This window comes from Anser brachyrhynchus (genome assembly GCF_964034855.1).
Source record: "Anser brachyrhynchus genome assembly, chromosome: 1".
Taxonomy (NCBI): domain Eukaryota; kingdom Metazoa; phylum Chordata; class Aves; order Anseriformes; family Anatidae; genus Anser; species Anser brachyrhynchus.
The window spans coordinates 121,712,998-121,857,176 of NC_137694.1; the positions used below are offsets into that span (position 1 = coordinate 121,712,998).

A 144,179-nucleotide genomic window follows, 5' to 3' on the forward strand; every position below is an offset into this window, starting at 1 on the left:
AAAACGTCAAAGTCCTTTAGCTACAAATCAATATAATGGACCAAAATTACCATTTTAAAATTGTAGGCTACTATGTCCATTTAAAGAAAACATTCTGAGTCTTTCTAATCCCCATTCAAATAAATCCAGTGACTACTTTAAAAGACATACAATGACCTACTGTACTCAGCCAGCTCTGCATCTTCTTGAATAACTCAAGGGGAGAAAAACAAAACAAAACAAAACAAAACAAAACAAAGCTCTGGCCAAATGCCAGATGGGGATATGGTGCAACCTAGTAAATTAAAGTAAGGTGGGGGACAGACCGAGGCCCTTTCAGAAGTCGGATTTTGCTAGTTAAAATGATAGTGGTTATTGGGCGATGATAAACTCCCGGCTACCAATCGCCCAGAGCAGATTTGGACCTAAAAAAGCTGTGGGTATCTGGGAGCCGCAGCCTGACATTAAAAGTCCATAAACACTTCAGTTGATTCCACAACTCTGCTGTGCTTGAAATATGATTTATTTACTGGAGGGCTCAGGCGTGAGCACAGCTGGAGCACTCGGGATGCCACAAGGAGCAGCACGGGTGTAGCACAGCTGATTTGAGCCCCGTCAGCCAGCTTCATGCTTGAATCTCTCGGGATGGAAGCAGGGGTCCTTCGCACCGCCCACCCCCGGACTTCAGGCTGTTTTCTCTCCTTTTTCAAGGCACTGAGCAGAGCCACTGCAGAGCACTTTCTCACACTCCCCCTTGTGCGCTCTCCTCCCCAGCGCCGTGGGAAATACCGTGTCTGCACTTTCCATGAACGCTCCCGAAATGGCTGCGCGTTCACGTCGGGCATGGGTATGGGAGGGCTGATTACACCACCCTTTACTTTGAGGTTTTTCTGCTGGTTGTGGTATTTCCTCTTTGGCTGTGCTTCCTTCCTCGCTCTCCCCTTTTTGCTAGAGATACAACAGCTGAGCACGCTGACATACTGGTGGCACACGGGCAGCAATTCTGGACTCCTACTGTTGAAACTTTCGAGGTGCTTCCAAAGGCACTCACCATTACCTGCCAGGGTGCTACTCCCTGTCTCTTCCTTTTCTATGGCAATGCAGTAGTTCAGGAGCAATTGCTACTGGGGTGCTGTAGAGCCCGGCGATGACTACTTGCCAAACTGCATCCCCTGCCCTTGTGGTGCCTCCCGTGTTTCTGGGGTGACACGCCACCTCTCCTTCCTTCGGCTCCCCTGTGGACAACTGGATCTCTTCCAGTGACTTTTTGTTTTCAGTTTAGCAGCTTTCCGAAAGCAGACACTTGATCATCATCTCAGCTTCACCGAGCATGTTAAATCTGTGCTGCACATCAACAGATGTCACGCTCTTTGATGGACTACAGTTTAAGAATAAAAAATACGGTCATCCTAACGAAATAGACACTTGTGACGGTGGGAGCCAGAGACCATGGAACATTTTACAGTCATTGCCATAGCCTGGCAAAGTCCTGTTATTTATTTACAGCCGCATTTTGGCCTGCAGCATAAGCCTGATGGTGGTGGTGGAAGGGGAAGGAGGAGAAGGTGCTGAGTGGTGATGCTGGTATGTGCTTCAAACCTTTGCTCTCACCTTTTCTCTCTGTCCATTGCTCTAGCTGCCATATTTATTCCGTATCTGAGCAAAGCAGTTTCTTTAGTAAGTGTTTGAGCTGCATTGCTGGGTGTGAACACATCAACCTGTTTTAACCTCCTTTGCAGTTTCTAAATTTCCTTGTTTACCTCTTTCGTTCTCAGCTTGTTCACTGTTGCTAATAATCAGCAGGCTCTACTCCCTTTGTGGCTGTTTTCTCCAGACATAATTAAATTGTCTGGGATTGACATTTGGCTCGGCTGAGGTTTGGGTTGTATCTTCTTGGCTGCCTCAGTGTCCTCCTTCATTTGGGATTCTGATCACTGCCTGCCCCCGCATGGCACATGATCAATGGATGCTTTCACTCCTGCCAGACTCCCTTGTGCTTGGAATAAGGCTGGTAAGTATTTCTGGCACTCGGAGCACTCCGGAAGGGTATTTCAAGTCTCAGCCTCAGCTGCAGTGCCTACTGTGCCTGCTGGAGCCTGCACCACACCACAGCAATGTACGGGGGGCCCTGCCCCTTCCCAACGAGGCCGTGAGCAATCCAGGGCTGCCATCTCCCTTCACACCCAGCTGCAGCTCTGCTTTGGAGCTTTCTTTCATTCTTTGGTGACTGACAAAACCCTGCCAAAGCAGCTGATTTACCAGAGTCCGGTCTCCTGCTGCTGTCAGTGCACTTGCCAAAGGGTCTCGGGACAACCTGGTGCCTCTCCTGCCCCTCTTCTTCTCTTCCACTGGGATGAAGCTTTCTTTTTCAAGTTCCATATGCTACAAGCTATGCTATCTGCTCTGCTGTTTTGCAATGGTGCTTTTAATCCCTTAATTTCAGGTTTGGGAAACAATGCAGATAGTAATGATAACAGGCCTCATCTTTTCCATGACATGTCGTCGTGTCCTTGGGTGACCGCCGGTGTCTTTCACAAGGCTACAGTTAGTCCCCTTGCTCCTGGGAAGGACTTTTGTTAGTTTCTGTTCTCACTTTTGGTGACATACACCCTCTTGTTCAGGCCCAAAAGCACGTGTACATGTAGTCTCATGACCTACTACTTTTCATTGTAAAATCCACTGACTTTAGTTGGTGCAGTGGCAGGTAGCCATTCTAGAGATGTCCCTTGTTGGAAAGTTTGACATTGCAAGTTTTAGCCACCGTGTTAGGTTTCCCGAGTTTTCTGCACCTTTGCTTGCCCATCTGCCTGTGGTTTGCTTTGCGGTGACCATCACCATATGTTTTCATAGTCTGATCCTTAAACATTGGCATGTCTTCTCACAGCGACTTGCTCATATCTTTCCCATAAAGATCCCTCACTTTCTACCTTCATCTCCCATCTTTTCCCACTCTCAAGTCTCAGTGATTGCTTCTAGTTGGGAGCACTTCTATGTGTACATCAAATCTGTCTTTTTATCATCCCTAATAGAAAATATTTTCCCCTTTCCCTTGGATTCTGTGCACAGTTTTCCTCTACCTGCTTTACTTTGTCATTTCCAGCCACGTGCTCTTTGACCCTTTTGAGACCTCACGTTCCAGTTGTGTTTGTCCTGCATCTTGGCACGGGTACGTTGCTTTGCCCCAGTATGACGTTTGCGTCCATGCACAGGTGGCCACGTGTTGGTATTTTCTATAGCCCAACGGGGAGATATTCTGCACACTTGCAGGGTGCCACACAAAAATGTCTTGAGAGTTGATCAGGTTTGAGTTACGGAGTTTTCTTTTATATGCCAGATCAACAAGGCTAATTATTTCCTTTCAGTCTGTTAAAAATATGTAGGAATTTTTTCATTCTGAGTACTTGCGCAGAACATTGATATTTGGTAGGTCATTTACCTAAACGTGTTGTCTCTGAAAATGTTGTCACATTTTCCCCTTCTTACCGTCACTCAGCCTTGTAGCTTCAACCACCACTGAAAGCAACAACAAGTGCCACTCACTGTGCTGCTTCCCATTTTGCTACCTACCTTAGTCCAAGAGGCACGTTTGTTTGTTTGTTTGTTTTTGGATTTTTTCCAAAGTACCCTTCCACATTCCCTATATTTTACCTTCTAAGAGAGGCAGTTGATCTGTAGGATGCATTTCTAAAGTAAGCAAAGAGAAACCTGCCAAGCAAGCAGCCCTCCAGTGCCACCGTGGTCTCGCCAGGCTGCATTCAGGAACTGCTTCCCAGCTCCCTGTTCAAGGCACTGTGAAAGTCAGCTGGAAACTTGGTGCCACGCAAGAACCGCTTAGGAAACACGGTAGCTTTAGATTTACTGCTGGTCTTAACACTTCATTGGAGATTACCTCTGTGTGCAGAGATTGAACCTTGCACGACACAGGCTCCTCCAACTTGCGCTGAACGAAACATCCTTTACCAGTGACACAGTGGGAGATTGTATTATTAGCAAGATTAGTTGCTCTGATCTCAGACACGAGGGCAAGATATTAATTTCACCCTCCCTCGATTAGGCAGCCTTCTCCCAAGCACCTGCGGTGCACAGAAGCATCTCTGGCCCTGCAGCGTGAGCCCTTGCCAAGCCCGGGCTGCGCAGCGCGGCAGGCAGCGCTCCTCCTGGCAGAGGATGGAGCTGCCGTGGGCTTTGGATGCTGGCGAGCAGGCTTTGTTGAACAGGAGGAGGCTGTAAAAACCTGGTCTTGTGCCTGTGGTCACAACTGTATAATGAGGCACCTTTTCTAAGCCTGTGGTTTTGGTGCTGAGATCTCCAGGCTGAATCTGCCCCAGATGATCCAAGTGTCTAAGTGCACGTTTCAGCGGCACCTCATTACACCTGGGCTCATTAGTGAGAGAGATTTACAGAAACAGCCACTGCTGGAGAGAGGGGGCTCCTCTCCTCCTCTGCTTATCTCCCTGGCTCCTAACTAAAATCGCTCCTGGGATGAAGGGAGGGAACCCACAGATACACGGCATCCAGCACAACTTGTTTTCCATCCGTGGATCTGGCAGATCAATCAACAGAAACCAAACCGGGACCAGTTTCAGGGGACTGCCCTTTGCTTGCCACTGATTTCAGAGCTGCCTCTGGGACAGGCCGATGAGGTCTGCCTGATGCCAGGCGCTGCCAGGGAGTGCCACGGCACATCCCTCCCCGTGACTGAACTGCCACCGTATCACAAAGCAGCGAGAAAACTTTGATACGCTCCGGAGGTGAGACGGCAAGCACAGCTGCGAAGCTTGAAAGGGAAGCACCAGAAAGCGGAGTACAAGCTACTGCTTGTCATTTAGCAGAGACAAACGTGAGTGCAACCAAAACAACAGCATTATCCGATTAGCAGCACCTGCAACCAACAGAAGCAGATCAGCGAAGGCAGGGGAGCTGTCAGCTGTCGTTGCAACACCGCTGAGCGTGCCACAATACACCGAGTGGGAATAAAGAGCCGTGGTGTAACAGGTGTAGTTGCAAGAGTGCTGAAAGGGACACTGTCAGCGCTTCCAGACCTGAAATTAGAGCTCCCCATCTTGTGCGTGGGTGCGTGGGAGGTGCGAGGGTGTATTACACTGTGGCGCTGTCTGATGGCTCCCCTGTGGCACTGAGGGATGCAACAACTCTGCTCCCAAGCACAGCGCTTGTGAAACTCAGAGTCCCGTCTGCTCACAGCCCAGAGCAAGCAGAGGGCTGCTGAGACCGGGAATACCTCAAGGAAAGACTGTGGTACATCTTGCTCGGGACCACTCTGCGGGCGTGACAAACACGTCTCTGTAAAGCTATCTCTCAGAGACGTGTCAGCTTTGAAAGCACTCAGCCACTTCTAACTTGTTCTTCATCTGTCATATACTTTCCCTTCCCATAAGGCAAAAAATGTATTCGAGTTCAGCCAGAACATAAGATGCATGGGTATATATGCAATGATATTATCGCTGTTGTTGTTATTGTGATACATGGCATAATAACTGCCTTTTTACACATGCACCCAGACATGATTACCACCACACACTTGCTTTTCTTTGTTACAGAAAATATTTAGTACATGAAATGTCACCCCAGTGTAGTTTATCAGATTGTATTTCTTCCACGAGGGGTAAGTGGTAAAAATAAAGAGTAGTGATAAACTGGAAAGTCCATATAGGGTTTTTCATGGCTAGGGATTCTTCTGCTCATTAACCTGCACAAAACAGAGAAGATAGGGATCACATGGGGGCTGGTGCATTGTGCTCACCTTCCACTTTACAGCTCTTACAGGACAGCTTAATAGGCTGCTACACCAATATACTCGGTTTAGTCAGCCAGCCATAGGAAACAGAGCTGACTCGGGACCGTGCCTCAGTTGCAGAGATGTGCCCCTTACCTCCTGTCTTCCCCGGGGGGTACAGACCTTCATTTCCTTAAGGAACCAAAATGCTGAGAATCTTAACTGGGGAAGACAAAGCTAAAAAGATGGGTTTGAATGGAGTGTTGAAAACTGCACCATCTGCATCAGTGTGGGCTTCCAAGGGGCTGCCAGGAGACCTCTGCAGCGGGGCCTGTGGGTCCTGTGCCACCAGAATTGCTAAGGTTTAGGCAGCTGGAGAGGGACCACAGTAATTCCAGCACATCAGAAAAAAATGGTCCCTTAGCTATTTGCCCCTCGTGCCGTTTTGGAAGGCATGGCACAGATTGCCGGGGCATGGCTCCCTTAACGTCCCGTGCCCCGGCAATCCTGCTTGCTGGGAGCTGCCAGAGGAGTCGTCCCGCTTGAGGCTGACCACAGCACATGGAAGCACGTCAGTCATGAGGAGGAGGAGGCAACGCCTTGAGCTGCAATCTCCCAGCCTGATGCTTTCAGCGACGAGCCTCTCGTTTTTCTGGATACACAGCCTGGCAGGCTGCCCAGAGCTTGGCAATCCTGCCCGCAGCCCTTGCCCAGCCCCACAGCCCCTGCCCCTCACCAGCAAGCGGCCCCAGCACCCGGCGGCTCCCTGCTCCTGCACCTGCCCGCCTGGCCCTTGTGCAGCCGATGGCAGAAAGAGCAAGGGGGGAGGTTTTGCTGGGCAGGTAAGTTACAGGGAGGATTTATGAGCAGCTCCCGCTGTAATACACGCACCGGTGTGCTGCTCACAGCTCCCACTGCAGCTGAACAAGCACGACACTGCTAGCTGGTTGGGTGAGGGGATCGTCCTGCTCTGCTCTGCGCTGGTGCGGCCTCACCTCGAGCACTGCGTGCAGTTTGGGGTGCCACAGTGTAAGGAGGACATAAAACTATTAGAGAGTGTCCAAAGGAGGGCTACGAAAATGGTGATGGGTCTGGAGGGCAAGACTGAGGAGCGGCTGAGGCCCCTTGGTTTGTTCAGCCCAGAGCAGAGCAGGCCGAGGGGAGGCCTCATGGCGGCCTGCAGCTCCCTCACGAGGGGAGCGGAGGGGCAGGCGCTGAGCTCTGCTCTCTGGGGACAGCGACAGGACCCGAGGGAACGGCATGGGGCTGGGACAGGGGAGGGTCAGGCTGGGTGTGAGGGAAAGGGTCTGCACCCAGAGGGTGGTCGGGCACTGGGACAGGCTGCCCAGGGCAGTGGTCACAGCACCAAGCTGCTGGAGTTCAAGGGGCGTTTGGACAAGGTTCTCAGACACAGGGTCTGATTTTTGCATAGCCCTGTGTGGAGCCAGGAGTTGGACTCGATGATCCTTGTGGGTCCCTTCCAACTCAGGATATTTCGTGATTCTGTGATGTGAAAACACTTAACCCTGTTCCTCCTTTGAAAAGCCACTGGCACAGCCTGGTCTTGAGTTGGTAGCTGCCTTTGCACTGTGGAGTCTGACCTTGGCTCTGTGGCTGTGACATTAAAGGACACTTTCCTTCCTCAGCTTCAACCTTTCCTGCAAAAATTACTTTTCCTGCTATAGCAAGTAAATGAATAATGGAAATTACGGGTTCCAGAGCACTGTATGAATCCAAAGGAGACCCACACCTGGTCTTCCTCAGCTCTGTGCAGTAAGATCACACCAAGTCCTTATCCATAGGTTTGTGGAAAAACTCAAAAATCAATCAAAAATGGGAAACTCTCCAGAAAGCAAAAACTGCAAAATCACAGATTTAAAATACCTTTAGGTTACCGAAAAATATAATCCTTAAGCCCAGATACTTTAAATGTGCCAATTACTAATTCCAGTTTCAAAACTAATCACAGCTAGCTGACCTTTTGAAAACTTTTAAGCTGGAAAAAAAATGCTTTTTTTCCACTTGTAAAACTTTCCTCAGAGTTCTGCCAACCCTTCCAGCAAAACGGGCTGAAAAGGGGGTAAAACAATGGCTGATATTAAACCGAGGAACATTCTTTTTCCCTTTGCACTGAAATCACGGCATGGCACGTGAATCGGCCTCCCCCGTGCAAGCATCCCCTTAACCCCAGTTCTCCGCACCCAGGCAGCTCTGCTACGGGCAGTCCTGCCCTGCTGTCATGTAGAGAGTTGGTCCAGCAAGTCGTGAGGGGTTGATGTAGAGATTTCAGCCCTGCTGAAAGTCCCTCAGAGTATGGCTATGGTTCCATGTGAAAAAAACAAAAAACATATTTTCTACCATGTAATATATATATTTTGAAGTAGCTACATCAAAACAAACGTGTGCTTGAAGCAGCTCACAGCTGCAAAGTTGGACACCCGTAATCTACAAAACGCCAAAGCAGAGGTTGCCTGAAGCAACTCTAATGCAGCCCCGTGCCCATCGCGCTGGCCTCAACAGCCTCTGCACGGCCTAATCCTCTTTTTCCGTGTCGCCTGCCCCTGTTTGTTCCTGCCCTTACACTCACAGCCTTAGCTCCGTGCCTGACTGTATTTCCTTGACACATCCAGCGGGACGATGCTCTGATACTGCACGATCGCCTCCAGGCAGTGCTGCCGTGCACGTTAAGCAATCATCACATTCACTGCTCACCTGGGCGTTTTATCTCGCTGCACGCAGCGCGGGGAAGTGCCGGAGACGTGGCCACCACGGAGGCGTTTGGCAGAGCGGGCTGTTAAGATTCATGTCAGAGCCGGTGCTGCGCTTTCCCCCAGCTCACACCTTGCTGCCGGGGCTGCAGCACCATCTCCTGGTTCTCCTGCTGGGCAGGGGGAGACTCCTGCTGCACCTGGAGCTGGTTCCTGTCTCATGACAATGTTTTGCTCAAAATCAGGCCACCCCCCCACTGAACTGAGCATCGGTGCAGTTTTTGCATCCATGCCGAATCACATCCCCTGGAAAATGCCAGCAATCAGGTAGGGGGCAGGGGGAAGGGGTGCTGTCGCCTGGTACTCCCTCCCTGTGGTGTCAGAGAGTTAAGCAGTGACGGGGGGACAAGCAGGGACATATGGCCCTCTGCCACCTGGCTGCCAAACCCCTCTCGGATGGTAAAATGGCCACATCCAGGCAGCCACACAGCCACCCCATGTTCTGCCCTGGCATGCCGGACACGTTCAGCAAAGGTTCACCCACCAGGCATGGGCACATCTCCACCGGCTTCACAAGATCTGCACCCAGGGACACCCATCTTTTTGGGCGCTTGCCTGCACCTCCTTGATGAAGACGTTGAGTTCACTGCACTAAGCGAAGCAAATTGCTGATGGGCTTTCACTGCGAAGCAGCCTGCTCCAGCGCTCACCGCGGTACGATCGCCTCCTGTTTGTGACAGTCCCGCCGCCTGCATTTTCAAACAATGCTGGTTTAGAACAACATTAACCTGAAATGGATTACTATCGGGTTGACTGCCCCTTGGGGTCTAATGAAAGGCATTCATTAATTCTCAGGGCAGGAGAGCTAATTACTTTTTTTTTTTTTTTAAATAAAAAAAGACCGTGCTAATTGCCAATAACTTTTTTATTGAATTGGTCTCATAAAGCCATTTTTTTTTTGGATTTCCCTTTCAAACTGTAGCACCAAAAGTACGTCGTCCAAAACAAATAGGGAGTGCAGGGCTGAAATGGGCTTCACCTCGCAGGCAGAGAGGAGGCAGTCCTTGGCCCTGACCGCACCAGAGACTGCACAAAGGTAAACACAGCAGCACACAACGGGAACCCACTGACTCAGCACGCTGGCTTCTGCATCTGGGAGAAGGGCTAACACATCCAGCGTGTGGATCACAGCAAACCTCGGGATGAAGAAAATTCTGGGCAAGTTTTGCTTGCTTTAATTACAAACAAAAAGGCACCAAATAATCATCATATGTTCTTTTGACCAAGCAATAACCCACAAACACGGTGAGAAAAGTAAATCCCACAAACGCACACCAAGGCTGTAGGAACAAACCACTCCTGCAAAGCCTCAGGCCATGCCATGGATTTATGCTGGCCACGAACATCACCGCCTGTGCACTGCAATATTTGTTTTTTTGCAGTCTTACAGTCCCTACAGCAGGCTGAAAAACCTCCTGTTTCAAGCCCTTTTAACTGAAAAAACAGAGGGATATGGGCTTTGCTCCTTCTTCTCCCACTCCAGCGGTTCTCCCACTGGGCATCAGCCTTCTCTCGCACCATGTCTTCTGCTTCTCTCCTCAAGAAGATAAAGCACCCGAACCATGGCTTCCTACGCTGCCAGACAGAAAGCTGTCTGTGCTTCCCCTCTGGAAACACTGCATATATTTAGATGAATACTCTCCTTTTTATGAAAACATAGGGTATTTAAATATGACTTTTCACTTCTGGAGAGGATTTGGAAAGGCTTGATCCTCAGAAGGTGGGTGGCTTAGCACTTCTGGGAAGCTAGCGCGTTTTGAAAACACTTCCAGGGGTTTTCCCAAAATCCAGTGCTCCCGAAAGTCTTGGCCAGGGCGCTGTGTTATGTGAGTACGGTGAGTAAAGCCCAGCAATCTGGTGATTCAGTGGCTGCACTGGGAATGCGGGTCACACTGAGAGTTACCATGTTGTATTGCACACCGGGGATGCTATGTGTGTGTGTGTGTGCGCGCACACCCCAGCTACGGGCCACGCGGAAGGACTGCAGTCTGAAATAACTGCTCGGAGTCACCCACGGGTAGCTTCGGCAGAGACCAAAAATAGCCAGGCTGCAGCTACCGCAGAGCAGGCGGGCGTCTGCCTCGCCTCGGCTCGCTGCTGATGAGCGAGCACGCACCAAACCTCTCCAGCCGCGCTAGAGGAGAAGGAAACCCCATCTGAGTAAAATGCTTCTTGCTAGCAGCAGGACCAGCTACGACAGACAAACGAAAGGCAAAACCAGCAGCTTTTTCCTCAAAGTTAGGCCAGTTCGGTAAAAGCAGCCCTCGGAAAGCTGATTTCACACACATTTATGGGGTAAAACACTTTTTCTGACCAAAAAGCGGGAGTGTTGTTGGTGTGTTGGCCTGGGCGACCTGTTGTTTGCAACAACCTGGGTGCGCGGGTGTTTCCGGACAGGGAACGTGCGATCCTCGGCTGGTGTCAGGGTTGGCAATGGGGCTGGGACCTGCCCCTGGTTGATATTCCCATTTCTGGTACCACGAGGAGAGCAGAATTGGGCACACCGTGCCAATGTCCCAAGGGGGGAAGGTACAAAGCAAGGCTTGACCTGGCCCTGCTGGCTTCAGGCACTACCCTGAGGCCGCAGCGCTCCTCCCCAAGGACCGCGGCCACCAGCGAGGCCCTCCAGCACTGCGCACCAGCTGAGGTCCTGAGATGCCCCCACGCCACGTCCCAGAGGCTTTCCACCGAGCGAGGAGAAAGGCAAGCCCCTGCCCCAGGGGGAGCAGCGTGCAGCTGCCCCATCCTCCCCGCGGTGCTCCACGACGCAGGACTCGCCGACGCTGCTTTTGGAGAGCAGCGATGCCACCGGCAGGGACACGCTCTGGTCTTGGGGCAGGCAACGGGGAAAGGGCAATGAAGCAGCAGGGCGGATTTAAATTTGTGGAGCAGCTTCCTCTTCTCTTATTTACAGCTCTCTGTTCTGAATTGTTTTTGAAGCTCAAGGACGGACTGGTGGAAGAGATGGCGTCCCCACACTTCAGGGTCCCCTACACCTAAAGCTGCTCTCACACAAAAGTACCAAGCCTTTTTGTCCCCACTGCCAACAACTTACAATAGGGAAAATGGAGGTGATGAAGAAAATATGACGTGCTCACGTGTTTCACGGGGTACAGAAGTGCATTACCCCGGGCACAGCCCTCAGCACAGACAGCCCCTGGGCAGCACAGTAACACGAGTGACGCCGACGACTGCACGCAGCCAGGCTCCTTTTAGCGCCATGCTAAAAAATGCAAATTGCGACAGAAGACGAATGTGAAGCTCCGAGCAGTAATCAAACACAGAAGCAGAGAACGAGTGGTGAATCGGAGCTTTTGGTTTTGGCAGCAGGTCAAATCTATAAAATCCATTACATGCGAGGCAGGGGACAGGGTTTGGCACAGCACCGCGCCCCTGTGGAAGTGGTGCCAGGGGAGCAGCTCCTGGGAGACGTCGGCTTAGCCCTGGATGTGCCCAGATACCCCTCTGTCTGGTCAGCGGCAGCCCAAAATAACAGCCCTGGGACTGGGGTTGGTGTCGCCCTGCAGCCCATCCCACGTTAGCAAAGACCAACCCCGCTTTACACTCACAGCAGAGACCTCGTGGTGGCAGCTTGCACACAGGCACGGGGCGCCTGCACTTCCCGATTTAAACTTCTACAGGCCTTTGATCAGACCTTCAGGTCCTCGCACGTTCAAACGAGAAAGAGATGAGTGCCTGCCTTTCCACCAATGAGGCAAAGATGGCTATTAGCCCCCCCGTCCCCCTTCCCCCCACCCACACGCTTACCAAAATCAAAGAGATGCTTAATGCCAAAATCACGCGCAGCGCTAAGGACAGGATAATTAAACGCTGCAGATTGTATCAGTCACAAGAAGAAAAATTGCAAAGCAGAGGGTATGTATTTGTCACATGGTGAAACCAGCTGTGGAAGGTTTTTCTAGGAGCTTTGAAACAATTCCAGCTCTTTCATTTTTTTTTTACAGGGTAATAACATTTTTCTGTCAAAAGCAAGTTAGTTGTTAAAATATGCATAAAGGCATGTCACTCCAAGCTGTGCACTTGTGTTTCATTTTCACTTCCCCCCCCCCCCAAAAGAGTTTTGTTACAACTAAAGAACAAAAAGGAAGCAGCTAGAAATCTGTAATGGTTCCATTTATTAATACGTATATCACAAATACTCACAATATCAATGCATTCTCGTTGGCATGCTAGACAGAGGCATTATTAAAAAAGTCCTATTTTTTAAAAAGGTTTTAAACTTTTGCTTTCCCCCAAAAATATTTCATATGCCTGTTGTTATTTTTTTTGTGATTTTTTTTCGTTGTTTTTATTTTGATTTGATTCAACAATGTATTTGGTGGCTGCAACCTCAATGCAAAAAGAAAGAAAAAGAAAGGACGGGAAAAAAAAAATCTGAAGGCCGCAGTACAGCACGGTTCAGTTAGTTCATAGCTATCTAATAAAAATAAAGGAAGCAAAATTACTGCCTTCACGGTAAGCAACAACACAGCTTAGTAACAGTATTACACAGGATCAGGTTCAGAGGCAAAATGCACTAGACAAAGCCTACCGGGATACGCACTAGGCATACAACACTGAGTAAGAATCAAAGATGTAGAAGAACACCAGGAGCAACGGTTCCCTTCAAGCACAACATTTTAACATCATTTTCAAGTATCTTTATGTTATGTTACCGATTCCTTTTGTTTTTTGGGGATGGGGAGCAGGTGCGGGGGAGGGGGAAAGGGTGAAAACCTTAGTAAAGCAATAAACAAACCAAGAAATTAAGGTAAAACCGAAAGAATATATATTTCATATACCGGTCTTATATGAACGTGTGCAACACTTATTAACGATGGCGAAAGGCTAATCGCGCCCTCCAGTCACTACATGCACAGCCTGGCCGATGCTGTTAATGAATTAATTACCTGTGTTAACTTACAATGCAACTACTGCGTGACGAGGAGCAGACGGACGGCGCCGCGTCCTCCGCCCGGCCGCCAGCACGGAGGTCGGGTGTGGAGGCCGAGCGGTCCCGGCGGCTCTCGGCGGCACGGTGGGACTTCACAGGATGGTGGCAACACTACACGGGGGGCAGAGGTCGGGAATTCGGGGAGGGGGGGCGGCGAGCGCGGACGCGCGCGCACGTGCTTGCTTGTGGTGGGGGGGGTGTGCGTGCGTGCGAGAGACAGTGTGTGCTATAACATTCGTGTCAGTCTTTCTTGGGTGCTGCTGCAGGTCCTGGTCCTGAGACAGGCTCTGGACGTCGGGCTTCTGAAAGACTAGATGGGGGGGGGACAAAAGGAAAGCGCTGGGTTGGCTCGGCTGCGGACGGCAGGTATTTCGCCCTCTCCTTTCAAGAAGAAAACTGAAATGGCAAAACATTCAATAGGATGTTACCCACCCCAACCCCTTTTTTTTCCCCCAACAGACAGAACACTGGGATGAAAAACCCAAGCAAGAAATCACGTGGGAAGACTTAATTCTTGGTGAATTAAGCGGCATCTCCTGTCTTCAGCAGAAGCAGCGCATACAGCATACCGCACAGGAAGCGGGCACGGCTCACCTTGTTACACCATCTCATACTGGTTAGCAGTAATAAACCGGGACAGGCAGCACGCCAGCAGCATCCCGATCAACTGTTCCAGACAAGAAGAGAAGCAGAAGAGAAGAAGTTGGGTTAAATGAATGCAGGGCAAAGCAGAGGCCACGGCAGGCAAAGATTTCTTGTCCTGGTGTTATCGCCCACAACAGAAGTCACCCCCTGTTTTAAGGACAGCTCCAATCAGAGGAGCAGCATTAAAATCTCGTCCTTCCTCACCGGATCCTCCTCTGGATTGTTACCCAAGCCCCCTTACATGACAGACGGCACGTGTTTTTACTACTTTTCGATCCTGTTGCCATTCCAGGCCCAGCCAGGCACGGACGGGCAACCAGCGGGTGCAGCAGCACGCTGCCGGCTGCGTGTCACTCACCGGCTCCACTGCTGGTCCTGACGCCCCAGGGTAGCTATGCTTTCTTTACAAACGATGCAGCACTCGATAAATGAATGTTATAAATCCAGAAATAAAACAATATAAAAAGAAGTCTTTCACTGTTCCCCTGGATATTACTCAGATTATTGAAAACAGATCCCTTGCCTCCACTCTTCAATAACCTCAGTCATTTCAGCGTTTCGTGTGCTGCAGTTTGTTAGCATTTTCTGCATATGCCAACAGCATTAACGCGCTGTGCATAACTCAGCCTCCCTTTTCTCATTGGGATTGGTCAATTAATTAACTCACGAGCATACCCAGATTGTCACCGTTCATCACCGGCCACGGGGCGAGGCCAGAGGGCTGCCTCCGCACGAGCATCAGCCTCTCCCTGACTTCGCTCCAAGCAGCCGCAGCAGCTTTTGCCAAGGTTTGGGGTCCCCCAGCTGCTCCAGCTCCCTTTCTGGCGCCGCGGGGTGCCTGGTGGGGACAGCCCAGCTCACGGAGCAGCGCTCAGGAAGGCAGATCCCAACCCCGTCGCGCCATCAGGGCTCCGCTTCCCCTTAGACCCTGCAGAGCGCCCGCAGCTAATGGCTGGCTGGCTGCTCGCCCAAATTGGCTCCTTCTTTCATTTCACGCTTGGGAGTGTTTGTCATTTCCCCTACACAATCAGTGCTCCCTGTAAACACTATCATCATCAAAATATCCACCTTCTCCACTGGCCAATTGCTTGATCCCCTGTTACGCTACACCTGCATTACATCACTTTACGGTTGCATCTAAATACTGAGACCGCTCAAAGGCTTGAAAGCGCTTGCCTCCCCCCTAGTAACATTTCTGGACACGGCTGTAAGAAGCACAGCTGAGTGACACTCCGCTTATGTCAGAGTCAAGCTGGCATCAGCCCAGAGCAAGACCAAGCCCGGGTACCACAATTCCAGATGAACTGTTTTATGCCCCTAGGATGTCACATACCTGGTCAGGCCACGCTCCAATTGACGGAAATTTGCCGCGTAGCACTCCCTCTCCTCTTTCAGGGTCTGCATGAACCAAACCCACCACAACTGCTCCAGGAACAGCACAGCACCAGGGGTGCTGGAGTCAGATCATGTACCACCATGACTGCGCTAGGCATCTGAGAAGGGCAGGGGGTCTTCCCTAAAAGCAGCCTGAATCTCTGCCGTCGCCAACATGCCCCCCTCCGATTTTGCCACCAAATAACAAGGATGATAATGCCTTCAATAACCCTTCCTCAACAACATCCAATAAAAATCTCAGCTACTAGGCTTTGCGGGCTGTATTTTCACAGCTGCCAAAAGAGATGTGGGTGCTGGAAACACTCCCCAGCTTTGAAAATCTTACTTGACACCAAGAAGACATTTTAGCCTTTTCTATTCAACCTCTCTAGACAGGTATTCCAGCAGGGAACTGACGCAGCAGCTGGCGTGCTCACAGCTCAACCAGGAGCCCGTGGACCAGTAACAACGACGCCAGCATTATCCGTCTGGGCTTTGGATTTCCATGTGTAAATACCCCAGTCACTGGGATGATTTTATCAATTTGGCAGCTCGGAAAGTGTCGCTGAAAACCCATTACATTCAGTGGGTTTACTAGAGGGGCTTTATCAGTTCCAGTGCTTGCTTGTACGATGTTTCTTTATCTCAGCTCCAGTTTTGAGAATGAGATTTCTTATACCGCGTGCCTGGTGTGCAATGCTCCACGCCTTGACACCCAGAGCAGAGTTAAGTAACGCTGAGTGGCACTGTCCCACCTGCTTTGCTGTTCCCTTTTTATGCCTGCAGTACCTTTCATTCTTCTCTCACCTTCCTCAGCTGGTCACACAAGTTACTTCCCTGACTTTTTGCCCTTTTCACTACAATGAACTCCACAGTCTATTTCATCCGATTTATTTTCACTGAGCAAATTCCATCCCAAACACAAAACCGTTCCCCCCTCATCCTACAATGGCCAACAGTGCACCTACATTCAAGTTAACCCATCTTGCTAGCCTGTGCCACGAGATCCTTATTATTTCCTATCCCTCACTAGAGCTTCGGTCTTCCTTTGTTGCTATTTCAGACAGCGTTACATTGCACAGTCCCAGACTGCCACAGAGGGGAGGAAAGTCAGGGCAAAGCCTGGAAAACACGGGCAGTTGGTCCTGCACTAGCACCCAGTTTATGGCCACCATTGTTCCCTAACACAGCCTGCTACTCCTGTCAGGTTTACACGGGAAAGACACTGCAAGCAATACAAACAGCAAGCATTTCTTTTCCACATTCGACTGTAGAAGACCTCCCCAGCTATCTTTAATTTGGGATTCTTCTTTTTACCGGCTGCAACTCTCCAATAAGCGATTGTCTAAGTTTTGTAGCATCTGCAGGCACACAACAATGTTTTGATTTAACCAAGTCACTCGTAAGATGAACGGCAGGTTACACATGAATGCATCTTCCTGATCTCTGGTCCACTTATTAATTCCTGGCCCTGACTATATGCTGATTTACACATTTAAGTCATTATAGTACCATAACACCCAACTTCTGTATTTCAAAAATAATGGTCCGCATATCAAGCCATTGCATACACTGATTTTATAAGGCACTTCTACCCATCACTAGGGCACAGCAGAGCTATAATAAATACCTCAGAAGTACTTTGAACACATATAAAACCTTGTATTTTACAAGGTGTGTAGACTTTCACACTGAACCACAAGAGCACTGTCCCTCCTGTACCAAGAAGAGGCGATATTGTATTAAGTTGCTGAATTTTCCTCACGGTGCTCTTTCATTACAGTCACAGCTACAAGTTCTCTGTATTTGAATCAGGTTAGAGGCTCTCCGTCTGTGAACCACAAATGAGCTCCCTCCACCCCCTCTTGCTCTCTGTGTTTGCTTCATCACTTGCAACCTCTGCTCTTCAGATGGAAGCCCCTTATCCCATTGTGTAGCAGGTCCCCGCAGCTCCTTTGATACACCAGAGGAACCAGCATAAAAGGGTTCCAGCAAAGAAACTGGCTGCTAGAAGTTGCCTTCATTTCCTTAGCTCCCATCATCTCTCAAGTGCCCCATCTCAACTTTTATCCACTTATTAATTCCTTTTTTTTTTTCCTTTTTTTTTTTTTATAGTCCCATTTTTTTGAGCTCTAAGAATGATAAAGTTCAAATATCACTCCACCAGGGAAAGTGCCAGATTTGGTTCTGTAGTTGTCTCCTCTCTCACTTTTTCCTTTTCTTCCCGCTTTTCTAAGATTACCTCGGCCTCCTGAAATATTACACAAAACCCAGAGAGTTTGTCTTGATACCTCTGGTCTTGCTACAGGAAAACTTGAAAATACTGACAAATTCTTTGGCTTAGAGCGCTGGAAAACCCACATCCCTCAGGTGCATCTTCCTTACTACCATTCTGTTGGCAAAAGTTCACTCCCGACAGCTCAATGCAGTCCATACACTTTTCATTTCTCCGTGGTACCTAGGAGTAATCTTAGGCATATCTTGGATCTGATCACTGAAATCCATCCATGGCGACTTCCTAGCAATCCTATCTCCTACCACACACATGATGACTGTTTTTTAAATATAATTTCACAGGAATTAAAATTGAGTGGAAGCTATCCTGCAGGACACACTTATTACATTTTATTATACTGAAGAGAAACTGAAGTGCAATTTGAATTTCCATTTTTCCATTTTGTGTCTTGGTAGCTTCACCATTTCTCATTCTTTGGAACCCCACCAAAATCTATAAATACAGATGCGCTGAAGTAAATTTGAATTCATCACCGGATCAGGTAAGCTAAAACTGCTTTTTTTTATCCATCAGGAATAACAGTATAGTTCAATGACTTACCTTGCCGTATTCTCAATATGCAGAGCTTCAAGCGTCCTGGTTCCCTGTCTCTGTTTCATACGACAGCACATTTTCCATGTCACGTGCTGCTTACCCCAGCCAGCCTCCAGTGCCGCGGTACGCCTCTGGCACAGGTCCTATCTCCGTACTAAACCCGCAGCGATTGGTCTTTAGAAGCAGCCGACTTAGTGTTATATTCAATTTCAAGTCGCACGTTGCATCCCGATAAGGATCCAACTCCCCAGCCCGGGTGCAACGGGGCACAGAGCTGCACGCCCCTCCCTGGGGGCTGTGCCAGGCCAGGTCTCAGCCTCCTGTCTCCGGGCAGGGGTTGCAGCAGACAAGGTTAATGATGTCTCTACCAGAACTGTGTCCACAGTTAGGTAGAAGTACTCACAACTACGTTAACATACAGGAGGGCACAGCACCTGGCTCCCAGGCCTTCAGTACAGAAGAAAGGATTTGGCTTTAACATTGCACTGAGAATCCTTTATTCAGGGACCCTAATGTCTGTAACCCTTCCCCCCGCCCCAAATCCCTCTCTTGCACCCCTTAAGCCAACGCCTGCACTGTAGTTTTATCTAGGAAAAGGTCTTCATCATCCACGCTGCTTACATAATGTTATTCTCTGTTGGGCAGAGCAGTGTTCGTTTTGCTGCTCTGAAGAGCACCTGCTAAACGGAAATTATCCCAGCTGAAAGTAAGCGTTGGCATCTGATGCCAAAAACTATAAAATTGTATTTTATTATTGTTATTTCAAACCTGAGATGCAGTGCCGGCTTCTCAACATGCAGACAATGACAGCGACGCAGCGGATTCGTTAAAACCCCGACTGTGACTGGGAGGTCTGTGCCAGGCCTGCGAGATGTAATGCCATTACATCAGCCTTCCCCGCTTCGGAGAATCAGCACATTCCCCATGCTAGTCAACACCTCACAAATCACGCGAAGGAAAGGCCCTTGAGCATGCTTTGCTGGAGACGAGCGACACGTCCTCATTTGCCTTTTATTTAGATTAAAACTATTCCCAGTAGGAAGAGCAAAACCTCGCCTGCAGCGGGAACGCTGCCTGGCACTACTGCCAGCCAGGGCTGACCTGAAACCGATTTGTAAACACCAACCCTAATCGGGTCCAGCAGGACAGATCAGGCAGGAAATGACAACTGGCCGCCTCCTCTTCTTTTTCTATTCTTCTGTCTGTTCAGCACACGCACCTTGGGTTTCCCTCAGAGCCGCAGCGGCGGGGCGCACGCCCCTGGGTGCTGCCTGCAGCCCGCGGTGCTCGCCTCGCCCCGCGCCAGCAGGCTCCCGCTGCGGGGATCACGCTCTGCGTGCGCTGCCCGCCCCCGCTGCAGCACCGCCTGCCTCCCCGCACGGCGTTCACAGAGCGACTGATGACCTACAGCAAACAGCCAGGCGCGTGCCAAAACGCTGACAGCTCCAGCTGAACTCCCCCTCCCAGCTGCAAGCAACTTCCAGGCAAGATGTTTCTTTGCCTATCATATGTGTGGCAGACTGACTGAAGTTTTTCACATAGTACCGGTCCTGATTGAAGCATTTACCCTAGCAGCACATAAATGACTCGTAAAGTGCTACTCGTCCCATTATTTTGGAGGGTTTTACATTAGACATTTAAAAAGATGTTATACAGCCTTCTAGCTGTCTAGAAACCAAAGTGAAATAAAGAGTTCAGAGTCCTACAGAAGTAATCAAGTTATAATCGAGGTTGGAGAAGAGTATCAAAACAACTGTGACCATTCAACAAGAACTAGAATAGACTTTTTTAAAAAAATCTCTCCCCCTGCTCCATGCACCAGCTCCAGACTTCTGGTTTTCACTTTGGATCACAAAGAGCTGACACCCACGTGCATGCTCTGGGTGCCTTGAGGTACGGTGAACTAAGGTTTACATTCATATAGAACAGGATGAAAAGCCAAAGCACGGGGCTTCTCACACATGAGACCAAGACAAGAAGGAATCAGGTTTATAGATACGCCCAAGGCAGGGCAGGCAGCTGGCCTGAGCCCACCCATTTTCAGGGCTACCTTGGGTTGTGCGTATGGTGACCATGAGGATGTGCTTCACACAGCTTGTGGGCAGTTACTCTGAAAAACCTGGAGGCCACAGTAAATGCTGAGTGAATCAGCCTCAGAGAGCTCTTATAAATACCATGCAGCTAAGCACAGACCGAACAGATGGGGTAGCCAGGGCAAGAGGGGAACTACAGCCCCTCCATCTACTTGCCCACCACCAGGAACAGCACTGGAAAATCACTTCTTCCAGTGCAGCACAGGATAAACCTGCATCTTGCTAACTGAACCCATGAGTTTTCAGAAGTCAAATAATTTGTCCTAGCACCTCACTTCTTCATACCCCTGGATAAACATAAGTCATTCAAGAGATATTTGTATTTCAGTGTTGCCTCAGGACCCAGGTTTTTAATGTTGTGTGAATGAAGCAAGTGAAAGTTGCATGACAGTTTTTGAATATGACACTTGCAGTCATACCACATACTCTCCACAGAGAGAAGGCAGAGTGCCTCTCAAACGTAAGTGGATCGGACATCAAATACATCGTCACACATTTTGCTGCACCATTCTGTAAGCACTTTCGCACTGCCTGTGTTTCCCCCTCTCTCATTTTTGCACATTCGCGGGAGAATCCTTGCCATCATGCACAAAATGAGTAGTATAAAGGAGCACAGGTCTTGTTGAAAAATGCAGGTATTTTCCTGCCACTTCTTGATTAAAAGATTCTGACCAGTCCTTTAGTTTCCCTAACCTTTGTCTAGGTAAAGACAGTTTGAATATCAGAGAGCAGCAAACTTAGCTCTTCTCCTACCCATACCAAACATTTTAGTGCAGGCAAGGAGCTGGTTTAATAATCTGGTTTTGGCAGATCTCTGCTCAAAGTGTTCAGAGCTACAAGGAAAAAGAAAGATCAATCACCAAAACCCAGTGCCCCTTGCAGGCTCCCTTTTCCCCTTCTCCGGGATGCAGAGGCCTGAAGGTACACTCTTATTTGTATTCTTCATTCCTTTAAAAAATAGTAAGAGAGCTTAGAAGATAGAAGCTTATCCAAACAACGGACAAGCTATTTGTCTTCTTTGCTGTTTATGCTCCATTTAAGCCAATGTTTTATTGGGTTAACCTCTGTGTGACCCGGTGAAGGGACAAGTTGTTTTCCTTGAGCTAGTCATTAGCTCAACCGTAACTGATATTCCCAAGGAGAAACTTCATTTAAGTTGAAAAAAAGAAAATCAATGAACAGATGACCTCAGGACTAACGAGCATGCTGCGCTCAGTCCCTTACCATAATCCTTCCTTCCTTGATGTCAGGATAAAGAGAAAGAAGAAAAAAAATGGGGGAGGAAAGCGTTTATGCACTTACCTGTGAGAACGCAATCCCAAAAGCAACTCCAGCTATAATTCCCATATTTGTCTCCATAAAACTGGTCACCAAATCGTAACAGCCCTGGAAAACAAACATAGTAATTCTTTGTATAGATCTTCCCTGGCATGTACACATACATACATACCTCTCATTTAAAATGTTCTTGGGCTAGCCGATGTTTTTGCTGTTATTTCCAACAATGTCACCTTTATTTCTAACAGCAATTCTGAGTGAATGATGGAACATGATGACAAAAACAGCTCTGCTTAGAAACAAAGGCATCCGAGTATTTTTAAAAGCTAAATGTGATGTTGCACTCATTTTCATAGGTCGTATTAAAGAAAGACAGTTTGCAGTGACTGAATAAACATTACACCTTTGATTTAAAACCACACCAATAATGACATAAAGTCATGTTATAATGCAATACAGGTGCCAAAAAAATGAGTAAATGGTGCTGATCTCTGAATATTCCGGATGTTTAGTACAAGCTTGCTTCAGGTGTCCAGTGAGGCATTCTGCTTACCTTCATCAGTCAAAGGAGACCAGGCAAGGTTCTGAGAGGTATACAACTTCAAACTATCTAACAAAGTTATCAGGTGTCTTGTATGAAGTTTCCTGGTCTGTTTGCTTTAGGACATAAAATTCCCTGTATACCTCTCCAGACTCAATTTTCTATCTCTAGCTCAGACCCTGACTCCATCAGCGGAATTGCTTCCTCCTACCCCAGCTCATGGCACACACCAGTGCCAGAAAATTCATACATGTACGCTGCCCTTCTCTTGGACAAGCTTTTTTGAGATGTCCTGCCAGTGTTAGCTTTACCCAAGTTTCTCCAACTGCCTACTCTGCTCTTCAAAAAAACCAGTTTGAAATTAGTTTTCCTAGTTTGTGATCCCTAAATGAATCTAAGCACATGACAAAAAAAAACTTGAAAAAAATATCCATTTTCTTTTCTTACTAACTCATTTGCCCACACAACACAAAGCCACATCCCAACCTTTTTGACACACTTCCCCAAAGGACCAACAACACTCTCAGCATAAAGTCATTCCCATGGCCTTGCATGTAATATTATAACTTTATCCACTTTATCAGAAGTTGGAAACAACAGAAGTAAGAGTGAGCTCCCCTTCCCAGTTTGGACTCTAGTCCTGTACTGGAGATACATCTCTACATTCCCCCTCCATCCACACACTACTTCTGCAAATACTGGAAGAACTCTGCATGATTTCAGAGCATTACACTGCTTGTGAAAAGTAACAGCTAGAAGGAAAGGACAATGTCATCTGTTGCAGACACGCCATTCATGACCTAAATTATATCATTTCTTTAACCTCTTCTGTAATATCAGAAGACATTTTATTTAATCCTGGGAGTAATGAAGTGGTAAACCTAATAGTAACTGAGGACCAGCGCAGCCATAATTCAGTTCTGAAATGTTTAAGCATATGTATTAATTATGTCTTACAACACTATACAGTATGTTAGATTCAAGCTTGCATATTTAACACATCAAGCAACTATAGCTGTGCGTGTGTCGTACATATTACGAAATGAGATTAGATTTCTCAACCAGTTCTTTCATTCAGTCTGACACGCTTAATGTTCTCCTAGCTTTTCTGAAATCTGTTCTGTTCAACAGCCTTCAAGAGAAGCAACATCTAACAGCAATGGCAATTTGAGGGAGACAGAAGATCTCGCTAAAAAAACATGCAAGTGAGATAGGTGTGATCATTCTCCTCATCTGAAGACCGTATTTTCCCAAATCACAATCATCTGTTTCCTGAAGCGCATTGCATAAATATGGCTAATTTCTCTCCTTGCTGTGCACATGAATAAGAGTGCAAGAAGCAGTAGTACAAATGTTTGTGAAGCACTGTGTGCATATATCTGAGTGCTGATTCAGAGGTCAGAAGTGTAGCAAGAATATGATGATTCTTCATACGTCTGTTCCTTTATTAAGATTTTTGAGAGAAATAGTTCTTGGGATTTGCTGGTAAGGAGCTCTGAAGATTAAAAGCATAATGCAAACTTCAATTAGCTAATCCTAATGACAACTTTTAAAGTTAGGTATTAGTCCCATCTGAGATCAGGAAACTGACAGACTAAATGATTTACACAAGGTCACCAACCAAGTTAGTGGCAGAGTTTGCAAAGAAAACCCAGGAATGTTTTCTTTTAGTCCTTCAATTAGATCTTTAGCTAATCCTCTTTGGATAATGTATCATTATTCTTCGGGCAAAATAACCCTTCCTCCAGCTTTACTTTTTATTCTCACGCCCCTTTCAGAAAAATCCCACCTTGCTCAAGAGTTAGGGACAAATCCAAGATCCGACAATTGCTAAACTTCCCCATGGTAATCAAACCAAGTAACGAAGTCAGCTGCCTCCCGAGGAATCAGCAGTTCTCTTCCACCAGGTGACTCGGGCATTAGACAAGAGGCAGGCTGAGGAGCAAGCATGACTGCAAGCGAGTCACTGGCACTGGACAAGTTCCTTCATCCCACAGCTGCTCCCTACACATTTGCAGGTGTCCTTTGCCAGGAGGAACTCACAAATGGACAGCGATTCCTCTGTGCATGCAGAGCATGGAAAGTAAGCCTGGCACTTTTGGGAAACACCAGACTGGTAGTGGGAATGCAAACGACACCTGCACTGTTATGCAGCCAGGAAAGGGTCAAAGAGCATGGCCATCCCCGGACGGATCCCCCGTTAGAGGACAAGGCGGTCTCTGAGGATGCACACACACACCAGAAAGCTTTCCTGCCAGGGATGCTGGCTGTACTGCACATCCCATAGATCCACACCCATCCTGTCTCTCAGTCTTCCCACTTTTACAAAAATATAAAGTTACTACAAGTTCATAAAGTGTGAATGAAAGGAGTTGCTCATCCTTGATATTCTATACTTATATTCTATATCTATCCTATATACATGCAACCCAGCAAGATTACTTTGCTGGTGACGACAGTGAGCTTCATAACAGATGAACGTCACTAATGTTCCAGTTACATCTGCAACAAGTGGCTCTCATTAAACTATTACAGAAAATAAAGTGGTTAGAACAGAAAAGGTCAGTGGGAAATAATCCTCTGTTATCCTTTCTTTTTTCTTTTTTTAATACATGCTAGAAGATGTACGCTTGACTGGTTTGAAAAAAAAAAGGTGTTGCAGGCTGTTCTCAGCCACCACTGCAACTTTCTGATCTACAGGTGACTGAGGTGAAAAAGACAGAAACAGAAAACAGAGAGGCATTTCCATATTTCCTGTTATCTACTCAAGACATTTTCTTCTTTTTTCTTTTTTCTATGCAACACTGAAAACAGAAACAGCAAAGCAAACAGTTCTTAACTCTGAGGTACGCTGCAACTTAGCTTGGTGATTTGGCTACAAATTCATTAATTTTACCAATACACTGTCTGTTGCTTTTCTTGCAAATCTTAACTAGAAAGAAAGAACTGATGATGCACCAGCAATTAAAGGAAAAACTTGAGCTGCACTTCTGCAGTCCAGTGTCTGTGATATATGCTGTATTGTTTTCCCTTTATTCCTCCCTTTCCTTGTGCTTTGTGTATTTTTATTCCCCAATTATTCATTTTCTTCCTCTTTTTCCAACCTGCTTTCCCATTCCTGTGCTGTTTTCCCAATCTGTTCCTTCAGGTGACCTCAGGCTGTGCTTTGAATGCAGTGGCACACGTTCAAAGATTTTCTTAAGAGCCACTGTAAACGTACCCACACAAACATACACTTGTCAGTCATCCCTGTTTTCTCTGTTTGGGATGACAATTATGCACTGTCATTTCTAGTAACACTTCTAGCGCTGAAATTTCAAGTAGAACATAAGCAAGAGTAAAACCTGTCCTTCCTTCCACCTAGACACATCCTTCTCCTGAACAAAAAAGCACAGCATTCAGCAGGAGAGCACAGAGAAGCACTGAACGACCTAGCTTTCAAGGGCAGCCAAATGCATGTGCTGCACACACTCCTTTGCCTGATCAGCACTGCTTCTGTGTGCAGAGCTGTACCTGAATCAGTGTTATGAGGAACGGGAACAAATTTCCTTCTCATCAGAAATGTCACCACAACTGGTCATTTGAGAAAAGTCAGCTTAAGGAATTTGAAAGCAAGTGAGGAGCAAAGCCCATCCTCACCATCACTCTGCCCCAAAACACATCCTTACCAACCAAACATTTGAAATGAAATGCCACTGTTCCACTGAGGTACTGGCTGGTTTCATAACAATTGCCCTTGGCACAACGTTACTATTACCTTCTGGTTTACTTTAGTGGCAGCCACGGTCATATTGCGCAGATCCTGAGTATTACAGTCACTGGAGTTCATGCAACAGCTTGTAGGGATGCCATGTTTGAAGAAGTAAGGGCTGGTGCTCCAGTTGGTATAGCTCTGAATGCCACAGCAGCTCAGCTAGAAGGAAAAAGAGGCAGATTAAAATAAATTAATAAAAGAAAACAAAACAAAAAAACAACCACAGAATTGAAACTAGTACAGAATCATCACTGCCCACTTAAACTCATAAATAAAATAAAGGCAGGTTCTCTCCAGATTTGAAAAGTAGATACTAATCCCCACTATTTATCACAGAAGTGTCCAGATCTCCCATCAGGAAGACAGGAGCGGATGAACTACTAAAAAGGTACTTCATGAGAAGAGCTATTATTTGTAACATTTAACAAAGGTCCAGTCATAAAGCCCTCTTTTTTAATTGAAGCCATCTTTTTTTTCTTGTTTTGCTCATTTATTTATTGGGTGAAAGATGATTCTGGAAATTCAGGATAGAGCCTCACCATGTGGTCATAAAAAATGACCTTAAAACCCCAAAATGTTATAAAGTATTAAAATGAACACAGACAGGGTCAAAGCAGTACAAATTCCTAAGGTGAAGCAAACTTCCCTAACTCACCAAAATAATTTCTAGGAAAATTCACTGAGCTGTAAATAGGAAATCATATGTTCACAGAGTGTGTCTATAAAATCAGCTGAAAAAACATAAGTCGGGAAGGATGGTTCTGCTCTAGATGCTAAACCAGAAGACTGTCATTCAAAGATATGGAGTATGTGCTGAATTTTCTGCATGAAAAAGGCTTATAAACGCAGTTCCTGTGAAAACAGAGCTACAAATGGCGTGAACATTTTGCTATGACAGAAACACCAGACAGTTACTCAAAACTATTTAATTCAGCCAACTGCAAGGAATCAGAAATTCCAACAAAGAGTTAACATTTCTCAAACAGGCAATCTGACAGCAGAATATACTCTATTGAGACCAGCACTATAGTCTGCTAGGCTGGAGGAGCCAGGTTAGGGGCAATTTCAAATGTGCTGAGGGGCACTAAATAATAGTTGTCATCTCTAAGATAGACCTATAAGCCCTCAATACAGCTACATTAAAATTTCATCCACTTGGCAAGTTCCAATCCTACGAAAAGCCAACTGGCTCAAAACATGTACTGTGAGCTGCAGGGACATCTTTTGGCTATGGTATAACTTCCTGTGAGAATTTAAATGTGAATTTTACTGCCCTTTGCTCCAGTCGGTGGACTTGGCCCCATGTGTCTGGCCACCTCAGGTTAGTTTGGCCATGCTGCAGCATTTGCTCATGCTCTACTCTCTGCTGGAAGGCGAGGAAACCTCCCATTGCTCTGTCACTGCACCCCTCAGGTCACGGAGCCACGTTTGTCTACCCGCTTTCTCTTCAGACAAAATACACTCAGTTTCTTCCCTTAGCTCATTAAGTCTCCTCTGCCAGCCTTTCTTTGTGCTTGCAAACACAACAGCTGCAGTTGATCAACGATGCAAGATGCTAGATTACAAAATCCTGTCTGATCCAGCTCAGATTTACAACATTTTATAATCCTATTGACAGATTTCCCTGAAGAATAAGGGCTGCCCACTTTCTACCACAGATAAAACTGACTCCTAAATGTAATTCAAGATCTGGGTGAACCACAAGCAAGAAGGACAGGCCCCATCTTTATTGGACAGCTTGTACTGAGCTCATTAAAATTTAGCCATCTTCTACAAGCATGTCAGTTGAAATACTTTTTCTTTCGATCAGTTTTGCCACTCTCTAATTTGGGCTTACATCGGTTTGTCTGAATCAATCGTAAAATGTTTCCATGCCACTGGTACACGTTTTTTAACATAGCCCAGGCACAAGATTAGAGGTAATTGCAATTGATTTGACAAAACTGCAGCATTAAGAGCGTACCAGCATGGTGCTGTTGCAATACTGGTTTTGAAATATTGCCATTTGGTATCTCCTGCTGCCTTGGGCATGGTATCCAGCAAATCTCCCAAACAAAGCAGGGCGTTCTTGGAGAGACTAACTACTCTACAACTCGTAGATGTTCTGGGCAAAACCTATTTTTACTGGTGCATATGGGGAAGTTCCCATTGGCTTTGTCAGGGCAGCATGTCTTCTCAAGCATTCAGAAGTCTGATTTCTTACAGCAAAAACATGCTATGCAACCAGACAGGGCTATAATCAGAACTGGGGAGCAAGACCAAACCTTAAATGCTGCATTTTGCTTCTGAAATACAGCTTGTAGATTGAGTCATCAGCACTTCATGTTCTGTGATCAGATCTGAAGGTATGCTTTGTTTCTACTTATTTATTCATTTTTAATCTCCAAAATTCAGACTTACGCTTTCCTGTACATTATCCACTGCATGGCTCCGCTCATCGTTCTTGTTGTAATTCTGGATTGCTTCAGTGTATGTCCTAAGGAAGGTATCCTTGATCTAAGAGGGGAAAACAAAACAAAACAACAAACCTGCCAACTTGAAAAACAAAAAGCGTAACATCCGAGGCACTTTTTTCAGGAAACAAAATCATTTCTAAGCTGAACGAGGCAATTAAACCATCCCTTCACACTCTTTCTAAAGCGTGCTTTCAGAGATGGCAGAGCTCCTTCTTAACCGTCAGGAGTCTACTCATGGTATTTCCCAGGTGGGGGTCTATCAGACTTGGCCTCTTCAAAGAACACTACCCTAGCACACTGCTATATATTTTTAAAAACAGAATTCTGACATTTTGGTTGTTAGTGTAAAAACACTATGCATTGAGCAGGTTATTGGGATGCCTGGGGCATGGATATACTGGTTCTGTCGAACAGGGGCCCTCTAGAAGGAAAACCAGACAGCAAAAGGATGGCTCCATGAATCCTACTTCAAAGCAAATGCTTCAGAATCACAAATCCTTGGCATACATAAGGGGATTGAGGAGATCCCATGCATGGACCTGCAAACTGACAGCTTCAGACCACACAGCTCAGGTTTTAACCATTCTTGAGACTGGGAGAAAATTGTTGGTTTTGAGGATTTTCCTTCCTTTTCAAGACAAGCAGCAGAACTAGCAGCAACCAAGAAAAGTATAAAAATGTGACCACTGAAGGCACACGAGAATCATTAGTGGTTAACCAGGGAAATCCCTTAAGAAACGTGGGGAAGATATGGAGAGGAAGGAGGTGGATGTATCACAACCCGCTGCAGGTGCTAGGAGAAGTCAAGCTTGGCAGGTGACCAAAAAGGGATTGGAAAATGACTTAATCTATAAGAAAGATGCTTTTTCCCCAACTTCGCTCCAGCACTGTGTTTGAAGGAGGCTCCATGCTTCCCTCTGCTCAAGGGTGCCTGATGGGAGCTGGAGTTTGGTCAGACTCCTTGGCACAGCACAAAGCAATGACTGAGATGGCACAGGCCCAGGCCACGACCCAGAAACCATCGTCCTCACTAAGCACGCCCTGGGGAGCCAGGAGGGCACTGACTGCCTTGAGAACATCACTGGGGCACATGGTGAAAATAAGACTTTTCACTAAATGCAGGACAACATTAAGCAGGCATGAGGCAAGGAGCAAAATCATGAGCTGTTTGGGGCTGTCTTCCCAGCTACATTGCTTTGGTGCCCAAGGAGTTTATACCCACAGCAAGGTGGGGGACGGAGCTATGTCAGAAAGCCAAAAATAGCGATTTGTGCAAAGGAAGAGAAAGGAAGCAGTCTGCACATCTCTGCCAGACAGACCCAGCCAGGAGAGAGAAGACAGGGGCCTCAGAAGAAACCATGAATCCCATGACATGGCAAACGTTATCCCCACCACCGAAGGCCTTTGCTTTAGGAACAAAGCTCTCTCAGGTGAAGAAGGTCAAGCAGATTGCTACGAAATGTACTTCAGTTGGGTGGTGAAGGGGATGCGTAGCAGGTGATTTGGTCAACCCACATGGTTGTGACCTTTGCAAGAGACTGCCTCTGCCAAGAGGGAGCAGCAGCGTCACGCCAAGGCTGCCACGGTTTAGGCCTGATGACATGGCACCTTGAGCAGACGGGCAGGTCTTCCAGGATCAAACTAAAAACCATTCACCACTCGTCACGGTAGACACCACAAAAGCCTATACCAAGGGAATTTTCACATTGAAAGAGGAGACTAGAAAAGCAGTTAATACAAAGACAAGAGACAAAGAAGGTCTCTGGGGTTGTTCTGGTTCAGTATTAACGGCATGTAGGTATATGGACTTAAAACCAGAGACAGACCTGATTAGAGTGGATAAAGCAGAAGTGCTACTACAAATCTAGACCGTCATGTGTCTCTAAAGCTTCTTCCTGTCCCAGTTTCCTACCTCATGCTATTTCTAATCTCTCCCTATTCTCAGTATAGAAACACAATCCCATTCCACATCCTCTCCCCGCTCTCCTCCCTCCACTCCCCCCAAAAGAAAAAGATTTACAATACATCAAGTCTGATCTGACGTAAAAGTGCTCTCTGCCTTACACGAACAAATGCTTGCCTGGCTGAAGAAGCTGTGTTTAAGAAAAGATATAAACTGTTTTGGAGTCTTCAGCATAAGTAAAAGAGTAAAGATCTTACATGATGTACACACAAAAAAAAATGATAGCTCCGGAGTAAATATCAGACAGCTGAGGCCAAGAGCTTTGGCTAAATCCCTTCATTTGGAATCGTATCATTTTTTAAGAGCTGCGCACGTTATTGTTGAACATCGGCCGCATCCCTGGAGATGCATATGGAGCTGCTGAACTCAGCGACCTACAAACTGTCCACGCTCCAGAGCACTTCTCAGCAGCTCCTGCCCAGGGAAGCACTGCTACATGCAACCTCAGCACATTTCCACCTACCTCATGGCGAAACACAAACCCTGAAATGCCAGCCACTAGCTCAGCCAGGAACACCAGGGACAAGAACATGGCATACTGAAAAGAGAGGAGGCAAGAGATGTCAGAGGGGGACAGGCTTTTGTCTCAGCACAAGTACTGCTCAGTTATCACACAAAATTTAATTTAAACTTTCTGATCTAGACACCCTTTAAAGACATTAATAAATGTATTTTAGCATGATACACAGGTTACTGCATGAATATATTTTATGCATTAATGCAACTCACAAATTATATGCATTGTCTAATTGCTAGGTCTTCTGACCCCATATTTTTTAGCATTTTCATATAAATTAAAACACATTCATGTACCAGAAACAGATCACAAGCCACTAAGGTTTTGATCTTGCAGTAAGGAATACAAACAGACCCTTTTTATTTGTATGGCACTCTGCTAAAGTAAATAGGCTTCCCCAGGTGTTTTGGCTCATGTTTATCTATCTCTTGCTGCTAGATTGGGATTTCCAGACTAACTCCTGAAGTTTCTCAAATGAATGAACTGACTGACTTCACTGGAAATATTCTCATGGTAATAGTAGACAGATGCCCCATATGTTTTGCTGAGCCAAGGCCCGTGTTTGGATTTGGGAGTAGCATTTGGATTCAGAGCTAAATAAACTTTGAAAACAGTGGCTTTCAGTGTAGCTACTCACAAACCATCAAAAATACATCTAGGCCAAAAAAAAGTAAAGAAAAAAATGCAAAGTGGGGTGGTAAAATCTGAAGTTGGGGCTTAATCTTCTCATGAGAAAATGCCTGTTTTCTCCATGTGCTAAATAACTCAACAGTTATTTTAAAAAGGAAACATTTTAAATTAAATTCAGTCCTAATAGGATTTAATGGAAAGAGGGAAATTTATTTTAATAGAAGGTTGTTAGGGAAGGGAGGACAGCAGTGAAGACAGAACTAGAAAAATCATTCTCTACAACTAATACTGCTGTCAAATCACTTCTGTATTCCATTCAGGAAAGAAGTAAGGTTTTGTAATATTTCTCATGTGTACAATGAAAATAAAACTATGTGTTTGGAACAGCAACATGCCACACTAAGTTAGAGGACATACCTTTAAACAAGTTACATGACTAACAGAGCAACTAGCAGAGCCTGATTTCCTATGGATTTATATATTCTTTCACACTTTCCCATCTGGACTGCAGTAACTCTGACAAGCCTCTACACACACCCTGACAGCACATCACCAGCAAGAGACAGCAGTGGTGCACCTACGATGGTGTTAGGTACACGCCGACTAGCCATCCAGACGTACCCGCCGATCAATCTGCAGCTCCTGCCTCTCCCCTGCTGTGCCATCACTTCAGAAAATTAACTCTCTTTAGGATGTCCTTTTTAAAGCCCGCTTCACACTGGAGAGGAATCGTCTCATCTCCTCAGGAAATCAGCCCTAAATACCACGGCAGCAGATGCATCTACTGTCAAGCCCTTTTCCACCATGTCAGTGTTTCACAAGTGGTATTTCCACCCTTCAAATCGTTATGCATTTTAAATTTTGCTCTTGAATATTCCTAGGAACACGGTTCATGATATAGGTTTGTTTAACTGCTAGCAACTTTGCATTATAAGGTGAGCTGGAAAACTTGGACAGAAACTTGTAGCAAGAGAGGTTAAACTGGTTAAGATGGCTGCTGTACCTCAGCTTAGCACACCTTGACTCCGTGGTGCTTTTGAGATGTGGAAAAACATACAGTACAGAGCTGTGCTGTCTGGGGTTGACTTATTTTATTCCAGTGAATATTAGGAAAAAAGCAAGACTGGTGTGCATTTAGAAGGTACCAAATATTTTTCCACGGATTTCACATCAGAGACTCCTTTAATCTATATTTCAAATAAATTTTACATTTATGGTGCTGTGAACACTTTTAAGATTGTAAATACACCTGTCTGGCTCACAGAAAAACAGAACGACCGTAGAACTGCTCGCAGAGCAGCACTTTATCCTTGCTCCCAACCAGACATGGGCCTGTATGCTGCGCAGTAGCGAAATTCATTCAAACTCAATCAACAACTGGTTTTGGCAAAGATTTTTTTTTTGCTTCTTTATCCAAAAGACACACGTGTTGAACATTAAGACCCATAAAATCTAGCGTATGTGCCTAAAAAAACATGTTAACATCTGGTGACGCTTGAGGCGGGAGTGGGAAATCATAATATATTGACAAAACCTCTTCCCCTCTTCAATACGGCACTTTGGCGTACTTACCAGTTTCAGCATCCATGGGCTGCCACGACAAGTGGCAAAGCAGCCGAAAAGCCCGAAGACAATGATGGTGGTACCCGTTCCGATGAGCACGTAGGGAGCATTGGTGGAGTTCTCAGCGATGAGAGAGATGTACGTGCCTAGAGTGAGCTTGCCCCAGACACCGACTGCGAGAAGGATAACACCTGTGATCTGCAAAGTAAGGGGAGAAAGCCATCAGAAGCTGTTAGTGAAGACATCCAAATCCAGTACACAGTGATCCTGAAGAGCTTCGTTGTTGCTGTTGTGTTGGCAGGAGGAAGCTGCAAGACTTTTACTAGCTCCATAGGGATGGACAGAGAAAATTAATTTCCAGTCTCTGGAGATGTTTCATTATGGCTGCCATTGGAAGACAAACATCTAGGACTAATCACTGCAAGGCTGATGATTGCCAAGGGAGAATGCAGTGCTTGCTAATAGCCCCTCTCTGTCTACGAATAGGCTCTCTGCTCCTACAGCATGCCAAGAGAGGTGGCCAAGTCCATCACTCTTACCAAAAGCCAATAAAAACTGCCCGTACCTCACACATATCGAGTTTTGCCACAAAAACTACCTGAACAACAAAACAGAACTTCCTACCTCCTGTCCTGTCCTTTTTTAATCCAAAGTACCCAGTTTCAGGAACGCAAGCATCTCATGCAGCATATTGCCCTTGAAGCTGAGCCTTCCCCGCTCCCGTACTTATCAAGCGAGACCTCTGGCCACACAGAAGCTTCACCCCTCCAAGTATGTGGCCTTGGGAGTACCCAGCTTCGTGCCTAAAATGTGAAGACGATGCCCAAACCCCAAAAACCCAATAGCCGTGCATTGCTAGCAAGAATAATTGAGATTTTTTAAAATTAATTGAAAAACATTAAAGCAGTCTTCAGTGGAGACCTCCTGGACAATGACAGAGATGGAGATAATAGGGGGAGTAGGGGCGTAGAGCAGAAGGAAGTGCCAATGGCTTCCTTGAGGTCGAGGAGCAGTTTAATCCCTGCACGTATGAGTTCACTGTGCACATTTAACACGTGTCAGAGCTTCACATCTGCTTCAAGCCGGTACGCACGTCGCCCATTCCCACGGCACGACCAAAGGTGCCAGTCCTGAGCACCAGGCCTGCAGGCGCTGCCTGAACTCCCTCCAAACCACTTTCCAGCTCCTCGAGGGCACTACCAAGAGGCTGAAATGGAAGTAATGCCCTGACAGTACTCTTTTGTTTGCTTTCCAACATTTCCCTTGTGGACATCTTTATACTGCTGTGAAGTCTTGAAATGCCCCGCTATCACACCAGGGCTGCCCTGCAGTTGTTTATGGAGGGGACCGGCATTCGCAGTTGTGTTGCACCAGCTGAGCTACTTTGTTAGATCTCTTTCAGCCACTTTTCATAAAGGTTGATGAAAATAATGATGAATTAATGATGAATTAATTCAAGGAAGACCTTCTCAAAGGAAAAAGGAAAGCAGCTTCTTGGCTTTTTATATCCAGGCTCGCTGAGAAAACCCACACAGAGTGCACCCTTGTCACTGCCTTTCTACTAGGTCATTTCCTCCGTCTTGCTGCTCAGTATGAACAGGTGAAGGAGCCTGTCATCCGTCCTGCATGTGTCTGAGGGAGCCACAGCAAAGGCTGCTCTGACGCTGCTCAGCTGCTGCTGAGGTGCAGCACTTCTGCTCCTGAGGGAATCGCATTGAGCGGAGCTGCTGAACGATCAGAGCCATGCAGGGAAAATGCCAGCAGGAGAGAGGATACAGAATAGGTGCTCTGAAGAAAGATATAGGAGAGGGATGGTGGGGGGAGGAACAGCGTGGAAGAAGCAAAGCCAAAAGAGAGAGAGAGAGAATATGGAGAGAAACCAAAGGAGAGGAGGCCAAGCAGAGAAAATCAAATGAATGTCTCCTCAGAGGGAGGAGATCCTTTCCATAACACAGAGAAAATAATCTCATCTGGCAATTTTAACACTTCTTAGCTCATTCTCTTCCTTCTCCCACCGCCTTCTGGAGCTGTAGGGAAAGAAATGCCCCCACTTGGCTCCCATCCACAGCACACCAGGGTGCAGCGCTGCCAGAGAAACCCGTCAATTCCTGCAGTTTCCCTAAACCTCCCCTTGTGCTCCCGACCTGCCGCAGGTGTTGGTATTTCTGTCACACCTCCTGAACAGGATTAGCAAAGATTTCTGCTCCCCTGCCCACAGGGGAGTTAAGAGTAAATCCAACTCCATCCCTCAGTGCAGTTCTGTGAAAAGTGCTGAGTCCTCGCTGCTGCAGCCCATCAGCCAACAATTTAATGTCAAAAAAATCACCACGTAGCTTATGTAACCACAGACATCAAACACCTCCTGAGTTTAGTCCCATCCCTACGCAAAGCCTTTCAAGGAAAGGAGCATCTCCATCTCTCTCTTTTTTAGACTGTCCAGATTAGCAGGTTAAAAGCAAAGCCAGCAAGCGAGCTGTGAGGGACTCCGAAACCCAAAGAACAAATGTTGGTTTCTTGCCTCCAGTGGGACAAAGGTCTGGTTTCTGCGCCTGAGCCGAGCTGCCGAAAGTTTTACCACTGTCCTCGGGGAGAAGTAAAAGCAGCCTCTGCTGCCAAAACAAACAAGCAGCTTCACATTGGAAAGAGAACTCCAGCCCTGCAATAAAAAGCATTTGTATTCTGCTGTTTGAAACAATTACTAACCCTTTACTATGTGTTTTAAGAGTCTGGTTTCCCTGTACCTCCAGGGGGCCTATCCATTTTATGATATACAAAGACTTTGGGAGAAAAGGAGCAAAGTCTATTGGCAGCTCATTCCCCTTTTGTTTCTTAGTAGAGCTCTGGTGTAGATGCGTTTAAGGAAATCCTGCAGTCGGTGGCGAGGCCTAACATCCCAGCAAATCTGTCACTGTGCAGAGGGATGGGAAGTTTCTCGAGAGAAGTGCTGCAGACACCCTTGGGCTGCAGTCATGCAGCTTGGAACTGCGCTCACGAAGAGGAAAAAACAGAAGACTTCCCTGCAGATCTTTTACTGACCTTTATTTAACAGAGCAGGAGTGGCAGTCTGACCAAAGCCCACTTTCACCCAAAGCCAAACCTCATTTCCGTATTTTTGAGATACACTTTTTATCCCTATCTCTCTGTTCCATCACATAATTGAGGGAACAATCAATGTACCAGCTGCTTCTTTTTTTTTTTTTAGGTTTGTTTTCTTTAAAAGCAGGAAGGACATTCATGGCAGGAAGGTCTAAAAGAAAACTCACAGTACCTCCTGCAATGCACAGCCTCCCCCTCATCTTCCCTGCTCCCTTCCCTTCCATTCAGACCATTATCACACATTTCAATGGAAAAAAATTTCTAAGGCTGAATGTCCTGCCATCAAAGCACACTAAAAAGCCTTTTAAAATAAATTAGAAAAGTTTGATGCTGACGCAGGAGCTGGGTTTGAGGGGAGCACGCCCCACAGAGCTGAACGTGACACCCTGCTCACTTCCACGCTGGGCCGTGGAGCCAGCGGCAATGCTGGCAGCTGTACTGCAGGGAAGCTGCGAAACCTCGTCGTGTCGCTCACGAGGGAGATTATCAGGGCATCTAAAAGTCACATCAAACAGGCAACACTACGAAGGTGAAGGCTTGGGAATCAAACAGAATACCAGGATGCTTTAGCACTCCCAAACCTAGTAATTTGCATTCCCTTGGACTCCTCAGCATCAGAATAAATAAACACAGTAAAAAAAAAAAAAGAAAAGAAACAAACAAATAACAACAAAAAAACAGTCAAGGAAAGGAGGGTCTGTTTCTCTTTAGCTCACATCCCAGACTAGAGATCTACAGAAAGGCAAACTGTGCAACTAAGCCACCCCATGTTCAACTATATAAAATCATGGTTCTTCCAAACAGTTACTTCTTGCAAGTACCTCCTTAATCAAGGCAGGCTGTTTCACTTCTCTGGTGCCTCCCTAAAACAACGGTAACACCATTAACTTCACAGGGTTCTTGTACAGCTCTAATATCTGCAGTGCTTCGACATCCAGGTGAAAGATGGCATCTTCCTCCTGTCACTCAAAAGCTACCAAGAACTGCTTACCCTCAGCAAATCTGAAACAACAATGGCAAGCAGCTATTTATATTTCAGATTTCTCTGTTGTTCAAGGAAGGAAAACATTCGTAGTCATTGGGAGACTCAGGCTGGCTCTGTCAGCTTTTAGTCAGTAGGCTTCAAAAACGTTGAGAGCAAGGGTGTTCAGAAATACCCTTGTTCTTCCCAAGCCTCTGCTCATTATACAATCAGACATTTTATATATGTAAGCCAGAAAATTTTAGATTTCATGGGAGAAAAAAAAAGGTACCTCTTCATTTGAGATACAGGGTCTTACCCGTGTACGCTTGTGCATGCATATATTTTTTTCTCCCCGTAGAGTTAAGCAAATCATCAAGATAAACAGTAGCAGATATATGCATATGAGAAATAAGTTGTCCTCTTCAGCTCTCCTGGCAAACACAGGAGAGTCACTACAAACCTTTTAGAGCCCACCCGAGCCACAGTTCAGATTCCACAGCCACGTTACATACAAACACCTGCAAAAGCTGGCACACATGGGGCAGGAGAGCAGCAGCAAAATTTGGCCTTTGCGTGGGCCTGCTACGAATTAAGCTTTGTGCTGGAAATGGTATGATGTTTCTGGCAACCGTATTTTCTGCCAAGGTTTGGCTAAGACAGACAGAGCAGTGCCTATTCCCAGGCACGTCCAGACCTGAGCTCCTTGGCAGACAGAGAAAAAAACTACAATGCTTCAGACCAGAGATCTGGAGTGGTACAGTAACACAAGCACTGGCAAAAGCAAAAATAAAATAAAATAAAAATGAAATAAAAAAAAAAGAACTGCCTCTGAAAAGAGGCTCTAGGAAAGATGCCCCCACACAGGGAGCTGTGGGAGGAAGGCCAGTGGCTGCCCTTAGGCGGGCTGGGACCCACCCCACCATGGCCTGGGGGAGGCAGAAGGGTCTGGGTGGCCTCACCAGGCCTCAGCCCCATCTTACGCAGTGCCAGCTGTGACAAATGTAAGGTGACAGGAGACCAGCCTGGTCACTGCCTGCTTGCCCTCACAGCCTGACAGCCATGGTGGGCCTGCCCCCTCCCTTCCCATGGCAGGTTAAGAGAAAGCAAAACCCCAAAATATCAGGTTAAGAGAAAGCAAAAGAACAAAACCCCAACATAGCAGGTTTCAAGGCCCTTCCCATGCATGCTCAGATTTTACAAGAGTTTTGGTTTATATTAGTCCACACCCAGATAAAACAGTCACAGTGCCAGGGAAGGCCTGACTTATGGGTGCTCGGGGCAAGCCAGTGTACACAGCAAGCCTTCAGAGACTCGGACGAGCTTCATGCCCACGAACGGGCTCGCGTGCTGTTTGTTAGTGCCGACTTTTGTCAGCTCTTTTTAATTCTTGCAAATTGCTCTGCCTCTTGCACGCAGCAGGGTGTTTAATCTATTTCGACGGATGCTCCCTGTTTGCACACATTTCCAGGACAAAGCACTTCGTTTAGGCGCCTGACGTATGGCTCTCTTCTTCCTGCCTCACACGCAGCTGCGCGAGGCCTCGTAGCCTCGTATTAAAATCTGTTCGGAGAATGACTGTTACTTCTGATTCACCCTAATTCAGGATTTGGTTTGTCTGCTGTCACCCTAAATGTGCATAAAGGCTTCATGACTCCTACCTCCTTGTGTTGACCATCCTCCTGCACTGTCCCCCCGCCGGGGAGGGAGAGGAGGGCCAGCCGCACCGCCTGCCTCCCAGCAACGCGAACCACCTCAGGCAGGGAGCCGAAGCAGCCCCAGACAGGCAGCGTGGTACCTCCACGGGTGTCCGAAGTGCTGCGGATGTCCCTGTTGGAGGTAGGATGCTGAAACCCGTGGATACTGCAGTCTTACCGCATTGACCTTTCGAGACAAGCAACCTTGAAACACTAATTACTCCTCCTCAGCACCCAAAAAAGAATTAAAAAAAAAAAAAACACCATGCAGCTTCTGGTTCTCTTCTGTGCCATTTCTCCAGCCTTAAACATTATTAGAAAGATATTTCATCCTGGATTTCATCAAAGATAGATCATTGCAAAAATTCACTGCCGTGGAAGCCCCTTGACTCACGCTTCTTCAGCACAGAAACCTGAGATGTAGCATTCAATTTAACATCACTAGGCCTGCCTTTCATCTAGGTCAAACTTTCCAAAGAGAAAAATATCCAAGCAGGGCAAGGATTGTAAGGACTAGATGCGACTAGAGATTGTATTGTTTAGGGCTACAAAGCCTCACACTTGATTGCTTCTGAACTCGGGCTTGGCAAATACAGCCCAGAAACCCTTGACTGACTAGATGGCAGGAAATGAAGCAGGTAGGCAACCTGGTCATTTTCCAAGAAAAACTCCACTGCAATCAAGATGTTCCCATGGAGTGTTTTGATCTAGATGAATCAGCAAGTTCTGGCTAATTTAAAAAAAAAAAAAAAAAAAAGAACCTGGAAGAAAAAAATCCAACCAGCTCTACCCCTTGCTCTGACCACGTGCCCAAACCTCACTGGCCTCTCAGGCATCTTTATTCGCTTCTGCTTCTTCCCAGTTCATGTCTCTGTGTATAATTACTCTTATTCAGCATCTGAACAAATCAGGGATTGTCAGTAGGACTGCGAGACTGCACATGGAGCTGACTAGATGTAGTGAAAAAGTTAACGTGCTTCAGATGGGCAGAAATACAACTGAACTGAATGCGAAGTGTAACTTCACTTGTCCAGTAAGCCCTCTACTTTTCAAAGACACACAGGCATAGATATGGTCAGTAGCTTCAATATGAGGGTATGTGCTGCAGCTTTATAGGAGCCAGGGAGAACGATACCTTGATAATGCTATGCGTTTCTGAAATCAGAACTGATGCTGAACATACACATTTTCTCATTGAGGGACAAGACACAAATGCCTAGGAATTACTTATTTTAATAGGACCAGAACAAAGATTAAAATATCAACCCCCTCCTTCTGAGTAACACACGAGAAACATGTAAATAAGAGAAGAGGACTCAGAGAATAGCTTTTGAAACTGCACTATCTTTAATTCTGTCAGAGTAACACAGGAAAACCTTATGTACTCCTTTAAACAGGATGCACGCTGCATCCTAATGGAGTCTGCTTTCTTCACACCCCAAATCTCACAAAGCATTTGCAGCACAGTATAAAGGGAGCTGCTGTCTTAAACTGAGACAGGAGATAGAAAAGCTACTCCATCTCACATCCACTGAGATTTCAACAGGCCCAAATGCAGAGGAACTAATTTATACACAGGGCTTCCATATGGAACATTTAAAGTTTATCATTTACAGAGGTGAAGATAAATGTGCAGCAGTAATTGCTAGTTTATTTGTCTACATAATTCATGTCCTCCTGTTCATTACAGATGTCAGCTATTTTGCTTCCTAAGCTCTGGCAAAATAAGACTTGGTACCCAATCCTGACTGATACTGAGCACAACAGCAATCCCTTCTGATTTCAGAAGCAGCTGGGAGAACACATAATTTCTCTGGACCAGTTTTTTACTCACAGAACCAAGAAGCAGGAGGTCAGCTTCATTAATCAGGCTCTCATTGTAGGTATCATTTTTACCGTTTCATTTCATATTCACAACCTTACTAAATGATTGATTGCAAAATGTGTGCGACTTAAAAAGAGATCCAAAGTGGCAAAAAAGAGTCAAATGCAAAGGAAATAGGCATGGTTTTGATATTTTCAGCTCCTTGATTCCAGTCCTTCCAAACACCAGCCTCCTTGCCTTTTGGTAGAGGTGTGCTGTCTCAGCACCTCTCTGCTGGAGTCTTCTCCTCTAACGGACTAGAGAAAGTCTGTGCATAAAACGGATGAATCCAGGGGAAGGCAGAAAAGAACTAATGCAATCCATCTTGGCCGAAGCTGAAAGGTCTAGCGATAGGTTTAGCAGGCTGTGAGGAAACGAGAGAGGACAACAGCACACAGCTAATTAGATCTACCAGACTTCTCCCCAAAGGAGGGAAATTTTTTCATGAGGAAAATGGTCGACCTTGAGCATACCCTGCATGAAAAGCATGTCTAGAGAGGCTTAAAAATAACTGGCCTACCTCTGAAAATTTTATAAGTTTCCCGAAATAAGCAAGGGATCACATTCAAAAATGTTCTTGCTTTACAGCCTGCCAAGCAATGGGAGTGGCTGGCTTTGAATCTTTTTCTGCCTCAGCCTCTGGGCTCTCATCAGGCAGGCAGGGGACTAAAGCAAACATAAATCTTCTTCGGAGCTTCAGTGTCAGCTCTTCACAGGCTGGAGCAAAGCAGTAAGAAAAGACAGGATGCAGTGTGGAGATGCACATAAGGCAGCAATACAGCCGAATTTTCTATCTTCGCATCTAGTGATCTTGACTACACCTTAGAAGTCAACCTCAGTTACGTTTTGCACAGTATTGACCTCTGCTGGAACTAAAAGAAAGCTGTATCTTTGGAAGGAGGCAACTTTTCCACATCTTTCCCTCCGCTTTGGAAAAAATAAAAGATGTACATTGGCAGAAAAAAACAAAACAAAAAAACACAAAACTACCACCGAAGTTGCCGTCACCAATGTTACTGCCTAGTATTTCCACAAAAAATGAAGCTATTTAAAAAAAAAAAATCTGATCAAAGAAAGAAATGTTTCCAGCAGAACTTTCATGTCTCTTTTTTTTTTTTTAAATATTTATTTATTTATTTATTTATTAAATCCACCGTAACTATACTGTGCTCAGAGAAGACTCTACTGAAGAAAAATTTTTTGTCTCCCCTCTTTTCTAACTCAGGCATGTCCCTCTCCTCCCTCTCCCTTCCTGACAGATTTTCCCCTCTAAACAATCCCTTTCTAGGAAACTCCAGTCCAAAGGATGCAAAGAAAAATGCCATGACCTTAATTTGGTAGCTTACATCCCTCTCTGTGATCCATTGCTTGTCTCACCTTGGTCAGCTGCAACCTTTTGCGTTCAGAGCTGTCTCTTTCTGTTGCACAGGCAGGATGTCCAGCACCGCAGGTCTTGGTTTGTCCCTTTGCCCTAGCAATCTCTTTGAATTATGATCCACGCAGCTCGGCATCCATCTAGTATTAGCTGCTGTCACAAAATGGATTACCTAGCGCAGCCCTTGCTCGTTCCATCCCAAACCGTGAATCCTGTTTATTAGAACTGCTGGTCCATGCCCTCCCTGCAAAAAATGTCATCAGGGATACCAGCACGAGCAAACTATGGCAATGGGGATGCAGCCGCTGCTCTCACGTCCCCGCCGGGTCAGAGCTGAGTACCTAGCGCATCCAGGTCAGCAGACAGCCACCAGCTTTGCTCTGAAACACAGAGCAGCAGATTTTGATTAGATACACCGATGTCAAGCTTAACAACCTCTTCTTCCCCAGCTACTTTCTGTGTGTGGGCTGACATCCTATTTCTTTTTCAAAAATATTTCTAAGGTTTGCTTATCTTCCTTGCTGTGATGTTATTACAAGTGCATGAATATTTGTTATAAGTGAGCCACCACCACATTAATATCCTTGGAGCTGAAATTGTAGGGCTGTTTAAAAAAACATTACGGAAATGAAATAAAATACCAACTCTCAGATAGACACCAAAGTGACTATTAGGTTATTACAGAGAATGCAGTTGATTAGGCTACTCGCCACCAACCCTGCAGAAAACAGTGTGTCTTACCCCTAACTTTAATGGTGCCTCTTTCAGCATCAATTGAGTTAAATGACCTCCAACAGTAAGTGCACGTTGTATATACAATCTGGGTGTTTCCCAGAACCCCCACCCATCCATACACTAACCATACATACCAAAGCTTAATGACACTTTCCACCCAGGCTGGGGCAGAAATGACAGCCAGGGCTTAAAAATTAAAAATAGTTTAAACCAGGACTTGGAAAAACGTTAAAAATCGGAGAGGATAACAGCCTTCCCACAGTGCCTCCTTGCCACCCGGAGAAGAGGCCAGTGCTCCTCGAATTAACAGTGAGGGGTGGGGGGGTAAAATCCAAGTCATCCAGTTCACTGCAGGATGAAAAACTGGATATGTCCCAAGAAGTTATAAAAGCAGTAACAAAGAGAGCGGTGTGGGGGGACATGACAGCTTGAAAAGATGCTTGTAGTGTGGCTCAAAACTAATCATTTCTTGCTAATATTAGTAGCAAATACCTATTCTTATAGATTTTTTTTTTCCCATAAAGAAATAATTAATTACATGCCACTTACTGGGAGATTCAGGAAGAATAATGAGATCTGGGACCTGATCTCTATTCTAAGATCACACACATAATAAATGGTTATAATAAACAGTCACATTCTCATGGTGAAAAACTCGGCTTTATCCCACCTTGCACTTAGAGAAATACTTAGAAATCTTAGTAACGCTAAGATCTTCATTATCAGGCTGATATTTATTTTTGTGTAAGAAACTTCAATAAATGAGAGGAAATGCTTTGTTTTATAGTTTGGTTACTAGTGGCTCTATAAGTTGATGTATCTTTTAAGTCAGCTGCAGACCAAAATGTGGTCATCTCTGGATAAAAAATAAAATGCAAAAATACACTTCTGCTGGGAATTTTCAGTACTAATTCCTTGAAACTTAGCTTTAAATATGCATGCCTGAATGTTTAAGGAAAAAGAGCTTCCAGTTAGGAAGTATATCAAAAGCAGCATCCCGCTCTGCAAACCGAAAACACGTCATTAGAGAAAGAAGGAGCCCCCAGCACCTATCATCAGCTTGTGGAGCACGGTGTAAAGCCTGGTGGCTGGATGCCTGCACGCTGATTCAGCCCGTGTGACACGTCTGCTACACTTGACAATTTTGGTCACTTGGGTCACAGCCGTGTGCTGCAGGCAGCCCGTCAGCTGCCCTCCCTGAGCCTGACGTTGCAATGATGAGCGCTTCACGTCCCTGCCCGTGTTGCTCCTGCAAGAGGTACGTGATGACAGCAGGAGCCAGCGGCTGAGTTTTAAGACCTGATGGTCTTAGCCTTAACACCTGAGGCAGCGTGTTTGCAGCACAGCTCTGGCCAGCACACCTACATGTTGCCCTGCAAAAGCTGCACCTGCACTGCTTTGCACAGCCAAAACCTTGTCTGCAGCTCAGTTCCTCCAGCTTCGATTTTTCTTCTGAATATCCTTCCTCCTCCACCATGTATTTTCTCTAAAGAGTGCCCAGCCTGTCAGGTGTATGGCTGTGAGACTACCCGTTGCGACCGAAGTCTGGATATAGCTTATCCATGAATGACATCCAAACTGCTGGTGTTCAAGGAATGGCCACCAAACCCACCACAGCACGTGGTGCCTCTGGATTTCAGCGTAATGGAGGGCTAACAGACGGGAAAGTGGGGATGGCGTTCCCACAGATGACAAAGGGGAAGACGAACTTTCTGGCGCTCAGGTCGAACGTAATGAAAACCAGCCGGAATGGTCCAGGCAGCCGCTGGGGCGGAGGAGCTGATGAGAGGAAATGAAGTCACCGCCAGGATTTCACAGCAGGACTGTGGGGTGCATCAAAGGACAGAGCGTGCAAGGGGAAAAGCAGCCGAAAAAAGCCCAAGTGCTTTAGGAGTCAAAACGAGAGCATCCCACCTCACCAATCACTCTGAGCTATCTCCAATGTCTGTGCCACCAGAGAAGACTTCTGTCCAGACCTGCTGCTCTCAAGACGGCAGTGCTGCATCTCTTCCTACTCCTCTTGGGCAGTGCAGCAATGGCTGGACGAGAACATTGCCACAGAGCTTGACAGTCACAGCCACAACTGACTGGTCCTTTTTCTTCATTTGCTTGCCTGTTTTACAAATATTTAGGGTACTGTCTTCCAGATGTCCATCCCTTTTAACTATATCCATCCCTGCCAAATTCCCGTGCCTTTTATAGTGTCAAAATCTATTTTTCAACAATTAACATGGTATTGGAAATTGCCAAGTTTTCCACGAGTATGACTTTAAACACGTGCACACTCAGTTCATTATGAATGTGAAAGCACACCCCTAAGCGAAGAGCTGGTGGATGTTTTAAGGCCTAGCACTATACGCAGTGGGATGGAATGGAATAGCTCAGTTGGAAAGGACCCACAGACCCTACGGGTCATCGAGACCAACTGCCTGACCTCCTCAGGGCTAACCAAAAGTTAAAGCACACTACTGAGGGCACTGCCCAAACGCCTCTTGATCACTGACAGGCATGGGGCATCAACCACCTTGCTAGGTTGGGAATAGAAGGAAAAAACTTATTGTTAGTAAATGGATACTGCCAGAGAATATTTTTCTGTAGGACCTGAAAGTCCGTGGAAGTTTAAACTCACTGTCTTATACCCAGGCAGCAGCTGTCCCTCATAATCACACTTTCAAATCCCTGCAGTAGCAATACACAAAGATGACAGAAATGTGGGTTTACAAAGCATTCAAACCTTAAAAACCTTCTCCAGTTTTATTGAGATATAAGACTTTAAATTAAAAATATGCAAGATAATCAAGACTAGGAATATCCGCTATTTAAATCCTTTATTGTTTCTTACATGCAGCATCTAAACTTCTATAATCCCCAAGTGAAGAAAGTAAATCAGGAAAATGAAACACCCAGAAAAGCAGCTGCCGGTGCTAACTGTGTCCATCGGACTAGTTCTATATCCAAAGCCCATGTTAGCACAGGTATGATCTAGCCCACCATGGAAAGCCACAGCTGTACCTCAGGCCTGACTGGGGTAAGGAAAACCTCTGCTGAAGGGGGTTTGGTAGTTTCAGCAGATCGGTCAGCACAGAAATTCCTCAACTTTCAGACATGTAGCAGTGAACTACAGCACGATACTATCCACCTCAGTCCCAAGAGAATCATCTGAACTTCTTGAGCTCTCAACAGGAATAAAATAAAACCCAGAACACGCAGTGAGCACACAGTGACCACACAGTATGGTTTATCCAGCCCTAGGGGGGGAAGAAAATGCAATTTGTGCATTCTGAGTCAGACGTACAGGAGGAAATGCATTCTTTTGCACCAGCCCAAGTGCTGGATGACAGCAGGCACTATCAACACTGCCAGAAAAGATACTGTGAAAAAAGTACTGAAAAAAAAAAGTCATCAAAGACTGCAAATCAACACCTCCAAATGGTTGCAGCTTAGGAAAGGAAGCTCCTCCAGGGAATTTCTGCATCCGCTCAACACACGCTCATGGTCAGCATGTGGAAAGGGATTCTCAGTCGCACCATCACCAGCAACGTGCCCAGAGGGAGAAATCCTTTTGGGCACACAGGAAGTCTAGGGCAGATGCAGAGCCGTACCAGTCCCATTCCATCCTCAACTAGGCACTAGCCTGCTGCTGTCCATATGGCAATGGTATTTCTGCAATTGTGACTCCAGTAGTCCTACACAGCTTCCCTCCGAATGTATTGAGAGGCAGTAAAGGCATCCCCCGCAGCACGAGACCCAGAACGATTTCTCTCTTTGCTGGCTAGGGAAACTGCAGGAAAAGCAGAGCTATCGGATTGTTTACCTGGTGTTCTTACAAAGTTAAGATTTAACAGGGAGAAAACTTGAAACGAATTAAAAACTGATTAACAAGCTCATTAGTCACAGCACACGACAGCGGTGGTATGAACCTCTCTTGGAATCACTTTGTATTCAGGCTCCTCCGCTCCTAATATCCTTCAAAACAACAGGCTACAGCACAGAAATGGGCGATAATAGCGGTGTGCAGAAATTCAATAGTACCGAATTCAAGGTCATGTTGCTGGGACCAATGCCAGAAGTTTCAAGCTCCTAAATTTGCAAATAGTAGTGGAGGAAAGGGATTTTTGCGTGCCAGCTGACCGCAGCCCCTCCCGGCACACAGATACGAGAAAAAGATGCACACAACCCCAAGATGCATTTCCAAAGCCAGGAATCTCCACCAGCAGGCTGCCACGGGGTGGGAGGGCAGGAGGCGAGGGCAGCAACAGGGTCGCTGCCTGCAGAAGATGGCAGATGGGCAGCTTCAGCCCCTCATCCACAGGAGGAGAGCTGCTGGGCAATGGCACAAGGGGGAAAGCAGGGGGCCCTGCTAAAAACCCAAATTGGCTGGAACCCGTGAGGAGGAAGCAGGGGGCCCCAAGCCTCCATCCTCTCCGTGCCAGGGCTCCTCTGCCAAGAAGGTTGTCAGCTGTCGTGTTCATTTCGGTTCAATCCATGCAAAAATCAGCTCAGAAGCACATGCAGTGATCTGGTAAGGGCTTTGTTGGAGGTTCCAGAAGGTTTTTGTTATTGCAACCAAACCTCTAACGTGCTGATCCCGTTTTATTGGAAATCAGAGGTTATTTACATTCTCCTAATCATACTTAGAAGTAGCTAAGAGCTGCCATCCCTTTGTATGTTTTTTTTTTTTTTTTCCCCCAGCAAAGAAAGGCCACTTTTCTCTCATACTGGAGAATTCTGGTCTTTCTTCTCTCCTGCCCGACCCACATTTTCCTCTGCAGCTCTTTAAGGCACCACGCTGCAGGGAACTCCTCTGGTGGATACAGGCCTGGTTTTGGCAAGAAGTATACACATGGTGGATCCGCACTGCACTGCTGTCCACCTCAAATGAGCCATCGCAAGAAAGCAAGTCTTCTCATTTCAGCTGATCAAAACCAATGTTCTTACAGCCACCCATATTTACTCTCACCCATACCATGGCTTCTGCCCTTCCAAAACCCAGGTAGCAATGCATCCAAGAAAGACACAAAATAACAAAAGAAGGCAAAGCGGGAAAAAAGTTTGGTTTGTACCACCCCAGAATAACCCAGTCTTGTCCCAGTCAAGGTCTAGCACTCTGTCTCAGTGTCTACACAGCAGTTTTTCATACTGCTCTGTTTGTCCTTAGCATATGGCTCTGTTTTTTATGTGCCACTCCTACTAAAGAAGCCAAAGTCAAAGCCAGAAGCTGCTCTCCTTAATACTCATGTGCTTTTTTAGAGTGAGGAAGGACACATCTGCTCTGAATCCCAACAGGAAGGCATTCCCACGAACTGTGGCATGCAGATGCTCTGTGCACTCCCCTGCACTGCTGGGAGATGCTCTAATAACCAGGGGTGTTCTCTCAAGTCCTATCTTCCTAATAGCAAAAAGGAGGAGGAAGAAGCCCAATGAAACTCAAATCTGTCAGTTCCTCCAGAGCCTGCGCAGTAAATGGACACGGCATGATGCCAGTTGTTAACTTCTAAGAGTTCAGAACCAGCCATTTGTGGAGCGTGTAAGCACGCATTTTTAGAATATAATTCTTAAAATCAGCAACTGCCTACAAACAAATCACATACACACACCCCGACACAACTACGTGGACGTCAAGGTCCTTCTACACGAGAGCAGTTGACAGCTAGAGTGAACAACACCACCCTTCTTTGCAGGTTTAACAGGGATATCACGTCTTTATCTGCAAGGCAGTCGGTCATTCAAGGTGAGAGGTGATGCTCAGCTGTGAGCGTGAAGATGTGCTATCAGAATACACCTATCCTCGGCAGAAAAAAGATGACTTTTCCACGAGCCAGGCTGGTAGAAAGGGGCAAGTAGCAACAGGGCGGCTTTGAAGGACTGCAGAAGAGAGGGAATAATTCCCTAGCATGCTCCTTGTTCTGTATTTTTATACATAATCTTATACTCTTGCTTAAATGGTTGAGGTATGTGAGTTCCTGTATTTGTGGCTACTGCACACGTGTATGCATCTCAAAATAAAGGCACATCCCTCACATAAGAGTTGCTTTTCAGTTCAGTACACTTATTAGAGATGCCTGATGCAAATACTGACACTTGGGTGTTCTCCTGTCAAAAAAAAAAAAAAAAAATTATCTAGGCTTGCACTCAAACTGCTAAATTCCAGCTGAAACACACATTGAAAAAGAATTTAGCCACAAACTGGAATAAAATTTCAACCCAGATGTTTGAAGCTGTGAAGCTGTGTGGTGTGATAATAACAACCAAACCAAACCAAACAAAACCTTTCAATAGAAAATACCAGATAATCACAGCAACAGGTAACACTACAAGACCGCTGATAACACACAAGTACTTACACCGTTTTTATTTAATATTCTTTTGAGATGCAAATGCTCAGACATCTCCAGCCAGACACGTGAAAAACTCTACCTACTGCAAGTTAGGGAAGATACTGATACGTCCCACTCTAAATGGATAAACTAATCTGCATCTCTGTTTTCCATCAGGACTGTGCAGACATCAGAAGAGCTTTTAACCACAGGTCTCCCAACACTTCAATTCATCTTACACTTTGGTATGGATCCAGGAGCTGTGGGACACATGCTTATCCCGTCCTTATCGCCCGCCCCCAAGCTTTGCCACAACACCTTTGGGAGCATGGGCACCAACACTGTCATTATTCATAGCTGAGCGCTCCGAATCACTCAGAAGAGCCTCAAAGGTCTGCTGATGCAGTGGCTGCCACTTTCATCTGCAGACCATTCGGACCCTCTGATGTCCCTCCATGTGGCCCGTAAAGCATTCTTTGTCAAAAACAGCAAAAGGCCTAAAACCTTCTGAGCAAGAACGCTCTTGCTGTTTGAGATGCGGCGTAAGATTTGCAGAAGGTACGGCTCAAACTCTCATACTGCTACACGTGGCACTCGTGGCTCGCTGGCTCCTCTCTCCTTCAAGGTTTTTTATTTCTTGAAAAAACTACAGTGACGTACTTAATGACAGACTGACCAAACTCTACCCAGCCTTGCATATCTTACTGCTATTAAAGATGATTCACTTTGCAATAAGTCTTCTCTCTTCCTATGCATCTCATCAGCTCTTATCCAGTTTTAATATAACACTAACACACTCCCTAACCAAATCCACTTAAAATCAAAGCAAATAAATGAAGTAGGTGGGCTGCTTAAATGAGGAGGGAGAGAAGGTTTCAGGCTCTTGTGGGCAAATGAAGGCACCAGAAAGCCTTGCTGAGCAGCCACGACGTGGCTCCTGGCACTGTCCTCCGCCGTCTGCCGAAAGCAGGGCAGGAGCAGCTTGACAGGATTACTGCCCACATCTTTCAGAACTGGACACTCGCAGATAAAAGTGGGAATCTGAAGTTTAACTAGTGGATAGTTGCCCCAAATTAAGCATAAACCCCAGGATGAAGCTTCTGCAGGTAAGTCCCAAAACACGAGATAAATTCCCCATAATAAGAGAAAGAGATGAGGTTTGCTCTACGTGGCAGCTTTTCTGAGTTTCCTTTAAAATGCCTGTAACCGAGATAACTGATGAAAGCCTCTCGGTGCGTTTGGTGCTAGTGTGCTTTCAGCTTCACTGGAAACAAGGCTAATAAAAAAAAAGCCCATGTTTACATATAGCAGACAAGAAATATGTTGGGGAAGCAATTTCATTTTCAAGCTTGAATGGAAGTACCGCAATTAATGGAAAGTAAAAAGATAAATATAAAAAGTAGGCATTAAAAAACCTGTTATATATTTTCGAACAGCAATTAAAGGAAATGATTCAGTGCAGGGCTCCTGTTGAAAAGAAAAGCATCACCTCTTTTTCAAGAAGAATTACAATTTGAAGGGAGGTCTCATGCTAGTATAATGATAGTTTATTTACAGATATTCAATATTTATCTTACTAGCATTCATACTAACAGTAAGACAAGCTAATGTTCCCATCATTATACACATCATTCTGTTTTATTTCGTTTGACTGGTGTTGTTAAGTTCATGTCTGCACTGTTGCCAGTCATTCTTCTTCAAGCCTCATCTACAATCTTAAAAGGTTCCAATCTGGGGAGCCACCTACTAACGAGGGAAAATAGAAGGCATTAAGAGGCTGGGCATGAGCTATACAAATTCTTAGCCGATTACTCTCTCACGTATGTTTACCAAGCTTTCCTATTTTACTTCACCAGCTCTTACTACACGCCGCCAGCAGCTGTCACTAAGACCATGCTGTGACTGGCTCCAGGCAGGGATGCAGTTCCCAAACGTGCCGTCCTATCTGGCTGGAGCTGATGCTCGCTGCTAATCCAGGATGACACACCACCGATGCGGTGGCTTACCGAATGGTCTGGGAAAAGCTTTAAGTACGGGAGTCTGGCTGCTTGGAAACAACATAGTAGTATCAGCAAGAAAGGCAACAGCAAATGAAGTTGCTACAGTCACACACGTAAAATGAAAAAAAAAAAAAAGAGAGAGAGAAAGAAAAAAGAAGGAAGAAAAAAACTAGACTTAAAAGACTACAGGACAAGACCAGATGTCCCTTTTGCATTTCATGTTGCCAACCATGTTGTTGACAGACACTGCAGTGCTTCCACTTCCATACTCCAGACACACGCAAAAGGAGCCCATCCTCCCACTTAATTAACATATAAAAATATAAAGCCCTGCATTTTAGTTTGGATTATATTAACAGACGGCCCTCATGGCTTCCAAGCATTCCAGGCTGTCAGGGGGCTCTTCTGCCTGAACGTTGCTGAGGACAACGCTCACAAAACGTATACTTTGCTAGGATTCAAACCCATTATTTCCATTCAAGTGTTACTGGCAGGGAGCTCTCCAAGATCAGCCTATGGAGAAGAAGACACATCCTAAAAAATTACAACAACTCCCTCTTGGGCTTCAACGCTACAGCTGTAGGAGATTAGCGTAACAAAACTCAGGGTAAGACTTTATGAAATATGAAGGTGATTTTATTTTATAAAACTCCTAAGCTGATTTTACTTACGGACACTCTCACACTCAATAAGCACCACGATGCACGTGCCCACCCAACCAGTCTGGCCAGGACCACCTGTGTGATCACCACAGAGGTCAGGAGACACGGGCTCTCTGCTCCTCACAACATCTCCAGGTTCTTCTCGCTCAGAATCTTCTGCCTCATTATTTTGCTTTATGCCTCTCAGAAACCTTAGGAAACACTCCTGAATTTCCCAGTTCTTTTGTTGTCTTTATCTGGGCATCTTACGGCTCGAGTCTTGTTCTTCATTGCCTTATGCTGCCTTTAGGTCAGGTTTTGATTCCTTTCTTGTGCCAAAAGGAACAGACTTCTCAAAGATATTTCAGATACTTTGCGAGTTAAGCACAGGACTGAAACTCACTGACCTATAGCTTATATAGGTTATTCAAGCACAATGCATGACATTAGTGAAATACCAAACGAATGGCTTGCCAAAATAAAAAAATGTGCCATTCTTAGAGAGGTCTTTGCACCAATACAAATCACTTAAACTAACTCCTTCTGCCCTTACACCATCCCGACAGACCAGGCAAAAAGATTTGATTTCACACCACCAGGTTCCTAGATTCCAGGTTCCCAGTGTAGATCTTACTACAGAAATTACAGGTGAAGACAAACCAATGACCGCTTGCAGTCTGGGCACTGGAAAGGGACCAGATGCATCCTTGCCGGTGCAGGGCGGTATTGCTGGACAGCCAGCAACAGAGCATGGACGATGGGGAGCTGTGGATGCTCTTGCTGACTTGGGGAAAGGAGCACACCTGGACTTATTTAGACATGAAGATGTGTGGCATTCATAAAGGCAAAAACACTCTGGCTGGATGGTAAGGCATAAATGATCAAATGGGTGAGCGAATAAGAACACACCACAAGGATACCTCACGTTGGATACATGACGCCACTGCAAGATGAAGCCGTCTGAAAAAGAAAGGTTAGGTGAGTGCACTCTCTCCCCAAAATGCCCCCGATTTAGTCAGAGAGTAAGTTTCCCTGACTGAGGGCAGGGGCCACAGCCTTGTGAAACCGGAGGGGACTAACCCACGGCAGCCGTGACAAGCAGGCACCGCTCAGTACTTGTCACATCGCTGCATACACGGCACAACCGGGGAGCTCGGCACGGCTGGCACTGGCGGCCCCGTGTCCCCCGCTGGGAAAAACACAGGATCCCAACAGCACGTCCCAGACAAGGCTGAAAACAAACCTGAAGGAAGCCTGGTAAGTTTGGAACAGTTGTGATGTATTTGGTCTGTTATTGCTACCCGCTCGCTGGGTACACCATACATATAATAAACGGATGTCAAGTTCTCAAAAGCCAATTTCCTCTTCACTGAAACGTCCCATTTAGCCATCCAGAACATTCTGATGTAGCAATCAGAACATCACAATGTTCCCCACAATATAAGAATATTTCCCCCATTATACATAAATGTTATTGCCAGTACGCTTCGAGGCTTGGCCCTTAAGTACATAATGCTTTGGAGTAGTTTTATCGTAGCTATTTTGTGCTACAGCTGACAGCACAGCAGTACACGCAGTTACTTAGAGAGCAGGAGTGGGAAGAAGATAAATACTGAAGCAAAACAAGAAAACACAAATAGAGAAAAGAGCAGAAATAAGTGCAGAACAGAGCAGAGCTTCAAAAGCAAAAATGTGTTTTGCTAAAGAAAACTACTTGAAGTTTGTTATCCTTCACCCCACCAGTGAAAACTGAAGCTGTTTTAGGAGTCTCCACCATCTTTCCCTCTTTCTCCTTCACCTCTGGCTGCTATTTTGCTCCATTGCTATGTTTTGCCCCTCACAAGTGGCTGGGCATCCCCCCCTAGGCGTGTTTGCCAGGCACTTAGACTCTACAGCCCGGAGGTAGGTTCAATCTCTTCTAAATGCCAGCCCAATGCAAAGGGAAGCCAACAACAACAACGATGAACATGGAGAAGCTTCCAAAGCTTTCAGTGGCTTTAGACCTCTCCTCCCTCCACAGAGGGCCAGACTTAGGGATGGCAACAGCAGATTTATTAACGTTGCTCCCATTAGAGGGCCTAAATAAAACACTTAAATACATTCCACTGGAAAGTGATAATCTCTGCTCTCCCCTACTTGATTCAAAGGAGTTGTCTAATGTGAACACAGTACTTTCGTCCATAGGATTTAAAATCACAGGGTTTTCAGAGTCTTGATTGCTGCTCAAAGTTACACCCATGGGTGGCAGAAGGAGGGTGGGACTTGTCAATTACTCCCCTCCCCTTCTCCTCTGTTTGTCCACCAAAAATTATGTTAGAAGGGTGGACTTCTTCCATTCTTGACCAGATGCTACTGTCTTGCAGTCACATTCACGAACACTTCATAGTTTTCTTAAACAAACAGTTTTTTTCCTTGATAACTACTTGATCAGCTTCAAAGTCCCTGGGAAGTTTGATCTTCTGGCAATACATGGTACATCTGAAGTCAAACCAGTGCTGTTATCTGAGAAAATGAGGACTCAAAACATCTACCTAGTTTGTCATGGTTAAAATGGAGCACTGGTTTTGGAAATAAAATGTAAAGGGTTATTTGTAAAACTGAAAACACTGGCAGGACCCCACTGTGAAATACTCCAGCCTTATGTTAAACATCAAACGTCTAGGTCAGATGAACAAATCAAATCCTTCAAAAATACAATAGCCAGAATCAATGTTCATGTTTAGTTTGTGTCACACCCTGACTTTGAATCCAATCGCAAGAGGACACACTTGTTAAAGCTGGGATGACCCCTATACAGGAACTCTATTTTCCACTATACTGTATTACTTACTTTCTTACATCACATAAAGACTACTTAGAGTATCTGTCAATGCAATCTAAGCTTGAATTATCATGAAAAAATGTCCTTTCTACATCTTCTTCCTTCTCTCCCAATAGGACTGCACAAATACAGCCAAACTTCCCCTTGTGCTAACCTGACGTAGTGAGTTGAACACCCAATAATGCAAAACAAGGACAAAAGTAGCTGTGGACTGAAAGGGCACCTGATCAAATTCGATGAAAAATTCGTATCTGAAAGGGCTTCTGAAACACATTTACATGGGTTCAAGATAAAAAAAAAAATCTGGTTCAAATGGATGTTTTAAAGTCAATACAAGGAAACTCTCCCTTGCAGCATCATTACAGGAATTGCACTGTTTAACAAAGCAAAGATAACTGGAAAGTAAAACATACTAGAAATTAGTGAGATCATTTTCACTATCCAAACTGATAAAAGTGCCAAGAGAAACAGAAAAACAAGTCGTACCTATTGAAAGAAAAAAAACAGAAGAATCATCATTTGCAATCAGGCATACCATTAGGTATGTACCGTTGCCTGCTCCACTTGGAATGGCTGGCATCTGGCAGCAGGCTATCAGCAAGGTATTATCTTCACTGTTATTTCTTAAACTGATAATGTCCCATTAAAATGCATCAATATCATGAGCATATTTTTTTGCAAACTTAAAACCAGCATTAATTTTCAAATGGAGGTCACCATCGTGCATCTTTAGCACTATTGCCTGTATTACTGCTGCTAAATGAAGCTGAAAATGTTTTATTAATTTAAACAGATGCCTTTTTTCTTAACAAAAAAAATGGTTTTTTTCTAGTTTGCCTCGCTTTATTGAAGGAAGGCATGGAGATAAGTAGGAGCTGGTAAAAAGCCATGCAAAATAGCTTACTGAAGCGTAGTTATTGCAGACTAACCCCAAGAATTCTTTCTGAAAAGCTGACTCACTTGGACAACAGAAATACGACTGGAACCGTCCGAGTTCCCTTCAGTAAGCCTGCTGACAGAGCAGCACACAGAAAACTGAGCAGAGGGCTGTACAAAGCCAGCATGATGAAGGAGCTGGCAAAGCAGGGGAAGCTGCTGTAGCCATTGCTGATAGAAAAACTGTTGGAGTCATTAGAGAAAAACTCCAAGCATTGGAGTTGGCTTATTTTTATGAAAGAATGTCTCAAAAAATTAGGAATATCCCAAGGAAATTTTAGTGGTGATGTAACTGGCCAAGACTTTCACACAGCAGAATACTGTCACGCAGAGGATGCTGAAGGACATGGAAGAGTTTCAGACCAACACAGAAGGAACACAATTATCTGAGCAGTGTCTTCTGCTTAAGAATCAGATCTTTGGCACGTGCTGGTCTCGGCAGTCAGGAGTTACAGAGGAAAGGCCTGTACCAGCTGCTCAGAAGACGAGCATTAGCTTTGAGACAGGGTTTGGTCAATACAGGACGGCATCAGAAAATGTAGCTAGTAGTCTAGCAAGGAGTCAGGTTTGGACAGTTAGACACCAAGTCTAACACACGCGTTTACTTGCAGCAGAACCTAGGAAAAGATTAAAAGTGGCATAAGAAAGCAAGTTATCTTTTTTTTTCTTTCAAATCTGCATCGGAAGACTGAGGCTTCTCAAACTCTGGCGTGTGACTGCAGGTCAGGGTCACTGCCGCCTGCAGGGAGCCTCCATCAGCACAGCACACGTTTCCCAAGCTGCCTACTGGATTCCTCCTCTCCCTCCAGCAGCAGCACGAGTCACTCTCATGACTGCATGAGTGCAAGGTCTAAGGTTAGTTTCCAGTCATGCTCTAACTCATATTCGCAAGCATGCATGACCCAGGTGGCTGTGAGTAACAGCCCGGTTAAATGAGAACTGGCTGGAAAAATGAGTGCAGGTAGTTTTGTGGGGATGGTCTCATCCTGGTTTAGTGGTTTTACATTCCAACCTGACAATGCCTGTTAAACCTTCAAACCCCAGCTCTGCAGCGTCAAGCATATGGCTCTGTAAGTAAATCCATCCAGCATTACTAGAACAGAATTTTCAGATCTCACTTTTCCTTTTTAAATATGTAAGCAAATGTTTAGCTCTTCCGAGTACAAAGAGCACCCACGTAACAATGACTGCCTGATTCCACAGAAACACTGAAATTAAAGGCTCCGAAGTCTCCATCCACTGAGGCAACTGGCAGACTACAGCCCATTTATTTTAACAGCTTTTTACACATTTTACGTACCTGAATGCTAAGCCAGAGCTCCCATGCCTTCTATTTCCTTCGTTGCTCTGTCTAAAAACCCAGTGATCACATGTGACTGTCAATGCAAACTACTAAACCATGAAGACTACACCCAAGAATGGGCATCAGAAGATAAAACACATGGGCAGCAGCTTTCATAACTACTACAAACCAGATTATCAGAGGTTGTAAGAAGCCCAGCATGTAAATAGGAAAGCTTTCAAAAGCACCAACACATTCAGAAGGGATAACTTGATAGAAAACAGGCACCCATTTTCCAAAGACTGTCTTTTACTGCACCGAGGACCAGGTGCCAGACCACCCAAAAATCCCAGGAACCAACTGCACCTTCGGGTACCTGAACATCTTTAGAAATCCGTTTCTTAATAAACATCACGTTTTCTGTACACTCTCGTAATACCTGCATTAATCTGTCCCTTTTCCCATATCCTTTTTCATTTAAGCTGCCTTAGAATAACACACGAAAATATTTGATCTTTCAACTTCCTACCCTTAGCCTTTTAACATAGACACAACATACTTACAAAGCATTTTCAACATAGATGTGTAACCAGAAACACTAGCAGAGACTGTTCCCGTAAGGAAAAGGTCACATTAAATACAGTCTGCAAAGAACATAAAATCAGTGACATTTTTGACCATCAGGCCTTCAGGAATGATCTGTGCTTCCTGCTCACAGGGCTCTGCTTGGTGTTGGGCTGATTCTGAGCAGATGGCTGCGGAGCAGGTTTTGCTGGCGCTGAGCCATCATATTGTTTCTCTTGCTTGTTAAGGTTGGTTTGTTTATTTATGACGTGGTCTTACAAACTTGTGATCGGGGCATGATGGAAATGCAAACACACAGACAGTAAGATGATGTCGCTATTGTTCGGGGGGATTATCAAACTTTGATTTTCTATGGCCAATTTCCCATTCACCATCTCTCGTCTAATAAAGCTTTCCCTATTGTCTCTCCAGCTTACAACTGCTAATGAAATGCTTGAGTGTTTCTATGAGAGCTGATATTAATGTGTTTTTCCTAGTTGTTTCCTTTCTTTGGAAATAGCACTGAGGATATCAGCTGAGCTCCTGCAACCATTTCTTGCTAAGCTCAAAGGTTAAGGTACGAAACTAATTGGGGTAAAGACCAAAAAATAATAATAATAATAATAAAAAAAAGCTTAAATTAAAAATCTGTAACAGTGAAAGTGATTAAATATAGATGCAGCATTATTAGATGCTAATTTTCATACAATTGTTCAGAAGATGCCTTTTTAGCCTAATAACATTCCCATTATTCCCTTCTTAAAAAGTTCCTTTAGAAATGATAACTTTTTAATGTTGAACTCCTTCCTATCACGGAGATTCTTACGTATGCTCATATTTCAAAAATACTTTTGAAAAAAGCAAAACAAGAACCACGTACACATGAACTAACGTAAAAATTAAAAAAAAAATCCACTCCACATTAGGATTCATACGAATTGTGCTGCACAGACTCAGTCAGTATTCTGCTTTTTGCATGCATACTTAAACAGAGCTAATCCTACACATAAAAGCGGCAGGTTTAACAATTACAAGATAATCGTTAGACAGACATTAGATCAGCCAGATGTCCAGAAATATACATTTAATCTCAACTGTAGTTTTACCTCCAAAATTATACCGCATTCTATCTTCTACCCCCCATGCCTCATTTTTAAATCCTTCCATTATTCACTCCATAGCTTTTTATTATCCTCCCCTTAACTCAGTGCGATCAGTTAAGTTCCAGTAGATGAACACATTCTCCATATGAATAGGAAATCCAGCGTAGGCACATCGCTGGCTGGTATTTACATGTAAAGTGGTAAATCTTATAAGAAGAAAATTAAAACGACATCAATTTATACTTTGCATTAAGTGGATCAGACATCTCCCCTCTCCCTTCCCCCTGCTCCCTCCCACCCCCCGAAGCTTTGCTGACGACAGTAGCACTTAATCTTTTTTTGCTGAGGGATGCTAACTGCACTGGGCTACGTGGACTGTTCCTCTAAGTTTCTCTGTTATTAAATACTTTCTCTGGTTGATTGCTTTCAGGCTTCAAGTCAAGTTAAAAATAAATGAATATGGTGCAATTATTAATACCCGGTTCTGAATCAACCTTAAGCATGTAAGACGCTGCGGGAAAACACAGCAAATAGTTGAGCAGAAGTTCCGACTAAATTTATTGCCTTTATTTTGATTTAGAGGTAAAAGACAACAAAAACGCAACACTTCTAGTGACGGATAGCATCACGAAGTAGGACAACAAACACCCAGGAATGCATCAACTTCTAACCACTTTGATGAAAACTGCAGGTGAAGCCGCCCCCGTCACCCCACACAAGCTCCTAGCTAGGCCTGCTCGTTTTGTTCAAATGGTAATCGCTAGAGAAGGGGAGCCCCCCGGTCACAGAGGCTTACTCCCCATCAGACAAACAAAACCCTGAAGTGGTTTTCAGGGCAGCAAGACCTGAACCAGCAGACGAAGCTGTGTGGGAGCACCTGGGGATTTCTGCCAAAGGCCAAGGCCTAAAGGCTGCCCTCCCTCACAGGCAGAGGCCGCAAGCATCCATGCACAGCGGTCTCCCTCAGCAGCGGGGACAGCACCTGAAGCTAGGGATCAACCCCTTGCCCCCCAGAGACCAAGGTCCTGGCTGGAGGGACAGAAGGACGGCCCCCACATGGGGTTTTAATGGCGAGGACATGATGTAGAACAAGAGCGTTAAAGGCTGTTCTTCCACCAGCCTTGGAGCAAAAAGGCAAGAGCCTCCATCTTCAAGAGCCTCCACCCTCCCCCTTCTTGGGGAAGGAGGGAGAATGGGAGCAATGACGAAGGCACAGCATCTGTGTGGTATCTCCAATACCGTGCCATCTTCTACCTCATGCCAGTCACTGGTACCTGCCGGCTCCATGGAAAAGCAAGCAGGACGAGTTGTACTCTGCTGAATAAATACCTCCTTTCCTTTTCCAGCTATTTCAAGTGACAGTCATTCCTCTTATCGCAGCAAAGCACATTAGCAGAATGAACATTACCCAAGGCTAGCGTGTTATTTTTTTATTTTTTATTTTTTAAGGAGCTTCTGTTAGAGTAGCTAGCATGGGGGACCCTGTCAAGAAGTTATAAAATAGCTCCAGGGATGGCCAAGAGCAACTTGATTACTAAGGGAGCACCCTCGAGATGGCTTTGGGTTATTCTGTGAAATGTAACCCATGGCAGGCGGAAAGCAGAGGGCACACAGCTTCAGCTGAACCAAGCAGGTCAATGTATGTTGAAGTGACACATACACAGGCAGTCAGCTGTGCTGCTGATCAGTCATCAACCACCATCCTCTTACAGATGTCGCTTTATGTCAATTGGCATATATAAACCTTTTACACTGTGGCAAAGCACGTGGAGAAAGATGGAAATGACACTACTCCACACCTCCTCACACGCTGGTATCACTCCAACATGAGATTCTGGCTGAGTTCGTCAGCTCCAAGCTCTGATTTTCCAGTAAACATACAGGCTTAACACCACAGTTACCACGGCCGTGAGTCACAAACGCACCTTCCATTTAGCAGGAATGGTTAAGGCAGTGTAGGCTTGACAAAATAGATGGGTGGAATGGAAGTCTTTCTCACAGGCCAAAATACATCTTTTCAGACAATGCAGTAAGCATGTCCACAGCCAGACTAGCATTCACACCAGAAGCATGCACATGCAGGATGGTGTTCCTTGGATGGATTTTTGTAGCTACGATCACGTTGTTTTTCTTCCTCAGAGAAGTGAAGTAATTCAAAGTTCCCCACAGAGCTGAACTTTTCAAGGGCTTCACCTATATAGCAGTTCAGCCCCTGATTACATCCATTTGCTCACCTGCTTCATTTTAAAAGCAAAAGCAGCATGCCTAAAACTTTAGGCTGAGGTAACTTAAGAAGTCCTTTTTATACTCGTGCTCCTCCTTGCAAGAAAAAGCCCACACCACAGTTCCAACAGGACACCACAGGCTGACCACAGCCACCACTGCACGTGCAGCACTGTCACCCTAAATTTGTTTCCTGACACATGACTAGCAACTCGGATGTTTTTCTGGAGGCCTCTTCCTCTCTGTGTTCTCTTTTGCTGCACTTCCTCCCACTGGCACCCAAGTGTCCTGAATACATCACTGGAAAAGGATCCACTGTCATGATGACTAAATTGTCTTGTCACCTACCATCCTTTATCCATTTGTGGGCTGTATTTCCTGCATCTCCTGCACAGCCAGACTCACCAAGACCATGGTCCTCTGGCAACGGGCAGTAAGTGGGGACACTACTACACGAGCACCACCACATTCACAGGCAGTGCCACTTGGAAATAACTTTGCCAACGGGGAACAGGGGAAATACAGACTGACTGGATGAACAATGAAGAGTGATAAAGTAAGACAGCAAATGACGAGACTGAGGGAAATGAAACAGCAAATGTCACCACAATGTTTCTATTGATATTTTACAGCCCATCTGTAAAGTCCTATATGCTTTACTCGTGCATCTCTTTTGTAAGAAGAGATGTAAAGAAAAGCAGTCATACAAATGCTTATTGCTGTAACTACAGCTGGTTAATATTCTTGCTGTGCCTCTGAACTGTCCCTGTTTGACTGTGAGCCAATCCTCTTCCCCAAGTACAATATGGTCAGCTACTTAACGAGGAAAATTCAAGGAGGTTAAGACCACAAGTATGCAAGACAGCCCTCAGTCAAAAAAATAAAAATAAATAAAAATACAAACCCTGCTGCCCTCTAAAGACAGCACCAGGGATCTGGTTTATGGTCTTAAGCACCTCAAAGACTACAGATGAAGGTGATAATCCACCTTTAAGGTGGCTAGGTCACCATTTCGTCAGATATCCTTTCCCCCCCCCAAAAAAGCAATAAAAGCAATAGATAACTTATCCCAACTGTGCGGCTGTTACATTCAGGTCCAGATTTCTAGCAGTCAGTGCTAGATCACCCTAGCTAGCCATGTCATGGCAGACAGCTACCTGCATACTGGCCTTGCTCCAAAACCTTTCCCTTGGCAGCCACACCTGCAGTGCAGACAGCTCGTCCTCCAGAGGAGGAAGGTGCTGGAGGCTGCTCCGGTGACAGGGCGCAGGAGCCCCGTTAAACTGCTGTCCCCCTGCATTTGGGCTGGCTTGGAGGGGGCACGCAGCAGGAGGTGGCTCTGGCGGACCCCTGAAGGAAGCATACCGGGTGGCCCTTGCTCTGCTGGTCCATTTGGCACTCAGAGCGTGCTGTCACGGGAGGCTGCACAGAGCCACGAGGCAATTAAAGTAACAGCACTTCGTCTGGGCATGTTCAAAGCGCTGTGCAAATAGAGGGATTAATTAATCCCCACAACAGCAGTGCAAGGTAAGCACCACTTTCCAGATGGAGAAGAATACGGTAGAGGCAGTACAGAAAAGCCAAGAATAAAATGCAGACCTATATGCTTGTCAGACTTGATTTGAGTCCCTCGGGCCACAGAGGAAAACATTTGCCTTTAAAGTGAGAGTGATTTATGATGATCTGGATCTCAACCTTGACCTGTTTTAACAATTATAACTGGACAGGAAAAATCCCTCCCAAATGTTAACTAAAGCTTTTAAATCAAAATCTTCTATTCCAATGCAGAGACATTTAATGTACAAAAAGAACAACCTGCAATAGCAAACACCTCCTAGCTCGGCGGTGGCAAGTTCCCAAGCTCACTTCCCCAGGCGATTTTGAAAGCAGGCAGTGCTGGGATGTTTCTTACAACTCTGCTGTGCTACTGGCTCTTGAGTCTTGTGCTGTGTACAGCAACAGCAAGCAGAGAGCTGTCCTGGCACTACTACAATCACTAAATTGTAGTAAATATAGCTAAAATTCACCGAATCAGAACTTTCATACAGAAGTGATTGGTGTAACTATGAAACAATGCCTCTGCAAAGGTGTGGCCTACAGCCTAGAAGAACTTGGAACCACTGCACTATACAAAACCCAACACATCAGCACACCAAGGTTATTTCACATCCACACAAAAGCCAGCAGAGCAGGAAATATTCCTTGGCACATGGAGGAGGTGGTAGTTGATATGAAGAGGACACCATTTCCCAAGGCAGGAGGTAGACCAAGATTCTACTGAAACCCCCAAATCTATGCATTTGCTCATTCTTCACAAAAGGATTGAGCAGACTTTTGCATGATAATCATGTATTCACTGGTGAACAGGAAATTATTGTTATATAGGTTAAGATTAAGTCATCTCATACAGTTTTGGGGGAGCCTGCAGTACCCAAAGATTAACTGCTAAGAGAAAACAGTCCAGTTAGCAAGACAGGACATAGCTTCCTCATATAATAAACATACTTGAAACGCATTTCCAAGCCTGTCAGTGTCAGTAGGGGAGAAAATCAGAAATAGAGCATTGGTTTTTCTCCTTTATAATGATGATGACTCCCCTGAGGGCACTGAAAGAAACCAGGTGGCTGAAATATCCATATACTTCAGGCTCCTTTGGCAGAAAGTACAGGTGTATCATCCCCAGGCAACCTGCAAAGCTTTGCAAGGAACATCCTTTCTTTGTGGAGCACTGGGGCAGGAGGTACCCCAGGTGGTGAAAAGCCACTCACTGCCTTTAAGGCATATGAGCGCTTAAATTATGGGAAGAGAAACACAAATTCTGGCACCTTCCTGTGGTGTGATTTCTGTTAAAGCTCTCAAGAGCAAATCACAAAGGATGGATATGACATGCTCCAGGTTTCCTGATATTCCTTTCTTTTTCTGACTTGACGTTGTTCTCTGGAGCTCTCAGTCCTTTTATCACAGCCTGTCTCCATCAGCCAGAGTGAGACAACGTGCAGCTGTCCTACAAGAGAAGATGCTTGGTCCAGAAGCACCATACCTCCTACTGTGCTTGAGCATTTTTGTTCTCCCCAAAACACCTTCTGTGATCCCATCCATCTTGTATTATGGCTCGTGGTGCTGGCTTCAGCATCGTCGGCCAGCTATCAAAGAGCGTATTCAGGGCAGCCTAAACTCCACCTCAGTCCCTCTGCTTTGCATTTCCCACGAACTAGCACTAAGGCTTCACAGGCATTTCAATAGGAAATCAATAGGCTTCATGGTTCTGGAGGAATTTAGGTTGCCACAAAACTGTCCGATCTGCTGAGTATGGCCAGTCTCTTCTCAAGTCTCTTCTGTGCAGAGTTCAGCCCTGCAATGCTGATGGACATAAATCGTGACACTTGCCTCAGGTTTTCTTTGGGGGCAGCCAGCAGGACTGTTCAAAGAGCCCTCACTGTTTCTGCGCTGCCCTGCTTCCAGGTCGTCTAGCAACAAACACCAAGAGCTGGAATATGTGGCCAGCTACTGTGCCAGAGAAGTCACGGTGATGAATAAATGGCAGCTGTGCCTGAGAAATAAGAACTGTGCAATCTCTTAGACAAAATGCAGCAAGAAAGGGGTTTTGGAGCAAGCAAGCAAAAAGAAAACAATAAAGAGAATAAAAAGGAGATACTCATAGACACTGGCTCATTTGATTGCTAGAGAAACGCGGGACAAGCTTTTGATAACGCCGTGGCATCCATATACAAGAACTGGCAAGACAGCACGGCTTGCAAAAACAGGAGCCACGGCAGAAAAGCCCCTTCTCCAATGCAGCGCTTCTCGCTGCACAGCTAAGAAGCTGGGGGATTATGCTTCTGAGTATTAGCTGGCCTGTTTCTTATTTTGTTACTGGAGATTGGGGAGGAAAAGAAACACAGACGTTCAAGCACGCTGCCTAAAATTGGAACGAGAGCAGCAATCTGCAGCACACCACGCAAAATTAATCATCATCACTTTCCATTCCCACTGACGTCTCACTACCCTCAGCCGGTGACAAGACAGAGGCAAGTATTACAAGGGCAACCAGGGGAACAGAAAAAAACATTATGAAGCAAGCTGCCCTTCCCGTTAACAGCACTTTATATCTATTCCTGCTACTGGTCTTCACGGAGAAACCACGGTATCTGTCCGTGACACAACACCTGAGTGACACAACACCTTCTCAGCAGCCACGCACAGAGCTCAACCCCCTGCGCTGCAGCCGCAGCGAGCTCGTGCACTGCTGCACCTGCTGCACGCATATGGGCATTTTGCCTCTTTTATCCTCATTTCTGTTTCTTCTCATTACATAAGAAGGACAGGAAAAAGGAAAACGGAAAACAGAAAAAGGAAAAAGGAAAAAGGAAAAAAGAAGAAATGAAAGCTCAACAGTTTCTAGCAAAAGCAAGTGCAATTCTCTTTCTAGCTGAGAATGACGGCCTAATTTTGTTTCCAGACTTGGCCATTTTCTCAGAGCTAACCAGCAAACTTCAGCTCATTTGCGGAATTAATTGCTAGAGCAAGAGATTATCGAAGAGACAAGCAAAATCCTTCACCTCTTCTGAAGCACTGCTGTCATCAGGCTTATGTCCTATACATCAAAGCAGTTCTTAGTGAAATTTCACTGGCAACACTTCTAACCAAGATGCAGCATGTACCTCCAGCTCACCATTTAGTTTCTGGTCTCACATGTATTTACACAATTTATTGAAGGGTCTTGTCCACTCAAATCCCATCCTCCTAGGAGTGTTCCCACCTGAGAGTGGAAAGCCCACTCCAAAATACAATACCAAGAGGAAAGGTAGGTGTATATATATATATATATATATTTTTTTTTTTTTTCCAGCAAAGCTACTGCAGCTTCAAAACATACTATCTGAGCTAGTCTCTCGGCAAGATTTTAAGCACATTAACTGCATTACCTGGTGCTGCCACCAGATGTCAGAGAGCAATAGAGAAAAATTACTTGCAGCTGCCCTAAGTCAAAAGCTGGCATCGTAAAGGGGAGGTAACGAGGGGAGCTCAACCAGCCGTCCATCTCGGTGACAGTGAAGTCCACATGACTCTACCCCTATTTATTGCAACGTGTCTTATCACACCACAGTATCTGATATGTAGTCAGCCTTCTTTCACATAAACACCCCCAGGTTTTGAGAGAGCTGTCAGGGGAATTAAAAAAGAAGGGAAAAAAAGAAAAAAAAAAAAAGCGCCTGGACTTCTGAAGCTGGAAATTCAAAAGAAAAACCCTAAGGTAATGCAGCAGCATTATGTAGGTCTTAAAGGCACATTGCTCAGAAACACTCTGTTTGCAACGCGATGATCAGCTCTGCTTTGTGCGTGTGTAACAATATTATTACATATACTGTTATCTTCTCTCCTTTAATTATCATGCTGTTGGCAGCAAATTTTACACACTTTATTCAGATCCCCACCCTCTCCAAATCCCCTGTCAGTGATGAATAAAATACAGAAGGATGCATTAGAGACTCGTCAGCAGCCACAGTCTTCCTGCCAAATTTATAGAGTCCCTTTAAATCACCCTGTAACAGAGAATGAGAGCATGAACTGGAATATACGAGGGGGAAGGAGGGCGTACAAGGTGATTTCAGCATGAGTTTGAGATGGTGCATTACACACAGGTGGTAAAGCCACAGTTGGGTTTGGATTACAAGATTGAAATGTTAAAAAAAAAAAAAAGAAAAAAGTATCCCTACCCTGCATCCTCCATATGTCGCCTTTCTAGAAATGCATCCTACAGCTTTTCAAATCCTATTACAACTATTTTATTTGTATCCTTTCAAAATGATGGATACAAAGCTTGGAGGATGCTGAAGCCTCTTAAGATGATGTAAAATACTTACGCTGCCTTGTAAATTGAGTAAGAATTTTAAAAATTGGTTTCTTGGGTCCTTTCCAAGGTAAGATGGAAGTGCTACAAGTCCCACTGGATAGGAAAAATTCCCACTTCTCTTACGGTGTAAATCTTGTTCAGGAGCACTCCAAGAAAGTGACTAAAGTTACGGCTGTTTAAACTGCACCTTTGAACGGCTTCAGGCAGAAAAATGTGGAAGTCCAGAGGAGAAAAATGTTTCTATGGCAGGTTGAGTAACCAAAAACCATGTCTAACAAAGTCATTTAAGGACTGAACCAAGGCTGAGAGTGCGCATCGGGTAAGAAGAATAAAGAAGCCCGGCGAAGCAGCCAACAGCATATGGTGAACCAATTATTTTTCTAGAAATTCTGTGTGTGTATGGTTTTATACATTGCATTACTTGAATACGCATACACATCCATACGCAATCACAAAAAAAAAAAATAAAATCTAAGGAGCTGCATGTGAGGCAGTAATTTGCCAGCCCAAAGGATGGAGTTAATGGGCAAATCTTAATGAACTTCATCCCAGCACCTGAGGGTCACCCAAGAGGAGCAGCAGCAGGGGGCACAGCCAATGCCCTGCACATCCATGCATGGACTGAAACTTGAAGGATGGTGTCAGCACAGCGCAGGCAGCACTTTGCTCCAGATACTTTGTGCTGAAAGCAGCAGATTATCAGTTACGTGAGCAGCAAAACACAGGCAAGAGCTCCAGCTCAGGAGGACGCTCTGCTCCCCCTCCTGACCCCTCTCCCAGGCAGGGAGGGCAGCAGGCACAACATTTTGGGCTGCTGTCTGGAAGGCAGGCAAACAGGGCATCAACAAATTGGTTTGTGCCAGCCCTGGCATAAAACATTCAGTACACGGGGCACGTGGCACAGCCTAATGAAATCTGCTTCAGAGGGGCTGAGGACCGAATGTCTCAGTGACAAGATGACCCCGTCCTTCTGTTAAGGCACAACACCAGGGAACTCCCATGAAGAGCAGCTCTGCTTGCGGTGGTGTATCTGGGTGTTGCATGCTATAAACACAGGCACTGAGGCTGTACGTCAGCTCCATAACACATCAGGCAACAGAAACTTCCAGTACGACATACCGCAAGCAGTATTTCCTCCTTAAAAATCCCGATCTATGCATTGGTGTTTTAGGTTATGGCAACCTGGGTGCGAAGCAGATGCTCTGGATTATAGTTTTGTTATCTGGTGCCCAAGGCTGTTTAGAGCTCTCTTTTGTACTCTTCGAATTTACTCTATAAACAGAATTTACAAAATCTCCAAAAATGTACTGGCATCCTTATTTATTTATGAAACAGTGAATAATTCATGAAAGAGGACAGACAAAGGAAAGAGATGGGGACAAACGTGGTGCTCAGCATTATAACATATGTACAGATTCAAAGAAAAAAAAACACATTTGACTTTGGAAGATAACACTGCAAAGTTATCCGACAGCACTGGCTTTAAAGCCTCATGATGTCATTTCATGCTTGCAAAGGCACATCAGCAGCCACAGGAGAGATTAATGGTTCAAAGCTGCACCACGGAGATCCAGGCACAGACCTGCTGAGCTCGCTGTGTACTTTTTCATATAAATGGCCTTACCCCTGCGAACGAGAGCAGGAGGCTGTACGAAGCACACCGACGTGAGATGCGACTCCATGCAGACCAGTAACGTGAGTTAAAGGCAAAGCCTGAAGAGCTGTGCTCTAACTCTCACAAAGGGCTGGTCGCAGCTGCAAATCTGGGTACAACCCAAATTCTACAGCCCTGAAAACTGTGTTTGACAGATTGAAGTAAACTATCCTAAAAAAAAACCACACCACCAACAACAAAAAAAAAAAACCCAACACCTAGAGGTAATTAGTAGCCAGCATACTTGACAAAGCCGTTTGTTTGTCCAGCTCTCTAGCCAAACGCAGAGCAGGTCAATCACGCTCTGTAACTGCAGAAACCAAAAGGAGTTGGTGTCCTGTTAGCATCTGAGTTTGACAGAATGAGGTCAAAACCAGTCTTGCTCAGTCTGATATGATGTAGGCTTCTGGATCTTACCCTGCTCACCGAGAAGATGGGAGACCTCCTTCTCCTTTCACAGAGTCACGTTGTTAAAAACTGCCAGAGAAGTGCTAATGCGGTAGGATGACATGCCAGTTACAAAAAAAAAATCGACAACACAACACCTGAAATATGGTGAACGTTTTCAGAGAGGGCAGGGGACGCTGGGCCACTTTGTGGCCTCTGTGTTACAGATTAAAAACAAATCAAAACTGCTAGCTTTCACCAAGAAGATAAACAAAACAGTTGGGGTCATGAAACAAGATGGGAAGACTGGCAGGAAGGATTTAAGACATCTTGTTCATCACTGAATCCAAACCTTTGCCTTCCAGTTCCAAAGAAGAGCTGTTCTTCTATTCTTAAAATAAGCAATATATGATTGAATATGTATAGAAATCACTATTTGCATCTTTGGCAGATGAATGAACGTATTCTCAGTAGCTATACCGTAAATTAAAGGAATACTTTAAAAAATACGGAAAGATTGCAACCAGTTGTCATAGAGGATATGTTAATTGACCTGGGTAAAGAAATCTCCATGAGTGCGCTGTTATTTTAAAATTAAACATATCTGTTCCCAATTGATGGCCTTTTTCATGGCTTTCTTTTGCTTTTAAAGATTGAAAGCTTTAGATGCAAGAACAAAGCGGAAGACAGATTTAATACCAAGGAACTTTCAGTGAAGCCACTAACTTGCACCCGATTAAGTCCCATCTTGAGGCACACTTCCTAAAACCACAGAAAAAAATAAGAATGGATAACCTGCCAGATGAGGCAGGTACCAAACCATTTAAGTTAACTGCACCCCCCAAAAAAACTATTAAAAGTCAGTATAAATCCTGATGTACTGGAATATCTTGTTATTAATAAAAAGAAAAATAGAGTGAGCAGGATGCGATGTCCTCCCCTGGCTTTAGCTCCAGCAAAGCAACACTTGGCAGCAAACACTGCCACCACCTCTTTTCCAGGAGATAGGCAAAGGCAAACGGTGCAGGTCAGAGAGCATGGGAGGACATAATTTTATCCATCTACCAGCGTGGAAGGCAATCTTAGCTAAAAACGGCCCAGGATCTTACCGCATAAAGACAGTGTCTTCAGCGACCTTTCAGTCTCAAGAGTTTCTGTATTCCCAGGGGCTTCAGACAAAGCTGGCTGACATGGTAAGGAGATATGTTAAAGGGAAGCACTGAGACTGTCTCTGGAAAGAGATCTGTGCGTATTCTAATCAGTGAGGTTTTTTAATCAGACGAAAGCTTACTATAAATTGAAGGGGTTGCACAGAAACATCAATAAGGGCTCTTAACGTTTCAACACATCTCCTACAATTTACTCAGGGAACGCGAAGACCGATCTACTGCTGAATTACAAAAATAAAAACAAATCAATCTGAAATCCAGGTTAAGCAAGCCAGTTGGTTTTGGCGTTGGGAATAAACTTGCAATCATTTAAGCAAAAACCCAAACCTCTGCACATTTACCGCTTCAGATACTCTGAATCCCTAGGACAGAAGCAAGCAGTTAATGACCGCCACCCAGCTAATTATAGAGCTGGTTTCGCTATCAAGCCCGGCTGGCAGAGCAGTGTGAAGGCAGACAGCTTCATGACACATTCACCAGCAGTGCTCCAAAAATGACCAGCCCTCGCCTGCCTGAATTTCACAGCCACCATTTAATTGCTGGCTGCCAGGCAGGAGATAAATCGGAGTGACGACCTGCCTCTCTCCCTGCGCACGCCGCCACGCACCCAGGAGTGGCAGCTAATTTCTGCTGCTCTGCCCTCACGTGTTGGTAATCGCACTTCCCTGACAGCGCAGGGCCCCTAATAAAATGAGAGCATGGCGTGGGGCAGAGCCACGGCACTGGACTGTCCCCCTCCCTGGCACACACCTCTTGGAGCTCGCAGTGAGCCCGAAGATGCATCTGAATGCAGCGTGAAGACAAGCACATGCACAAGGAGAAACCACGCAGCATGAGGAAGGCAAACGGCCTTCTTCTCGGTGTATGGAAACTCAATGATCAACCTTACGGAGGGGGATAGAGATATTTATTTCTACTCCCTGAAGACCGGGGTCCTTCAGCAGCCCGGCGTGCTGGTCCCACAGGTTCGCGCCCACTCCCCTGCGGCGCTGGTCACGAAGGTTTATGCTTCAATTCCAAATGTTTGACAAGAGGAGAAAGCAAAATAAAGCGGAGGGAGATCACTCCCAAAATGTTTTCCTTAACCTGGAGAAAGCAACAGCTCGCTACAGACCTCACGCTGGCCTGCCCTCGGTCAAAACAACTGCAAGGACTGCAGCACGTATTTCCATCTCGGAGTTGTTTACAGAGTTTTGTCCTTCCCTCAGGCATTTTCCTTCCCATGATTAGCAGCGATGTGTGAAGATACTTTGGTATCAGTCCCCTTTCACTGGAAATATTCCAGTCCACCAGCCCGGAATGACTGCTATGAAGCGCAGCGTTCGCCTCAGCCACTGAAATCTCTCATCCTGTACAACTCCCCCAGGTTCCTTCCAATACACTCAGCAGCAGGCAACAAAGCACTGTAAGACTAATACTTAATGACGAGAGTGCTGTACTTCTGACCAGCATGCAAACAAAATGATGCCACACAACTTTGAAGACTGCACAGCCAGTTAAGTCTAAGGATACACCTAAAATAAAATCAGTTCCAAGTAGACGAGAAAAAAAAAAAAAGAGAGGTGGAGAAGGGATGAAAAATAAATCCAACAAGATGCTGCACCCAGGCATATTACATCTTAGTTACTTTTCAGTCCACGCAAGCTTCATCTTCTGGAATCAATTCCAGTTGCACCTAAACAAAATCTGATCAAATGTGCTGTAATTACTTGTACCCTTAAAGTACCAACTCATCAGTAAGAATGAAATAGAGTGAGCTCATCAAATGTGTCTCATTATTACAGTCTTTCACAGCAGGAGTCTGCATCTTCCCTCACTGCAGACATCTGCTATTATCATCGGAAACCTAAAGACGAAGTTGCACAAAGGCTCTCTTTTTTCAGGACTATTTCAGCTTGAGCATTTGTCACTGCCACGCACACTATTTCCACTCTCCCCAGCTGTCGCACCTAAGACGCACATAAAGAAGTGCAAAAGTATGATGAAAAATACCTACTGTAAAACCCACGCGCTGGCAAGGGACCGAGGATATATATAGCACTTGAACCTACATTTGCCTTCAGACTATGAACTGCATTGGCTTTCACGTCAATGGAGCCACTGAACATGGGGGCTTGCAATGCCAACGCTCCCCAACACCAGTATCTAGTTGTGTGCTCTTGAACTTCTAAAACCAAGAAAACCAATATTTACTACTTACCAGCTTCCAAGATCCCTATATTTATGGCTGATTTACATTCCCCCGCCTGATTTACATTCCTCTGCATGATTTTTATCTGAGATTAAGACAATTTTCAAGTGAGGAGCCTGCACAAATACTAACATTGTTTTGGACATTCACTCACTGTTGCAACTTGACTGTAGTCAAACTGGCAAGAACGCCAGTACATTAGCATCCGGTGAGTTTTCACTTCTGCAGGAAAGCTCCACATCGCTGTGTATGAAATACTTTTGTACTTTTTTCTATCCGTACCTCATCGTATGCTGCATCCACAGGTATTTCCATAAGCAACCAGGGAAGCAGAGTCTTGATGAAACCAGCAATGAATTGAGGACCCCTACAAATGTCCATAAAGGGTCACTGTAGAAGTGAAAAGGGATGTCAAGTAGATTTCCCCCTTTTTTTCTTGTGCTTGGTTCTATTCCATTCTGCTGTTAGTGAAGGAGAGGAGGAACTCCAGGAGATGTTTATTAAAATCCGCAACACACAAGCACACAAGTCTGGAGGGAATGCAAGTATATCAGAGGACAAGATTATATGAGATTATTTCAGCATTTGAAGACATGCTTTGAAATTCAACATAGCTAAGAGTACGGTATTACACTTACCCAGAAACAACCAACCATATGAACACAGGTTGGGGAAAACTGTTCAGACAGCAGCTCATCAGAGAAGGATTTGAGGTGGAGCAAATCCTAAGGTGAGTGTGATTCAGTGAAGTCATACTGTTAAGAAAACTGAATGAACCAAGATGTATAAGCAGGAGCACACGTCACCGACAATAGAGGTCATCCTTCCATCCTGCTCAGCTTCATAAGGACGCGGATGAAGGATTATCTCCTGCCCTAAGCACTTTATATATATATATATATATATATATATATATATATATATATATAAAAACATGACTTGTGACAAGAGAGGTTAAAGAAAATCATGTTGTTTTCATCCAGAGAGGAGAATGCTATGGGTGGGCTGGTAGAGGACTTCTAAGTACATAGAAGCATTTTTCAAAAGTAAATAGAACAACCTGCTCTCCACAACCAGATAAGGAATAATAACCAGGTAGATAAGAAATAATGGGCTGAAATTTGAGCAAAAAACGACTCAGATCAAACATTATAAAAAGTACATCTGATGATACCGAAGCACAGGAATAGATTTCACGCTGCGTTCTTTAAACACAGAGCAGATTAATAGTGGTTATGAAGAGCTAAAATATTGCTGATCATACCTGGGAGCACAGAAAAGAACTTGAAAACCTCCTGGCAGCCTCCTCCAATCCATTTTTTCCTAGCTTTCTGTGAATCTCGATTTTATAACTGTAAGCGCTATGAGCACAACGATATTATAACTATATGAACTGCAACAAAGCACAGCAGCGTTTCCACGTACCACGTCCCCGATTAACACTGAAAATTAAGTCACAAATGGTCTGTGCTACCTAGGTCTGTGCTACCTAGGCCAAAGTGATGACAGCGAAGTGCCTTTTATGAGGGACCAGTTTCAACTGACATAAATTCAGTAGAAGAAGAGAAATTTCAGTCCAGCACCACCCTCATCTCCCAGCAGAGTCAATGGAGAGAAATCACTCTAAAAATGTGTGCTTTAGGACACAGGAGATTGTGCCAGGGAAATGTTCTTCAGTGGCTCAGCAGAGAGCCTTGCCCAGCTGGCTCAGATATATGCATTTTCACCTATTTCCCAATCAATGCTTCTGGCCACAAAGAGATGCGCTACAGCACCTGCACAGGAGGTCTCAGATGGACTTTGGATTCCTCTCCTTAAAGGATTTCAGCTGCATCCTTTACTACATAAGGGAGCAAAATACCCCAACGTGCTTCAGGGTTCTTACTGAGGTCAGCCTGTACGGGATGTCAGCATATATTTAGAGGAGACCTTGTCTGAAAACCGTATCATTAGCCCTGGCTCTCGAGCACACACACACACTTTTCTTTTTTTTCTAAAACACAATTTAGGACACTACCAGAGAGGAACAGTTTATGTCCTATCTTCGCTGAACCATCGGGCCGAACTTCTTGCAGGAAGGAAAAGCATAACCTTTCAGATCATGTTTCAGGTCTGGGCGTCTGCTTCCACCTTTGTGCCCACATGATTTAAACACCAGAGAAGTGACCACACGCTGAAATTCAGCTGCTTGGTTCACTGGGTTCTCTCCTTCTTCCCACCAGGGACAGCACAGCTAATTGCTGGTCATTTGCCACTGGAGAGCTCTTGTGCTACGATCCATTCTCCATGCTAGATATCAGCACAGGATGGACAGATGTGCTTACCCCAAAGTTTATTTCTGTGGACTAACAGGAGAACCTAGTCGATCTCGTCAGTCCTTCAGACCACTGACAGCCTCCAGGCAGGACCCGAGCAGCCACCAGGCGCCTGTCTGTCCACACTCACTGCAGTTAGGATTCCTTACACACCCAGCCATGTTTTTATTTTTCACTTTCTTACTTTACAGCATTCATTCCAGCCCCTCTGGGGCTGGGAGGGTGAGGAAGGCACATAAAATTCCCCTACTGCAGAGCGCAGAGATAATTTCTTCTAATTAGAGAAGTCTAAATATTTGGAAGTCAGTGTCCATTATTATTCTGGAAACTTTGTATGGCAATAAAAGATGAGATGAATCTGGCAAAATTTCTTCATAACAAAAGAACATTTTCAGAAGCACAGAGACACTTTCCTGTTTTTCAGTGTAATAAAGCCAACAAATGTATTAAAACAGGATTTATGCAGCCTGCCAGGCAGCTCAGCAGCTAGCTCTAAAAGTGGAAGAAAGGCAAACTTTTAAATGTGAACATCTCAAGCAATACACATTCAGAGGGCCCCTCTCCTCCCATAGATGAACCCATGGACAAGATTTCTGCCAAAAATGGCATGCAATATTAACTGAAAAATAGCCACGGGAAATCTTGTGAATTCCCATTCAGCTGTGTCTCTTCGATGCCGATGTAAGATATGTGGCTTCTCTTCCCTGAAATGGCTCCAGGAGAAAGGAACAGAGAAAGGAGAAAAAAGAGGGGAGGGAAAAAAAAAAAAAAGAGAATTGCACTGGAACTGACTTTAGGAACAAATGCAATGTCAGCTGGAAGAAGCCCTTAGTGGCGTTGAAACACTACTTTGCTATCTTCATCTGTACAGATTTGTTTGACTGGAGATGGCTGCTCTCAGGGACGTTGACACAATAATTGGGAACATGCTGACATCTGCATCAGAGGCTCAATCTAGACAGTAGTCTAAGCATTAGGAAGAGGTGGCAGGATCACCCTAAAGGGCCTTGAAAACTTGAAGTCAGGAGAATGTTTTAGGGAGGCTGTCTTTTTGTCTAAGATTGCTTCCAAAGCCTGCTGGAAATGCTGCAGAACAGAACTGAAACTCTCTACTCAAACACATGAAAATACCGCACAGCGCTCTCAGAGCAATCCCAAGCTACATTTCACTTGCTTAAAATGTAGTTAATTCACGCACTTGCTTAGCTAATGCCATAGACTACAGCTGTTGAATGAATGCTGGGACTCATAAGTAGGGTGATCGCTTTACCTGTTTATCAATTCAGTATGTGCCTAGTTGTGGTTGAAAGATTAGCTTTGAAACAGCACAATTTTGGTATGAGAGAAAACCAGAAAGCTTAACAATTCGAGTCAGGCTCTCTTCCTGCCACCAACGTGCATGGCACTGGGAGAAGCAGAAAAGGAAGACACATAGCATAGCCAATGCACAGATTTGTGAGGAGCTGTCATCAACCCAAACCCCGCTATGCAGAGGGGCCAAGAGACGTTTCATTACAAAGGAAAAACTTTTTTTTGGTAACCAGGCCTTCATCCAAAATGCTGCTCAAGAAGAAATTTCCCTCTTCTTAGTATCAGCAACAATACAGCCAGCATCCTGAAGCACACCATACCAAAAGCTGCTGAAGCTTGGGAATAACGCAAGCTTTGCTTTCAATACATGGCAAAAGGACTGGGGAAGTAGGGCAAATGAGACAGCTTCCTTTAGGAATATATCCAGGAGTTTTGATTCGACCTGTGTTTCTCTAAAGCCAGAATTAGATCTTTGTCTCATGGGACAGGCAGACAGACAAGGGGAGCCTCAGAGGAAATTAGCAGCCCAGTAAAAGAAACAGGCATCTTCCCTCATGGCCTGGCACTCCCTGGGATGCCAAGACAGGGACTGCTTTGTCCCGTTCCTAATGAGGCTCAGGCAAATGGTCAGGCACTCGCCCTGGCCAGTGCCCAGCCGCCTCATTCTGATCGTCCTCGTCCAAAAGTGCTCGCAGCACACAGGAGTTTAACTGCAGAGAGGGCTTGCAGGTAGCCGTGCAGGTGGCTCTGAAGCCATCAGAAACAGCCAGGGGCTTTGCCTCGGTGAATGGCATTTGCTCTTGCAACGTTATGTTTTCTGCTCTATCTCCATCACAGACTGATCTGACCTGATGTGTGACCTGCAAACCTCACCGAAATTGCCTTTTCTCTGTTCTGCGTTTTGTTCCCAGGGTGACTGTTTGATCTGGCCTTCAGACAGGAATCCTCGAGGGCAGAGGGCAACCAGGAGCTGCAGAAAGGACGGAGGAGAGAGAAATCACACCGGCATGCAGAGAGCAGCACAGGCGAGAGCCAGCACCAGAACAGCCAGGCCTTTCTCTCGCTGGTGGGGACGGCTCGCGTGACGGGGGTGCAAGCTGGAGCTGCTGAGCTTTACATTGACCATGGGTTGACAGCAAATGAGAAGCCTGGCCCCTGTCAGCACAGAGCACTGGGGTATTTATCATCCAGGGGTCTCTCCTGCGATGGAGGTGGGCTGCATCAGCAGTCCTGGGAACGGACCATCACGGGGAACTGCTGCAGTTCAAGCAAGAGAGGGTGCCAGCACCCTTCACCTTCCTGGAAACAGCCAAGTACAGCCAGAAGACTTTTAACAAAAAGATACGCGGGAGCTGGAGTGCAGGATTACCTCATCCTGTCACAGCATCTTTCCCCCTCCCTGCGGGCTGCCGCTGCCTGAAGCAGCAGAGCAGGCGAGGACACTGCGCTTCGCCTGCGTCTCGTCTCCCACACTGCTGAGGACGCAGCGCTGCAGCGCTTCAGGAAAAACAGAGCGTATTAGCCCCTCGAGTCTCAAAGATACGGCCCTTTAGAACGAGAGCAGAAACAGCTCTTCTCATTTAAAACAAAAGCGGCTCGGGCGCTTTGCACTGAGGAGATCCAAGAGCAGGCGCCGTCCCCTCAGAGACTGAAGCAGCAGCAGCCCCGCACCAGGCCGTGCTCCCACACTTAACGCACAAAATTAAAGCCCCAAAGCAGCCTGCAGGTTTACAGGTACTGTAAACTATCTTAGACAAAGGTTGAATTTCTTCTTTGTCTAAACCCAACCTCTGTGCTGCAGAAACAGCCGTACCTTGAGAGGTTCGCTGAGGTAAACCAGTATGAGAAAAAATCGGAGCCGGGAAAGGATCTTGTAAGGAAAGCACGCAGGCTGGTCCCTTCCTCAGTGGCACAGCCCCCTGACCAGAATACAAATGCCGAGCGTCGCTGACAAGCCGGTGTAACATCTCAGCCCCCTTCACAAGCCACCCGTTCGGCTCACAGCACAGAGACAGTGCCTGCATTGTCAGGAACACACTGCTCCCAAACAGAGCAAGGGGGAGGCCCGCAAACATCACCCTATGGAGACTGCACACAACCTTAAAATGTACCAACAGATACGGCTACTAACACGCACGCACAAAATGGGATAGGGGCAGAGCACGCAGCAGTGCTTGTTCATTCCTTAGCCTCCATTTCGAGCTAGCACATCACCCTGTAATTATCTGAAATAACCTCTGTTCTGCTCGACTTCTCTACCAATGCAAAGCTCACGAGAAACATTTATCATCAGGGGAGGTTTAAAAATACACTAGAGTTTTACAGCAACAGCTAGATAAATGAAGCCCTTAGTTTCCCTGCGTGCTTTTTTTTTTTTTTTTTAATATTGCAAGCGCTAATTAGAAAGGATTTTCCAAGTTTGGCTGTGCAAGTTAGTCTGTAAAAATTCAGTGGCGATGGACTTTTCTTACGCTTCAGCTCTAAGACAAGAGCGCCGTGCCACTGTTTGGAAAGACTTGTGCATTTAATTCCTAAACAAAGGTACACTGTAAACTCCAGAAGTGCCTTGCTTTAAAATAGATCAAGGACAAAAAGTCTACCATTAACACGAAGGAACTGAATTTCCGTAAGAAATATAAAGTTGAGGTTGACATATATTTTATTGGCTGGTCTTCCTTGAAGAAAGATGTTGGTGGGAACTAACTGTGAGCAAGTAAGAGACCCTACATTTCAAATAGCGTATCATTTGCAGAGGGTTGGTATTTTTTTTTCTGCACCTTTATTACTGTGTGAGCATCTGATTCACTGGGCCTTTTGTGTTTTTTCTTTAATTAAACATTTCAAGCCATTCACCCTCTCTGACTAATGAACCCTGCATATTCTTGTTCTGTGTGCAGATGGGTTGTACACACAAGTGTGAGCATTGTGACCTATGAAGCATAAAAAAACAAATTTTGATTAAAAAAAATAAGAAGAAAACCCCATTCTAATGCAATTTTAGGAGCTTGGGGGAAAAATATAGTCTGAGCACAGGGGAAGCTCAGGCTGTCAGAGTGCCAGGAAAATCTGCAAGAGTCACATACAAAGTTGTAAAAAGATAAATATACTGAAATAACCAAATAATTATATGCAGGAGTTGTTTTTGTAAAGAAACAACACTGCTTTCTTTTAAAAATATTTTCATCCCGTGTCATTTCACTCCTGATCTGTACAACTACCGAAATCCTTTTGCAAGACGCTGCCCAGATTGAGTCGTTATTATGCTTGCAGGAGGCAAAACACTCGGGACGGGCCCCCGTACACCTCCGTTTAGTTCAAGCTGCACCATTACAAATCACCCCTGTGAAAAGGCGCGAAGCAGATCTCTTCTGCTGCGAGCTGAGACGCCGAAGTGGAGAAAATTATTACATACGGTGTCGAAAATGTTTCCTTTGGCAGCAGTTAAGAAAATGCCATTCATTCTGTATACAGCCTGCTTGCTCCTGCATAATAAAGAGGGCAATTGAACAGTCTTAAGAAGTTTACTGGGTCACATTTCTCCTGGACTAAGGCCAGCATTCCCATTATTCGCCAGTGCTGGGCGCCCATTACTCAAATCTTCTACTGGCCTCGATCCTTATTGTTTTACTGGTGCTGACAGCGCCTGAAAACAGAAATATGAACCCTGAAATTAATTACAATGTAAAGCGTGTTTCCAGAGGTTGTTTAAGGCAAAATAAAAAAACTGCTACCCTCGCTTCTCAGGTGGCCAAGTGGCCACGAGAAGTGGAGCCTGTGCACCTCAGCATCACCCGGCACAGGTTGGTCCCCAGTCAAAGCAGCATACGCTGCTCCTCAGAGGCATGGATGAGAACAAGAAGTAAAGTAAAACACAGTGAAGGGTAGAGTAATGTGAGGATTTGATTATGCAAGCCATTAAAGTTAATGGGACTAGTCACACGAGGACATATTATGCCAGCAAGTTTGGTGTTGCAGAAGAGTGCAGAGGATAAATGGTACTTTCCAGCTAGGCGGTAGCGCAGCTTTCTAAGGCCGCCCATCCTCTCCCCTCCCTCCCTGCCACAATCGAGGCAGCACATTTTCCAAAAAGCATGTGGCACATGCAGGGTGCTGTGGACAAGAGCCCATGTAGTGGTGCTGCCCTCCTCTTGACCGACGAGCTCAGTGCCCTGAGCCAAACGCCTGCATCCCACACTTCTTGGGCAAAACAGCAAAATGCGGAGACATTAGCAGTCACACAGCCAGTGGCCAAGGTTCCCTTGGTCGGGGAGAACTGCGAGGAATCAAGGCAGCTTTTGCAATGGGAAGCAATTTCTAATGCAAGAAGGTGGCAGAGTATCTCCCCGGGCAACACTGCTGGAAAAAGAAGAAAAAAAAAACAACAGAAAAGAAGGGGTATGAAGGCGAGGGAGATTGGAAAGCAGCTGGAGATGGGGACCAAGGGGGGTACCCAGTGCTCCAAGTCCCCTTCAAAGCACGCTGTTTGCTGCCTGGATGGGGACAAGCGGTGCACCCCCAGGCAGCAGCCAGAGCTGGATGCAGCCTTAGAGCCAGCCCCATCCTCCAAAGTGCTGCGGGGGTCACCTGCCAACACGTCTTCCCCCATGTCCCCTGGGAAAGCAGAGGCACGGGAAGGATGCTGTGCAACCGAACAGACCAGGAAAGAGGCATGGTTAGCAAAAACAGATAATTTTTCTTTCTCCCTAGCTGTACAATTGGGTTCCCCACTTGTTTAACAGATTAGTTTTCTAGAAGAGTTAGTTGCCTTTTTCTTTAGTAACTAAGGAATAATTTTTTAAAATAATCTAGTATTTTAATACTTCATGGACCAGTTTTTAAGCAAAGCTCACAAACTACATTTCACCAGCTGTCTCCATAACCTGAAAGCAATAAAGGTGCACAGAGTTTCCCATACACAGAGAAGAGAAAGGAGCTGTGCACGAGGAGTCGGCAATGGTTGTGCATCAGGAGGAGGGCGAAAGGAAAGAAAAGAAGAGCAAAAAACCCATCCTCCCATCCAGACGCACAAAACCAGCCTGCCCCTGCACACCACCACCGCTGGGTCACTGCAGACGCCCTGTGCCATAGGCACACAGCCTGAGCACACGTGGCCCCGCGCAGCACTCAGGGAGCTGCCCCTTCACAGGCAGCGTACGCACACAGAAGGTGATGACTCCGAAAGTCACAAAATAAACAGGCATACAGGTACGTTTGCAAAGTTTGGCCGAGAATTTTGCTCCTGACTCCCTTTAAACAAATGGGCACAAGCGCTAGGAAATACTCATGCTGCCCAGGTTTAGACAGATCGGGATAATCCCAAGTGCCTGCCCAGAAGGTCCGTATGTGCCAATTTAAAATCATTTCAGATCTGAAAGCAAGAAGGGGAAAGTGAGGGTTAAAAGAACAGATGACGAAAGGGGGAAGACAGCCTTTGAATTTCTGCTATTAGCAGAGATAAGGAGCCCCGGTAGCTTAATTTCATGCCCAAGAACTAATTTAGTATGTACTCATAGCGCTGTCAGTGTACTCAGCAGAAAGAGCCATTTCTTTTTGTACTGCTGAAACGTGCCCTTTCAGGAGGTACTGAAAAGCCTGCAGGAAAGTCTCCTTTTTTTTTTATTTTGGAAAAACTGTCAGCAGCTGATCTCTTCATTAAGGTAGCTATACACAGGCTTAGCAAAATCAGGCGTGCTGTTTTGCTGATGCTCTTGTAAAGGGTGTAAGGCAGCCGTGCACACACCAGCCTAACACCTCCCTTGCTGCAGAAGAGGCAATTTTTTATTCTTTATTCTCTATTTTATTTATTTTTGAGTTACAATTTTGAGCCTCCCGTTTGCTTCCCCTAACAAAATCTTGGTGTGAAGAGGCTGCAGCCGGGCAGGACCGCACCGATGCCTGGCCACAGCAGGGCAAGTATGCGAAAAACCAAAGGAAAGGTAGGCGCTGCCCCACAGACACTTGCAGTGTGACACCCCAACGCTTCGCACAGCAGCAGTGCGATTCCCTAGGGCTCGCAGAGGCACGCCAAGCCTTGCCAATACTCTCCTTTTCCTGCCTGTCCACCGGTACAAACCAGCACTGTTTCTGCAGTACCAGCCAAAGCACGATGGATGCTCCCAGGAAACCTGAGCCAGCTCTGCTCTCCTAACACGCTTCCCACAAAAGGGGCAATTTTTTAACCACGCTGGCTAGGCCACAGCCAGCGCTTACATTTGCACAGGTTTAAACGACCACGGTTCAGTTTCCAGCCCATGTAGATCAAGCTGTGGCAAAAATTTAAAACTGAAGCCTGCACCACGTGTAGGAAGGAAGGCTGGGCTGATCGGTGGTGACTCAGACGTGCTGGCACTGAGGAACAAGCTGACAGAACATTCAATTAACAAATTAGCTTTCCGCTCTCTTAGATAAGCATTACAGTCTTACAAACATCCAAAAATACAGAGTTCGGCTTCTACCTCGCAGGCTACACCTGACGTTTTTCCAAGCTCCGCTTCTCAGTTTCCATGAAAAACAAGCCTACCTCCTGCACGGTCAGATGTTGTGCTGACAGCAAGGCTTTGCTCTGCGCGCTTCCCCGTAGCTGCAGGGTGCGTTAGCCAATCCCTCTGAGTCACCTCGAGCGGTGTCTCTCCATCAGCAGCGCCGATTTGTGCGAGTGCCTGTTTGCTTGGCTGGCCTCCAAGCACACCAGCTCTCCCGACTGAGTCTCCCGGTCCCTCTCTGAGCAAACGAGAGGCGGGAGGCTCGCACAAAGCCTTCCTGCCATCAGGTGAGGCAGTCAACAAGCAGACCTCGGAGGCCTTTTTCAGAGTTGACTTAGAAGAAGGAAAGGAAAACAGACGGGGAAAAGAGACACCCGTGTGTCTCATCCCAAGTCTCAATACCTTCTTCCCTTTACAAAACCAGTAACCTTCTCAATTCGAAGAGAAAAAGTTAACCAGTGCCAACGCTGACTGGTGAAGTGCATTGCCAGAAAACACGCGACTTTGAAAAGAAGTGGCCAAAGCTACAACAAGGCACCTTCATGGGCTCGCCTCTCCATTACGACACGGGATCAAACACCTGCCCAGAGGAGCTGAACTGCTGTTACACTTCCCCCTTCCCAAACATGACCATTGCTTCCTATGTTGGAAAAAGGGATTTAACAGATTTAAAGGGCTTTTGTAACAAATTGGGCCCGTATTTCCCAAGCTGAGCCACCCCGAAGTGGACCCAAGCACCCAACTTCTTCCGGAGCATCTGCTCTTCCAGCGGCCGGTCTGCACACACAACGGTCCCCGTTTCTGCAGCAGCCACCCCTCAGACAGAACAATGAGCGTGAGACGCTGAACAAGCTGCAGGCAGCTTTCGGGCAGGTCCCTTGGGCCAGGACCCTTACGGGACCCTGCCTAAAGCAAGCTACCTATTCCCCGCTCACAGCACAAGCTGCGAACAGACGTTTAGTTTTAATTAAGTTTAATGAATGACAGGCAGACGTAGCAGGGCCAGGACAATGAACAGGGATGGCTCTCTCTCTTTTCTGGGATGGGGAACAGCCAGCAGAGATCTCCAGTGATTTGAAAGCGCAGAGGCCAGCCGAAACTCCTCAGGGAGGCCAAGCATAACGGGAGGAAGATTGCTTGGGATCGAAAAGCAAGCCAGGGAGAAAGAGCTTGCCATCAGGGAACACTAATCCCCAAATCCCTGATGGACGCACAGTACGCCAAGACACTTGCCACCCACCTGTCCTCCTCAGGACACTGCTTGCCCACCCCGCAGAGCCCTAGGAGCACCTCCTCCCCGCGGCGGCAGGCTCACTTACCACGTCACCACCAGCAGGACATCGGGGTCGTCCTCTGTCCCTCCCGCGGAGGGTGATCCCACCTTACCAAGATTAAGGTCAGCCAGCAAGCGCGTGACGTGCTGACCTCCCGGAGGCTCCAAGCAGGCATCCGCAGAAACGCAGCCCACGTCCCTCCCTCCCCGGCTCCACTCCCACAGCTCCCACGGCCAGAGGGTGCTCCTGGGCTGCTTCCCAAGACGTGCACCCTTGGGAACAACACGGCTACCCCACAGCCTGCCCCTCGCACCCGCCTGCCCCGTGGCTCCCACAGACTCTCCCCGTGCATGGGAGATGCCTGCCCGCAGCTCGCCGTCCCTGCACCGATTTTTAGCAGGCGCTATCGCCCTCCCTCCCGCTTCACGGGTGAGTGACGGCTTTGAACGCTTGTCTTCCCTTCACACGCCTAATTGCCTGATCTATTGAGGAACTACCTTGTAAAATTACCGCGCAGCTCTGTTTCACTAGGCTCCCATCGCCCGGCATCCGAGCCCGTCACGCACAATCGAGCCAGGGGAATCTTTTATCTTGGCATCGGGAGGAAATAAGAAAGATCCCTACGGATTGAGACAGCTGCTCTTCGGAATGGTTGGTAATTTTTGTCTCAATCTTTCTTCTTTAAAGCCAATAACGTTTTTCCCCAGCCTGACTGGTACTTATTTTCCACCGGGACCTCAGGTGAGGAAACCACTGTGTTTGTTCTCAAAAGCTCAGCACATTTTGTACTTAATATAGAGAAAGAAGAAAACAGCCCTCAGTGTGATTTTGAAATCGGTGCAAAAGCAGTTAATATTTAAGTACGAAACCCTTAATAAGTAAATCTTTAAGTAAAGAAATCCAACCTGTTTGGATTCTCCTTTTCAAATCCCCTTTCCTACTTCCCCTCTGAGCTCCAAAGCCGACCAGAAGGAGCAGCCCGTGTGACGGAGCACCAGTGCTCAGCACACAAAAGCAGCCCCTCCATCCCCACCCCATGCTGCTCCTGCAGCTTCCCGAGGCTGCAGGAAGAATCGGGGCGTACCAGCTATCTGCTGAGCACCGATCCCAAGGTCAACGTCTCTTTTAAGAGCCACTTCATCCCAAAAACGATGAGCTTGCTCCATCAAAGGTAGCTCGAAACACAAGCATCGCCGCTACACACAAAAACATAGGGGTGTCAAGTGGTAAAAGGAAGGGAGCCCCCTCGCAGAGAATCACAGCAACTGCTGCAATATTAATGAAGCTCTTTATAGGAGAGAGTCTAAAAAGGACTTTGAATAATGCATTGCAGGCAACGGTACATCAGCAGTGGCTTTTTTATGCAAGAGGCAGCTGGCATTTTAAAAATAGACAACTTTAAACTTGATGGGGGTAGCTCACCAGAGGAGGAAATTATCCGCAAATGAACCATCATTTCAGGGGACAAAGCAGATAAACAAGCCGAGCACAAAGAAAGTTTATTAGCACAAAGGCTCTGGAGCAGTGCTGGGCTGTCAGCACAGCCCTGCCGACCATGAGCAATAAGCGTGAGTAATGGTGAAGCTGTGGGTGCCTCAGCACATCCCGTCCCTTACTGTCACCAGAAAAGCCTCTGTAGCAGGCATGTTCTGGCAAAAATCTAATGATTTGCTCCTGTAAACAAAAGGGATGCTCTGTCACCCCCGGGCAGCTCGTGCATTTCTGAAACTGGTATTTAAAAATAACAGGATTACTACTGAGCTGAGCCGAGAAGTGTGGGAAAACGGCCGTGTAGCAGGAGCCAGGCGGGCAGCAGGACACTCGGAGCCTCCACACCTGTGGAGCTAATTGGAAACCGAGGGTCCTCGGGCTTTGGGATGGCATTAAAGGCCCCATTTCCCCAGCACGAGCACGCTGAGAGGCAGCGTACCAAGCAGCCGCCTGCCAAGCAGACAGCGGATGGCTTGGCGTGTTTGGGGCTTGAGTGCTTATTCGTACTAACAGCAGCAACACGGCCTGCTGTCTTGGTGACTGAGAGGCAGGGATGCTGCTGTACCTGTCGGCTCTGTGACAGGGCACCATGAAGGTGACGTACGTACCTGCAGCCGGAGACATCTCCTAAGTGCCCTCGATAAGCGCTCCCCTTCCCTGCGCAGTCAGGATTTAACACGCGGGTCTAAAACGCTGTGGCAAGGGCAGGTGCAAAGGAGGGAGGCTTGAATCACGGCACAGGAGCCCTGGCACCGGGCTCCGCCTGCACATTTACTTTGCTGATGGCCAGCGCCACTTGAATCTTTCTCTTTTGGAGGAAAAGAAAGCTCTCACCACCGATCTCGCTGCAGAGCCGGATCTGCAGAGAAGGGGTTTCATGCCACGGAAAGGGAAAACACAAATAAATGGGAATTTCCCATCAAAAGGCACTGGAGGATAACGCATGAGCACAGCATGACATAACCCTGGGCTTGATTTGTTTTCAAAATGAGCTTTGCCTTGCCTGGGGAGGAAACCTTTGGGCAGTGCAAACACCACAGGCACCCCCGAGCACTGCCCCTGGGTACCACGGGCGCAGTACTGCCGATGCTCACGTAGTGCAGGCAGTCCTTCTGGGCACCGAGACAACGCTGTCTGCATGCGTTATCCCTGAGTAAGACCACACAAAAGCTTTGGGGGGCTTGCAGCATCCCTGTGGGTGCTGAGGCTTCATCCGATGCCATTCCCACCTGCATCAGCACGCACAGCACCAAAGTTTATGCTTTTGCGCTCCCCTTCCTACTTCCATTTTCCATTTTTTCATATCTCACTCTTTCCCCCTCCCTTTTTTTAATGCAGTGCAGCTTTGTTTTTTTTTTTTTTTTCCTTTTTCCTCCTGCAAACTGCTAAGGAAAAAAAAAAAAGACAAATGCATCTCAAGGGCAAAATGCAGGCTAGATCCGCAGGAGAGCAGTGCTGCGCAGGGCACCCAGGAGCAGAGCATCCCGGCCCCAGCACCCATCGCAGGTGCGTAGGAGGAGCGGCTGCCGTGCTCAGCCTGCACAGTAAATAACTGCGGCCTCATTAGGAGAGCATTACAAATCCAAGATGCAGCTGGCACAGGATGGATTTAGCATGGTTGCCCTATTCAGCACCCATATAAATCTCCTTTCTCTCGCGGCTAAGCCTCCGCTGCAAACAGCCGCTCTGCCCGGCACAGCTGAGCACAGCCGGCACACGCACAGCCAGCCATTAGCAGCGTCCAAGAGGCTGGTGTTCCCCCCCCCAACACTGACCAGTAGCTTTCCATAAACGTCAAACTGGGGCAGAGTCACAGGGAGAAGAGCCTCCAGGGAGAGCTCTGGCTCCGAGGCTGTCAGACAACCCAGAAGCCCCAGAAGAGCTGGGACTCCTGAAGAGCAAATTAGGAAGGAAGACAGGCTCCTCCAAACCAAAACAGAATGAGATGTTAACCCATTAAATTGGGTTAAAAAAAAAAAAAGAGATGATTTTACCAGGAGTTTTCAACCCCAAGACAATGGGGGATTGCAAAGGCACACAGTGTGTAAGTTGATGTATTCCCTATGGATCATGTCATAAAATCCCTGCCTCCTCAAACTGGGGACAGGAGAGGAGCTGGAAAAATGCAGAGGGAAAAGTTTGAATAAATTGCCCCATTGAAAAAGGTGGTGGGAAAACAGGGAACCAGAACAAATGGACATGTATACTTGGACACCAGGCAGTGGAAGTCTAAAACACAGGATGCAGACTAAGGTGGGGGCCAGAAGTGATTGATTTTAAATGAGGCTATCAACACACTAGCAGCACCAGAAACCCAGTAACAGGAAGGCAGTAATGGGGACTCCTTACATACAAGCTACCTGTTGCATGGGAAAGAGAGACCAGATAATACTGGTGGGGCTGTGGGAATTAGTGCTGCGTGCTAAGGAAAGCCCAGGCTCAGAAATGCAAGGAGCATTTAACCCTGACCATCACAAAAGCAAAGAAACCCACTGATGTTCCCTAAAAGGAGAGTGACCCCAAAGCATGGGAGCCTATTTGAAAGAAATTAAGTAGAAAAAGCTGCCCCAAAGGAATGCATTTGAGGAGTGTGGGAAAATTGCATAAACTCATCCAACTGGAAGTACAGAGCAAGGGGTACCTGCCAGAGGAGGCATCAGAAAGACCCAGGAAAAGCTGCCATCATGAAATACCAGTCCAATGAACCTTTGTGGCTCACGTACAAAGACAAATGCTGCAGATCCATCTCTCGTGCCTCACTGACACCAGGAGCATGTCCCTGACAGGTTTCATCATTGCTGTCTGGGAAGTGCCCACCTGAGGGACACAGGGAACCTGCTTCTTGGCTAGAGAGAAGATTTAAAAATATGATAAATATTTTTCTGCTTTGTTCTACCAGAACATAAGCTAGAGGCATCCACAGTATCAGATTCAGAGTGATTTCAGGATTTTCAGTATTATTATTGTTGATCTGATTGTTATTTTTTAGGTTAGACATACACAAGAAAACCATTTTATTATTTGATGTTTCAGGGCAAACTGCTTACCATTTGTCTTTCTATTCCTGAAACTGGCAGTCTCAAAGGTGCAGCCCAGGTGTGCTTCAGAAATACCAAAAGGTATGTCAGGAATAAAGACATCTGAAACTTCTGGAGCACAATATTCTGAGAATCTATGGTGCTTCATAAAGAGAGCTTCAAAATAAGTGATGCTAGGGCTCTTCCTCCACCAAATATCTTTCTGTCATCACAGATCAAGTTAGCTAAATTCTTCCCATTTTTCTAGATGAATCACCTTTCACGTACTGTTTCCTGAAATACAAAGCAAATAAAAATAATATTTGAAATAAAATCTTCTGTCTTTACAGGCATCCTCTGCCCAAAGTTATGCCTAGTTCAAACTTGAATTTGAATGCATCAGTAATGTGAATGTCCGTATGTCTTCCCACAACAGAAAGCAAGTGCAAATCCTTACACTTTACAGTTATCCTGTGCTTTTCTTGCCAGTTTCAAAGGCAGGTAGACAGTTCATTGTAATACACTCACCAGTGAGCTAGAGAAAAGATCAGCAATGGGTGGTGTCACGACACCGATATTCTCCTTCCTAAACAGGTAATGAACTGTCTTCTCCTCTAGCAGTGCTTGTTAGGCAGACCACACAAAAGGAACCTGCCAATTTCCATCTACCAGAAAGGCTGACACACGAGGTCGAAGCATTATTATAAAGATCTTTTTGCCAGTCAACTTCTAATATACATACAGCTCTTTGAAAAGGGAAGGCACTACATTTAAACTCTGGAGTTAAGCTTTGGGAGGAAGGTGGTGGTTAAATCATGAATCTATGTAATGCATACAGCCTTTACCATCATTTCCTAGGTAACTTCTCATGTCCGTCAAGAACAGAGTTTATGCCCAGTACCCAAACTAGCGTATGGCACAAGAGCAAAGCACCTTCCTCCCCATCCAGCTCCTGATAGCCCCGCTGGAACAAGGAGGGAAAGAACACACTTCTGACTGCTCAGGAGACACCTGACCTAGCCTAAATTCATTTGTTAGGGACCCTCTACCCCCTCCTTTCTCAGTCGGAAGGAGAGGTTGGAAGGCCACTAGCAAATTAATGAGCTACTTCTCAAGAGCAGAGCTTACGGAAGAAGTGCAAGGGAGAGTTGGCATTAAATACTTTTATCCCTTCAGCAGCTTAGGTATAAAAGCTGGTACTCCCTTCCTTGCTGTTCTCCAGAAGGCATGCCATATATCTATCACGTAGCTAACAGAGAATAAAAGAGACAGAAAAGACTCAGCTTTAACCTCCACCAAGGGCAAGTGCATTTGACCATTTTGCACAGTCATGTATTCAGGAGCTCCTGGAGCAAGTGAGGATAAACTCACCTCTTCTCCCCCTGAAAGACCAACCATGTAATTCTAGTTCCACCTCCACTAATGAGACCACGGGTGAAAATGCAGGGCATGTGACTGGGCAAACATTTAAGTTCACTGCTCAGAAAATACCCTTGCAGCAGTTCTAGCTATCACAGGAAGAGGCAAACTTACCGGAGCTCTTAGCTTGGTCAATTTGTGAGCAAAAATAAATTCACAGTGTGAACAGCAATTCCCCTGCTCGGTGTCAAACATTAATTGAGAGATTCTGAATAAATTGCAATAAATAAATAAATGTCCTCTGACTGACTATATAAATTATAGAATGATTCACTCATCAGGAGAAGTAAGTATGTATATCAATATAAAGATATGTATGAATAACACATCTCTCCAAATGGCTGAATATCACTTCACCACACCACAGAGGCACTCCAAGACGTCTATGAGATGCCTTCACAGAAACCAGAAGTTCAAACATTTTGGAGAGCTTAGATTAGAGGGGACACCTAGAGCACCTCTACAGTGCACAACGCAGGACTGTGGAGCAGCTGTACATCTGGAAACAATACAGCCAAACCTGTGCATCCCTGGTGCACAGCCAGTGAGTCCTCCCAAGAGGCAAGGAAGAGCACATCTTTAATCCTGACCATGTTACTTCCATGATCCAGGTACCTCTGAACACTCCTACACTGTGCTCAGAAGACAGGTCGAGCTCAGATGTTGCTCAACTGTCTTTGCAGAGATGTGGGCTTTGCAGTCCTGATTCCTTTCGAATTTGGATCTTCCTTATATCCTTATATCTTCCTTATATCCTTATATCACAGTCAGATTCTGCCAAACTAACAGACTAGCACAGAATTACTCTCCAAAGGCTGCACCCATAAAACAGGGCTTTGTAGAAGACCACACAGTTGTATTGCTTATGTCCAAGATGGTAACACTCCTGATGGAGGGTACTTTTCTTCAGATAGAATGAGCCTTTGAAATGACCTTCCAGCTTCAGACTAGCAATGTTAAAGTGAAAGGATATAGAAATACCGTTAAACATGGTAATTTTGTGACAGCATTGCCAAGGTGACTCCTCTCACACTAAGGAAGGGCTTTTAGTCCACCACGAGCAGAGCCCTTCTGACTTTCTAATGCTGAACACGCGGAGAGAGGCCTTATTAGCACAAGCAGGCAGGTTTGGGAAGAAAGCTGACAGAACAGATCTTTGTGGTGGAATCCTGTAATCACCCAGAAGAGAAACTTTTGAAGTATCTCAGCCCTTCCTTGAAAACTCAGGAGAAGGCAATACGGTCACTTGAGTCCTGTGAGATACTCATTACTACAAGCTGAAGTGACTGCCTCAAGGAAAACAGCCTTCTACAGAAGAAAGCCAGTTCACAAACACAGAATGGCCCAAAGAAGGCTTTAATTACTGTTGTGATGACTTTAAGACCAAATGAGGTAAAAGATGCTTTAAATGGAGGGAAGGATGTTTCTAAAATAAGAGGTCTCATGTTAATTTGGCAAGAGGTCCCAAATGTACCACTTGTGTCTCTCTATTTCTTGAATAACCAGAAAAACTTCTGAGTGAACCCACAAAGAATTTGGCTCTATCCTAGACTCAAGCAAGTGTGTGTATGGGGGGAGAGGAGGACTTTCCACTGACTGGCTTTGTCTTCTCTTCCCTCCCAGAGACAGTCCTCGTGGATCTTCTAACACATTGCCAACCCTTCCTGCCTCCTGTTCAAAAGACAGACGTTAAGACAGCAGAAACTGCTGCCATCCCAGTGATGTGCCACTACGAAAGTACAGTTTTCATAACCTAAGTTGAGAGAGAGAAATGCTTCCAGACCAGGCTGAGGTGAAGTGTCTTCCCCTTGCCCAGCTGCCCAAGGAACAGGTCTAAGCCTGACAGGACCACCTTCAGCATCATTGCCTGGACACTTTTGATGTATTTTATCTACTAAGGATTATCACCCCACTGTAGAGAAAAGAAGCCAGGACATTGCATTATCCCATAGTTGCCATAAGCTCTAGTCACCTTGCATGAAGCAAGGCCTGCTTAGCCTCTGCCCGTCCAGAGGGGAGGAAAATTATTTTGATTCAGGGGGAGGGCAGAATAAAAAGCCATGTTCTAAACTGCATTTTCATGAGAACGCTCCTCCAGAAAAAAAAATTTACTCATGTGAAAAAGGACAGCCACTTCCCTCACAGAGATTTGGTTTCTTAGTGTCAAGAGGAGACAGATGTCAATTAAGAAATATACTGTCAGAGCCCTCAGAAAGGCCTGATCTACCAAACCACAATCAGAAGGCCACATCCAGGATATCTCAGCCTTTGCTTGTTAACATCCCTCCTTTGCAAGCAAGCAACATAATACAGTACACAAAGCAAGCTGTAGATTTAGTGGTTTTGGCAAAGGAAGCCTCAGAGACCTCAGCAGACCCAAAGATTACTTCAGCAGACTGTGTTTAAGATCAGAGCTTTCTTCATCTGCTCTTTTCCCCTGCCCCATTACAGATGCTACGCAAGAAACCCACATCAGAGCGTGGATGATGCTGCCTGCCCCACATTAAGAAGAAACGACTCTTTGACACATCCCCCTTTCCTCTTTCGCCCTTTGCCCACTATAGTATCTAAGCATTTTAGTGCACGAGCCAGGCTAGGGGGGGGAAAATTGGTCCAAAACATCTATGACTAATTCTGTTTTTTTCTCCTGCAGCTTTTCATCAGTTACTACATTTTAGGCTATCATGTGGTACGGCGCAAATGGAAGTGAGATTACATAATGGAACCGACTGCTCTGCTCTATATACTTACGTTGTCACACAGGACATTTGATTACAGGAGAAGCCAAAAAAGGGGGAAAACAGCAAGCACAGCAATTTCTTCCAAGCAGGGATATAATTTCGATATTATTGATATAGCCCTACATGAACCACATACATTAATTTTCGAACATGCCAAGAGCTGGAATAAAGAACACCAAAGATCAGATTCCCCTGATTCCAGCGGAGTTGTGTTCCCTCCTGTGAAACGCTCATGCTGGGATCCAAAACACATATGTAGACAACAGTGGCTCCCACCCTCATGATCCTCCCTGTCCTAGCTAGCATGGGCCATCTGTTACCACTTAGCAGGCAGCCCTACTAAGTACTAGATTGGTACCACTTATGTGAAAAGGATGACTTAAACTGCCAACAAAAATGCCTTTATGAAGTCTTGCCTAAATTACAGTAAGAGCAGCTCGTAATTTACCCACTTAGAAAGTATAATTTAAACCATGCCAAGTAAGGTGATAAAAGGTAAGACACTAGGAACTAAGCCATAGGCCAGTCTCAGTCTCTATCTGACACCACTCATGGAGAAGGAGAAGGGGGAAACAGAAATCATGCTGGAGCACACCTAACAATTCCCTTTTTTAAGATGGTAAGACCCAGGAATGCCAGAGGAATTAATGACCATTTGCAAAATACAGAGTCCCTGCTGAACAGGAACCCTTGTCCACCAGCCCACAGAAGATAAGAACAGAACAGTGACTGCTCTAAACTATCCTGTTCTGCTCTCTGCCCATCCAACCCAGCAATAGCCATCACAAGTGACATTAGGATAAAGCTGCGGTGGTGGAGGAAGGGGCCATCAGAAGAAAAACAGCCCTGCCATTCACCCAAATCCACTCAGCTTCAAATGAGTAATAGGATGAACGATCTGTGCTTTCCATCAGCTGCCCCCCCGACACCCACTGGCACCAAACAACAGAATACACCTCAATCTGCGGGTAGTTAAAAACCTTAATTACCTCTGACATAAAACCAAAGGCACCGAGCATTAATTTCTTCCAGACAGGCCTCACTGTGGGTGTGGGAGAAAGCAAAGACCTATAGTACAGGTTACAGAGCCAGCTCGCAGCACAGACACACTTCTTCTTGAAGAAATCCCCAGACTAAGTGCTTCCTCTGAGCAATAACTTATCTGACACCCTTCCCCTCACAATCTATTCTAGTTTTCAGTGGCAGCTTGGGAACCTGACTCTGTCTATACCAGCACAACTCAGCCTGAGCCCAAAGAGGTGCTAATGCATTTTTCCTGCACAAGAGCAGACTCCAGAGAGCTGCCATCCTCAAGCAGACTGCACGTTGTAGCCGTCCGATTAAAATTCATCTAAGAAAACTGCCAAGAAGTCTTCACAGTTGTCATAGCATCCATTTCACAAGTAAATTAGAGACAAATTAGTTAAGAAGTCGGTCCAATTCCTAGGAGCACTTGGCAACCTCACTGAGAAAATCTGTGGCAAAATCCACAAATCACAAAATTCTGCGTACTGGTCTTTAAACAGAGCTCCACGTTAGCAAAATCCTTCTCCATTGATGCCCACAGGAAGGTAAAAATAAGCAAACTAGCCTATTCTGAGGTCAACATTTAAACTTGATCCTGCTTGCCACACTTGGTACATACCACAGAGATCACAGATCACAGACGCTGAGCACAAAGAGGATGAGGACATTCCTAAGTTAGCCCACCGTTTCCTTCCTTTGGGGTGAGCGTGTCAACAAATCCTTTTTACTCACCAGCCAAATCATCTTCCAAATTAGAGGCGGATATCCATTTACAGAAATGTGCACTTACTTCCCTGAAGGAAGCCACCCTGCCCAATCCGTGAGGGCAGGAGAGGTGCCTGCGTCATTCCCAGCTGCGGACACCCATGCAACTGGTGGCACTCACCATGCACTGGCAGCTCTGCTCCCTCTCCCAACACCCTGAGCAACCTGATGTGCCGTTTGCAGTGCATCCTGTATGCGGCTTCAGAATAAAGAAGCATCGCAGCCTGCCATTTCATGGCTCAGATACAGCCAACTGCTCCATCCAATAATTTCTTTCTACGAGCACTATTCATTAGACTTCTCAGAAATACTCCCTGTACTCTACAAGCTACCTTAACAGCAGGGAAAATTCAATTTTTATTTCAACTTGCTATTCCTGCAATTGAAGTAAGATGTCAAAGTGAGCCCTACTATTAATAATGATTACAGTCAGGGGCTTAAAATAACTGATTCAAAACGGTGCCCAGTTTGACTGCCAAACTGTTCCTTAGACATCTTGCTTGACACGCATCAGTGTCTCCTTCAATAAAATGGGCATAACAACTGTTATTTTTCACATACTACCAGTGGAAAATGAATCTGAAGATTTAGTTTTCCCCTAATTAATTACCCAATGTCTCTTAAGAACAACAGTATTGTAAAAAACAAAACAAAACAAAACAAAAAAACATAAGGCATGACCATCAATGTTGTCAAAACAACAAACAGACAAGAAAAAAAAAATCTTATTAACCTAATAGGAGCAGCCAGGCTCCATTTTTTTTTTCTGACTTTAATCCAAACAACGTGCACTCTGCCATGCCCTCTGATTCTGGTCATAATACTCAGCATTTATTCACCTACCAGCTGACTCATGCGTGATCTCACAGCACACTATCTCATCAACACATCTACAGATTGAGTATTTTGCTCTCGTGTTTTTCAGTTTAGGCTTTGGTTTTATTGAAGTTGCAATATTTTACACACAATTCTACCTCCTTTGGCGTCCATCTAAGCTCCAGTAGAAACGCCACCGTGAAGAAGCCCAAATCTTCTTGCAGAATGGTGCTGTGCTGCAAAACCAAAGGGCAAACAAAACAAGCCTAGAGACCTAAGGTAGAACGTAACAAGTCTTCCATCTTGACAGTTAAAGGGAAAAAAAAAAAAGGTTTATCCTGCTTTGATATCCAGCACAAGAATGAGTAATAAAAACCTCCCAATCCCAACTCTAATTCTGCCATTGACCCTTGAGGGAAGCCATGACAAGCCACAGGCTGTGTGCTGCAATTTACTAATCAAGGTTGGCTTTGGCAGATGGGCCTTAGTATCACAAGCCCCAACAAACTGAGACACCACTGACTATGTTATGGATAAATATCTTCAAACTTTGGTGTGCTAATTCCACAACTACTAAATTGACGAGCCTCCTTTGTTTTAAATGAGTGATGTTATCTTCTCTCTACATGGCTTTGTGACTTCCATGTCATCCTCACGAGCAATGGACAGCAGGACAGAGAAGTTCTATGTTCCTCAGAAACCACACAGATAATGCAAAATAGTCTGAGTTAGGAACAGAGCAGGTACCAATGGCACCGCAGGTTTAAGATCACATTTACCCACTTTATTTTGAGGCAAAATAAAAAGGAGCAAGAGTGAGTTATGGGAACTCTGTGGTATCCAAGTCAGAAGAACATTCTGTTTCTCCATACCTGAATATTAACCATGAGAGAGTTTTAAAAACAATCAGCTAACCACCTAGGACAGTCTGCTCATATATGGTTCCCACTGATTTTAAGCAGAGCAAGATGACCTTGCAAGATATTTTATACATTTCATATGGACAAGCCTCTGTCTACCCACACACAGTCATCAACCTCAGCTGATTTAATTCTTAAAATGTCATTTCACATCATATGCTTTTGCTTAGCAGTACAGCACTAGTACCAGATACAGAGCAAATATGCTTTCAGAAGGCAAATGTTACTGCTAACCAAACTCTGGCTCGGGTGTACAACTGGCCTGATGAGGAATTGTGCTAGAAGAAAAAAGGTTAACTGTCTGTTTCTCATCAATGATGTGGTTCTTCTATCATTACCAGCTTGAATGTTTGCCTAAAAGCAAAGATTCAGCACAGAATTTTGAAAATTTCCCTGAAATCCTTCAGATGTAGAGGCCTGCCATATTATGTATTTTATAAATTCAACAGTGCTGGAAAAAAATAGGAAGTCATTTTGGTCTAACACCAGGCATGAAACAGCAAAGCCCAACATTTCATTAAATTAAAAGAATAAATCAACTTAGTGGTTGCAGCTCAGCTGCATTCTTGATCATTTCGGGACTGCACTGTTCTAGGAAACAGCCCAGCCCCTTACTTTAATACTGGATATCCTTCAGGGTGCAGGGATGAATCCTTTCTGGTCCCTTGGCAATCTGAGGTCAATGACTGAGGGGGGAGGGAATACTTTAAATCTGATACTTCTGTTAAAAAATAGCTATGGAGCAACATGCTCAGGTTTCGGTACAACAGGGACCCAGTGTGTTTTAAGCTCAAGAGCATACGTCTCTCTGCATAAGTACTGCAAGTATATCTTGCCTGCTCTCAGAAACTGAGGCAACTTTTCCATATCATTTTGGACAATTTCACCAGCTGAAAACTCTCTCTCCCACAGACATTTCTATTTTAAGCACAACTACGTTTCACGAAAGAAAGCAAGGAGCTGTTGCCTACAAAACACAAAACTCATGGAAGTGGGAGGTTTTATTTTTGTTGCTGGTTTCAGTTGAAAAAATAAAATAGAGAAAAAAACAACACATAATTGTGGGATGCAACACTCCGTTTACGACCACACTCCGTTTGCCCAGCACATCTCCTGCAGCTTGCCTCTCCTCAGGATGGCGAGCACCGTGGTACAGCTGAGGTCCAAAGGCTGCTTGCTCACCCCTGGGCTGTGGAAGGGACCATCTCATCCCATCTCACACGCCTGTCCTCGTCAGCACAGCCAAGGATGCACCCACTGCACAGCACAAGCATTGCTTTGAAGTAGCAGAAACAAAGGGAAAAGACTTGAAAAAGAACATTTTCCCGTAAGAAAGTATTTACCTACAAGCCCGCAGGCAAAGAAGCACCATCATAGACCATCCTACCAGGAAGAGGTTGCCCAAACACTCCTAGAGCACCGCAGAGGTGCCACACATGCCCAGCAAGCGCAATAAGGCCTTGCTGCCTCCTAGAGAGGCTGTGCGCTGCCTTGATCTTACCAACCTGCACAAAAATAACTCAGTAATGCCGCCCCTGCAAACCACATTTTTTTTCCTTCTTGAAAGGTGTGACCTTCTGTCAGTACATCCTGATCCAACCCCTCTGCATCACTCCTTGCTTTATGAAAGCAGGGAGCAAGGAATAAACTTGGGCTTGGCCTCTATGCTCCATGAAACAATACCGAACCACTCCTGATAGCCAGCTCCCCGGCGTCCTGGGATCCTGATTCCTTCCTCACGAGTCTTTAAACTGCACTTGCATGTGACTGAAAGTCTGCAGGTGAGGCATAGATGGTCTGTAAGCTGCTCAGGGATAAGGGAGATCAATTTAAGCCTTTACGTCATTTTGCCTGCATAGTTTAACTCAGCAACTTTTCCTAAAGCATACAAGAAAGAGAAGCTCAGACCCAGACAACACGGAAGCTGATCTCAACATTAGCTAGCAACTGCAAACTGTATCTGCATCAACTGACTTAAAAAACAGTATCACTTAATTGTAAACAGAGAGGAGGTAAAAAAACACCTCTAAACAGACAATAATATCAGCTGCTGGGTTCCTATCAGACATAAATTTTACAGGTAAATGTAACCACACACTGCAATCAATGCATGCCACAGAGCAGGAACTATCACATGCAGCACAGAGCAGCTGCAACAGCAAAAATGACCACGTCATTGAGAAGCAGAAATCAGGCTGAACTTCAACATACTGAGGCTAACTTACTGGTGTTTTGGTTTCTTGTTTGTTTTCAAAGGGAAACAGAAGTGACATGCACTTAATTATGTTATAATTCCAAGCCTAATTAGAGCCATTTAGATGTTAAGTACTATTGAAGTGAATAGCATGCAGAAGGATTGAGTGCCCATCTTTTCTTCTGTTACTACTTGCCTAGGAAGTGTCCTCTCTTATATCTTAACCTATTCTTGTGTCTTAACCTCTTGTATCTCACCCTAATAGAAGCCGCAATTTTCCTGACAGATTTCTGGTGTTTTGTCTTCTGATGCGGTGGTGGTTCAAGGCACTATTAGGGAACAAAACAGAAAGCATGGGATACTTCCCCCCACTTTCACCATACTGGAAATTTGCACTGATCCTCAATCACATGTAGCTTTTGGAGTTCCTCCCCACCTGTTTCCATGAAGTATGTATAACGTCCTTCCTATTTTCTTTGGTGGGGTCAGAGCAGAGCATCTGACCTTTCACACTGTCCTTCAAACATGCACAAAATCCCTGGCATACGTCGCTGCAGACTGTGTGAGGCCTGCAGGCGCAGGCTCCCCATGGCTGCCATGGACTTCCCTCTCTGGTTTGGGCCCCAAGCCCCGGCCATGACTTTGAAGCAAAGGAACTCCACACATCATCGAAAGGGCAAGCCTTGGTTCTGCTTCGTTGGACTGATTTAACACAACCCGTGACAATTGGTGATCCTATAAAAGTGGCCTAAGTTTAAAGTCTAGGTCCAAAGACGAATGTCAACATTACCTGGAATATTCCGGAACTTCTTGTCTCTTTGAAGATTTTGAGGGGTTTTAGGTCTTTTTTTCACAGACAGGTTCCGTCTCTGAGAGGACTACCTCCATCAAAGATTTCAAGTTTTGATGCAGCTCCCATTTATTTTTATAAAAAATGACAAAGATGACTGGGTTTTTTTTTTCATATTCCATTGCCAAAAATACTGAAAGGATTCTTCTAAACACCTCAAAGTCCCCGCCAGAGACCAACCCATTGGAAACTCTGTCCAAATAATAAACGTCTTCAAAAGCTACCAAAGGATTAAATCAGCACAGTCAAGCTGAAACTTCAGTTGCAGGGAATGTATTTAGGTCCCTGCAATACGAGTAATTTCTAGTGTACTGGGGATTAGCTGTAAACATACCTTGCTGGAGGAATTTAGCACAATTTTCTGCTTCCATGTACTATTTCCTCTGATGCGGTACTTACGATCTGGTCAGGAACAAGATCCTGAGGAACTTGTTAGTTTCACCTGTAACTTCAATCCTCTGGCATCAGCAGACGTGAGCTGCCTGTTTCTATCCAACGGCATTCAAGCCCAGGGGATTATCGGGGGAGCTTCTGCGCTTTCCAGTTTTAGGGAAATGTAGGGGCTCCTCTTCCTGTGATATTCACAGGGTTTCACCCTCTCCTCCACTCTCATCCTTCTCTGCTACACCATGCACACACACCAAATTTCACCTTAGGTCTGCTCCCAAGATCCACAGACTTTTGCAAATTAAGCCCTGCACCTCGTTATGTCAAAGGAGCGGTGACCGCCTGAGCTCCGCATGGCAGGGCAGGGAGATGGGGATTGTGGGGAAGGGGAGCGAAGGGGGGGCACTCGCTCCTTTTAAGGATTTTAGTACTGTCCCCAGAACTATATATATGGAAGAAGAACATCTGGAAAACATCTTGCAAAATGTTACAGGGAAAATACAGCAAAATTAATATTAACAGCGTATTAACAGCATCTCTTGGGTTCTTTTATTGCAGCTCCTAAAAGTCCTGTGGCCTACTCCCAGAGCTCAAAGAAGCAGCTCAGCTATGAAATAACGATAATCCAGCAAGACACAAGCATGCCATGCTTCGTACTGTGCTTCAGAGGCCCTTTAGTACACAAGAAATTTAAATGCTTCGCTCTCATAACCCAGAACTGCCATAAAGACACTCTCTGCAGAACACGCAAGCCATCTGCCCACCTTGGTGAACGAGAGCTAAAATAGGAAAGAGGCCTGCTCCACAGATATGAAGGATTTGTTCTCTGAGACATGATTAAATACTAATTAATAGTGATAAGCCTAAAGAAATGGCACTACGCAAATAAAAATGGCTTTATGGTACCTGTAATCTGCTCCCTACGGTCTTCTCTGGAGTATCCTTCTAAACATTTGAGGTTTTCTATGCACTGAGGTCAACAAGATTTTCACCCACAGATTTAGTGGATGAAGAACAGATTCAGTAAGTACTGCAGTAAAGCTAGCATCTCTGTAACAAATCACATTGGACTTAAAAGCATGTGGAAGACTGAAAGAGATGTTTCTACAAGCTTACATGCACAAACAGCCTCTATAGATATTCATCTATTAACTCATTTGCACATAAATTTGTAGGACAGTTGCAACAACAGAAGAAACAATGATAAAAATCCAGGGATGAAGACAACTAACAGTACCAGGTAATCTAATTTACTTCCCTGACAGCACAGGGAATTGATAAATAGTCACATAATGAGAGATCAAATCGGATTCTTGGATCCATTTTAAATTCCCTAGGTTTATCTATGATAATTGCCTCCATTTCCTTGACAAGCAAGTCTGGCATGAACCAGCATCCAAAAAGAAAGGACTCTATTGCTTCCTTGACCAAAAAGTACCAACAAAACCTCCTGAGTACTCTTCCCTAGAATCTGTATAGAAGCTATTTAGACCTTACAGCCATTTGCTTAGAGCAGGAGCGAACAGTAAGCAGCAGAAGTGTTTGCTACACGGATAGCAGTACTCCACAACACCCCTACCCCGTCACCTGCAAAAGAGCAAGGACTTCTGCCACTGCTTGTTTATGAATCCACCCCACGTCTTCCGAAATATAATGTAAACACTTCAAGTCAAGCACTATCCCTATTCACCAGTCCAAACTGATCTGTTATGCATAACATTTACCATCCCCAAACTAGAGAACTGTCCAGATACACACACCAGGATCACGGTGTAGCAGGTAGCTCATCAAAACAGCATCAGAGTTACACAGACAGCAAGGGAAGAAGGAGCGTTTAGCCAACAGCAAAGTCAACTACACTCCTAAATTAGGTTTTCCTATAACACTAATTTGCACCACACATGCATTTTCAGAGCATGAACAGGCATCAGCAATGCAAAAACTACGTGGATTTACCAAAGGATCTGCTCCCAAATAAAATCAACCAGACTTGGAAAAGCAATTCTCTGCCAAGAAGGAGAAGGACGTTAGGTCTGGAGGCCCAGCAACCTCCTCCCAAAGCCCTCCCATCCAGGCATCACCAGAGGCCGGTGAGGGACCACCAGAGCACCCCTCCTGATGCAGCCACACAACTTCTTGCAGAGTCCAAGCCTAAGTCACAACTTTTTCTTTTCTATTTACTCTCACTTAACAGAGTTGTCATGCTGGCATGGCTCTCAGGTTGGACTGCAATTAAGGGGCTTTTATGCAACAGTTTTAATTAAAAGAAAAAAATCCCACCCCAAACCCCAAAGCTAAAACAAGGTGGATGAGTACCCCAACAGGGAACCTAGAAAGCTGATTCTGGAGCTATGTTTCTAAACACCATCTACTCCTTTTTTTTTTTTTTTTTTTTTTTAATCTAGTTATTTATTTAACCAACAGAAATCACCTTAGGCTGTGCTCACAAGAAAACACCATTATCTTTAATCTTTCATGTATGTCATTATGTGAATGGAATGGGAAACAACCAAATTAGGGAGGCAACTGCATGAGGTTTGTGCCCAAACAACAGAGCACATCAAGTCCACCAACCTGCGGATAATGTGCATTTTTGAAAGAGTGATTTTCCTGGATTTCAGATAAATATGTACAAAAAATGAAATTTCTCTCCAAAAGTAGAGCAGCTTTGCAGTCAACAGAACCACCAAAAGACACAACAATCTAAACTACATGGGAAAGCTAAAACATTTCCCAGAATATTTCCTTTATAACTGTTCAAGCAATTAAAAAATAAATAAAAGAAAAAATATAAGCATGATGAGAGAGATTGAAAAGACCAGGTACATGCGCAAACCAACGCAGAAGCACTGAAAAGAAGTTCTGGGGAGAAAACTGGTAATTCTAGTAACCCAGCTGGACATTCATAGTAAAGATGACTAATGCCACTAGTAACTCAAAGGGACACACAAAGTTTTATAATGAACAGTCTGAACTGCTGTATTTGAAGATGGGTCAGCAATTCAGCCATAAATTCGCATTACAGAGCAGGCCATCACGCTTGATCTTTGTCTCGGGCATTTCCCACAAAACGCCTTTGAGCTCTCAAAACCACACGCGAATGCCACCTCCTCCAAACCACTGCAGCGTGAGGATCGGGTCGGTGCAGCGGTGTCAGAGAAGCCCCAGAAGCTGACAAGGAGTGGTGAAGATGGCCCCGGGCTGCTGCCAGCCCTGGTGGATGTGGAGGGAATGAGGAAGATGCTCCCACCCCCCCGCTGCTGACCTCCTTTTCTGGGAAGCCTGCGAGAAGAGGGAGATGCAGGGGCTGCTCTTCCAGACAGAATCCCCCAGGCCCCTGTAACAGCAGGGAGCATCCCTCCTCACGGGACTGAGAGCGTTTTACTTCACAGGGCCATCTTCTGGTGTAGCATCCCTGTGGCAGCTGGAGGAACTGGCTACCAGGAAGTTTAATGCTATGACAACAAGTAATTCCAAGCTATCCTAAAGCGACAGCGCTGGCTGTGGCCTCACAAACAAGGGACACTTGCCTCTCCTGCCACACTCCAGTCCATGGCTCTCCTGTGACCTGCTAACCTCCACGGGGAGGTACAAGGACTCACAGGTCCATTTTCGAATCAATTAGGACTTGGAAAACTAAACCGCTGTTTTGCAAATAGATACCTTAGTCTCAATTTTATCGCATTTCAAAGGGAAAAACAAGTTCTAAGAACCCAGTTTAGTATCTCAAACATTGATCTTGGTCTGAAGATGCTCTTCAAATCAGTGAACCGCTTTGCAAAATATCTGAATGGAAACTCTACTTGCATGCTCTTATTGCGTTAATTAACCTCAAGAATCCCCCATACCAGCAGAACAGTATGAACAAAGCACTCATTTGAGTGCCAAGTGTCTCACAGGACCTCAAATCAGAAGCTAATCACCTTGCTACGGGGTCTGTTTGGGACAACAATAAGATTTGTATACAAGAGGAAAACCATTTTCTGCAGAAGTATGACTTTAAGGACCAGTGGATGCATGCCTAAAGCTCCTTCTCAAAACACTCTGAGGCAGGCTGTTAATCTGATAACACAATATATTCCAAAGCCTTTACGATGTCACACTAAGAATACATACATTTTAAGACATCACTCCACTGAAGAACTAGATAAATAAAAGGTTTAAAAATTTTGTTCCCATATAGAAAATACACTTCGAATTCTAACTCAAAATTCATCTTCCCGTAAAAATAAGGCAGGTGATATCTCAGATTTCTATGCAAGCAATTTATGATACCCAAAAGGAAAAAAAAAAAAAAAAAGCTAACAACCAAGCAGTGTTTTTACTGCCTTTTTTAATCTACTGGTTCCAAACCAGATGCATTCGGTACAGCATTCTGATTAGGAAAAAAATGGCTGTTGAATTTTTATTACTACGTCCCTTAAGGAGCAAAAGCAGTAACCCTAGGCATTTAATGTGTACTATGAATAACAGTACATACGAGGACATAAAAAGCTTGTTATCTCTGTTTATGGAATTTTTCTACCATGTTGATACGTTTATAGAAAGAAGTTGGGAAATACGGTGAGGGAGAGGAGAGAAGGCTATCAAAATAACGAATACTGTTAAATAAAACCTATTTGGAAATGAACAAGCTACGCGGTACGAAACATGAATTAGCTGCGTCTCTTCATTACCACCCTGCAGCTCCCATGTAGTCAGCGAAGCCTCATTTAATGCCTCCACTAAAAGCCTTCAGCAACATAGATCTCGCCCATTGATAGAAAAACGCAGCTCAGATTTAACCCTGACAAACTATCGCTCATGATAGGCACAATCTGCGCACACAGATTTTCTTCTTTCATACTCAGTCTCAACACAGAGAGTTCCTTTCCGGCGTTTCGAAGCAGCTCCCTGGATTCAAACAGGAGCCTTCCCTCCTGGTCCCCTCGCACCGCAGTCCACAGCCACCCGGCCAGACACCCGAAGGGCTCCCATCGCACATACCTCCCTGCCGCGGGACCAGTCTCCGTGCGTTATACTGCGACTCCATCCCCCAGCAAGAGAAAACAGGGAGCTCCTCGAAACCCATATGAACTGCAGCTAAGCAACGCGGGACTTTCTCCTGCAGACATTGGCTTACAACCTCCCCAAAAAACATGGGGAAGCTGTCAGGTGAAAAAATCTACAGACCGGCCATTTGCAGCACTGGTTTGTTTTGCTTCCAGTATCTAGATAAATCCAAGAAATCAAATTTTAACATAGCTCCTTTTGTTGAACCCTTCCCGTATTTTCAGCTTTGAGAATTCATGGGGACCAAGTTTCAGTTACTCTGGCTCTGGAGCCAGTAACATGTGAGAATAAAAAAAAGACCCCCAGAAAATAACTGAGGGGCACTGAGACAGTGCTGCACATCCCCCGGCTCCCAAACTCACTTGTAAAAAGAAAAAGAGGATCCAGCCAGAGAACACCATGTTTCTGCCAGACTCCTGGCAATAGGTGGGCCTGCTCCAATTTATATTAAGTGGGTCGATTCAAACCCCAAAAAGGGGCCAAAAGTGTGAATCAGTTTTTGTTCTGCCATGCTGAAAGGGGGGACCCATGACAAAGACTTGGGGTCTGCTGTCAATTACTCTCGATCTTTACCAAGCCTTTTGTTGTCTTCTCCCACTGAGATCTGTGTAGGTTCCCCTAGGCTGGTGCCCTGGGAAAACAGATGCACCACAGAGCAAGATGGAAAAAAAGTCACTTCTTTTTTGCAGGTTTCTGTCTCCAACTGTTCATTTTCCTCCTCCTTCTCCAGGCTCGAGGAAGGAGACAAACAGACAAACTGACAGCTGTCAGGCTTTAAGTGCCTCAAGAGCCACTAGTGGGCCATGCCCTTGGGGAAGACTGGGATGCATGGGAGCCTGACAGCCTCTTTAGAGGAAAGGGATTTGCACTAGAGCATGCCACCAGCACAGGCTCACCGCTGTGGCCCAAACCGGAGCTCAGCTGTGTTATTTACCCTGTGCAGTCCCAGCTGTCAACCTGGCCTGGCATCAGCACAGCCTGCAGCGCAAATGCCCTTAGCCAGCTGCTTGGCTCCACGTACAGTTCTCTCTTTTTTAATGAGATTAGCCTTCATGAAATGTGCTGGCTCAACGGGCAGGACGATTTAAGCCCTCCGTTTAGTCAGGGTGTAATGGATAATAGCGGTCACTTTTAAAGAGACGTCATTCGTAAAGACACCGCGAATTCACCGGAGCTCCTGCAGCTGCTCAGTCGTCGCTGGAAGAAGAGGGGCTTCTCGTAGAGCCGCCGGGATCGGAGCGCGTGAGGGGGTGAACCCCCACCTTGTGGTATCTACATAAACTTAGCAGCCTGCCTACCTGCGGCCGGCATCAAGGACGTCAACACCAAAATCCAGCGGCTGATCCCAGCTTCCTGCCCACTTCAGTCATCGCACTGCGTGGTTACCACAAGCGTTATAAAAAGAAGGGTGGGTGTATTAAATGCGTGTGGGGAGAGGGGGGTCTACACCGCAGGATCCTGCCGTGAGTATGGCTCAGCACAATGACTTTTGGTTGGTTTGGGGGGTCTTTTTGTTTGCAAAAGCATATGGAGTCAAACCGGACAAGTCATAGAGGATATAAAGTATTACGGTGATGCACAAGCAAGGCTTTGTTGGGAATAAATTTTTGAGCAGAACGATGAAGGTCCGAGTCACCCCGCTTCACTGCCGCTCTCCCCAGCACCGAGCCGTTACAAAAACGCTCGGCGACAACCAGCCTGCCTTGCTGGCAAGCGACGGATTCGCTCCTCGGTGATGCGCAGCTGCCGGTCCCCGATGGCACACAGCGGGGCCGTTCCCCTTCGCCGCCGCCGCCGCGTTCCCACTAAAAGCCCCTTTAATCCCCAGATCGCCGCCCCAGCGCGCAGCCTTGTGCCGGCGCCGCGCTGAGTAACGGGCCGGGACGCCGCCAGCACCCCCCCCCCCCCGCCGCCGGGGCTGCCCGCACGACCCCCGCCGCCCCATTAATGCATCTGGGTCACCGGGGCGGGCCGCGGGGGGCCCCGCAGCGGGTTACGAAACGCTGGGTGGGCACCGGGGGGGGGGGGCAGCAAACACCGACGGGGGGCTCGGGGTAGGGCCGGGGGCCGGCGGCTTTCCCCCGGGGCGAGAAGGGGGGGGGGGGGAAAGCGGCCGGGGCACCGCGCGGTGGGCAGGTGGGGGCTGCCGGGGGGGGGGGGGGGGTGTCGGCTCGGCACGGAGGGAGGGAGGAAGGGAGGGCAGGAGCACGGGAGGGCGGCGGCCGCGCGGCCGCGCCGCACTCACCCAGAAGACGAAGGAGTAGATGATGAGGAGGGTTTTCAGACACGTTATCACGGGTTTGGTCTCCATTCTCCTCGATGCCATAATACTGAGATCCCGGCTGCAGGCTGGGCGCGGGAGGGAGGGAGAAGGGAGGGAGGAGGCGGGCGGGGAGGCGGAGGGAGCGGGAGGTGAGCTCAGCGCTCGGCTCGCCCCGCCGCGCGGCTGCTCGCCGCAACGCCCGCCGACCGCAGCCTCGCCCGCGGCCGCCGCCAGGGGGAGAGCGGCGAGAGGCGGCCCCGGCCCCGGGGTTGCCCCTGAGGGAGAAAATGTCTCCCGGCGCCACTTCCCTGCGGGGGATGAGGAGCTCGGTGCAGAACCTGAGGGAGCAGGGCTCCTCCCGGACACCTCTCGCCTTGGCAGCTCTTGGGCTGAGGTTTAGTTGGGCGGGATTTATGGGTGCTGCCTCACAGGAGCAGGTCGGGAAGCTGGGATGCTGCTGGGGCCAGATCCCTAACCTCGGCTTCGCCACAGCCTCAAATCTGGACTCGGTCCGAAAACTCTTCTGGGCATTGAACCCAAGCCTAAGTTGACCAGAAGCCTCGTACCAGAGCTTCAGCTGGTACCGAGCTGGCTCGTCTCTGCTGGGCTGGGCTGGGCCCCAAATGGCAACACATCCCAGAAAAAGGGCCCCTCAGGAGCGAGCCTGCAGCTCATTACTGTCACAGCAGCTGTCAGCTCACTGTGGCACCCAGCAAAGGACGGGCGGCATAGAAATAACCATATTAGTCTAGGAGAAGAATGGAAAGGGAGACGATCCAGCAGACCCTTAGCAGCACAACAGCTTGGATCTTGCCTGCCTTCCTTGGATGGGGATGAAAGGGGCTGGTGGTGTGGCTGCCACTGAGAAAAGCTCGCTCAGAGCGAGTGTGCACATGCACCCCGTGCCCACGTGCGCCTCAGTGACCAGAACTGCTGCACCAAGATCACGGGCAGGTGTGAAGGGAAGGCTTTCGGGTTTTCCTTTCCACAGTTCATGCTTTGTAGAAGGGTTTGTGTGCATTGAAGTGAATGCCAGAGTACAGCATGCCCCTCCTAAATGGTGCGCCTGGACACCCCCAGGGCAGTGCTCCAAGCTATACCTCCCACTGCATTAAAATCGAAACAAGGTCAACCTACGCAGCATGTCTCCTCAAGCTACAGAAAGGTGTAGTTCACACAGCTGAGACACATCAAGGTGATAAACCAGACTTTACCATTCAAGGGACAATGTTTAGCAACAGGGAGAAAAGAATGGTCCCCAAGCAAGCGCTTTTGTAATACGCAGAAGTTTCGCAATGAAGAATGCGGCAAGATTTTGCTGGGTTTGACTTATGGCTTTAAGAGTTGGTTATTTTAATGGATAGCCTACTGTTTGCAGAAACAATGAAGGCATTTAAAGGATGCTTGGAGGGGGAGCATTCTGCAGGAGCTACTGTTTTTTGAAGCATTCACCACTTTTGTGGAAAATTTGTATGACAGATGCATAAATCTTTGTTGACTTGGCCATTAAAATGTAAATAAGTGCAGTAACTGCAAAAAATTATATTGACACTAACAACAGTTATAAATATTCACTGTACAAAAATTACTGTAAGATTTTTGACAGAAAATAGCTAAGCAAGAGCAGAAGAGATTTAATCTGCCTGCCCCTCACACATGGGCTTTAGAAAAGATAAATGCTGCTGTCACAGGCTGGGGGACAGTTACCATTTATTTTGGTAGCTATGGTTGTATCTCCCCTCCCCTTCGGGTGTTTTTAATAAAGTACAAACAAAACATAATATCAACCAGAATTTACATATCCACCCAACAGAAAGCTATCTTGGTAGAAGCAGATTTTAACACAGGTGACAGCTCACATTTTTGCCGATAGCCTGCCATTTTAGCCCACTCTGTTTTGTAGTGCCTAACTTGAGATACTTCAGGTGTCTGAGCTTAACCTTAGGCATCCTGAGAAGTGTTGACCATTAAAATATTGGCTTCCGTGGCATGGCAGAGAGCAGCACAGACTAAGTGACCTTTTTTTAGAAGCAGGTGTCTCCTGCTTCCTGGGACTATCAAATGTATCTTCTATTTCACATCCCAGGGGAAGAGGTACAGCTTAGAAGCAGAAGAGCTTAGGGGAAGGTCAAGCTGATTTTGAGAGAAACATCAGTCCCTGAGTTTTCTCACGAGGATATGTCAGGGATTCGAACTCCATAAATGCCTACAGAGCCTCCCTTTCCAAGGTTGTTAAAACCCACAGAAGGTTTCAAGCCCTTCCACCAGGGAACCAGAAAGAAAGCAGAGGTGCAAGGAGTCCACGTCAGGCAATGTGGCTCCTTCCTCCACAAATGTCAGCCCGTGCTCCTCGAGGGGACGATGTCCTCAGAGGTGAGAAACAGAGACTCTGCTGTCTCCACCCTAACCTGCAGTCTCCTGCTCAGACTGCATTTGGAAAAGCACTGAACTGCTTTCTGACATATGGTGAAACAGCATAAACTTTATTGGATGTAGATGCAAATTTTGGATTAAAAATGAGAATGTCGGAACAGAGCTGGGCATAAATCTGTCTGGTTACAGTAAATACCATTAAAATGTGACAGAAGCACCAAACCATCAAACATTTTAGGCTTAAATGGAATTACTGAACAAGTGCTGGCCTTTAAAACAAGTTTTACCTTTTAAAATTATTTTATTGTATTTTTGCAGATTTGGGAGTACTAAGCGTTTCTTGAACAAAGCCAAAGCGAGTCTTTCTGAAGCAAAGCACATTTTCAGTGCTGAAATCTGTGTTTGCAAAGTTAGGAACATAATTGCTCTTTACATCTCCCTGTAGAGAGAACATTCTTGTATTTATTTGAAAAAGGACATTTTTGCCTAGCTGTGTCATTTGAAAAATATTTCTTTAAAACACCAGCAGTTTGCAGGGGATTCATCTGACAGTCAGTGCCTATGAGCTCCTTTTTCTTCATAATGCACAGGGAATATCCTCTTTCTTCATAAGTCTTTCTGCAGCACATCAGTCTAGAAGGAGCTACAACAGGGAAGCATCACATTATAGAAAGCAAAGATGAAAGCTTTCATCCTTACCTGAACCTAACATTGTTTATTTGATGGTTAAATAGCAAGTTTCTGGGGAAAGTGATGGGAAGATGTAAGCAGCCATTGCATCAAGTGTAATAAGGCCTAGCACCTTTCTGCGGTTACAGCAGGTGTGAGGAAATCCTGTGCTTTGTTCTCTTCATGCCCACTCTGGCCTTCCCCAGATTCCCTGTGGTGCTGTTTAAGGTAAAGACTGTCACTTCTGCCATCCTTTACTGGGCATTTAAGCTTTCAATCCGTACTTGATTTGGCCTCTGCTGATAACCAGCAGTTTGGTTTGTATTTTAATCCTTCTCTTGTTCCTTCTCCCTCCACATCACCTGTCAGTGGCTGTCCTCAGCCAACCAAATCTTCACTGCAGATTAAAAGATCAGCTGTTTGAAACAATGCAGAAAGCAGAGGAAAAATACAAGTCCAGCAATTCTGTAGCACTTGTGTGTCTCCGGTAAGTTCAGATAGCTCTGTTCAGGCCCCATACAGACCTCTGTGTTGTACTTTGGTCTCTTAAGAAAGCAGAGCTCTTGCACAGCAGCCATAGCTTTACATGGCTTGTAGCTCCCTACTTTTGGCAGGTGCGTCAATGAGGTCAAGCTGTCAGGCCCAAGCTCCAAAATGAGTCTTATAAGGAAGCCTCAGGCTTTATATATTGCCAGGGAAGCCATGGAAGGTATGCGGCCAATCTCAGAGAAAGATTTGTCAGAAGAGAACCTGTAAATCAGGAAATGCAGTGTTGATGAAGTCAGCTGAGGTACCCCCCCTTTAAAAATGACAGATTACAAAGATCCAGTCTCCTGCAGCATAAAGACAGTGGAGCAAATATAGACATCATCTTTCGTAGCTTGGCAACAGTTATGAGTTAGGATGAAACAAATACTGAGCCCCGATTTAGAAAAAGGGGCTTTTGGGATGGCATTGCTTTATTGAGAGACATAATGCAACCTACAAATGATGAGCTAGTAGTATGTGCTTACAGAGAAAGTAGAGGTAATGCTAAGAAATCTGTTTAGAAAGTGTTAGGATGCTTTACAAGAATATACATCATCCTTTATGAATGATGCTTAGTACAGTAAGGATTATGTTGTGCCAGAAAGAGATGTCAAGGGAATAAGAATTGAGAGAAGTAGTATTATGAGAGAAAAACAGTAAAAGGAGTGAACTTTACACCTCTCACAACTCAGACTAACCTCTTATAAGATAAAAACTGGTACAGATGTTGACAAAACTGTATTAAAGGTTGCGCCTTGCAGCTCCCATTCTGAAACTTTAGCAGGTTTGTCTCCAAAGCCAACCAGTTGCTGCTCTGTAATGTCTTTGAACTGACATATTTTCATTTTCAGTATTAAAGATTCTTGTATTTCTATTCAGTTTAGTATAATTCAACTGTTTATTTATTTATACCATATTATTTTGGGTTTTGATGTTGTTTTGTTTTTCTTTTGTTTTGTTTTTGCTTTGTTACATGGTTGTGAAGTTTTGGGAAGGTTTTAAGTCCTCAGTATGAGGTTTCTCTAGAGCAAGTTTTTCAAACTCTTCCAGTCCACACTTTCATCAGCTTTGTAAAGGCCACATATGCTTTTCTTTGATGTTCCTCAATGGGGAGGAGACCCTGAAATCATGGCCCATTCCTACCTGTTTTCCCTGCCTGCTTCCAATCCCCCTTGTAAATAAGAATGCCCATTCTGCACAATTTTAGGGAAACCATTGGTAACACATGTGTGAAGGCAGGAGAAAGTGTGGGGTGGAAGGATGTCCTTCATCCCATTTACCTTCAGAGCAGGTATGGAATATCTGGCTTTTTTCAGTAATGTCAGTACAAATATGCTTTTCATAAGTTTTCCTATTTCTCAGGAAATAGTTTGATTTAAAAAGGGAAGTTTCTAGCATTTTTTGTAGGCAGGGAATCCTGATGGCCTGTGATGATTTTCCTGATTACTCCAAATCTGTGCAAAGTGTCCTCTCTGAAGGGAGCAGAACAGAAATACATTTTTGACTAAGCATAACTGCCATAACAAGATAAATTAAGATCACCATCGTTTGCAGAGAAACATTGTAGGACTTTGGGTTCTTGGAAAAGATTAGAGGTCAGAAAGCAAGAAAATACACAACGAATATATCTATATTATTTCAGGAGAAGCATTATTATCTCTTCAGATTATGTTAGTTTTGACACATGGCAAGAAAAATGGAACCATGAAAGTTTATAATCTTCATTTTAGCAACCAGCTGACAGACAATTAACGTTGCACATTTTCCAAGTCACTCAGATTGGTTTATCACACTTTATTTTCTCTTTCTGTCTCTCTCTTTTTTCTAAATATATAATTAATTTATCTCTTTGTAGTTCTGAATACCTGCACTGGATTCTGCCCTGATATCCCTAGAATACCTAGAAATATTCTTGAAGTCGTTAGGTAATCTACAATTACCTTGGAAGGAATTATATTATTTCTTCTTTTGAACTACAGTATGAGGGTTAAGAAGCATCTTTGAGGTCCTCTTGTCTATGTTTTGCAGTTATTTAGCTTCTGTCAAGAAGGGCAGGTGGAGCAGCACCTTAAAATTTCAACACTGCGGTATTGAAAATTGTTAACATTTTCCTCCTTTTCCCATCTTGACTGTGCTGTGACTTGTGTTCACTAGGTTTCTCCTGAGTCTGCCCTGAATTCAGCAAATGCAGGGAGAACTTGGGAGCCTGGCCTGTTCTCCAGGGTAAAAGGCTGGTCAGCCTGACCATCTGCAAGATCTGCCCAGCCCCATCCCAGCAGCCATCAGCAGGTAGGCAGGGTAACAAACCAGTAGCCTAGGCTGCTCCTAGTCTGTTTCTCCAGCTGTGGACGTGGGATTATTTGTGTGAACCATATTTGTGTCAGCAACCTTTTGGCAGTGGCCACTCCAGTTACAACTGCTTGCATTTGCAGTGTTTTTCCTTTGGTTTTGGAAAAGTCTTATGTTCCCCGAGGCTTGTTTCTCCTTGCATGCTTCTCCTGGTTCTTCTTCCAGAGGAAGGGAAACTATAACCTGAGCCTTGTGCAGGTATTTAAGCAGAAAGGCAATCCTGAATGTCCACAGTTTATGGATAGCGGGATTGGGAAAGCTCAGGTGTAAGAGAGCTAATAGACTGTGTACTTTATGGATGTTGCAAGACGGAGGTCACGATGTGGAGCTTCCACTGAACTGGAAAGCATCATTACATTAGTGTGACAAAACAGTGTAGGAGGAGGAGAAGCAAGGTAGGAAGATGATCATGTCGGGGACCTGCTAATTATGTGGTTAACTTCAGGATACAGCTGGCTTTGTGAGACCCAGAGGAACCCTTACTTTATACAATATGGAGGAGCACAAGGAGCACTGCATGGAGAGTCACAGAGGCCACGGTCAGCCTGAGAGCTCTTTCATGAACAGCCATGCTCAAGGTGCCAAAATGAGACCATGCAAGCAGTGGAAGGAACTTCGAGCTACAGTGCTGTGGTTGTTGCCTAGTGATGGACAGCTAAGATTCACCACACAGCTCTCTCACTCCCCCTCCTCAAAGGAAACGGAGAAAATATGATGGGGAAAAAAAGCTTGTGGTTTGAGATAAGGACAGGGAGATCACTCAAAAATTACCATCATGGGTAAAACAGACTCAGTGTAGAGAAATTAATGTAATTTATTGCCTACTACTAACAGATAGAGCAGTAAGAAACTAAAAGCAAACTAAAAACGCCTTCCCCCCATCCACCCTTTTCTACCTCCTTCCCTCAGAGCAGTGCAGGGGAATGGGGGAATGGGAGTCGAGGTCTGTCCCCAACACTTTGTCTCCGCCGCTCCCTCACGGTCCCTCCCTGCCCCTGCTCCACGCGGGGTCCCTCCCACGGGATGCCGTCCTTCCCGAACTGAGCCTGCGGGGGCTGCCCACAGGCAGCAGCTCTTCCAGCACTGCTCCCACACGGCTCCGTACCACGGGGTCCATCCCCCAGGAGCAAACTGCTCCAGCACGGGTCCCCCACGGGCGGGCGGCAGCTCCCCCCAGACCCCCTGCTCCTGCGTGGGCTCCTCTCCACGGGCTGCAGCTCCGGCCCGGGGCCTGCTCCTGCGGGGGCTCTCCATGGGCCGCAGCCTCCTCCAGGCCACATCCACCTGCTCCACGTGGGCTCCTCCACGGGCTGCAGCGTGGAGATCTGCTCCGTGTGGGACCCATGGGCTGCAGGGGGACAGCCTGCTCCACCGGGGGCCTCTCCCTGCACAGGCCGCAGGGGAACTGCTGCTGCCTGCCTGGAGCACCTCCTGCCCTCCTGCTGCACTCACCTGGGGGGCTGCAGGGCTGCTTCCCTCACATGTTCTCGCTCCTCTCTCCCAGCTGCTGTTTCATGGCTTTTTTTCCCTTCCTTAACTCTGCTCTCCCAGAGGCCCACCCAGCATCGCTCCCTGTCTGGGCTCTGGCCAGCAGCGGGTCCCTTTGGAGCCGGCTGGAGCTGGCTCTGCTCTGACATGGGGCAGCTGCTGGGCTCTGCTCACAGAGGCCACCCCTGAAACTTGCCTGCTACCAAACCATTACCTCGTAAACCCAATACAGTTGCATGAATTTTAAGCCAACATGTTTTCTCTTGATGTGTGGCCTAGATTTCTTTCTCCTCCTTCAACGTTTCCTCTTTATGCATTCAGAAAACAAGAGAATTGATTTTTAAAGTAGCCAATTATTTTATAACAGCGTAGTAGTAATAAAAAGAGAAAATATTACCACAATTATGTAGTCAGCATGTTTTGTCAAATGGAGTTAAGCTATGTAAAGCAGTAACATTTAAAAAACAATTTATTACAGATAAAGTATACTGACAACAAATCTTAGAACAAGAGTGATATTTAGAACATACCTTCTGCCCAAGTCAGTGCCAGTCTAGGTTGAGATCTCGATTTTTAAGGACAGGCTGTTGTGTGTTACACACAGGTATCTGTTAGACGAACAGAGAAAAGTTGCAGCTCCAGCTTAGAGGCCCAACTAGTGTCTCTGGAGCAGGCTCCTTCCCGGTGGTGCTGGAGAATGGCACTGATGGGACACTGCTCACTCAGACACTGCTGGTTTCTTGGATGAGTTGAGAGGTGGATGAGAACAACTCTTCCCTTCCAAAGGATTTTTTGCTCTGCACCTACATCTCTTCCTTCTTGTTATCTTAGAGGCACTCTTTGCTTATCCTTCTCAGGTTCCTTCAGTGAGCAACCTCATTTCTTCTACAACCAAAGGACAGTTTACTGAGCTATTGTGTGTAGAGCTGTGTGGAGCTCCAGTCCTCTAAACAGAGGAGCAGCAAACTGTGGGGGGATCGACCCATGTCAGTCTTACCAGTCATAACAGCCTGTCAGACCCCTTAGCACACCCTCCTACCCTTCCTAGCATCTTGACTGCTTGGGCTCCAAGCCAGCGTAGATAATGGGTGCAGGTGTCACATCTTGAATCGAAGAGGTGTTTGAGAAAACAGTGTGAGAAGCCTTGGTGGGAATGGCTGGTCTCACAGGAGCTGCTTTCTAGCAGGGCACTGCACCTGCGCACTCTGCCTGAGCTCCTCTGCATCTACATCACAACCATGTCCCTGCCCACGCCTTTGCTCCAAGCTGGCCACCATAGATGGTCTCAGTTCAAAAAATGAAAGAAGCATACACAGCCTGTTCTCAAAGTCCTCCTGGCTCTGGAAAAAAAGCACCATATGCTCAAGCAGCAGGAGCAAAAGGACAAGCTCAAGGCAAAGAGAGTAGACAGCAAAAGTGCAAGGAGGTGCACAGGAAAGGCACCAGGACATCATGCTTCATGCTTCCCTGTTCCTTCTCACAAGGCAATGGGTGGACAGCAGTATCAGCGACGTGTGTCAGGGCAAACAGATCAGGTCCTATACTTGTCACCAGCAGAGGACAGAACGCAAGCCATGGTGCCACTGTCACTGATGTATAAGGCACAAAGGTTACCTCTATCACTGGCTATTCACAATGGGTCTGGTGTAAACAAGACTTATGACTACACATACTCAGATTTTTAATTAATGTAGGATGAGCTATGGGTTTCTTTTTTTTTTTAATGTATAATGAAGACTGATAATGTTTTTTAGCAGTTTATTGCCTTTGAAATGTAAGGTTCTTTTCCATATTCGTCCTGAATTGTATATATTTGTTAAACTTTCTTTATTACTGGCAACCAAGAGAAATATATGTGTATTAGGAACTGAGTTCAAGTTTTTTTTTTTTTTTGGCTCATTTGAAAGATTTTTTAATGATTTAAAAGTCACTTAGATTCAGTACTGAATCTCTTGTGGCAAAAAAGAACAATAAAAAAGGGTCTGTGTAAACATCAGCACTACAATGTGCTGTGGAAATGATCTCTGAAGACCTCTCTACGCTGTCCAGCTCCTGCCGGGGCTTCTGACCTGGATCTCAAGAGCTGAGTATCAGCACCAGAACATCCCATATCTCCTTGACAGCCTGCTGGCAACATGGATGAGGAAAGCAAAGTGTGCTGTCAGTCCATGGGAGTCACTTCAGACATCTCGGTTACGTTCATGTGAGTGTGTCCCCTGGGCAGGAAGAACTCAGCAAGTCTCTTCTTTATCACATCAGTGGCTGAGCACCTCACAAGCTTTAGAAAATTAAATAAGTCTCTCTGTCTCTTCCCTTTTCCATTTCAGAGAAGCAATTTTCTCGTTTTGCTTCCGTCGTGCATTTTACAGACATGGTCCTCTCAGTGTCCCAAACCAGCCTGCAGACCTGTGCCAGATCTAATATCCCACAGGCCATCTCTGGGCAGTTCACCACATGGCAGCTGCACAACATACATGAGTGAAGAAGCCACACAGACTGCACAATTTACACAAGGCAAAACTACAGTTATATATAGGTTTTGTACTAGGTTCGGGTAATTTCAGAAGCACATATAATACTGTAATACTTATGAATTACTGACAGGATATTAGTCCTGTGCAGGAGGAGGACAAAAGAGATGAGCAGTGGAGGTGGTGCCATTTCCATGAAGACGTGAGAGAACCAGCTACACCTTCCAGTGACATGTTTTGATGCAGAAATTGGTTTTTAGCCCCTGGATAACATGACTGAACTTTAGAACATTGCTAAAGTTGGTAAAGTAATTTCAAATAAAAGACAGACTTCTATATTTACTTTCTCCTGGAGATTTTTCTGTCAAATTGGGTCAACTTCTAAGTAAAGAAAGAGAGCATTTTAATCTGCCACCACTGCAAACTTAGCTTGGGATTTCAAAATTGCTTATAAGTTTAGAAATGTTGCAGATTCTGATTTTGGTGAGCGTCATTGTTGATGCATAAGATATAATGGTATATAATCCAAAATCTGATCCTTTCTGCTTTGTTTGGTTTACCATTATTTTAGCATTTTTTTTTTGGGGGGTGGGGTGGAATGGGGGTGAGGAACTTGAGGAAATAAAACCTCCATAAAGATAGTTTGCAAACATAGAATAAAACATAAACCAACATTCCCCCCCTCACACACACACAGTTTTTTAAGCAGTACCATTTACCACCTTTATAAAAATACCATCTATTATAGACATGAATGCAGATCATAAAACTGCTCTGCCCAGATCTGTAGGGGAATCAAACAGATGGCAGATCCCACTGCAGTTTGGATGAAGATCTCATAGCTAGATACGCAAGAGAACAGTAAAGTGGTTTCAATGTCATGGATGAGGTGAAAATTGTGGCACGTGTGGCCTTTCTCATGCATTTAAAGGCAATGAAAAATTTTGGAAACAACAGTTACTGGGATACTTAGGCTTCCAAGCACAAAGGTGCACTGAACCTAAAAAATACCTTCACTATCAGCAACAAATGCCCTCATTGGAAGGTGATATTGCAACAGGAAACCTTGCTTGCTTAAATGATAATTTTAAATGCATATTCGACAATCATTTTTGGAGATATTCATTACTATTTCTGTGTGTGCGTGTGTGCATGTATTTTTATTTTAGTTAGATCTGCAGGTGGTTGTACAGCAGCTTGTAAATAACATTAGTTGTGAATTTTGGCAACAAAAATTATTCTCAAATAATGTTTTTTGTTATTCAATTAGTTCTGAGTCCAACACACATCTAAAGCTGTTGGCAGCTGATTTTTTCCTCTGTGCTTGTGTCTTTTATGCCCCTACAAATTTCCACATTGAGTAGTTATGGCTTTAAATGGAAAATTCCCTCCCTGATTTGTTGTATTCTTTTAAAAACAAAAACCTCTAGCAGTCTAGCTTGTGACATCCATCAGGCTCGGCTACACAGATCTGGAAGCTGTATTTCTCTCTTGTTTATGTTATTAGTCTGGTTTTAGTTAATTTTCACTTCCAGATGTCTCTCGCGCCTGCTTTTCCTGGTTAACAGGATATAAATTACTTTGATATGCCAGAGCTGTTTGCTCTGCTTCAATTTTACTTATTTAATTTCTGGTTACGTTTTACAGAGCCTCATCATCACAAAATAGCTGTTACTGGCTAACAACATGGATTTCACTGCCCCTGCTTATCGGCGTGAAATGTGCACGACGGACTGAAGAATCAGGCTTGCAGCCCGGGTGTCTGCTGTGCCTCCCAGGGGGACGAGGCCTGCAGGGGGATGTGCTGGGCTCGGCTCCCACGCTGCAAGAAACACCAAAACCCTGGTTGGGGTGGCTGCAAGAGAGGACTTGTGGGTTACCGCTGTGAAGGGTGACTCCTACTTGCTAGAGGAGGATGTTGTCCTCAGGAAACGAAGCTAAACCGAAGCAAGTTTAATATCTCCTTTCCGTGAAGGGAAAGGGCTTTGATTTTACTCATTATCGGTGAAAGAGGTGTTTCGTAGCAGCACTAGCTGTCTTAGTAAGTGGGGTGGCTGCCAGGCAAATCAATCCTGAGCCTCATCGTCTTCTGCTGAGTCACTTCTGGTCCCGAGGTCCCCTCTGAAGGAGTGGAGGAGGCGGGCAGCTGCTCCAGGTGGTTTCCTGCAGGGTTTCTGAAGAAGGGTGGTGAGGTACAGTGGTGGCTGTTATGCCTTACTGGACTTGCCAGATCCCCACCACACTTCTTCAGTTGTGGGTGGGTGAGATGCCTTTTCACAGGGACGTCTAGTTGCAATTTATGTCGCTATAAAGCACTGCAGCACTGCAGTATTTCCTGCTGCTTTTCCAAAGAACTGCTGCAGGGACACTCTCATATTGCATACGAGGATCCCAGGACACCTTGTACTTTTCCTTGGAGGTTTTGAGGACTCAAAGAGGTGAGATCCAGTGATCTGAGAAAAAGCCTGGGTGTCAGCCTTCAAGCTTTAAGTCTGAGTGCCAGGGACAGCCCCCTGGCCTGTTCTGTGCTGCCATTTCCCCACAGGTAGGCCAGGCCTAACTAACATTCAACTACATTCTGCTGCCAAAAGCAACAGCAAGGTTTCTAACATTGTCCAAAGCTCAAAGAAATATGCATAGTCATACTCTTTCTCTAGCCAAAAAGGCCGTGAGGGGAGAGCTCAACTCCCAGCAGCATTCACTTCCTTTAGGGACCAGCTGCAGGCCCCTCTTGGGCACCTTCTTCTGCTCACCAGCTCAGCCAAAGAGGGGTTGAGAAAAGCGGTCACCAAGCAGCTGATGCACTTACCTAGTTATCACTGCGGTTGCACATTAATAGTTACTCAGACTTGCATTGTCAAATGCACTATTTTTGGTTTTATGCTGGTCAGCTGAGGTCTTGCGCTGATGCTGATCAAGGATCATGAAGGGGAACTATGCAGCAAGTCAGAGAGATTTGTATGCTGAAAGTCATTTGTGCTTTGAGAGCCTGCCAAAAATAATGTTTCAGAGGGCATGTATAACACTGCCAAAATCAAGCTGATGAATGGCTGTATCATTGAATTTGGATGCAGAACGAGGGTCAAGTTCAGAGCAGTCTAGCAGTAGGCTATTCACACAATCTAAGCAGGGTGGAACCAAGACATTTTGTAATTAACACTTATGAAAAAGAACTTATTTAGCCCTGTTTCCTTCTAAACTGCAATAGAGGGAGGGCAGAGAGGAATTAAATCTGGAAGGTAGATGACTAGGCAGTTTGGGGGCTATATAGTGCCAGGGCTTATGCGAGCATTTGGGAATTTCATCTAGTTAGGCACAGTAAAACAAAGAAGGGAAATGTTAATAGCTTCTTCTGGAACCTGTGCGCATCCAGAAGCTGACTCTGCAACACTGGTGTTCCCTCCTTTCTTCCGCAAGTACAGTTGTTCATTCTTAGTGGTAATTAAAAACACAGAAATAAAAAGTCTCTAGATGAAATACTACATGCTATTTTTCCCAAACGTGAGACGAATTTACATTTAAATAATGAGGCTTAGATGTGAAAGCATACACCCTTGCATTTCATTTTTTTTATTGAAGAATCTTATCTCCCTGGGTAATGCACAGGGGATAGAGCAAGAAGCATACCACTTTTCCGTATCTGGAGAAAGATTGTGAAAAAAAAACTCAGATCAGGTACAGAAGGTGTCAGATCTTGGCTGAGTGCCTCCCCTCCTCACTTTTGCTTTTCAGTTCCATTTATATCCTTCTCTTTAACCAGTGGGTGTTTTCCCATTGCTTTTTGACATTTTTTTTTCTTTTTTCTTTTAAATGGCAAGTTACTTTCAGCTCAAGCCAGTTTTTACTAGTTTTATACTCAAGGGCTATGTGACCAAGAGAGAGATCACAGTTAAGTCAGGTCCACCATGACCACTTCTGAGGAGAACAATAAGATTACCTGAGAGTTAAAACTGCCCAAAGTACTGCTAGTTACTATTAACTTATGAAAAGTGCAGTATCGTTTCTAATACACACAACCATGGGACACTACTTGGAGGTTTGTTGGGAGTATCATGGACAATTTAATTAAAATAACTGAATATACAATAATTTTGACTACATTCTACTATGATTTTAGTGATCTCCATGGCATCCTTTCTTATGCATCAGCCATAAGCTCTTGGGGTGATGACTACTCAGTACAAATTGATGGAAAATATGGCCAGTCCTTGGTGTGGCACTATGTCCAGATAATGAAATAACTGAAAAATGACTAAGAAAACCACTTAGTGTAAATTAGTTGTTTGTAACTGGAAAACCCATGTGAGAGCTCATGATGCACATGGCTCAATGGAAAACAAATAAAATAAGAGAACAGAAAACATAATTAAATTGAGTTTAGAGCTGAGGCTAGCTATCTAAAATTATCTGTATAGTGTTGACATAATATCTAGCTATGGACAAATCCACCCCATTGGATCTGGACATTGTGGTTTAATAGGTATTAGTTGTTTCTACATCTGTGCTTAGATTACTAAATGGCTTGTACAGGGTAAATTAAATCTCATGGCAGAACATTGCATTAGAAATATTAGCTAAGCTTTACAGGCCAAATTGATTGCGCAACTATTCCAGATCATAAGTGACGACTTATACCAATCGTTTTTATTAATTTATTGCCTGCCCCTAAAATGGAGATTTCGTCTTCAGATAAAATGTCTCAGTTAAAAGAAAAACTGAGTTCCAGGAAGACAGAGGAGCTTGATTCAATATGGCAAAGAGGGCAACAAGGATTGCAGGGTTTCTGAACAACACGTTAGTTTTCAGCTTGAATTCAGCTCTAGCAAAAATCTAGCCAAGATTCCCAGTTCTCTTTTCACAGTTGCCCCTGGACAGCTGAGCTGGTGGCTGTCCTTTCCATTCAAGTGAGCAGTCAGATTTTCAACCATGTACTGAATAGTTATCAGTTTCTCATTCTTCTACCCAGACAAGCCCATTTCATTTATCTTGAAGGTCAGAGCAACAGCAGGGCTGTGCAGACAGAGTTTGTCCTTAGCCACAGTCTATCATGTAACTCCCTCTGCCCAGCTCCTGCTCGTACACCTTGCTTGCTTCAAGGCTGGACCACAAACATGTCATCTCCCATCAAGGACTTCACCATACCTCAAGGATGACTTCTCTTCCTCACTGTTGCTGGTGATGAGTAGTTTGGGTGTTGGCTGCAGCGCTCCTGGTCACCCCGTGCTTCCTCACATTCTCCCAAACGGGTAAACTGCTCACCTCACCTGCCCACACGGTGAAGGTTAAGCCTGGGTGATACTAATTCCTTCAGCGTGTGTTTGTCTGCGTACAGGCATTGATGAACTACAATTCCTCTCCAAACATGCCTGCAAATAAACAGTGCAATTCAAATGTTTGCTGAAAAACAAAGGAGAGGGATGCAAGCCTGGCTGAGCTGGATTATCTGATTAGGCACAAATATTCGAGGCCACCCTTCCCCATCATTTTCTCAGCTATGTTCCAGCTGCATACTTAACTGCTTACCAAACTGATCACCCACTGTCCGCGTCTATGATGGAAAAATACTGATAGTCCCCAGGGAAATCTATGCTTCGTTCTCCTGGGCTAAACTGAAGGTGACAATGCCGCAAAGCCTCGAGGGTGAAGGTAGGCCTGCACAGGAGGGAGGAAGAAGAGGTGGCTGTACTTTCAGTAAACAAGGAGATCACATTTTTAAAGGTCAGATCTTTCATCTTTCATTTCCTAAGTACAATCTGACCAGTGCTTTGCAACGCATTGCTGCTCTAGCTGTAAATAAACATAAATTTAGGTCAGGTTACAAACTAGCACTCAACTTCGCATGTTTACATGTTATCTTTTAAGAGCCCCCAGATTCAAATTTATCCCAAGAGGCGTTTCCTACAGCTAATGTCAGATACTTTTATAATCAGAGACTGGATGAACATCTCAGCAATGGTGAAAACAGCTTTGTGTTTGGAGAGCAGGAAGGTAAGTGGATAGTCTCCATCAATTTTTCCTGCTTCAGCTACGCAGCAGTGCTAAAAACAGACAAAAACACCATCAGCTTGCCTGCTTTTATGAATTCAGGTTGCCCTAGTTTATATGGATATATGTGCATGTGTCTACATACGCGCAGTTACTCTGGGTGAGCAGAAAGAAGTGCTTCACCTAGAAAGACTGTAGTGTATTTTGGGGCTTTTACAGGCTTAGAAAGACGTTGACAGCATATGGTTAATGCAAATGCAAAAAAAAAGACATGGCTCATAAAAAAAAAGGGGGGGGGGGACTATGGTACATTTAGAGTAGCTAGATGTGCTTTATGAGTAGGGTGCTTTATGAATCCTGGGAGAGTGAGTGATGCTGCTGGACGCCAAATACAGCTGTATATATAGTATATATACAGGGTGGAAGAAGACTCGCATAGTTAGCCTTGCCTTTGCCGTAGTAGGCAGGCAGCCATTGGGCTGGCCTAAAAGAGTAAACAATCCCAGTTGACTTTTTTATAGACTCTATCAAAATGAAGAATAGAGCACACATAACTTGACGCAAGGATGCTACTCAGTTTATTTACAAAACCTGTAAAATGCAAAAATACAATAATGAAATTGTGTTCTCAAGTAAGAATGAATTAATAGATTAATAGCTTCGAAGTGCGTCCGTACCAAATTAACACAATAAGCAAACACATCAAATGTCGAGGCTGTCACTTTCACTCTCGCTCCTCGTCAACAATGAAGTTGTGCTGAGAGAATTGGGGGAAGAGCTGTGCTTTCAGACCAAGCCTAGCAAGCATGCCACCCAAACCCCTCCTCTGACTCGGATAGGGAGACGCAGAGGTCACACCACGTGCTTGACTGGGGCTCAGACTCTTACCAAGCAAGGACGGCAGAGGTGAGTGATATTCCTCCTTCAACACAGGTTACATGTAGCTGCCCCATTGCAAACCATAGCTCTTGCCGTAACACTTCTTCAAGACTTGCGGCTGTTTCAGGGCACAGGGTGCTGTTACTAATTCTCCTGCCCATGCACACGGTTTATAGAACAACAGATCTAGCCCCCTAACACAGGAGGGCTTGCTAGATAATGCACGATGGCAGCCTTTGAACAGCTTTCTACCTTGTAAGAAATTCCTGACTAACTCAGTGGCAGGCTGACGTTTATTTTTATAAAACTCTATGAGGTGTTTTTCCCTTGGTTGTACACAAACACTTATTTGTACCAGGAAAGGAGGGTGGTGGGAGGAAGAGAGAAAAATATTGGACTGAAGTCAGCCTGGCAAAACAGCTATTCAGTGGGAGCTAGGCAAGTGCTGCTGGCCCGGTCTGGACCACGCTGACTCCCGAGGGCAGAGTTTCTCAGGCTGTGCTTGTTTCACGGCTGGTGACACACAAATTAACAAGAGACAATAAAGGAAAATGTCTGTCCTGCTGGATTTTTCTTAGAGAGGGGTGGAGAATGCAGGGCTGAACAATCCCCATGAAAACACCACACAGGAGAGGCTGCACCCTCTGATGACTGTACCATTCCCTTTCCAAAACAAAGCTGAATTCCAACGAGTGCTGAAGATAAGAAAGGCTGGATTTATCCCATGTGGAGATGTGCTGAGAAAATAGTCCCTGGATATTTCTCTTACTAAAATATCTCAGTAGGAGAGTTCAAAAGCAGGTACTAGTGGGATTTATCAAAAGAAAGAGCTTTCAACCCATCAGAGAACAACAGTGTGCAGCCCGAGGACTCTGAAGATACGCTACGATAGTATCAAACTGTGTTGTTTTTATTCTGTAAGACAAACCATTATTTTCTTTCACATATTTATAACAATGATCATACGAATTGTGGTTTGATGCCACAGGAAATCTCACAGTTCAGCTAGTAGGGGAGAGAAAAAGGTAGCAGCAAAATGTACAATGGCATTAAAGCAGCAAAGAGACGTAGTTATGTTGGCAATTACTCCTGGTGTCTGAATGTTTCCACTCCATCTAATTTTTAGATGAAATTTTTTTTTAAACAAAAGTCCTCCCCAAATTCTAATAAGCATCAAGGGAAATGGATGGAGAACCTCACAGTGAACGGGGTGAGCAGCATGAATGAGCCTGAGCAAGGAAGTTAGCAGGGAGGTTGCTTCCTGACAGCTTTAGGGAGGGGATGGCAATCAAGGGTTGTCTGAAGGCAGCAGGCATCAGCTTGTCTGTCACTGCTAGGGAAGAAAACTGGAGCGTTGCAGTCTCTGGATGTGTGGTAAACAGACAATGCAAAAGCAGTTCAACACCCCTGCTCAGAGCAGGTCACCGTGAACAACAACCAGAAATATCTAGGAGATGGTCAGAGGAAAACCCCTACAGCAAGTCTGTGTGGGGAGCTACCAGGAGTGCAGAGGTCTGCTTCTTCTCTGATACCAGTCTAACAAGCAGAGAGGACACTGAAGACGACCTCTCTGGGACAACGGCATTGACTTTAGCAACTCTCTTTAGCGAGGATGAATCAACGGAAAATGGGTCGTGGGACGGGATAAAGTGCTCTAGGGCATTCTGACCATTGCAGTAGGTGTTTGTTTAACATGGCTAGAAATGCTGTTATTAAAATAAATATTTGTTGCTAAGATACTCTGTTAGTTCAATATCCTGAAATCTAGTTTGTGTCATTAGATTGGAGTTGCAGATATGTTATAGACGCCTTTAAATCAATAGCAGTCAGACCTAGGAGGGAGGGAGGGAGGGAACTCCTCAAGCACTAATAAGAAGTAAAGCCGTTTCTAGCAGCTGCTTTGACCTGCAGAGCAAAGCTATCCCTGGAAGATAAGCAGCTTGCTGAGTGGGTGCAAGAGAGAAGACAGAGCAGGAAAACAGTGGTAAAAGATGAGGAGCAACAGCAGCAGGATGGGCCACGAGGGAAGGGAGCGTGCTGTACTGCCAGCCTGATAAATGCCACCACATGCACTCCCTGCACAGCACAGACACAACACTACTGACCTGGGCTATGCCAGTCAGGAGAAGCAGTGGGGGCAGATTTTGGAGACTGAGAGGTTGTCTTCTGATGCTAAAGACCTATCAACCTTACTACACTACTTTCAGGGGGTTTACTTCGGTCTGATTCAAGTCTTGCCCCATGAAATGAGCTCCAGTCAGGGGCTGGAGCACTGCAGGTGTACTCCTATGGTGCGTGAACTGATTCAGTGCTGTGCAAACACAAACAAGCGCCCTATTTAGGTCATCACATGCCTACGTTTTAGGCATACTCCATATATACATACTTCATAGTATAGAAATGTTTATTCCAGCCTCCCAAAAAAATATTCTCAGTACAGTTAAGGGAGGGAAAGAGGACACCCTAGAAACTTCCAGATACTAATTCAGCATCTTAGATTGAGCATCCCTCTCCATTGATTATTTAAGAAATGAGTAGGAAATGCTGGATGACTCATTCCACCAGAGGTACTGCTTTTCTGTGGAGGATCAGCAGCTTTTTACAGAAAAGTGGGTCTTTTTCTTCTTCTGCCTCTCCCTGCCATCTCTCAGCGTAATATGACTAGTGGGCGGAAAATGTGCCTTGAGTGTGAGCAGCCTTGTCTCCAACCTTTCCTCAGCCTGAGAAGATCAGTTTTTGGCTGATATGAGCATATGCCAGCCTTACACGGAGGGGAGTCAGAGAGAGAGCATGAGGCACCCTCTGGCCCATCAATAGGGGACCCCTCTGCAGTCAGTAAAGGGGCTCAGGAAAGCTAGCAAGAGAGATCTGAGTCATCTGGGAAGCAGCAGGAGGTTCTGCTCCTCGCAATATGACAGCAGTAACACAAAGAAGTATCGGCTGTTTTGGGAAAAGACATCACCTGCTTCTTCTTGAAGGCTAGCAGGAGCCATTTTCCTCTCGCTTCTGCTCCTGGGTGACTCTCACCTTCCAGCCAGGGGTTTCAGGGTAAGCTGGGAGGTGTTTAGGTGTCTACCAGAACAGGTCACAGAGGTGTGCTGTACCTTACCCACACATGTGGGCACCAGAAAAGTCCCATCCTGCAGCACATGAAAGTTTGAAAAACATTGCTCCTTCTCACTAGAGATTGAGTCAAAAAGGAAAGCGCCAGGGTTGGATCCAGGTTTCAGACACAAGAACCCCGGGGCAATGCTGGCACGCACAGGAAATTTCCCACGTGTTTCCCCTATTTCTTGGGGCTTCAGTAGCTGATATATTAAAATTTATTTTTCTCATTTCATTTTTTACCAGTCCATCACAAAGCGCTTTGCCAGATGGTAACCCTTGCTGTAGCAGTTTAAGCTGTTATTGCCTCCAGCTGCCCCGTCCAAAGTTATGACCTTGTAAGAGTCACCAGAAGGGGACGTGCACCCAACTGCATCTGCTCCCACTCACAACCCTGCACACTGAGGTCTGTAACTAACCCTGTGGACCATAATTTGGAGCAACCAAGGAAGAGGTAACATTTCCTTCTCCTCCTGTTGTTAAGGGGGATACAACCTTTGCAACCGGAAGTGGCAGCTGGAGATGGTCACATATTAAAGCAGTAGATGCAAGTTTCCCAAAGTCCCCGTGTGGCAGCCATGAGCTGTGCCACCCTAGAAGTACTTTACTTGTATAGTTGTATAGGCACACCAATCCGAAGAAACCACTTCATGTGCGGGTGTGTAGCTGTGTCACTGTTTCTGCTCTTTGCACTGCTAAAGAAAGCAAAGCTGTATTTTATGAGCAAACCAAGCTATCCCAGCAAACATGAATTCTTGCCAATACAGCCGGCTGAGCACCAGAGGCTTCTGCTGACACAGCTAAGACAGTCAAGGATGATTATTCTACTCCCTCCTATCAACACACCGTACTGGAAAATATCTGTAGTAGAGACTGGAATAAAAGCAATCACAATAGTTTGTCTTTTCCGCAGTGTTCCAATTTAAACAGGGTCACACAGGCAGAATCCACGGGTGCAGTTTTACTGCTGAGATCAATTTCGGTGCCCTGCAGAATTGCACCCGTAGTAATTTAGTGTGGCTGTAAAATTAGAGAGACGAATTATTTCCGGGGTCTGTGCACACAGCTCTCGGCTTTGTGGTTGGAGCCGCAAGAGTGCTCACGTGAGAGCGAAACGCTGCCAGAGATGCTCTGCTGCCAGCTCCTGCAAACAAATTTTTTGGGGGGGGGGCACGCGAAGAGGAGGAGCTCACAGTTGCATCTTGCCGCTGTGCTCTCTGCTTGTGTAACTATTTTTTATTTATAGGGAAGCGATTCTGGCAAAGCATAAATATTGTCATAGCAGTTTGGAGAATGGTGTTGAAGGAGAAACGTGTGGATTAGCCGGAATGGTTGGCAAGTCACTCAAGCCACATCTTTGCAGGGTGATGGAGATATTTTATTGTTACTAACCTACCCTAGCAAATGACAGTCCTCCATCCTTTTCTTTGTCCCTGGTGTTCAGTGAAGGTGGTCAACCATATGGTGCCCTCCACAGTCTTCAAGCCAAGCTCCTGCAGACAAATTATTAAGTGCAGTAAAGCCAAGGAGGTAAAATCTGAATCCTACTGACCTCACTGGGGCATGGATTTTACTTTATGTGCAGAAACTCACCCATGTGTATAAAGTCTTTCCATGATGTGTTTTGCTGTTGCATAATTGTTAAATTATTTCTCAGTATTAATATGTAACAGATATTTTTTCCCCCAGTTTTAACTGAGAGTTTATTACTTCCAGTCTGTCCTGAGTTTCTGGTAACTGAACCGTACTTCCTTTGCAGAAAGGGGATGTTCGGGGATGTTATTATCTGAACTTGGGACGGGGAGACAGAGAACCTGGTTTTTCATTGCCAACTTGTGCAGCCACTTAAAGTGGGCAGCAGTATGTGTAATGCTTCTTTCTTCTCCACTGTTGATAGTCCCTGCTCACTTCTCAGTGGTGTAACAACCCATTTTGTTGACCAGTAGAGGATCAAATCTACAAACATCCACTTTCTTATCTCGTCTCTCCTATTAACTTCTCAGTAGCCTTGGGAATTTCACTTAGTCACCCTCCCCTTTTTCTCACATTTATAAAATATGGATAATATTTATACACTCTCTTGGCTTTTATGATGACTATTAATTACTATTCGTGCACTCCACTGGAAGTTAATGTAACATGCAAGTACTAAATGGTATTTAATTTAATTATCGAAAAATCAGAATTATTTGACTCCATAGGCTATTTTTAACTTTTGGTTCATAGTCTATACAGAAATCACACCTATTTCTTTCAGTCTGCAGAAGAAAGTGTTAATGGCAAGAGGTATATAAGCCTTGAAACTGGCTCCTGCAGAAATATAAGACTTTCTTGATGCCTGTGATTCCTAAGGTCACGTTGTCTGGGGCCTCAGCTCATCACATGAAAAAAAAGTAATTTCCAGCAAACTAACCCCCGTATTTTGTATCTCAGCTGCCCACCCCTTCTGCTGCCTTTTCTATAAGCCTAAGAAATATTTGCATTGTCTTTTACACCCACTAATGCACCTTCTTTCTTCCTTGTTGCCTCCCATCCTTTCTTAGCATTGCGTGATATGGTTTTCCCACCAGTTGCTATATTCTACCCACCTGGAGGTTCTGCCCACCTGGAAACAGGTTGGTCTTATGATTAACCTGTCCCAAATCTTCGTTTCAAATCTCATTTCATTTCATATCTCATGCTAATTTGTTCATACATTTTCAGATTTTAGACTAAAGAAAATAAATTCTGTTTTTTAATGATTTATGTCTGAAAATCATTGTGGGTTTTGCTGAACTCCACAGGCATGGCTCAGACAAAGAGTTTCTGTGCCATCTAAGAGGATATACGCTGGGTAGTTTTCATGCCCTGGAGAAGAACAACTCTTCCTCTGTGGCAAATTCAAAAGGACCTCCTTCCCCATATCTACAGTGGTTAGGAAGAACAGGGTGCCAATATTTGTGGCCAGCTAAAAAAAAAAAAAAATTAAAAAAATCATACTCCAAAAGCTATAGTGAGGATTTAAGGAAATGGATGTGAGCTGTGTGCTCAGCCACTTGTCTTTATGAGCAGTTTGGATCAACGTTCAGACAACAAAAAGTTATAATAAGTTTCTCCACTGGATATTTGTCTTCTACAGATATTTTGGTGATTCTACAGGGACTCATTCAAGAAATGCCCATAATTTCACAAATTCTCAAAACTATGCACTACCAGTAACTACGTTCAGGGAGTGCAGGATAAAATCTAAAATACTCAGTGACCAGTCTGTGGTACACAAATCACACAGCTGCTACAAATGAACCTAGGAAAAAGGGGAGCAGTATGTTTACACCAGACAGGAGACTTTTCAGACCGTCGCTGAACCTGACTGTTGCCCTTTAGATCACCCTGTGTCATGTGAGGCATGATTCAGGATGCTGTACAGCTTCTGTTGCCTCAGGCAGCATCTTTTTCGAGGGGAACAGCAAGAAGAAAACACAAATGTAGCATGTTATGAAGCAATGCAGAGTCATCAGCTAGTTCTGGCCTAGTCCCTGGAGAGGAGGCCAAGGTAAATGGGCATCACTCTGACCTTGTCTCAACTCATGCTCAAAGCCAAAAGTCAATTCATTTCTGGGGAAAAATAAATAAATAAATAAATGGGGAAGGGAGGGGGGAGGAGGAGGGGTGGTTAAGCTCTACAATACTTTTTGTTCTGGAAATGCCAAAATACCTGGAAAGGAAATTCTTCTCTCCACCGAGGGGTGGCTCTGATCCATCTGAGACTAGGCCTAGTGAGGCTGGGGAAAGGAAAAGCCTATGACACATGGGTGTTACTAGCTTGAAATACCCCATATGTGGCTTTTCCTGGACAAGGTTAGTGGATTTGCTGAGGCCATTCTGGATACAAAGGGGAGTCAAAATGGAGCCTCTGGGGAGAGATGTGAGCTCTATCCTCTACTAAAGAGAATTGAGACCAACTAGGAATTTGACTGAGTAGGAGGAAATTTCTCTTGTAATTGCAGCAGGGTATGTGTGCACCTGTGCAAACTCTTGTTAGAGCAGACTGGGCTCAGCACAGAGGACAGCACTGACTGTACTGATGGTGTTGAACGTGGGTTTGTGTGTGTACAGGCATAGTTACAGGTTTCATAAAGCTTCAGAGAAGCAGTTGCGCTGAAGAGAGATGTCTGAAGAAGAATTCTGTGATTCTACGGCATGCTGAGGACAAGGAGAGGAGGTCAGAAAGCAAAGCTATTAAGGGAGGGGTGTGTGGTGGTGTCCCGTAAAGAGCACTGTAAATGTGTATATGTCTTTGTGTGAAGACCAGGAGATGGTGTGCTCTGGCCATCAATGTGAGTTTTGTGGGCAAAAGATGGTCAAACAGCTTTTGGATCTTGTTTGCAGACTGATGGCTCCCTTCCTCCAACAAAGCAAGGTGCTCTCAGACACCACAACCATGGCACACAAGGTAACGTTTCTCCCCAGTAAGGAAACAGGGCAGATGTATTAGGTTTATATGACAAGGGTTTGGTAGTGGGGGAGTAGCAGGGGTGACCTCTGTGAGCAGAGCCCAGCAGCTGCCTCATGTCAGGCCAGAGCCAGCTGGGCAGGAGGTGCTCCAAACACCAAAGCAGCAGTTCCCCTGCGGCCTGTGCAGGGAGAGGCCCCCGGTGGAGCAGGCTGTCCCCCTGCAGCCCATGGGTCCCACACGGAGCAGATCTCCACGCTGCAGCCCGTGGAGGAGCCCACGTGGAGCAGGTGGATGTGGCCTGGAGGAGGCTGCGGCCCTTGGAGAGCCCCCGCAGGAGCAGGCCCCGGGCCGGAGCTGCAGCCCGTGGAGAGGAGCCCACGCAGGAGCAGGGGGTCTGGGGGGAGCTGCCGCCCGCCCGTGGGGGACCCGTGCTGGAGCAGTTTGCTCCTGGGGGATGGATGGACCCCGTGGTACGGAGCCGTGTGGGAGCAGTGCTGGAAGAGCTGCTGCCTGTGGGCAGCCCCCGCAGGCTCAGTTCGGGAAGGACGGCATCCCGTGGGAGGGACCCCGCGTGGAGCAGGGGCAGGGAGGGACCGTGAGGGAGCGGCGGGGACGAAGCGTCAGGGGCTGACCCCATTCCCCATTACCCGTTCCCCTGCACTGCTTCAGGGGAGGAGGTGGAAGAGGGTGGATGGGGGGAAGGTGTTTTTTGTTTGCTTTTAGTTCTCACTGTTCTAGTCTGCTAGTGATAGGCAATAAATAACGTTAATCTTCCTATGCTGAGTCTGTTTCACCAATGACGATAATTGTTGAGCGATCTCCCTGTCCTTTTCTCAACCGTTAAGCCCGTTTCATCATATTTTCTCCCCCTTTTCCTTTGAGGAGGGGAAGTGAGAGAGTGCTTGTGGTGGAGCTCAGCTGCCCAGCAGAGTAAAACCACCACAGCAGCAGTGATAGAGTACGCTGGTTTAACTGACAGACCTGCTTGCCTCATGAAGGACAGTGGTAATAGAAAAGCTCAGCATTTAGCCTGCGACAGTCTTTGCCTGACATCCCCAGGTTAACAGGTCTTTGTTAACATCAAGAAGAGACAGACTCTCAGCTAGTATGATGCCAGGAAGCTATTGGATTTGGACAAGCCAGAAATGTCACCAAGAAACAAGACACAGTGAGCCTGTTTCCTCTTTCTGCTCCCCTCAGAGCAGTGGGGGCCTGAGCAGCAAACAACGGCAGCTATCTTAATAAATAGTGGTAGGTAAATTCCCCCTTGAAGCTGTACATCTGGTTTGCCTAAGTTGATCTTTGCCTGCAGCTGTAACCCACCTGGAGAGGGGGAGGACAGAACACAGGGGACCAAAGAGCCAGGGCAAATCTTGGTGTACTGGGAGATACATTTCACCATGCAGGCTGTGCTTGCTTGGAGCTACAGGACATGTCGTCACATAGGAAAGAGGAGCCAGCAGCAGAAAGGGGCAACCCTACACAAGAGGAGAGATGAGGCTTAGGAACTCATTGAGGCATCTATGAATAGGAGCACAAAAATGGGGAAAACCCACTAGTATAATACTGATAATCCACATGATGGTGGAAGGGGCGGGGTGAGACCTTCATGTTGGATGAATGGCGTCAGCTTATGAGTATAAACATAGAAAAGTGATGGCAGACAGCCTGGCTCTGTGCTTCTGTGAGAAATCCACGTAAAGGATAGGGACCAAACAGAGAAAGCTACAGAAAAGAAACAATGCCTTTTGAGAAAGCAAAGCTTGCTTTTTGCCTGGAGGATAAAATCAAGCAGAATGGTTTTCCACTGGGAGAGGAAGAGAGAACCCATTCAGAAAAGGGTGTTTTCATTGACATCTTTTTTTTTTTTCTTGGTATGACTGTTACTGTGTTGAGTCTTGGGATATGAATTGTGCTACAGCAACACAAATATTTAAATGTATCTGAAAAATTAAGCACATCTGAACAGAGAGAAAAGAGTAATGGCAACTGAAAAATGGGGAATTGTCATTCCGCAGAGGAAAGAATTCGAGTACCAGTCAGAAAGACTCTTTGTATATTCCCAGCATGTACATGCTGCAGCTATAGCAGTAATTTAGTAATCAGTTAGAGCCAGGATGCATTTAAGCTGTTACAAAATACATGGTTTGATTTGGTTCCATACCACAGCTCTTCTGCTATCACTGTTATGGCTTTCCACTAGTATATAATATTCTGCATAACTGTATTTTAATAGCACACTACGGGCAGCTCTGTGCTCTGCCCAAAACTCAATCTGTAAACAAAGAACTGTGGATTTTTAACCCACACATATTTTATGACTAAGATTATTGAATTTCTTATATCACTCCAATAATCTTTCTTCAGGGGTCACAGCAGTCTTTTGCTAATAGGCACTATACCAAGTTGCTCCATTATAATGCGGTCTCAGCTTCTGAAGTTTGCATCTTGGCAGCTGAAAAGTAGAAATGAAGAGAACATCAGGGACTTTCCCAGAGGGTTCCTAAGGAGTCAGACACAAATTAATTACAGCACAGGCGGCAGAAATGTGTAGTGACTAGTGTTTCAGGATATGAAACAGAAAAATATCCTTGAGGAAAGCTGATGTGATATCAGATGAGACTATAAAAGTCTGAACTAGAGCATTTGGACATTGACTGGGCCTGGAGAAAGAGCTCCCAGGATCAGGCAGTGCAAGCACAGGTATCTATCCTCATCCCAGAGCCTGAGTGGGCTCATTCATTACTTGGCCTCAGCCCCAGCTTGGGTTCAGCATCATGCAGAGGCAGATTAACGGGTCATTCCTACCAGTGGCACACTGTTCAGCACACCTCCAAGCTGCCTCTGAATAGTTTTCCAGCCCAGAGGATGTAGGAGCTAGAGATGAAGAAAAATAAAGCTATTTGTACCTGGCATACTGAAAGACCTTGGAGAAGGTGTCCTCTACCCCAGGCTGCTCTGCCACTGCTGCAGCAGAACCACGAGTGTTCCAGCTCCAGAACCTTGCTTCTTCAGCACAGCCTGCCTATGCAAATACCCAGCAACAAGGGGACAAAAGTCTGTCATTTGTAGCACAGTGGTTTGGAAGCAGCTTAAGAAAACATAATTCTGACTGCAGGAAGCTAGGATAAAATCCTAGTACCCCAGTAGGAATTGAAACATTTGTGCTACCATCCCCGTGCTGAACAAGTAGCAGAGGTATTCAGCCTCTGTGGTGAGGAGTGGCAGAGCATGCCATGTACAGAGAGAAGATGGCATCTCACTTAAGCTGCATCTCTGGGCTGAACATAACTAGGTGAGTGTGTCATCGGCAGTTAAACAGGATTCAGGCATGCCTGTGTATCAGGATATGTTTCTGGATGACACAGTCATGGAAATGACTGCCTGCCAGTTGTGCAAATTTTGGGAACACAGCAGAAGGTCTTCCTCAGACGGGAAGACACATGACAGAATATCAGACTGGGCACTGTTATAGAAAGCTCCCCTGCAGCATGACTGGGCAGTCTGTACAAAAAACTGATACATGTCTAATTCATTATAGGACCAGATTTGTATCAAGTCATGGGGTGCCCCACTTAATTTTTATCCTTTTTTTTTTTTTAGTTCTTAGTAAACCTGAACTTATTTATTTATTTATTTATTTATTTATTTATTTATTTAATGTAGTTGTGGTTATATATTTGCTAGAGAGCAACAGTCCCATCTATCATCCTTCTTCCATGTAGTACAGATAATCCCAAAGCAAAATCTCATTAATGCCGTCCAAAAATAGTTCAAAGAGTTGCGGTTTCAGTCAGAGCAGCTGATTTTGCATTCCAGACTTGGTGACCATCACACAAGCCAACACAGGGACTTGGCACAATGATACCTGCAAATTCCAAGATGATTTTCTTGTCAGGCACCCATTTAAATGGCATTTTAACTGTGATAAGCACCTCTATCCTCATTATCCTCTCTTAAAAGCCTATGCCACCTACTGATTATTTCAGGAGGAGCAGATAAGGGCCCTGTCAGTTTACCTTGCTTAATGCTTTCCATTACAAAAGACCGTTGTGATGTTTTGTGAGAAAATTTCATATATTCAGTCTTTTGGGGAGCTGGATTTTCAGCAGCAAAGCCTTTTGGCTAGAAAAGTGGAATTCTCTTTGGGTTTTGGCTAATTAATTGTGAAAAAAAATCATGAAAAAAATAAAAAAATAAAGACAACACATTTCGTTTTCGTCTTTGGAAAAAAACTTGCTTCCTTGCCAGCATCAACTTTCTGAGGATGAGCCGTGACTCTAGCAAAACCACTCACCTCACACCCCTCTCAGGATGCCCCCGTAGCTCTGCTGAAGCCATGAGTGATGAGAAGAGAAGCAGGCCAGGGTCCTTCCCTCTCCTGGTAACAGCATACATTTTTCCAGACCAAGTACACAGTCCTGCTTGGGGAGCTGGGGACAACTCCTCCCTTCATCTCCTCACTCCCACAGATTACTGCAGAGGCTGAAACCTCCAGAAATTAAGTAAGGAGCAGGCTGAGCAAGGCAGTGCTATGTCCACTCCCCAGTCTGGAGTGGACACTAGGGGCTCAGTTCAGTTGCCCAAATGTAACCGTCTTGAGCTCTTTCAGAAGTTCTCCTCTCTCCTGAATATCTCTATGGGACTGACAGAAAAACAGGAGACCCACAGTCTTCTGGAGAGTCAACAGGAGAGTAAACGAGATTCCCTAAAGCATTTAATGCTGCAGTAGATGTCTACGTGTAGAGAGTAGATTCAAACGTAGTTGTGGAGTTGTGGAGCAGGTGCAGTTGGTGTCTCAGCTCCTATTGGAGTCATGGGAGACCCAATTCATATTCTTCAGTAGAACCTGGAGAGCTGTGAATGCACCAGATGTGCCCATTTTCGTGTAGCCCTCTACATCCCATTGACTAAAACGGGGGGATAGTTAAGTGGCTCACATGTCAACAGCTCTTCTAGCAACACCTAAACTTAGGGGTCTAGGTCTGGCCCTATATGTCTGTGCCTGCAGCTCAGATCCTTCTCACTATGGCAGCAGCTTGCTATAGTTACCTATAATTTGTTGCAACTTTCTACCATATGGAAATAAATGGGTAATTGCATTAAAAAAAAAAAAAGTAAAAACTTGATTTTAAGAAACAAGATTCAAGTTGCGAAGTCAGATCCTGAAAAATTAAAAGCGCTGTATTTACAGCTACCCACACAACACCTAATTCAGTCATCTTCTTATTGCATTTCTCTAGACTTTATTGCATTATATTTTTTCATATCCACCTCTCATTTCATCTTACATTTCAAATTACTGTCTTCCAATATTTAACAATACATTATTAATATGAATATAATATGGCAATACAAATACATTACAAATAACACTAAACAAAAGCTATGTTTATTTAGGCTGCACAGTCAAGCACTTGAAAGTTAGGAAGTGCCAGGTGCACGCACTGCAAGTAGAGCAGAATGCATTCCCTGTCCCAGAAACCTGATGAATCAAATTAACACATGATGATCCCTCTGGTAGGAGGTTATGTTGGGAAGGTAAAAAGAAGAGTTACTAGGACAAGTTACATAAACTAGGTATGAGTATCAAGAGAAAATGAGTTTTTGTTTGTTTGTTTAAATTATTATTTTATTTTAAGTGGTTTTGGGACACCTCTTGACCCTGGTGCTGTTGAGATTCCTGAAATAGTATTCTGCATATGGTACATATCCCCAGATCTTCTGAAATAGCATCATCAGACATAGTGTGCCCATGGGGACTCAGTAATGCCTTCCTCAAACACCTGTTGACAGGCACATTTCTGGTGTTCCGAATTTACAGGACGAAGTGGGACTTCCTCTAGCAGAAATGCAGCCAGTGAAAAAAAGGAGATTTCATGTTGCAGAAGGCGATGGTGGTCTCCAGGGCAAGGATGGCCCACCCTGAGCCCACCGCCCCAGTGAGGCCAGTGCCTGGCAGCGCAGACCCCGCCATGCTTAGTGACAGAGAGCAGCCCCCTCTGCTTTAGTCATCTCCACAATGACTTCATTTCGAGTGTTATTCTCAGGAGTGGATCTCTAGGCATAGGTGTGTGGACATGATAATGAACGTTGTAAGTGAAGATGTGATCCCAGTCTGCTGTCTCCGGTGACAGAGGACAGCACTGACCCTGCCTGGGACTCCACACAGGGTATTTTAGGCATTGAGGGCAGAGAACAGGAAGTATAAAATAGGGTTAGGGTTAGGTCCTCACTCCTTTCTCCTTACAAGTCGTCTCAGCAGAACATTACCTCTGACACAACTCCTCTCTTTCTGAAGTCTATGATTTATGCTCATGCACAAACTTCATGACAGCAGCAATGTAAAAATGAACAGTGGCATGAATTTCTCTCCCTTTTCTGGACTGGATGAAGGCCACTCTCTTGCCCCAAATGCATGTTTCTCCATCAGGCTCTGTACAGTGTGCCAAGCTGCTTTATGCTACTGTGTGCAGGCACTGGTGGAAGAGTTGACTATTGGGAATGCTGATGAAGTCTTTCAAAAAACTACCCGAATTACTGGTTCATCTATTCACTTACTAACTTAGTTTCAGATCCGTGTCTTTACTGTGGGACCTAGGGGTATTTCCCAGCTTCTGCATCTGTCTGTGCCTTCTGCGTACTTGCAGACCCAGGGCTGAGTCATGACTTGGATACACACCAGCCTCCTGCCTCCTCTTCCCAAATTCCAAAAACCTGAATGAGCCAGCCAGAGAGGATCAGTGACACTCTTTGCCTGCTCTTCTAACTCTCCTACCTTGGCAGCACCCAGCCATGAGCAGTTCATACTCCACTGCAATCTGTTCTCAGTTTCGGGTGTATCAGATGATTCATGACACAGGGGAGAAGCATAACTAGATATAAACAGCAACCCTCACCATGCTCCGATTAATCATCCCGGCGTATTACTGTCCCGCCACATTCCTCCCACTAGCCGATACCCCTCCAGCACCCTCGTGTCCCATATGCTGGTGCAGCGGAGGGTGGCTAAAAATGCGCAAAGCCGTGCCCGTGCGCATTTGCAGCTCTCCCAGTAAGCAGCGATCCTCCTTTTGTTCCTGCTGGAATCTCAGCAATCCGCTCCCCACCCACGCGCCTGCCATCTGCTCCGGGCTTCTTGGTGCTGTAGCATGAGAACAACTGCACACAACTCATCCTCAGAAACACGTCAAGCGTTGCTTTCTTTCCAGCCTAGAAGGAGGAACTCTGGGAAGGGTATGGAGCTCCCTCCTTTCCTGGTTTCTGAGATTTCTGAAAAATCTCTCTTCTGTAATGATCACAAGGCAGAAAAGATCTGGGTTACAAGATGCTCTTCTTCTTCCCTCCTACACATGCTTCCAAACGCACCACTTGCCTTAATCTTTATTTAGAGAATGCAGCCTATTGTTAGTGCTCTCTGCTACTGTTAGTATGGATTTTTATAGTGTTTCTTAAGTTTGTTCCTGTCAGTGGAAAAAATATGCTACTTCTCTGACCTTCCGAGCTGCTTGCTTTTCTTAGGTATCAGCAGAAGTCAAGGTGCAATATGCAAAGAATGGTGGAAAAATATCCTTGCGTTTTGGTTTGTGAAAGCAAGGTCAAGTGGGTGAGAGAAAGAAATGGTATAAATATGCATGTACGGATTTATCTTCATTAGGCTCTTTCCTTCCTGTAGTACACCCAATTCCTTGGCCTCCACAAGAGCTCCTGCTTCCCCTACCCAGTGCCACTAGCACTACGAGATTCTACAGAAGCCTTCATTATGCTAACGATTTCAACCCAAGCTACCAGATGGATAGCTCATTTCTGTAAATGGGTGATTTTTTTTTTAACTTAATCCATACTTTTAATACCTTCTCTAATACAAATCACGACTGGCTTAACCAATATTTTTTGTTTTCAAAATGTCATTACTTTCATGTGGGAGCTTTTCGTGTTTGGCACAGGAGTGGGGAAAGACATATTCTCCCTGCAAGAGTGTTATAGCTCACCTGGGGTACTTTCCATTGCATCAGTTACTAGGAAATTGCACGTTTCCTCGTGGCAAAAGGTTACATAGTTGTCGATGCTGAAACAAAACAGAAAAAGAAAAAAGAAAAAAAAGGAAGAAACCTCTTTTATTTTTTTATTCCCCAAACATGCATAACAGTTCAACTGGCTAAAATGGCTTTTGGAAGTCTTTTCAGAACAATTCCCTTCCTCCTGAGACTAAGAGGAATTTCTGACTAGGAGAATTAGTCCGAAAGTTCAGAACTGAAATCACAAATTGAATAAAATATCTCCTGCAGACTTCACAATGGAAATATTGTTCTCATAATTTAATAGGATATTTGTCATTACTTTCTATACAAAGAAAAAGAAAAAACGTAAATAATTAAGGAGAAAGTGGGAATAGGAGGCTAAAGGCTTTTGTGTAACGCAAGGTTGTGATTTCCCTTCTAGCTGCCAACGAAAGCAACGGTTTGAATTTTGGCTGATAATTCAACCAGGAGAATTTCAAAGCAGTTTATGGATTAGCAGAGGAACTGCCATAACATGAATAATAAAAGAGACTAAGCAAAACCACCCAAGGAGAAGATGCAAAATCTCTACAAGAGAACATTGTGCATCTCACCGGCAAACAGCTCGGCCCCGACCTGTACTGCAGTACAACCCCTTGGTTACCTTTGCAGCCACCACACCCAGAGTCAGAGCAGCTCAGGAAAGTAAAACAAGATCTGAAGCGGGCAGATCGTTTACATCACATCTTTTCCAGTGATGCCTGGAAGTGGAGCTTTCTGTGAACTCTGAACTTGCACTACAAAAGGCAAAAGCAAAACAGCAAAGAACTTCTTCATTCTTTTGTGGTGCCTCATTACATACTTGTTGTGTATATTAAAATCTGCCTCCTGTATTTATTCATTTACAGCTGTATTTATTGCTTACGTCATCCTCATCCTTGATCATCTCTGTCTCCAGCACCCAAAATAAATTCACCATTGCACGATACAGATCATGTCCCCATGGTTCCCCATCCAAGACTCTTGAGACACAAATTTTTGCAAGATTTGTGTGTGTGTGTGAAGTTGCTCTATCCTGTATGGGATGAGAGGAGGGAGGAAATATAATGCAATACAGTTCAGCTTTTGATGTTTTCTCAGCCTTTTTATCACCTTTAAAAAAAAAAAAAAAAGGGTTTTGTTTTCGTTTTTGTTTTTGTTTTTCATTTAGATAAGTTAGCTGTTTCCAGAAAAGAAGAAGCATTTATCATAAACCTAGAGTTGCTAGATACAGGGGGACTTAGCATTCCCTAAGACTCTCTCTTGAGGCAGCGTTCCTAAAAATCCATTATTCTTCCCAGGTCTTTGTGACAGCTAGTGAATCTTCTGCCCCACCTTAGAAAAGCTCAGGGAGATTTCCTTTATTCTCTTTCTGGAGGTAGAGAAGGCAACACCAGATCCAAGCTGTTTTCAGCCTATGCCTAATATGGGAAAAATGAGAAGGCTCAAGAGGGCTCACCAGAGCAGACTTCTCTCCGCCTCTCAGCTCTAATCAGTAAAAATGAAAAAAGAAGATATGGCTTTGCCATTGCCTGCTGGGTCCATCATTTTTCTTTGTAAGCAAACTCCAATATCTGTGTTCATAGCACAAGAATGCAGCCAACAAATCCGAGACATACCATATATTTCATGGGTTTAGCAACCCATAAAAGTTGAGAGTAGCATCTGATTTATCTCGGCAAATGACTCCAGCTGTTCTTGGGAACATATTTTTTTAATCAAAGGAGGTGTTCCCTAAATTAAGTCTTGATTTGAATCTGCTTGCCCACAACTATTTGTAAAATATTATCTACTTCTTAAAAGCATCCTGAATGCTCTGTTAGTGCGGTGTGGTGTGACTTTCCTGTAATCACTGTTTCTTCCCACAGGAAACTAACATGGCGATTAGTAATTGCTCGATTATCAAGCAGTGCACAAGCTCATTTTCTGGCCTAGGCAAGTGATTAGAGTTTCATAACTGCTCAGCCACATACATTATTTTACTGTATTAACCTATTACTAAAGGGACCGCTGAGGAGAGGATGAATGACCCGCAGAGGGACAGATGAATACTCACTTCCCCGAGCGATCAGACATTTTAAGTGCTTGCTGCATGTAGTGTTGCTTCTTTTGAGTGCATGTGCAACCGAGGCCTGTCCCGCACATCCCACAACACATTGATAAGGGGTTAATGGCAAACGGTGGTGCCTCCCAAACACCTGAAGTTCAGCCATGCTTGGTTTTTAACAGCGAGCTCAACAACCTCAGCAACCACCCAGCACGGCTGTTTTACAGTGCTCGCTCTCCTACCAACTTTCCTCTTTGTCCCTGAAGCCTAAACCCTGATACAAGACGGAGATGAAAAATCTTCAGGCTCGTCTCCACTGGAAAAAAAGAGTCTATTTGTCTTCACAAGCCTCCATAAATCACTAGGTGACCTTCTTTCTGCCAGAAAGGAAATGGAAGGAGGAGCAAGGCAAATACATATATTTGACTGGTTAATACCCGATTTTAACTACTAGGTGAGCATATTGAAAGGCAAGGCAGGTTTTTTCGAGAGTGATTTTTTTTTTCCCACTGGAAAATGCTGGTTTGACAAAACTGAATATTTCTACGGGTACATATGGCTCTCATTAAAATATTTGCAGAAGATGATGAAATGCTCTGTTCTTACCTTTCTCCTACAGCCCTTACATTACACTGCTATTTTACATAAATGCAAAATGAAGTCTAATTAAGTCAGTCCAAAGGAAACATTTTGTCCTTAACATTTGTGTATTTCTCTACATGAAAAATTATGTCGTAATCATATTTTTTTTTTTTTAATGACTCAGAATGAAACCAAATTTTGAAGCCATGCAGCTTTCCAGAGGATGGGATGCCTGGTTCCTGACCTCCCCTACTCTTGGTGCAGTCATGAGCTGGACAGCAATGCTGAGCAAACCTCAGAAACAGGACTGGAGGAGCACAACGTATGGCATGGCCTGAGATTTCTGCACTGTACCACAGCAGGAAAATGATACAAAAGCTCCATTCAGCACCGTCCCAGGGAAATGCTCTTTTAATCCACTCTAGTTGCTTCTTATTTTTTAATTTATTGTCTTGTATTTATTTTTTCTGTTTCTCTTCTAGGGATTTTTTTTTCATAATCTTGGTTTGCTTTCTCTTTCGGTCTCTTAAATGCTTCAGTGAGTGTAAGGCTCTCTGTTGGCGGTCCATATGTAGGTTAGAGAACAAGAAGGAGTGCTCTGCCCTTGCCTAGGGGTGGGTGAGCAGCCTAAAATATCTGCGCGGGAGACATACTCAAAGCCCTGAAGGAAGGTGGAAATGTGGATGGTATAAGGCTAGCCTATTTCATGGTTTATAACTTTGATCAGTATGCAAACGAAAGAGGGTGAGTGTGTATTTCAAATGTTCACAGTAAAAGAGTTCATCTGGTCATGTTATCGAAAACAAGCAATGAAAACAGAGGGGTGCACAGCAGAGAGAGTCAGAGGCAGAGGTAACTGGTGCACAGACTGCCTTGCCTTAACCTTTACTCTGAGCCGTGCTGCAGACTTTCGACCTGAGGAAGTCGCACATGCTTCCAAAACAGCCTTCAGCCTCAGGAGACCAAACTGAAACACCCTGGGAGGAGTTCATCACCCCTGAGACGTCCGTGCACGGGGTGGCCACGCAAACCCTGATGCAGCACGGGGAAAGCAGCTGCCCCACCGAAGACGTGCCAGCCGCAGACGGGGTTGGACACCCACACCAGGACGAAGCACAGCTCTCACAGAAGCTCCTGTTCCTACCTGCAGCCCAGCACAGGAGCTGGCACAGGAGGCAGCCCTCTGAAGCCCGTCCGGAGGAGCCCACCCGGCGGCACCCCTCTTTGAAGCAGCCGCTGGGGGATGCAAACCCTGCTGGCCTCCGGTGACACCCGTGTGGCAGGTGTTCTGGAAGCAAAGCCATCTCTTTTCGATCTAGCGCACGGGTCTTGCAAAAATTTTAATTCTGACAGCCTAGTGTTTGTTTTTCCGAGGGAAGATGTCCTCTCAGGATCAAGCTGTTCCTGCCTTGTGTTTCCTAAGGGTCAGAGACCAACAAAAACCCCAACCAACCAACAATGTGACATGAGAAAGGTTCTGTTAGGAAATCATGGATACTGTTAAGAGCCTAAACCTCTGTACCATTCCTTTCAGAACACAACCGCTTAAAGAAAAACTGTCTCATTTTTTGAATTACAGCAGGGGTCGAGTAAGATTGGTGTCTTGTGCATTTCACTAATGAAGATTTTCAGTCGGGCTCTTTCAGTGCCTCCCCAGTTGCTGTTTCTCATATTTATGCACAGCCATAAAACCACTACAGGTCTCACATAAAGCACAAGAATCCCTAAAAATTATAGGGTGTCAGGACAGAGAAACAGAGAACAGAAACAACCCCTACCCATTCTACCTATCTTTTCTGTAAATTATTAGAGAAAGAAAGATCTTGAAAAGATTAAATAGAAATTTCTTAGCTTTCAAATAATTATCCAGTGTACTAATGTGCATCCCAGGACAAATTGAGTCCTCGTGTAAGCGACTGGAACACTCATGAGGTCAGGAAATTCATGGAGTCAGACTTATGTCTAAATTTGGCTTTGTGTGTTTTATGGGGTAGCTCATATTTTTTCCCCTTGGAGTGAAAATACAGTTCTCAACCAGGATCTGTTGCATCCCTTCAAAAACAGCGCACAGATTCCCTGCGATAGAAGCTCAGCTACACCAAATAGAGCTTTATGCGGTGCTCAAGAGAAAAAGAATAAAGAATGCTACAGCCCAAACACAAGCAGGGACGAACATGATGTGTATCTGATTTCTTGTTTTAATTCAGCAGGCTTCTCTATTCTAAAAGAACAAATGGATCTTGCTTCCCCAAGCATATGGCAGCAACACATGCAATTTACATCCCATATGGGGTCTCTTTCAGGCAACTGTCAGACTATAAAATGTCACAAGAAATTGCTTTAGATCCGCGTTGTGTAGTGCAGACACTTAGCATTCCCCTTTGTAGTATTGTCCATAGCTCCGGGAGAGGTGCTTTTAATATAATTGCTTGTGCTGCATTAGTACCTGGAAGTTGGGGAGCCCTGAGACGCCTCCACCAGCACACTGCGGAAAAGGTGCGATGCCTTCGGATGCTGATGATCTAATTTAGAAGCAGATGAAAACAGTTGGTGTGACAAATAATGAGAAAGAATTGGACAGGAAAAACAACACTGTGTGATTATTATATAGTGCGTTTTATCACTCGGTCTCAAAGCACGTTGTAATCAGACAAAATTATTCCTATTTCAAAGATGGGGAAACGGAGGCAGAAGCGGGTAACTTTTTGAAGCATGCTAAAGCGGTGGCAGAGCTGGAATCAAGGCCAGGTCCCCAAGTCATTGTCCAGTACTTTATGCACCTGCTCACACTGCCTCTTCCTCGCATACTTTGGTCCTGTTTAAACAGATCATGCCATAACCATAAATAGTTCAGTCACACACCTGTGAACGCGGGGAAAACAAAACAAAACAAAACAAAAAAACCCACTACAGAGTAGGTCTTTTTATTTCCTCTTCTGACTGCACAATCTTGCTTA

At 45.4% G+C, this 144,179-nt stretch overlaps 1 protein-coding gene across 2 annotated transcripts; it reads right to left on the bottom strand.

Moving 5' to 3' along the window:
- Positions 1 to 12,598: 12,598 nt before the first annotated feature.
- TSPAN7 (tetraspanin 7) lies at positions 12,599 to 106,496 on the bottom strand. 2 transcript variants are annotated; one of them, XM_080551933.1, is made up of 8 exons: positions 106,255 to 106,496; positions 33,089 to 33,277; positions 30,833 to 30,907; positions 28,351 to 28,446; positions 25,954 to 26,109; positions 21,680 to 21,763; positions 14,030 to 14,102; positions 12,599 to 13,745 (listed from the first exon to the last, which is right to left on the bottom strand). In XM_080551933.1, exons 1-7 carry the CDS (start codon positions 106,333 to 106,335, stop codon positions 14,034 to 14,036), a joined length of 750 nt encoding a protein of 249 aa, XP_080408059.1. In that variant the 5' UTR covers positions 106,336 to 106,496; the 3' UTR covers positions 12,599 to 13,745; positions 14,030 to 14,033. The 2 variants fall into 2 exon arrangements, with proteins under 2 accessions (XP_080408059.1, XP_080408060.1); XM_080551934.1 differs by having other exon boundaries at positions 12,599 to 13,831; positions 106,255 to 106,477.
- Between the last annotated feature and the right edge of the window lie 37,683 nt (positions 106,497 to 144,179).

Bases quoted from the DNA above. Each gene is read 5' to 3' on its own strand.
- TSPAN7 (XM_080551933.1), bottom strand. From the start codon at position 106,335: ATGGCATCGAGGAGAATGGAGACCAAACCCGTGATAACGTGTCTGAAA. The intron at 28,447-30,832 runs GTAGGTGGAAAT...TTCCCCTCTTAG, and splicing joins GGTTTGTGTTTCGCCATGAG to ATCAAGGATACCTTCCTTAG. The intron at 26,110-28,350 runs GTAAGTCTGAAT...TTTTCCTTCTAG, and splicing joins TGGATAATGTACAGGAAAGC to CTGAGCTGCTGTGGCATTCA.